The sequence below is a fragment of the Urocampus carinirostris genome, chromosome 2 (assembly GCF_059441175.1).
Source record: "Urocampus carinirostris isolate Australia breed hairy pipefish chromosome 2, RoL_Ucar_1.0, whole genome shotgun sequence".
Classification (NCBI taxonomy): domain Eukaryota; kingdom Metazoa; phylum Chordata; class Actinopteri; order Syngnathiformes; family Syngnathidae; genus Urocampus; species Urocampus carinirostris.
This window is the reverse complement of record NC_142350.1, coordinates 22,441,420-22,562,500: the sequence shown is the minus strand read 5'-3', so window position 1 is coordinate 22,562,500 and position 121,081 is coordinate 22,441,420. Positions and strand designations below refer to the sequence as shown.

The following is a 121,081-nucleotide window of genomic DNA, read 5'->3' as shown; positions in this document are numbered from 1 at the left end:
GCTTATGTGACCAATTTTTTTTTCATGTATTCTTTTATCTTTACCCACAAAAATGTTCCATCTCCACCAAAAACTTCACAGCAGAAGTTTCAGTCATGTAAGTTGATATTCACAGGTAGCTCAATCACTGTATACATTTGAATTAGCGCCCATTAAGCCGGTTACACACACAATATAATGATGGCTTAGGTAGATAATACAAACAAGAAGAAAAACTCAGTCCTTTATGAGAGTCATTTTACAGCTGTCATGAATAGTTTTGCGGTGTTTTTTAGCAATTTGCAGTAGATGCTGCAGATCAGTTTCATCTTTTGCGATATGACCACAGTTTTTCTGAATCAGCGCCATACCTAGTTCTGCAAGATCATTGACCACACTGATTGCTTGAAGTTTCCAAAGCTTGTTTGAAGTCATCCCGTGATTCCCATTCATGTGTTTCAATATCAAGATAGCCAACAGGAAGGTTCATGATTTTAAAGAATGTGCTAGTGTTACCGCGATGTACCTATCCCACCAAAGGTCCACATTCACGCTGGGCTGGATGATGAGGTTTTTATTAGAGTTGCTGCAAATGAATGAGTCACAACACGTGGTTAGCCTTCTCTGCTGGCTTTGATCTCTTTGGTCGTTGACAGCTCGCTGTTAGACTGCCCAAAACATATCAAAGAGCTTTCTTTTCAGTTTACATAAAATACATTTTAGAAGATCAACCATCACAATACATTTTTACATCCATTTTAACAAGATACTTTTAACAAGAGATCGTATAGTAGGTTTTTTTTAGCATTTACAATGAATTCAACATATTTTTCTTTAGTCTGAATTTTAACCAACATCATCCTTTTTATATACATGAGAAAATAGAAATAATAACAATAATGAGTATAAAAACGGGTAAAATTTAACTGCAAATGAATGAGTCACAACACGTGGTTAGCTTTCTCTGCTGGCTTTGATCTCTTTGATCTATAAGGGGTATTAGCATTTTGGCACAAGATGCAACATCAATCACATTACTGTGCATGTTGAGAGATTTGTCAGCTGTGGTTTTAATGTTTAGAATTAACTTTTTGCAGAGCACCAAAAGATCGTGTCTTACTGTTGGCAGCTCGTTGTAGACTGCCAAAAAACCCGCCTTCCAGTCACATGTCAAAAGCCAAACCAAACCCTACCCCATACCAGCAGGTGGCACTGTTGGACTCATCATTGCAGGACACTTACACAAATCTTATACAACATATTTCAGCAGGGATTTCAATAAAACAAAAGTTATTATTACATCAGTTATACTAAATCTAGACGGATAAAAGCTTTCTAGACATTTGCTAGTAACAGTGTCTTAATCTACAGATATCCTCTTTTGAAAATCCTGTTCAGCGGTTTCATCTATGTTGTCCTTATTTTTCATTGCAGCCAACATAAGTTGTTTCATTCAGGTAATTTCTGAATGGCAGCCTTAGATATTGCAGCATTCATGTTTGAATATTCCACCTAAGACTTTAAAAGCTGCAAATCAGTGCGAGGGGCACTTGCAGCAAGAGGTGCCATGATCCAGGCCTTCACGTAGATCCTTACTGTGAAGACACACGCGCCAAGGAGTGTTCTTCCCTTCTAGTCAAACGGAACTGGGATCGAAACATCCAAATTTTTAAAGAATAAATCTGATATGTCATGACTTGTTCCTGGTTTGTCATCTTCCATACTACTACTGCTTCATGATGATTGAACTGACTCATTCGCAATTCTTTGCTCAGCTTGAAATTCTAGGCGTAGTTTAAGTATTTTTCTTTCTCTGCTAATTTTTTGTCAACACCTGCCATTGACCCCTTTCTTCCATTTGCTGTTTGAGCCAACAAAAACTCTTTGTCTTCTGGAATTGTCATAATGTTGATCATTAGCATGAGCAATGTCAAACAAGTCATCAAGTAATTCTTCGAACTCACTTTACTTGGCTTTTTGTGTTGCTGTTTGTTGTCCTTTGTTCTTTTTTAGCAAACGCCATGCTTAAAAATGTTTTTGAAGTTTAGTCTGACAATTTTGTGGATCTCAAATTGGAATTGTTTGAATGTACTGAATATTTACCTGATCTTAATCTTTGAATGTCAATCGCTTCTTGGAGGACAAAGAAGGTGTGCTGGCCCTGTCTTCAAAAATAGGTCAAGGGAAATTATGCTAGCTGAATTAGACTGATCTTGCTGAGCAATGACTTGTTTGAGATATAAACTTACACATCTGTGGCTTATCCCAGCCTCTCTAAAACGCCAAACTTCTCAGCAATTGAGCTACCTCTAAAATGTATTTTATTTAGACCAAACTGCACGGCGATTGTTCTTTTGTGTAATGGAACACAATTAGGGGGTAAGACAGTGACTTTTTGAAACTTTGAAAATAAGCTCCACCCTAATATATATATATATATATATATATATATATATATATATATATATATATATATATATATATATATATATATATATATATATATATATATATATATATATATATATATATATATATATATATATATGTATGTACATATATATATGTATGTACATATATATATATATATATATATATATATAATGTATATATATATATATATAATGTATATATATATATATATATATATATATATATATATATATATATATATATATATATATATATATATATATATACAGTGGCTTGCAAAACTATTTGTCCCCCTTGACCTTTGTGACCTTTTGCCACATTTCAGACTTCTTCAAACATAAAGATAGATAACTAATTTATTGTGAAGAATCAACAATAAGTGAATAAGTGGGAAACAATCATGAACTAGAATGCACTTTATTGGATATTTTAAACTTTTTTAACAAATAAAAAACGAAAAGGTGGGTATGCAAAATTATTCAGCCCTTTCACTTTCAGGGCAGCAAACTCTCTCCAGAAGTTCAGTGAGGAACTCTGAATGATTCAATGTTGATCTAAATGACTAACGATGATAATGGAATTCACCTGTGCGTAATCAAGTCTCTGTATGAATGTGGAAAAAGTTTAAAATCTTCAACAATAATAATCTTCATGATTGTGTCCCACTTATTGTTGATGCTACACAAGAAATTACAATTTTACATCTTTATGTTGGAAGTCTGAAATGTGGCAAAAAGTCACAAAAGTTCAAGGGAGCTAAATAGTTTCGCAAGCCACTATAATATATATATATATATATATATATATATATATATATATATATATATATATATATATATATATATATATATATATATATATATATATATATATATATATATATATATATATATATATATATATATATATATATATATATATATATATGGGGTTTTGGGGTTCTTAAGGGTTATTGATCTATCTTCGTTATTCATTATCCATTATCCGTTAGCGGTCAGTTCATAATACGCTACAAAGCCTAGGAGCCGGGACACTTACTCTCAGCCAAAAGGCCAAGCTAAGGTCCTCGGAGAAGATGAGGTAAAATTTTGGACTATTTGATAAAGTTTCAGGAGCGAGTAGAGAGAGTGGGAAAGGTGAGATGGCACAACATTCATTTGGACAGGTAACTTAAAATTAGTTTTACCTGGTTATATCAGTATCAGAAATTATGTTCCCCCCATTTTATTAACACTCCAATTATTGAAACATAAATATTTTGTTTGTTTGTTGTACATGATTCAATTGTTTGTTTGTTTGTACATGATTCAGATTGAATCGTTTCTTGTACATGATTCAATTGTTTGTTTGTTTGTACATGATTCAAATTGAATCGTTTCTCCGGCGCCGTCACGAATGGCAGCCACTCCAGCAGCTCCCGTGTTATTTTCGATTGTTCTCAGTTATTTTCGATTGTTCTCAGCTTAGGGATGCTGCTGGAAAAGTGAATTTCCCTTCGGGGATGAATAAAGTATCTATCTATCTATCTATCTATCTATCTATCTATCTAGCCCTAAAGCCTTGCTGCGATCATTGCGAATGCACTGTTCCCGGAGGTACTGCAATGGAATACATGCATTACGTGATCTGAAATCCAAATACAAATGTATTTGTATTCTTTTACATTTACAGAAAAAATGAAATAAACAAATTACAGGTATATTTTGTAAAAGGGAAGATTACTTTGCAGGATTACAATTTTATAAAGGGGACAATAATGAAGTATTGTGTGTGTTAGTTTTAACTCGTTGTATTCTTTTCCTTGTTCACATCAGCTTTGTTTAGGTGTATCAAGTCACTTCCCTGAGTTCTCTGCTGTCTCATTCACATACGCACCCGTGGATCACTCTCAGGACCCCCACAGCTGCCCCAGGTGCCTGACTACAAAACATGACTATATGACCAAACAGTTTGCAAAACTGACAGAAAAGTGCTATGTAATTAAAGTGCAACTAACGAGACAACATCAACAAACGAGTACAATGAAATAATTAATGCAATTGAATGTCTGGGGTGTGAGCCCTCCTTGACAGCATCCTTTCAAGCATCTTTCTATTTCTTCTTAAGGTTACATTGTTCATTTAACTTGTACATTTTTTAATTGTACCTATCCATCTATCCATCCATTATCTGGACCGCTCATCCACACAAGGGTCGTGGGGTAATTGTACTTATATTAAGTTTAGTCTTTTATTGGCATATTTCCTATTGAAAGAATCCAAAACTAATAGAAAGTGATCAACTTGCATTACTTTAATGTTATGGTATTCGGATTGCGTTACTGATTACAATTTCAACAGGTAACATGTAAATTTTCAAAGTAGTCTTCCCAACCTTGACTCTAACTTAAGCCAGTCTCTTGCACTACTTTGTATATATGTCTTTGAGACCTCTCTGTGATAAAAAAAATAAACATGACTTGACTTCCCTCCGTGCCTTTTATCCTGATAGTCGTTTACCTTTTTTACTCTTTAAAGCCTTTATTACAAATTTAAACTGAAATGTCAAGTCTAAACTAGTTGCATAAAATGTTCCACAACGTTGATATCAGTAACAATAAAGACAATTTAATTAAAGAAATGGCTTCATTTTTGGATCCCTTAGAAAATACTATTAATGACTGCAGTACAAAATGTTTTATTTTTAGTAAAAATATTTTAGGTAGAAATAAGGACAATCTTTCGAACTAAATATATTACAGAAAAAAATATTATTGCGCCGACCCTCCTTCTCTTGACGCATGCGCATTGGTTTGTCTCGACGCAACGGTTTTGAGAGCGACCATTTTTTAGGACAAAACGGATTTTTTCCTGTTTTTCTCACGCAACACGGATATTCAAAGACAGTTTTTCCTCCAGGGGATTTACAGAAACAATATCTCGATAAGAAATTGTGATGAAAATCGCCGATTTAAAAAACAACAACCAGCGGGTCTTGTCATGTGATCAAAACTGGCCAATCAACGAGTCTTAAGCATCGACTACGGTTTGCCCTTTGTTTGGATTCATTTTGCGTTCCTGCTTAAAACTATTGAGGAATAACTCGGGTTTTTTTACGGGGTATGGAAAAGGACGATCCTTGCTCGCTAAATATTCACAATTGAAGGGTTGTTTGAACGTGATCCTGTTTTTAACCCAATGCTTCGCTCAAGGTTGGGACATGGTCACGTGTCTTCCCCTCCCCCACCCTGCCCCTCAGAATGGGAGAAGGGCGGACATGTTTGGGGAAATGTGTCGCTTTATAAAGTATCGGACGACCGACCAGAGGATGTTTAAAGACAACTTTTGTGATATCTTTTGGATTTACCGATCGATTTTTTTTTAAAACATGAATCTTTAGGATTTGGGGGGAAGGCGGAGGACACATTCCTCCTCCTCAGATCAATCAAAAACTTCATTTGATCACCCTATGTTATTTTCTGTGCCCTACAATGTTTGTGGACATTTTTTTGTATTATTTTGAATGTAGTTGTTGTTCGATTTGCATGTTTGAGTGACATTGTCGCGCTTGTGTAACCTTGAGGAGTGGGGGATGGGCGCATGTGATTTGGTAACCATTGAAACGTTCGACAAATTGTTTGGTGGTTTCTTTTATCTTGTGAGGTTTTATGCGTGCATTTAATTGAGGTTATTGTTTTGATCGAATGTTTAGTAAACGGTGGTTTGGGCCAACGGATCATTTTCTGTTTTAGTAGATCTAAACTAGTGATAAAATTGCTGCGTCATCCCGACGGCTGTCCTTGTGTGTAACGAATAAGTTTTTTTTAACAGTAACAGCCGCAAGGGAGGTTTATTAAACGTCATAGTGTCGTTATGCATGCTTAGTCGTTTTCTTTGTACGCCCTTTGTCTGCCACGCGGGCTGCGTTCGACGTCATCCACTCATTTATGTCATTCCACTCGAACTCAACGCGATTCCCGTGATATTTTCGTTTAGATTATGGCTCTCAAATGATACAAATAGTCTTCAATGTATAGTTTATTCGGGCACATGGGCGTATTTCGATTTGGTAAGGCATCATTTTAGTGTGTAAAGATGGCGACTGGTCCCCCTCTGCGGCTGATAACCTGTTTAAGTGTGGGGAGAGACCCGTAAGTGAAGGACAGCGACTTCAACCAATCGCATGACAGATTTTTGCACGGAAAGCCCGCGTCCTTTGTCCACTGGCCATCCGGCTTCTTTACTTTGCGTACGCTAACGTCATTTAAGACCTTCAAGTTGAGCGGCCCTTTCCTAATGCTTTCCCTGTCGCGCTTTTAACTACGGAACCAGCACGTATCATGTTGAAAGAAAGAAAAACCCTAAATATTGACCATTTTGTATTCTCTTTCATTAATCCAAAACGCGTCTGATGATCTCCGCTTCAAAGCCGTTTCTAGGTGTGTTAAAGTCGGCTTCTAACGATAGAAGCCAATAAGAATTCAAGAGGCGGGGACGTCCCCTATAGTCGCAGCCAATAGGGTGCGCCGTGGGTTTATAAAGTTACTGGCGTACCCGGGCAAGCGCCATTTCCACGAAGGAGGTGAAGGGCAACGTTACTGCTGTAAAGATCGGATAAGGAAAAAACACGGAAACCGGAACTGAACCGGATTCTGGCGAGATCATAGCAAAACGAAATCCGGATCCATCCTCATGGATATGGCCGTAAACCCGCTGATTGACAGGTATATACTTGTCATTTTGACTCTCAGCTTTCCATCGGAGGCGTTATTTCGTCACCAATATTTTTTTTATTTTGATTTGGTAGGACTAGGCTGTTTTTGTGTAGGTGCGCGCCAAAAAAATGTCCCCGGTCAAAGGAAGTCGGGGCCGATGTTGTGGATTGTTGTATCGTAGCGGGCACGGAGTTACCGACACGGGGATAAAATGTGCAGTATCGGCTGTGCTTGCGTGACACAGTTCCCCATCTCTTGTATTAGCAATGTTAGCATTAGCTCTCTGTAATCTTTTTGTGCCCGCTCGCCGATTCGCCACTCGTTTGTCGAATTACCAAACATGACGCTCTATGATGATAACTCGTTTCTGTTTTCGTTAACCAACCCAACGATTAGCATTTTTAGAGGGGAAACAAACGATGCCATTTGACCATCCCGTCCGTTTGTGATCCGTTGCCCAGGTTACACTCCGATGTCAGTCAAAGCTTACCAGATCGTAACATGTTTTTCTTAATTTTGTGAAAATAAACTACAAATGGACTACATACTCTCTCTAGTGTTACATTTTTGAGTTCTTTTATGTTGTACATTTTTAAAACTTACAATAAAGTACATAAACTGACAAATGTTTCCAAAGGCTCTCATTCAACAACTTACAAATACCTCGGGAATATGACACACCATTCACATGTAATTTCATCCACAATCACCCTTAAAAATAAATTCTGGCATTTCAAAATGCAAAGCAGTTTGAAGTCTAATCCTGTTAAAGGTACATTGTTTACTATCAGCCCCCACAGATGGCACTGTTGTGTAATGTGAATAAAAGCAGTGCCATGAGCGCAGTGATGCAGCAGGATGCCAGCCAACCACAGTGGCGATTACTAGGTTATGGACCTATAAACATCGGTATTGCCTTTTTTAGAGTCTATTTTTTAGTATATTAAGGTTTACGGTACCACTTTGTCACTTTTAATGGCGTAATAATAAGCACTGTTAACAGCTGACTGAGATTTAGTTGTTGAAAGCAGTCACTAGATGCAGTAATGAGGAAGCTACATTGCTCATCAGAAGAACTTCCTTTCACAAGTCTGCCATCTGCACAAAAAGCCAAAATTAAACTTCATGCCAGATAACATCTTGATTTTAGTGCATTTCTGTCGTGGATTTTCCCATTCATTACTAATGCAAAAGAAGGCCAAATGTAGAATGTCTAAAACGGTGTTTGTACATGTCCTTGAAATCCTTAATATACATTTTACAGGAGATTTTAAGGTTTGAAACATGCCAGGATTTTGGGTGAATTGCTTGAAATTGTTGCCATGGTTCCTGGTAGACAGAATATTGACCACACATTAAAATGAAAAATAGTCTGCTTAGAAATGACGCCTAGTGGCTTTGGTGGCTTCGCTTTGCCATTTTTCTTTTATGACTAACTGGCATTAGTTTGTATGACATCTTCACGTGAAGCCGAGAAATTGTATTTGAAAGTGTGTATCTACTTGAAAACCCTGACATAAAGTGTACCTGTTACGACCTTGGTGTGCTCTAGTTACCAAAGGGGGCGTTGTTTCGTCATAATTACTAAGCAGGAATTGGTTAACCTGAATTCCCCGCATGGTGCGGCCTCTCCCTCAAATTTGAATGACGTAAAGCACAGTTAATTTGAAGTTGACAATGATAAAATGCCACATTGTGCTCTCCACAGCTCCCATGGCGGGCTAGATGTTGGCCTCATGGGGCTCACGGCACTAGACCAGAATTCTGGCACGGCCGGAAAAAGGATCCGGAAGCCTTCACTGCTCTATGAAGGCTTTGAAAGCCCTGGGATGCCCCCACTGCACCAGACCGCTGCCACCGCTCCCCTGCAGCCCCTGGCAATAGTTCCTGGGCGGCGAGGGAAGATGACCAACCAGCTGCAGTTTCTGCAGAGAGTTCTACTCAAGTCACTGTGGCGCCACCACTTTGCATGGCCCTTTCATGAGCCCGTGGATGCAGTCAAGCTCAACTTGCCTGTGAGTAGTACACTTTGAGTAAAAGGTTTATGGTCTGCATTTATAACGCGCCTTTACCATTTATTGAGATAGCTCCAAAGTGCTTTACAATACACACTGATGGCAGTCAGCCATGCAAGGTGACTACATGCATACTCTGAGGCATTAGGGGTTCACTCAATATAATTATTTTCAGGGGTATATAACCTTTTTCTGAGGACCAAATTTTTTTTTTGACCATTTTAGAAACTATTTTACAAAGTACTTCCTAGTAATGACTTTTTAATTGGCTTTGGTTATTAGTTTCCTTTATAGGAGGGTTTAAACAAGAAAAATACGCAACTGGGGCATCCATTCTCTGAGGACGACACATTTTTGTTTTTTTAAGGACTTTTTGAGACACATGACCGACTAGAAAACAAGGTTTTCATGATTTTTCACATTACACAGCGCGTAAAGTGCAGGAAAAGAATGTATTGAAAAAAATATGTACATTGTATATTAAAAAATACTGCTTGGTAAGCCTCTTTGCATAAGACAACAATTAGGAATTTCTTCATATGAAAAATATTACTTCTGTATTGCAGACATTATGAAAATTGAACGGTAATGTTCAATCTAATTGTAAACATAGTGAAATTTGATACTTATGCATGATCCTTTTTCAGGACTATCACAAGATCATCAAGGTCCCGATGGACTTAGGCACCATCAAAAGAAGGCTAGAGAGTAACTACTATTACAGTGCCAGCGAGTGCATGCAAGATTTCAACACCATGTTTACCAACTGCTACATATACAACAAGGTAGGGCTCTAAATCTTGCCCGAAATGTAGCGTGCCACATCATTTCCAATGCTAAGACCATCGCGTTTGTGTGCCGTAGCCGTCAGACGATATCGTCCTGATGGCCCAGTCACTGGAAAAAGCATTTCTGCAGAAGGTGGCGCAGATGCCCCCCGAGGAAGTGGATCTGAGCCCTCCTCCTCAACGCAGTCGACCCGTCAAATCGGGAAAGAGGGGCAGGGGAAATGCCGGTGAGCTGCCTTTGATTGTTGGTTTTTACTGTTTGATGCAAACATGGACTTATCTCTTTTCTTTAGTCTCTGGGGGAGTCACCACCGCCCACCAGGTGCCTGCCGTTTCCCAGTCTGTGTACTCACCCACCACCCCAGATACTCCAGAAACCATCCTTTCCAACCCCACGCAGACCATGATGACCAATACTCTTGGCCTCACCCTTCCCAACCAACTGAGCATCCCCGCAATGAGCAGCCTGCCTCCCACACAGCCCACTACTAAAGTGAGATTGTCTGAAATTTTCATTTTTTTCCACAGGTTATCATGCATTTAAAACCAACAGCTTTGATAAATTAGAGGAAATAAAAAGGCTGATCTAGGTCCTATCCCCTTGACAATCAAAACACTTCACTATAATCATGTCATGTAATCAGAATTTTATAAGGCATTCCATGTAACAGAAAAAAACTTCTTATCATTTGAGAAATAACCGTATTCTCCGCACTATAATGCGCACCTAAAAGTCTTTTTTTTTTTTTCGAAAGCTGACCATGCGCCTTATAATACAGTGCGCCTTACATATGGAACAATATTAAGTCGCAAAGTCTTGCAACTAATGAAAGCAGCCGCCGACTATATTTTCCCCTGCACGCGAAGTAGTCCGCGGTGTATGCTGGGATTTATATACTGGCGTTTCATTGGCTAACCGATGTGTCAATCATCATTTGAATCGATCACTATTAGCTAAAGTTATTCGGAGGTAAAGGGGGTGGATCCTTTTTATCATTTACAGACTGGCATAGGCTAAAGAAGCAAAACAAACCCTGCAATTGGCCGAAAAAGATGTGTCAATCATCAATTGAATCGATCACTATTGGCTAAACTTATTCGAAGGTAAAGGGGGCGAATCCTTTTTATAGTTTACAGGCTGGCATAGGCTAAAGGGGCAAAACAAAGCCTGCATTGGCCGAAAAAGATGAATGTGAATAGCAAGTTGGGTTGACGGCATAGAGAAAACAGTATTTTACTATTCTGTACTGTATTTGTAAATATTTTACTCTCCTGGATTTACTACACTCATGGATATAAGAGGACCATGGTTGCACATTATTATTGAACACAACGACTTCGGTAGGCTACTCCGGCTATATAGTTTCCCAGTATCTTGTTCCAGAGTGTTTATTGTCATATGCACAGTAAAGTTGCAAGCGAAAAAGAAAATAGAAACTAAGGAATGGTTGGCATTTCTTGAATCCCAAGATTTTAACCTTCCGAATGATATTTGGAACGACGCATTTGAGTGACATCGTACGGACACCGCATCCGCACGTGTCTATGACACGTATTTACTTCTTTGCAAGCTTTCGGAATGTTAAGGGGGTTAAAAGTTTGACTGAACTATCTGACTGTAGCGCCTTATAATCCGGTGCGCCTTATGTATGTTAGTTATAGGACCAAAAACTATTTTTTGGGGGTGCGCCCTATAACCCGGTGCTATATAGATAAAAACACATCTGATAATCACATGTAGTATAATGTGTAGATTTCAGTAAATTCACACAATTTTTGCCCACTCTTTTTGTTAAAACTATATCTACAACAAGAACCAAAAGTCCATCTTGATCCGATGTGACCACTCCAGGTCTCAGTCAGTAGTTTCCATTTTGACATTGGAGACCTTGAAATCGTCATTGACTCGGTCTGAGGTTAGCTTTCAGCGTGTTCAAGGGGTTTTCGAGTGTTTTTGTTAGGCGAGGCTCTTGGCCAGGATGGAATCACAGCGTTGAAGAAAGACATCAGTTGTGACGGTCGGATTCTGAGCACTTTGTCAGACATTTTCCTCAGATGCGAAAATAGAAATTTTATATTTCTAATAGAGTTGCGTGTCATACAAGGGTGCCACCTCATACGAGCACCTCTAACCAAAATAATTTTGGTATATAAGTTTTTCTTTAACAAAAATCTTGCTCGCTATATATAGTAAAATCCAGTTCACGAGCAGTCGCAGAGGCTACCACTAGACACCGCTCACTGCCAGCATCAGCTGGTCCCTGTTTGCGCATGAAAAGTACTACAGTACAGGAAAAAATTGTACTGTATAAATGATTCTTGTGAGGGCTCTTTTTTTAAAGAAATTTAGTGTCCTGTAAGTGCTTACATATCAGCAGTCTCTCAATTTCATACTTGTCAACCCCTCCAAAAGCAAATCCTCCTTTCTACGCGATAATGAACTTTACGAACAAAACGCGGCACCTCTTTACTCTCGGGAAGATACCGTATGTAGAATACTGCTAAGAAATAGGCAATCTACACTGATGTGTCTGCTATTGATGACAGAGATGCGCCGAGATAATGGGCAAGACCTAGTTGGGCCTTTAAAAAGAATCCTTCATTAAATTTGTAACGTGCGTGCACATTGTACGTTGATCATAAAACCTTTACAATACTGGGAAAATGTATTGGTTGATATGTTTGCGATCTCTGACTCGTAACTGCAATCTCCGCAGCCCGCCCACACATTTATATGGCGATCATAATAAACTCAAATTTTATTTCATTAAAATAATCGTATTTTATCTTATTCCTGTATTTTTTTATGTTGAATTACTATTTCAATGTGTTTTTTATTGATCAGGAAGATATGTTTCATAGCAATTTAGGCAATTTGTCTTATATGTTTTGGAGGGTGTTGGAGCAGTTGGAGCTTTGAGCACGTTCCTGGAACTAATTAATCTTGTTTGTAGAGGTACCACTGTATTACTAAAGAGTTGTGGGTCGTATTTTAAAATGGTAAAAAGGATGTCGTTAGTGATTCTCCTTTCCTTCCAATAACAGAAAAAAGGCGTGAAGAGGAAAGCGGACACAACCACCCCAACCACAGTGGCCATGCCCATTATGAGCTCTATGAGCGTAGGTGGCATGGGATTAGGCATGGACACGGGGCACGAATCCCCTCTTACCCTCACAGCACTTGGCCTGGATCACGACGCTGGCCTGAGTCTCAGCCAAAGCCTCGGCATAAGCCAGGGTCATGGCCTCAACCAGGGTCTCTGTCTCAACCAGGGACTGGGCCTCAACCAAGGACTGGGCCTCAACCAAGCTATGGGGATTAACACGGATCATGGGCAAGTCATGCTGGGTGGGAAAGCGCCTGGTGGCTGCAGGAGGGGGGTGAGCGGACGACCCATCAAGCCTCCCAAGAAGGACCTGCCCGACTCCATCTTGCAGACGCCGGTGCGCCGCAGCAAGCTAACGCCCCAGCTGCGCTATTGCAGCGGCGTCCTGAAGGACCTTCTGTCGAAGAAGCACGCCGCCTACGCTTGGCCCTTCTACAAGCCCGTGGACGCTTCTTCGCTGGGTCTCCACGATTACCACGAGATTATCAAGCAGCCCATGGACCTCAGCACGATCAAGGTATGCCAGCACGTGGCCGGCTGCTTGTTCAATTTGAAACGATGCCTTACGTGAATCGGCTTTGTGGGCCGCAGAGGAAGATGGACAACAGAGAGTACACGGATGCGCTGCAGTTTTCGGCGGACATCAGACTGATGTTCTCCAATTGCTACAAATACAACCCCCCGGATCATGACGTGGTTGCCATGGCCCGAAAGCTCCAGGTAAGTCGGCGTTCAGTTGATCTATTTGGAGGATGCACTTGTATTGTGTGAAATTTCTAGAACAAAGGTGACACTTTGACTCTTCCCACAGGACGTTTTTGAGTTCTGCTTTGCCAAGATGCCGGACGAACAGCCGGCCCCACAAAGTTCTTCGTCTTCCTCCTCTTCCTCCTCGTCTTCTTCATCCGAGAGCGAGCTGAGCAGCGAGGAGACAGAGAGTGAGAGCAGCCCCAGTTCTGACTCCGAGGAGGAGCGAGCCAACCGCCTTGCTGAGCTTCAGGAGCAGGTAGTGTCATGTGTGTTGTCTTTTGATGCCCTTGCAACATCCATAATGGCCTGGCCATCTTGGATGGGTGATGATCTCACCTCTTCTCCTGATTTCTTCATTTTTCGCATGCTGATGTTTTTGAGTTTTTCCGTGACCTCAGTTTCAGATCATGCATGGGATGTTGTAAAATTGGTCTTAGCAGCCCTTTGATACTTTTATTAAGGGCTAAACAAGTAAACATGACTTGACTCGACCAGCAATGCAATTCATTGGCTATTTTTTGACTCACTTCTCTCCTCTGCAGCTCAAAGCTGTCCACGAGCAGCTCACGGCGCTCTCTCAGGGCCCTATAGTGAAACCCAAGAAGAAGAAAGAAAAGAAAGATAAGAAGAAAAAGAAAAGGAAGGGAGACAAGCACCAGAAGATTGAAGATGACCTGGTGCCCATCAGAGCCCCCAAGCTTCCCAAAGCTGGCAAAACTCAGAAAAATAAAAGCAACAAGGGGATGGCAGCTCCCATGATGCCGATCAAGAAATCCCAAAGCAAGAAAAACGGCAAGAGCAAGTGAGTACTAACACCTGCTGGGCTATGGTGGTACTGCTCGCATTATTGGGCGGGCAAACCCTTATTCTGCAGCTACAGCAGCTTTGATTATTGATCCTGCATCTTTTGTCAGGTCCAAGAAGAGCAGCATGATGTTCAGCATGCCGCCAGCAATCTCGGAGCCCGTTATGCACCATTTCGACTCTGACGAGGAGGAAGAGACGGCACCCATGACGTATGACGAGAAGCGGCAGCTCAGCCTGGACATCAACAAACTGCCTGGCGAGAAGTTAGGCCGCGTGGTCTACATCATCCAGTCACGGGAGCCGTCTCTGCGGGACACCAACCCTGAGGAGATTGAGATCGACTTTGAGACGCTTAAACCGTCCACGCTGCGGGAGCTGGAGCGCTACGTCATGACGTGCCTGAGGAAGAAACCACGCAAACCTTATGGTGGGGAGACGGAAAGCATGACATGACCGCCGGTTTCTTTTGAGAGAATCACTAAGATTTATATATGTGTGTTGCGTTCTAAGCCATCAAGAACAGTGCGGGGAAGTCGCGCGAGGAGCTGGCGTTAGAGAAGCAACTAGAGCTGGAGAGGAGGCTGATGGACGTCAGCGGACAGCTGAACTCGGGGAAGAAGCCCTCTAAATCCAAACGTATGTCTTGACCTTTTTTTCCTAGTGTGTTCAGACATCAGGGCTGCAACTAACAAACTATTGAAACAATCAGACGAATTGGGTGTTGGAAATGATAATACACACAAGAGAAAAGGGTCCAATGAAAAATACATATTTTAATAAACGAACTCGAGATTCACATTCAATTTGAATATCTAAACCCCAATTGGGCGCTGTGCTCGTTTAGTAGACTTATACAAATAAGAACGACTCGATAATGAATTAAAATCACGAAAACCTTTTTCTATCCCTGTAAAACCGCCTGGCTCTGTCAAGGGGTGGCACTGTTGTAGAACAAGATGAGGCACATTAACAGCAGTAGAACAGTAAATGAAACAAATATGATGTCCATTTTGTGAGGTACGTTCACTGGTCAACTGTAAATTCTGTAACAAAAGTACCTTAACCATTCTCAACAGATTAAAAACAAACGTTTGTCGTTTTTAAAGAAAACTGTTCAGCAAAACAGCTTTTTGTGAAAGGATGCATTTCAAGCTGAGCTTTAAATTAAGTGTCGTTTTTTTATATTTCTATTTGTGATCTCTTTTATCTAAACAATGCTTTCCATAAACCCAAGAGCACATTTAATGGTAAGACTTTTTAACTATTCAGCTCCTGATGTTTCAAGTGTCATTCAGGTTGTCATGGCAAACATGCACGTCTTTTCTCTCCCCAAACGGCAAAAACCTTTTTTTTTTTTTGTTCATGGGTTGACGACACAATCCAATGCGGTGGACACGAGGAACAAAACAGGACACTGTTGACAAGAACTGATCAAAGATACTCCTGCTATCTAGTGGTCGTTTATCATACTCGAATCATTTACTGACTATTGCTACGTGTTTAGCAGCGCCGAAGCCTTTAGAATAGTTTAAATCAAACATATTTTGACGGTTTGGCACTCTGGGACAATGCTTCTAAAAACATATTCATACATTATGGCACTAAATGAGTTAAAAATGTCCATCTAGGTTGAAATTCTCCCGAATTAAGTTATGGTACACGTACTCGATGTTGACACCGCCTTTTCTGTATCTTTTTACCGCTTGAGACCGACCCCGTTGTGCAGGCGCTGACTCTAAGCAGAGATTATGTTGATTTTGTGACGCGCCGCTCTGAAGGAAAAAACGCGTCTGGTAAAAATAGTTGACTTTTTTTGTCAATCATTGTTGACTTTCTGTTATCGAATTTGTCAACCAACCGTTGCAGCCCTACTCGACACGAGTGAAAATTCGCGCACTAATCTTCTTGCGTGTTCCCTCTCGTAGCGGAGAAAGCGGCTACGGAATCCAGCACTCAGCCGTCGCGTCTGAGCGGCAGCAGCTCCTCCTCTGACTCTTCCTCATCTTCATCCTCCTCGTCCTCCTCCGACACCAGCGAGTCTGATTCCGGCTGAGCAACCAATTCACGTCGAATTCTTTGTAATTATTTTCCAAAATGGCGGTCGCCCGACCAACCCACCTCTGCTGCACTGCTTCCCAGTGGACCGGACGGGAGCGGCTGCTCCAGGCCAAAGATGGCGCCCTTCCCAGGGGCCGCATGAGGGAGGAAGAGTTCCAATTTTTTCCATACTAGGGAAGTTTTATCGGGTTGAGATGTGTTTGCATGATTGAAGGGGGAGTTTGGGTGCTAGAGCCAGAGTTTGTTCTACTTCTGGAGATGTTTTCCCTTCTTACTGTGCTCGCTGTCTTGACGGTGTGTTTAGATGTTTTGTTCACTGACATAACTTTCTTTTATAAAGAAGCATTTTACTTCTTCCCATTTTGGGGAAACAAAAGCTGGTTTTCTTTTCAGATTTTCATAAGCGTTCGAGAAGACAAACGTTAGTGTGTGTTTGCGGCCTGCTGAAGTTCTCCATAGTTTTTTGACGCAGGCGTTGAAAAGTGGGCACGGCGCTCCACCTGTTTGGCGTGTCCAAGTTAAGTTTTTTTGGGGGGTGGGGGTGTTTCTGTACTCTGATTGCTCCTTGTGACCAATTTGCAAATAAAAAAACGATTGCAGCCTTTGCATTTGTGTGAAAAGCGGTTAACCACGTTGGAGCTGTTCAGTGTTTTGGAAAAGTTAAAGCAACTTGGCTGTACTTAGTGTATATGTACATGGTAATTATAAGCTGGCCGTATGATACTGATTTTCCAAAACGAGGATTAAAAATAATATGCAAATGATTTGAAAATGCATAAATCGGTATACCATAAAATACTTTTTAACGTATTTTTAAATGAAGGTAAATGCAATGAGATGGTTCAAATTTAGGGCTGTAAATGAATATGCTCATAAAATGTCATTTACGAACGGAACGGCTCTATGAGCCATTTCTGAAGTGAACGGTGAGAGCAGCCGGCTCTCCTCAAAACACTACATTTATTTCTCTTTCTATATCTTTGTTTCTTTCTTTTGCTCTTTATCTCTCCTTTCTAATTTTGTCGCTTTCTTTAACCTTTTCTATATCTTTTCCATCCCTCTTTCGTTTCCTCTTCCTTTCTAGCTCTGTCTATATCTCTTGCAATCTGTCCCCGTTAGCCCCCCTTTCTCTCTGCCTCTTTCCCTCCTATCTCTTCTCTTTCCCTCTCCTTTCACTCTCCTATTTCCCCTTATTTCTCTTTTTCACAATTTATCTTTCCAACTCTTTAGCTTTCTCTCCTTGTCGGTGTCCATCTCTATCTCACTGTTTTGCTTAGTCTTAGTAAACAATTTAAACGTTTAAATTGGATAAAGTTGACAGTGTATTAAAAGAACATAGGCTAAAATAAAGAAGCATCGCATCTTTTTAATGAATGAAATATGTGGATTATGTTTCGTTAGTGCTCATTTATCATATACTGTATTGGGAGCAAAACGGAAGAGCCCCTTAGGGGCCGAAAGAGCCGGAATTTCGCCACATTCAAACGAGGCGTCTTAACGCCACCGTGTGGCCAAAATAGGGAACTACAAAACAACATGGCGCCTGCTGGTCGACTAGTGTCAAGGTTGGCGTTGGTCACAGGTAAACTTTCCAATAAGACACAAAATATAGGAGTTAGCTCCGTTGTTCATTTTGTTGAGTTGATATTTTCGGGTTTGGGATGACTTCATTCGTCAGTGTGCCAAGTTTTCAATTTGGTCTCATAACCGTTAATGAATGAGCCACTACTGCACACTTTCGACTTTCCAAACTTTCAATTTTTGTGCTCAGAAGAATTAAAGCAAGACTGAAATAAAAATTGGCAATTGTATTGCTGATTCATATAACGTTCTGATGTAATAACCTCGCAGGCATTGGAGAGACATAGAGACGTTCATTTTAGCATTTTTGAGCGATTAAGAAGACCCATTGAAAAATCTAAGACCCAACCCTCGATGTTACTGAGCTTGGATGCACAAAAAGCTTTCGATGGGGTGAAATGGAGCTTCTTACATCAATCACTTATAGCTTTTGGCTTCCCTCAAATATTTGTTGAATGGGTGAAAATAATCTATAAAAACCCTAAATCTCGTTTTAGAGTAAATGGTCACTGTTCAGATTTCTTTGATATCAAAAGAGGAGTCCGACTCCTATGCAAATTCCTCCCCCCCTGATCGTATTCTATATAAAACGCTTATTAAAACAATAAAGCGAGTTAATTATAATAATTGTGAGATCCTAGTCTATATAACGCGTTTATTTAAACAATAAAGCGTGATCTTATTTTACAAATTGCGTTTTTTAACGCGGATGAAAATGTCACCAACGTACATTGACGACAAAAGCGATCGTATTCTATATAATACGCTTTAAAAAAAAATAAAGCGAGCTAATTATAATAATTGGGAGATCCTAGTCTCTATAACGCGTTTATTTAAACAATAAAGCGCGATCGTATTTTACAAAATGCGTTTGTTAATGCGGATGGAAAAGTCACCAACGTCACTGTACGCTATGATTTCCGCAATCACAACTAATTGTACACAAATAATATTTATTTGATTTACTATAATATCCGTATGTAATGTCTTTTTTATTGTGAATGAAACCCTGGTTGCATTGGATCCCGCGGTGTAAACAAATTGTTGTTTTTTTTTCATTTAAAATCGGAGGGGGGGAGGAATTTGCATAGGAGTCGGAAAAGGGCACAACACCGGCAAGGGGATTGTTTAAGCCCACTCTTGTTTGCAATAAGCATAGAACCACTCGCAGAATCAATTAGACAAAATGAGCAAATAAGGGGGATATTTGATGAAGGAGGAACAGAACATAAAATATCATTGTTTGCAGACGACCTGTTGGTAATGCTGAAGGAACCTTCGTTATCAATACCACCACTGTTGGAGAGCCTTTAAATATATGGAGAAGTAGCTGGGTATTCAAATAATGAGAGCAAATCAATAGCAATGATGATATCAGGAAAATGTCCAACAGAGGTGATTGAAAGATTTGATTTTAAATGGACAAATAAAGGGTTTAAATATTTGGGGGTGACCATTACACCACATTCCACACAGCTGTTTGATGCAAATTATGGAATGTTGATAAAAGAAATAAGGAAAGATGTGGAAAAATGGGAAATTTTGCCCTTAAGTCTTATCGGAAGGATAGAAACAATTAGAATGAACATATTACCAAGACTATTATTTCTGTTCTTCCAATTCTGATTCCGGCATCCACATTTAAAATGTTAAATAAATTGATAACAAAATTCCTTTGGCAAAACAAGAAACCTAGAATAAAATACAAAACCCTGTTAGCTCCTAAAGAAAAAGGGGGCCTAGACCTACCCAATATTAAATATTACTATTGGGCGGCTCAAATTAAAGCACTCATCTTGTGGATTACTACAGACAAAGATACGATATGGGTGGACATGGAGCAGCGATCTTGTCCAAATATGCCTGTGGAATCGTTACCATACATATCAGTCACGAGGTGGAAGAAACTAAAAATCCAGAATGAATGGATTAAAGGAACTATTAAAACTTGGTCAACAATACAAAAAAAATTAAAAATATCAAGATCTGTGAATAGGGCTACCAAAATAGCGAAAAACCCAGACTTTAAACCTGGGGCTATGGAGGTAGGGTTTCAAAAATGGGCCCAAAAAGGACTGATGTTGATTACCCAAGTATTGGAAGCACAGGCAATGAAATCATTCGAACAACTCCAACAAGAATTTGACCTACCCAGAAATGATTTTTACAAATATTTGCAACTAAGGCATTACCTCCAGAAACACGAGGAATGGGGGAAAATATGTAAGGAGCCAACAAAGGTAGAGGAATTATTAATATCATATACAAAAGGACAATCAATAAAGGGGGTTATATCAAAACTATATAAAGCCCTGAGAATGGATCTCAGTAATGAGGACATGGCAGTTAAGGAAAAATGGGAACAAGAAACTAATGTAGCGATAAAAGACAACGAATGGGAAAAAACATTGAAAGAGGGACACAAAATAACCAACAGCCCGACATGGAGGGAGTTTGAATGGAAAGTAAAAATGTGATTCTTCTATACACCCTCTATCACTTCAAAATATAAAAATACCTCAAATCTATGTTGGCGTAACTGTGGGGGGGTCGGAGACTTTACGCATATTTTCTGGAATTGCCCTGTAATATTACATTTTTGGAAAAGTATCCAGAGAGAAATAAAATTAATTACTGGCTGGGAGTTGCGTTTGGACCCAAAGGCTTACATAATAGGAATTTTGCCAGAAGAATTACTATCTGGTCAACAGAAATATATACTAAGGGTAATGCTTCTGGTAGCAAAGAAAATGATCACAGTGTCCTGGCTGAAACCACAACTTCCTGACATAAAACAATGGAGAGACAAATTAAAGCAAATGTACATTATGGAAAAAATCACTGCAAGACTTCAACTGAAACTTGACCAATTCGAGAAAAGATGGAAGCCTATCACACAAATTTGACTTGATGTCTAAACATCTCCCCCTATTTATTATGTTTTTTTTTTTTTTGTTTTTTTTTTTTGGGTGTATATTTTTATTTATTATTTTTTATATATTTCTTTTTGTATGGATGTATTGTATGAACATTTATTCTTCTTTTCTATTAATAGTATTTTTTCTTCTTTATTGTTCCTTCTGTTATTTGTGAGTGTGTCAAGTGTATATATTTTGTGTTGATGTAAGATGGTGGAATCAAACCTCTGTCAAAATTGGTGTGAGAAATAAAAAGTTAAAAAAAAAAAAAGAAGACCCATTGATAAAGCTTTGTGTTTTTTTTTTCTTCAAAAGGACAAACTGGCAACCTATTTATCTTGTCAATAAAGTCCTTCAAAAAACAACTAACAAATAAGCACAAGTTTAATATGTGTCTTAAAACCGAATACATTCAAAGGCGGGTTACTGTACACACCTCAGCCAATCGTTCCCCTTATTAACGATTGGAATTCGTCTTCCTAAAGGAATAATAATCTTTACAAACACCACACGGTACCTATTTACTCACATCAAGACGGACTGTGTAGAATAAAAATGTGGCCGTTAGAAAAATTGCATAAATTGGCCACATCGTTGCACAAGCTGCAGGGTCTGAACTGCATTTGTGCTGACCTTGCAGTATTTACAAAAAAAAATCAGGTATGTGGGCAAATTATTTTGTCATTTAAATCTTCTAAAGATGTTAAATTATTAATTTAAGCATGGTTTTGGACAAGTAAATTGCTTAAAACCCAGGAGCTTTGGGGGGGCATTCCCCCCCCCCACTGGGCTCTGCCCTGGGCCCCCAAACCCCCGACTAGGTTTCAGACTTTTTCTCCTCACCTCAATCACATCCCTGTATACGTGGAATATATTATTATTAGAGAAATGGTCAAAATCTATGAAATATAGTACCAGTAATAAAAAAAAAGTTTTGTGTGTGTGTGTGTGTGTGTGTGTGAAAACTTAATCCCCATTGTCCCTTTGTGTGTGCAACAAAAATAGGCTACCACAGTACAAAATTTCTACAAAACCAAATCTCAAATTTAGTGCTGAAAAACAGGGTCTAACATATTATTTTGTATTCATTCCGATTTTTTAATAAACCCTATTGAAATACTAGACAACTACTACTACAGTAACACTATGACACACAAAAAAAATCAACTACAGTAATGTTAAAAAAACATTTGAGAAATACTACAAAGATACTAGCATGGAAATACTTAAATAATTTTACAGAATTACTACAAAACTACCACTACAGTAACACTATAATACAAAAATATTGCTACATAAATATAACAACAGAAATACCGCAATAGCACGTCTACAGAAATATTAAGACAGAAATACCACAAAATACAACTATAGTAATACTACAAAAATACTACAACTATGATACCAAAAATATACTATGGAATACTACAAAAATACTATGTAGAAATATGACAAAAGTACAGTAATACCATAAAAATCATGAAAAAATACCAAAAACTACAACTCAAGTAATGCTAATAAAATACTCCAGATATACTAAAACATTTTACTAAGGAAATACTACAAAAAATACAATTGCAGAAATACTACAAAAATACTACATGAATACAACTACAGTAATACGACAGCAATACCGAAAAATTCTGACGACCAAAATTGTACTCTAGAAAAGGCAGCCGGAAAGAAAACATAAGCTATTGAATAGAATTGTCTTACAACTAAATTTAAAAACTGAGGTTGCAGATCTTTTTTCGGGGGTCAAAGCATTCCGCAGCACTGAAGCCCAGTCAGATAAAGCTCTCGAGTCTGTAGATTTCTTCTTGGCTCTTGAGATCACAAGTAGACCCGCATTTTCCAAACAGAGGCTCTGTTTAGTAACATATGGGAAAATTAAATTAGGAAGATATTAACAGGCACTTCCATGACAAATTTTGTTTAATACCAACAGAACCTGCCCACTGCCCGATGATTGGTGGGATGGGCACAGCACCCCGGGGACCCTACTGAGGATAAGCGGTGCATCTAATGAGATGAGAGATAAGACCAACAGAACCTTAAAGCCCAAGTGTGTAATATTTGACCACTAGATGACACTGTTGTCTAATGTAAACGTGAACTAATGCCACACCAATCAGAAAGACGCCAGACAAACATGACGAACAACTAGGGATGGATACCGATATCTAAAAGAAATACACATTTCTCGACATTTTTTGAAAACATAGGTATGATAATTTATGAATTTTTACCTAGTATTCGAAACAATGTTTTTTTTTTTTTTTTTTTTTTACTGAACGAAAGTTTATTGTACCACTTGGAGGTAAAGCGCTCGTCTTGGGATCAAAAGGTTGCAGGTTCGATTCCCGGCTCCTCCGTGTTATCTGTCGAAGAGTCCTTAGGCAAGACATTGAATCCCTAATGCCCCAGATAGCAGGTAGTTGCCTTGCATGGCTGACGCTGTTAGTGTGTAAAAGGGAAAAGTGTGAAGCGCTTTGGGAGGTCTTCATTGACTTGAAAAGCGTTATATAAATGCAAACCATTCAATCATTCAGACAGGGAGCGAGTGCAGATTGTATCCTCTTCAATAGTTAACGCATAAAACAATATGGCAACGAGCTTCCTAGGGTGCTGGTGTTCCTCAGGATGCTCAGGATGACAAAGACAAGTAATGCTGTCAGATTTCTACTTTGCCCTTGGAGTCACAAGTCAACCAGCATTTTCCGAGCGGAGGCACCGAGCAGGAAAATAAGGGGAAATCAAATCAGAGGGATAAACAAATGAGGCCTCTTTTCCTCCTGTAGGTGGCGGCAGCGGAATTGGTCGCGCCGTGTGCGAACGTTTGGCGCACGAGGGCGCTTCAGTCGCGGTGGCCGACATGAACGAGGCATCGGCACACGAGACGCTGCGGAATCTACCCGGCAACCTCAGGGGCCAGGGCCACATGGCTGCTACTGCTGACGTGTCCACTAAAAGGAGCGTCCAGGACCTACTCACCAGCATCCAAGTTTGTTCTTTTTTTGACCCGAAGAGATAGTTTGCGGCATTAAAGGGACAGTGTGTAATATTTAGTGCCTTCGATCATTAAAAAAAACCACATTGATTTGCATACTAGGCAAAAATACATGAAATATACCAATGTTTATTGTGGAATCCTTATCTAAGAGTTGCCGCCATGTTTGTCTACCATCCTGCTGCTACGCTGTGCTCTTGGCAATAGTTTTTTTTTCTCGCATTAGACAATACAGTGCCAACTAGTGATCAAATGTTAAACACTGTGGCTTTAAAGTGTGTGTTAGCCTCTAAGGTTGAAAAAATCTGCTGAAAAGCGCAAGGAAGAATACAAACTGTAGTGACTCAAAGTGACCAATCCCATCCATCCAGCCAGCCATCCAGCCATCCATCCATCTATTATCTGCACCGCTTATCCTCAGTAGGGTCGCGGGGGTGCTGGAGCCCATCCCAGCTATCCTTGCAGTGGGCAGGGGACACCCTGAACTGGTTGTCAGCCAGACGCAGGGCACACAAAGACAGACAACTCACTCGCTCAGTCACGCCTAGGGACAATTTGGACCGACCAATCCACCTGAAATGCATGTTTTTTTAATGTGGGAGGAAACCGGAGTGCCCGGAGGAAACCCATGCAAGCGCGGGGAGAACATGCAAACTCCACATGGGAAGGCTGCGGTAGCTAGACTCGAACCCTGAACCTTTGCAGCGTGGGGCTGCGCGCTAACCACCCAGCTGCAACTTCACAACATTTGGTTGTTTTTCAAAAACTGCACGTTTATACCATAGTTTGTGTATTTTTGCCTATTTTTTTAAATCAATATTGTATTTTTGAAGAATGAGTTTTTCAACCACCGGTAGGCCCTTTATAATAAACACTATCTCATTAAACTCTCATAATAAGGCGGGGGCCTCAAATTATCAACCCATAGGCTGCAATTGGCCACGGACCACGAGTTTGAGATCCCAGCCATAAAGTGAAACCCTATTTTATATTTTATTTCAATTGACTTTTAATGTGAACAAAATACTTGAAGCTCAGTAGGCTATCTATGTCTTCTTGACCGGTTGTCTCAGGTTGTGAGATTTTGATTATTAAACTCACTTTATATTGTTTACTGCCGGTTGTTATTTCATTGAATCGTTTAGTGTTTACTTTTGTAGTGCTTGAAGTGTAGGAGAAATCGGTTACTGGTGAAGTGCAATAAATAGAACACGACTACCTGTCAGTTCTTCTCTAATCACCTGACTTGAATACTGCTCAGAATTTTTTTTTTGTCATAAAACATATTTTTAAAGTAACGAAAATAGTACATCTCCTTGGTAAGTTGTTACTTACTCGGTTACTTTTTTAAAGTAATGTGCCCAACCCTGCCTATTTCTGGCGCTAAATATTTACCTTTAAACCTATCTTTGAATATATTTGAATAGGATTCTTTCCCCATTGTAGGCTCACTACTTCCAGCCTCCCTCAATTTGTGTGAACATGGCCGGCATCACGCTGGACAACTTCCTGCTCGACATGGCGGAAGATGACTTTGACCGGGTGCTGCAGGTCAACCTGAAGGTAGGGACCCCCCCCCCCCCCCGTCCAGTCTTTAATCGATTTGATCTTTTGGCACATTTTCACCTTTTTAGTTTCTTTTACTTGCACTGAAAAGAGAAGCTTTCCAATTTCAGCTTACTTGTATCATGACCATAAAGGCCATTTATTCATTCATTTTCCACGTATCCCTGCCCCGTCTCATCTTTGTGTCACTCCAGGGCTCCTTTTTGGTCGTACAGGCCGTCGCTCAGGCCCTGGTGGCCTGTGGGGCCCCTAAAGGGTCCATTATTACTGTGGGCAGTATTGTTGGCAAGGTAACCATCTATCACCTTCTTTTGTTGTTAAAAGTATTCCAAAACATTATAACTTATAGTGTTTCTCTCCACAATTGTACAAATATGTTGCAAAATGTTGTACGAGACCTGAGAAATTGAGTCTAGAAGTTGACCCATCTGGCTTGTTTGCTATAGAGCTGTGATGTCACTGATGGGCACGGTCAAAATAGTGAATCCCATTAACCCTAACATGTGAGGCCAGCTCTGAAACACAGAGATATTGTAGTGTAAAGGAAATGCATACCCCTCAATTATGCTTGGATGCAAATGATCGTGAATTTTTGTTTGTTTTGTTTTCTGTCGCCACGTGTGTCAGTATATTTTTGTACGGCTATCTCCCTGTTAGTTTTGGAGCTGCCGAGGGCCTCCCTGTTTTGTTTGTTCTCGGTTGCCGCTTGTTGGCTGCCAACTTTGTGATGTTTGACTGGCTAGCCTACTGCTAGCACCGGTTTTAAAGCATGGGGCTTTATCCCGGCCGGCTTTGCGTTTATTACCGTTGCCACCTTTCGTTGCTGGTTCCTGGTTAGCCTGGCTAATCACCGCATGTTTTTTGATCAACTAGCCTGGCAATAGCACCAGTTTGCCGTGTTCTTTGGTTAGTTTATTAGCCATAGCTGTTGCCACTTTTTGTTGTTGGTTCCCGATTAGCCTGGCTGCTTGCCGCGTGTTTTTGACGGGCCAGTATTGCGTTTTTCTGCTAAGGGTACAGATGCCTTTTGTTGATTGGTCCCTGTTAGCTCTTAGTGTGTTATTTTTTTCCCAGTTTTGGCTGCTCGCCCCCCGTTGTACCATTACTGCATCCACCGGCGACACAAAACATTGGTATTTTCCACAAAAACTACAAAAACTTTGCTTAAAACATACGTAAAACAAAATAGGTGCCGGTGTTCCCCCATTGACATCACAGTTTAGGATGTCAGAGACGTGCTTTCTTCAGAATGCATTATCTTGGAAAATATTTGGAATCTATTGATGAAATAAATGGCGATTTTCTGCAAAAAACAAAACAAAAAAAACAAGTCATATTTCCAAACATTTTGCTTGTTTAAGAATTTGGGATGACCTTTAAATCTCTCACTGTCACGCAAAAGACGCCTTAAAAATCTCGAGGGGATATTTTGCAGGTGGGAAACATAGGACAGGTCAATTATGCCGCTTCAAAAGCGGGAGTGGAAGGTTTAACCAGGACGGCCGCCAAAGAGCTCAGCAGGTGAGCAAAATCATAGACGCCCAGTGAGACGCCACAGCCCCCAATTCAGAAATTGCTCTTTTGTTTTTGCGCTTTCAGGTTTGGCATTCGCTGTAACTGTGTGCTTCCCGGGTTTATAACTACGCCCATGACGGACGCAGTGCCTGAGAAGGTGATCAGCAAGGTAACTGAAATGAAATGATCTGCATTTGTAAAGCGCTTTTCAAGTCAATGAAGACTTCCAACAGCACTTTACAATGTGCTTCACATTTACCCATTCACCCACACTCACACACCAATAGTGACCGTCCAGCCATGCAAGGCGCCAACTTGCTTATTGGGGGCTTTAGGGGTTCAGTGTCCTACCCAAGGACACTTCGACATGTAACACGGAGGAGGATGTGCACACCTTTACTCAACCTTTTGTAAAACTCTTTCTTAGGCCCCTGTGCAGGCCACCGGCGTCATTCCCGGGCATCTTACGTATCCAAATGATGCCAAACATTATAAGTTGGATTCGTATTTCCAGGCACGGCAAGCATTTATGTCCTACAATGGCGAATATACAAATAATTTATGAGAGCTCTGATAAAAGTAAGATAACAGTAAATAGGCAGAACGGAAAACAAAGCGTAAGGGCTCTTTGAACTTGTTGGGCATTGCTAAAGGTACAGAGATGTCTCTGTATGGTGCACAACCAAAAATAATTGCTAAAAAGAAAGAATACAAAATACAGTGTTCTTGCACTAAAATGTAATTTTGCAAGCAAAGTGCTCTTGTGTTTATGGAAGGGATACATTTTGGAGGATACAGACGCTGTCCGATTTACAAACAAGATTCCGGACGATCGTTCATAAGTTGAATTTGTTCGTAAGTTACTTCAGTTCTATATAAGGTTTATATAAGTACGTTTAAGGCTTGTATAAGTAACCTGTATTGTTTTGTACTAAAAAATAAGCATTTCATAAATTCATATGCTCTATAAAGATGAACAAAGTGAGGTTTTACTTACTTTTGTGACTTGCGCGTCCAGAGGTCCTCCTCCGTGGTTGAAAGTGGCCGAAAAAAAAGTGCTCCGAACCATTTTCTCAACCGCATCAAGCTTTCTTATTCCACTTTCGTTTCAAAAGAAACGTCTCGCCTCTTCTTTACATTTCACACCAACCACATCGAATGGATGCACGAGATATTAAACAATAAAAACTGTCTAAGTTCTTAGCACACTGAAGATATATTATAGAATGTTTAAACACTAAGTAGGAAGAGGAAGCCAGATTTCTTCTTCCGGCTGGATGCTGGCTGACCTCTAACAGCGCCACAGGCGGCGGAAAGAAGCACTACAGTACTGTCCTCTACACGGAAAACGGTGCACACAATATAAAATCTAACTTACAGCAATGTCCGGATATTTTCCACATCCTGAATTTTTTTTCCGTCTCTACAGTTTCACGTAAGTCGAATGGTCGTAAGTAGGGGAGCGTCTGTATCACAGATGAAGAAAAAAAACCCCACTGAAAAATCATCAGTCATAACGGCAAAAATTGGCCGTTGCCGTTTCTGCTATTAAATGAGTTTAATGTCATTATTTTGCATATTTGTTGCAGATGAAGGCTCTGGTGCCGCTTGGGAGGATGGGCGAGGCAGCAGGTAACTCTGTTCATTTTTAAAATGTCGTTCTACTTTCAACACTAACGTCGTCATTTGAGTCGTGGATTTAATTTATTGGATTTGTTAAAGGATTGTTCTGCCCCTTGTAATTTGTTTTGTAGTGGATGTAATTTGCGTTTGGAACGCTAGGTGGTAGCATGACCTTTGTTAGACTTTTACGTGTTACACCTGGACGGAAGTAGAATGTTTGCGTGTATGATGCGTCAACGTCTCCTTCACTCGTTTGAAGCCGTCAGAAAGCAATGGCAGTAAGTTTATTTTTGTAGATGATTTATTTGGATATTTGTATTGAAAATAGATTGGCGAGTTCACCCAAATAATATGTTACGTTTGTTAGACTGGAGAACAAATGTAATATCTGTTGCAGTTATCTGTTTAAGTGAGCCAAAATATACCGTCTGACCAAATTAAGAGAAGAAAAGACAGGTAGTCGTGTTATAGAAACTTGTTATATTTATAGCACTTCACCAGCAACATATTTATCCTACACTTAAAGGGGAAAAAAATAAACAGTAAAAAACTATGTTAAAATAACAATCAGAAATAAACAATATACAGTCAGTTTAATAAATGAAATTTCACTCTCTCAACCTGAGACAACTGGTCAAGTAGACATAGCCTAGTGTACTTCGTCTTTTGTTTACAATTAAAGCCAATTATAAAACGATATAAATTGAGAGTCCCTCTATAGAATAAGATACAATCTCTAGTCGGACAACAGCTCAAGTGGACATAAGCTGCTGTACTTCAAAGGTTTCCACACAATAAAAGTAAAAAGTTCAACAATATAAAGTATGTTTATAATTTCTTCCTAACTATGCAAACTTATCTCAAAAGACAGCCAAAAGAGGTCTCAATTATTTGAATAGCGCTCTTACTCATGATGTTAGGGTAGGACGTTCTCCGCTGTGTGACGTCATCACGCACGCATCAAATTGTTTTGTGTGATTGCCAATGGCTGCCGTGTCGGCTTGAATGAGAGCCGTGTTTACGTGGATAAAAATGCCGAAAGCTTGACCCAGGATGTCCTGCTTATCTAATTTACGTCTTCCTTTGAAGAATGCCATTGCCCTAACGTCAGACACCTTGCTGATTTGAACTAGACAAAGTAACATCCTGCTTTTGAGCGTCTGTAACATAACAGCTTTTTAACAGCAGAAACAAATAATGAGTGCGATGAGCCCGTTGCTGTAATGAAATAACGTTGTCAGGTAACGGTTATTGTTTGTAATGACAATCTTTGTAATCGCCAACATGTTTTTTTTAAAAGAAATTATATTTTTGAGACATCATTAAAGGAGCAAGTGCACTCGTTGCCTGGCTCATGAAGAGAGTTTATCTTTCTGTTGATCTGGATTCAGCACTCAAGAAAGTTAAACTCGTAGAGAAAAGGGTACAAGCACTATACAAAATTTACTGTCGTTTGTGTTTGGTATTCTTGTTTGTGATGTATTAATGAGCTATTGTGTCCTGCAGAGGTCGCTGACGTGTGCGCCTTCCTAGCTTCGGATGATTCCCGTTACGTCACCGGGGCCAGCCTGGAAGTGACAGGTGATAAAATGTCTCGCCTTACGGCAATGTTGACAGATGACGTATTGTGTTTTTCACCTTCAGGTGGACTTTTCATGGGATAATCACACAAGACTTTCGAACGAACAGTAATTGGAATCCTTGTATGGACGTCAAATTAACATACTTGTTGACTTTCAGCCAATTAATTGATCCGGCAGAGAGCGCTAAGCCATGCCCACCGTTATTACTGTATCCTTGTACCACATATGGAGCAAATAGGGCATCCAAAAGTACAGAGAGCGAGTCTTTAACCGCTATTTCTGATAGCATAGCCGCATCATTTCTTCCTTATTATGCTCACTCGAAAGTGAGTAGAAAAGGGTCTCATTCATTGTAAACAAAATTATATTCGTGGCATCAAGGTGTCCAGAGACGCTAACCTTGTAAGGGTGGATGCAAAATGTTAGCGAGCTATGAGGAAGACGTCGGCCAACTACACGAAGAAATAGAATCATATTTGTGAGAGATAATGGTATAAAGAGGATAGAATCATTTACTTCAATTACGAAACACCACCTTCGCTTGTATTTGTTTTGTCATATGCTAACAAGGGCGCAGGGACAATACTCCGAGAAAGTACATGTAAAGCGGCCACAGTAACTTACAAACTTCTCTTACTGACAACTAACCGACCCAACATCAGCCTCCTTGAAATAAAACACCGTAGCACAAATAACTTTGTTTCGTTTGGCATCGATCCTATGCTCGTTGAGTTGTTGAAGCGGCTAGCATGCCGTGCATTGCGTGTGATACAAAAGGGACCGGGCTGTCGTCTGCCTCGCGGTCTGATTGGCAGAAAATAAGCGCTGTCGGATCTATTAATTGCTTCTTTTATACCGTCGTGGCATACATTTTTTGGGGTGACACAATGCATGTCAGTGTACATTCTTTGGACATTGATTTAAAGTGTTTTTGAATTCCCAACGACCCAAAAACCTATATATTTACACATTTAGAGGTAAGATCTGGCCTAAAAAAATCCATCCCGACCTGGGGCCACGGGTATTTAAGCCCGACCCAGCCCAAGCTCGACCAATTAACTTGATTTGCAGGACCAAGCCTTAAGCAAACCCAAAAGTTCACATTTTATTTATGGGCTCGGGAGCAGGAGGGGTGTTTTGGTGGAATCCGAATTTCAGTTCAAGCTCGGGTTTAAGATGTTACCTCTAATACAAAGGTTTTTCATTTATGTATCCCACCTATCCCCCTTAGCAGAGTACAAGTCCTAACTGAACCGTATATATTCAACTCTAGGTTCCATTTCATATGGCCTAAATAGAGCTTTGAATGAGTCAAGAAGTGGTGAGACAGTATTAGCTCGCTTATCACAGTTAATGGGTACCAGAACCCCCCCACGAGAAGTGAAAACCTGCAAAGTAGCGTCATAAAAGCCTACAAGGTTCAAACTCACCTCGAGATGACGCCCTTACCGAATGAGAGTATATCACTGCAACAAAATAACTCTAGATCTAGAAAAAAAAAACTTAGTACACAGAATTGCAGGTGAATGAGTTGTTTTCATTGTCATTTTATCCTCGAATTGACCCAGGACTCCGTGATGTTTCAAATTTAAGCGTCCCACAAGTTGGAGCTTATCCGTTTCATGGATAATGGATTCGATGTTTACAAGATACAGGCTCGCAAAGGGTAGCTTAAGAGTTGTCACGCATTTTATTTGTAGGATGCCAGACCTGGGGCACGCCTCAGTTGCTTACCGGACCTGATAATAATCCTCCGAGTACCTGCTGGTGATCATTTCTTCACAGTCTGGTTTAATTGTTGAATTTCTTTTCAATGTAACAAGCTGCTAAAGATACTTGCTGTCGTTTTGGTGGCCATCGATTCACCCGTCCTCTCCAGCACTTTGACTGCAAGCCTATCACAGTTTTTTTTAAATAAAAATGTTTACCTGAGTACTTCCTAGTTAGATTTCCTATCTATTATACAAAGTCTTCTTTAAACTTCTGCAAAGACACCCACTCTATCCCCAACCATATTTCAGAACACTGAAATCTGTTTAAAACCTTAACTTACAACCCAAACCCTAGCGCGAACCCCGTTTCAAACCGTATCCGTAGCGCTCAACGAATTTTGGAACCCTACAATCAGTTTAGAACCCTAATATGGAGCTCAAACTCTAGTTTCTTACACCTAACTCGAGCTGTCACACTAGCACCAACCCTAACCCTAAATTCAATTAAATACCCTAATATGGAGCTTAAACTTTAGTTTCTAACTCTAGCCTCAATCCTTTTTTGGAACCAAAAAATGTTTCAAACCTTTTTATTTGAACAGCTTAACCTAAGAAACATGGCAACAATTTCAAGTTTCTCCAAGCATGTTCTCTCAAATTCAAGCAGTTTTCAAACCTTGAAAATGCATTAAAATCCAACCTTTTTTTAGAATTTCAAGCACCCGTACGAACCCTGTTCATGTGCCTTTGGAAGAAAAACACAAGTCCAATAGGTCCTTTATCAAAGATGATATATATTACAGGAGTTTGAGAACAGTACTTACACACATCAAAGAATAGCACCCCTTTTCAGCACCATAACTTCTTTTTCACCTTTCCGACTCGATCAAAACGCGAGCAATTAAGGTCATTCTCTCTCAAGGGCACGATTCTTTTTATTTGTTTTTCGAGTTTTTCGTCTGCCCATTTCCCTGATATATTTCAAAACATAATCGACAGCAAAATCCAAACAATAAGAAATAATAATAATAATATCCACAATATGCCTGGCAGAGAGGCCAGAAAGGGTGGGGGTAAGGTCCCCCGCCCCTTTGCAACAGCTCCTACCCTCCGTGGTCCCTCCCGTCGACTCGAACGCCTTGAAAAGTCCAAATTAGTGGCAACACCGGTTGAGAGAGTCACCTTTTAATGGTTATACTGGAATGGAAGCAACATTGAACAGCACAGGAGACAGTCCAGGGTGGCGCTGCATGGGGAAAAAAAACACAATCCGGTCTCGCCGCAGATTCTCTTAGTCCGGTCTTCTGAAAAGGTTGGTGGGAATACACTACCGTTCAAAACTTGGGCTTGAAATGTTCTTATTTTGGAAGGGAAATTTCCATAAAGATAACACGAAACACATCTGGCTAAAATGCTAAATGACTCTTAGCTGGAAATGTGTTTTTTTTCCATACAATATCTACATTGGTGTGTGTATAGTTCCATTTGCAGCAAGCAGCACTTCTTGTGGTCTAATAGTGCGTTTTTCTTGCTCATTTCTTTAAAATGCCAACGAATGAGAAGAAACCCCTTGTGCAATGATGCTAGCACAACTGATAACAGTTTAGCTGGTCAGAGATGCTATAAAACCAACCTTCCTTTGAACTAGTCCGTTATCTGGCGCGTCACATTTTCAGATGCGGTATAAAGATGGGGCGCAGCACATAAAAAAAAACTCGAGGCTGCAAACATGACTTTAAGCCAGGAGATGGCAGCAGAGTCACACAATTTGTGTGCAAGTACACTCTTTTTGGGGCTTTGTTTTGCCTGATAAGCGTAAGATAAAAGCAGATAGGCGCGATTGAAAATAAAGCGTAAGGGCTCTTTGAACTCAGTTGGGCATTGTTAACCCCCTCCAAAGAGAGAAAATGTTTAATTCTAAACGTTTTAAAGACACCGCAAACGACGCACTCCACCTTTTAACTTTCAGAATGGCCAGGAAAGGAGGATTTTCATGTGAAACTTGACAGTCTATTTATGTTCCAAAAAACAAGGGCTATTCCACGTTAGCAATTGCCAGGAAACTGAAGATCTCCTACGGCGGTGTGTACTACTCTCCTAAGAGAACAGCACAAACAGGCCCCGACCAGAGTAGAAAAAGTGGGAGAACAACCAAGCAAGAGGACAAGTATATTTAAGTCTTTAGTTTGAGAAATAGATTTTTTCACAGGTCCTCCACTAGTACCCCCAAAACACGAGTGTCTACTTCAAAGAGATGACGGAGATGCTGGCCTTCAAAGCGGAGCGGTAACAAAAAAGCCAAAGCGGAGACTGGCCCCCGAAAGGGCAAAAGTACACCGGAAAATCCGTTTGATTAAAAAAAGTGATTTCTTTCATGGAAAACACAAAATTGGATAACCTCAAACTTTTGAACGGTAGTGTAAATACAAAGAGAAATACACCACATGTAACAGCGGGGATATTTAACGCTCTGTTTCTTTTTTTTGATCTTAAATAAATACAATAGAATATCACTATGTCTGTACAAATGAAGTGTAATGCACATTTGCCCAGCTGGAGGCCCGATGACATCACCGGAGGAAGACAAGATCAGGCTTTTTTTTTTTGCACAATTAGCACTTTTTGCCACACGCCTCCTTTCAGGGAAAACAAATTTTTTATTCAGCTAAGATAGCATCACGCCGCATTGTCGTCGATACAAGGAAACCACGGCCCCGAATCCCGCCTCCTCCCCTAAAGCAGTGTTTCTCAACTGGTGGGTCGGGACCCCAAAGCGGGTCGATGACCACTTTTTAGTAGGTAGCGAGCCTTTGCCGATACAAAATGATGCTAACAAGATGGGAAAACGGACGGTCGATTACACAGTAGGGGGCGGTAATGTCATGCTTGATCTTTTCCTGTTCAGTCAATTGGCGCCATCTAAACTGTGTTGAAAGGGACCACGTCTCATTTGGTTGTGATTTGGCTGGTTTTATTTCATTTAAGCCCATAACCAGCTCAGTAGCCTAGATGGTAGTGTGCCCGCTTTGAGACTGGGAGGTCGCTGGTTCGCGCCTCGGCCGAGTCATACCTAATTGGTAAAATGGCGGCGCCCTCTGTTGGCTGCGGCTGCATCGGCTCGCTACAACGGGTCAGGTGTATCGACATTTCGTTCTGTGTACATTGTTACAAAGAATAACAATACAAAGGAAATTATAATTATTATTATTATTAATTATGAGTCCCAAAGAGATAAGGGGAAGGAAAAGTGGGAAAAGAGTGAGGAAATGATTGCCAATCCTTTTATTCAATAAATTAAAAAGAATGGGAATTTGTTCTCGATTTGTGTGGCGGCTTAGCGTTTGGGTCCTGAAGTCGGACGAGTTGAGAAGCACTGCCCTAAAGGATGCTAGCGCAAGGATGAGATCGCGCTAACAAGTAGCAACCGTTTCAGGGAAGATTCAACGGGCAAGGCGAGGGCGGAGAAAACAAAGAGTGCAGGGGGGAGGGGGGGTCTTTTTGGGGCCGGGCCCCCGCCCCTCTTTTTCGGTGCGGCTTCGCTGGGAAGAAAGCGCTCCCTCTCGGTGGTCCTTCCCTCCGAGGCCTCTTCAGAACTTTGGTATTTTCTCATTTTTGACGTCCGATAGTTGTGAGGAGGAGGATGCGTTGCCCGTCCCTTTAAGTGTGTTTGTGTTCCATAAGATTGAGCGTGAATGTTTTGTTTGTGGAAGTGCTTGCGTGTGTTTGTGAGTGTTGCATGCGTGTAGGTGATTTGCTGGAGATTAGCCTTGGAAGCACACAGGTCCCACTTCAAATCCAAACTGTTGGTTTTTCTCCCCAAAGTCCGAAATTTTCACGTCCAGCAGAGGGAGATGTTCCACCTGCGGCGTGTTGATCTCCAGCACTGTCCTGTCGAAGCCTTTGCGGTACTGTCGAGAAGGGGAAAAGGGAGATTAGACGTGCGGGTGCTTGGAATCCTGGAACTCCAATCTTGTGGTTTCAAGGATTGATATGCTCGAGTAAATGATTGGATAAGAGGTTTGACAGGTGCTTGAAATCTTCAAAAATGCTTGAATTTTAATCTTGCGTTTTCAAGGATTGAGAAGTTCTGGAATTTGGGGTGAAGTGCTAGTAAATGATTGGACAACGCAGGCATCAGGCCGATGTCAAGGTTCCTTGAAAATGCTTGAATGTTAGTAGTCTTTTCGAAGATTGAAAAGTTTTTGAATTTGGGGTAAGGAAGGTGCTCGTAAATAAGTAGACTAAAAACCTTAATAATGCTTGAATATTGATAATGTTGTGTTTTCAAAGATTGAAAGTCCTTGAATTTGTTGCAAGGAGGCGTCGCGGAGATAGCATACCTGCCAACGTGTACGCTTTTTTCATCATTTCCAATTGTATATCCCCTATAACGGTAAGGCGCCCGCTTTGAGACTGGGAGGTCGGTGGTTCGCGCCCCGGCCGAGTCATTCCTAAGACTTAAAAAGTGGTCGGCGGCGCCCTCTGTTGGCTGCGGCTGCATCGGCTCGCTACAACGGGTCAGGTGCAATTGACATTTCGTTCTGTGTACATTGTTACACAGAATGACAATACAAGGAAATTATTATTATATTATTATTATAACAATTTTCATACTGGAACTTGGTCTTGCCCATTTCGGCTCTAATCCGGATCGTCTCGGTCACTTGTACCAGACGACAACGCCATCGTTGATTGCTAATTTTTTTCACCAAATACAACATAGCCTGTCTTGTTGTGAATAAATAGGTGCCGCGTTTTATTATTATTTAAGAATTGATCGTTATTTTTTTTGGGATGACTAAAATGAAGTTTCTTTCTTGCCGCTAGCACATACTTTGTGCTTCAATCTATGAACTGCAATCTTTTTGTGTCAACATTTTCAAGTATTTTCAAGCACTTCACCCCAAATTCAAGCATTTTCCTGACCTTGAAAACAACATTAAAATTTCAAGCACCTTTTTGAATATTCTAGAGATGAACTTTGTTTGCCGCTTTCTAATGTCAAACAGCTGGACACGTATGCTAAAATGCAGACTCACAGAGCAGCCATCCACCAGCGCTTTGATGTATGGGTTGTTCTGGTAGCTCAGCTCTTCTTCGTTGGCGGCCTGGAAGTGGAGCGCCCTCTGGTGCTTGTTCTTGGCGGTCTTGTCGGCCCAGGCCACCGAGCGGTGGCAGTGGTAGGTTAGGTTTTGGCGGGCCACCACGCTCAGGAGACGCAGGAATCCCAGCTGGACTACGCCCACCGGCTCACCGTCAGAGTCCACGTAGGAGAACTGCAGGAGAAGTGGGATGCAGATGATGAGAATCTTGCGAGAGAGCTGAAAACTGATCTTTGGTGCTGGAGAGGGACTGACCTTTGCGCCCGTGGCAAAGTCACCATACCAGGATCCTGGAGTCTCTTTTTCCCACGAGTTCATCTTCACCTGTCATCGCAATTGTACATGTCAAGTCGTGTTCCTTTTAATAATAGTCATCCCACTGGATTGGTCTTCTAATGGTTGGATTTGAGGGTACAGTCAGTGCTGTCGCAGCAGAGCGTGCGCCAAATGACAGCACCTGGTATTCCCAGGCGGTCTCCTGAGTACAAACCAGGCCCGACCTCGCTTATCGTCCCAAGATCAGGCGTTCTCGGTGTGCTGTGGCTGTAATCGGGTGTAGCCCTTAATCACAAGAATTCTCCAAGGGCTGCACAGACTACAGCAGGGGTCGGGAACTCTGGCTTGCGAGCCTCTTTTCATGACTACATAAGGCCTGGGGACCAACATATTCTGTTCCATTTAAAGTGTGTGCGATGCCAATTGTAGTACATGCCAAGCTCAAATAACTAGGAATCGTCCAATATGGGTTCTTCAGGGCTGAGACAGATTACAGATTATTTTCCTACTTTTTAAAATATATGAAATATATTTAAGGATCTCCCTCTTGTATTGAATTAAATATGTCATAATTGACATTTTTCTTTTTACTTGTATTTATTTGCTTTTTCCCCTCTCATGCTGATTTGATTCAATATTTAATGAATTTAAAAAAAAAAAAAAAAAGCAGCACACTCTTCTCTCTCTCTCTCGCCCAGCAACGGGCCCACGGATATTCAGGCCCTAGCCCGACCAATTCACTTGATTTGAGGGCCCGAACATGAAGAAATCCCAAAATGCCATATTTAATTTGTGAGGAGCAGGCTTGGCTTCTCTCTCGCAGACTTCTTTTGTGCCTTGCCACACAAAGAAAACAAAACAAAGAACGACAGAGTGGATAATTCTAAACAAAAAAAAGAGCCAGCAAGAGAATCCCAGTCCGCACCCGAACATAACGATTGACATTTTAGGCCCGACCCTAAATTCAAAATGTCGGGCTTGGGCTTAAGATCTTACTCTTAGTTGGGAGGAACACGTTACAAAGAAGCAGGTTCCTGTAACACAATTACTTTTTTCGGAGTACTGTAACGAGTTATCCATAACATTTTGTTACCCAATCACTGTTACAACATGGTGCGTCACGCCGCTACTTCTTAATAGCGGATCGTGAAACAATGTAATCTCTCTGACTGTTCTTCCCTAGCTCATGAAGCATTATACTACCTTCCATCCAACAGCAACACAACTCAAAGTACAACTGAATACAGTTAAGAAGGTGCTATCTCAAGTACGAGGTTAAGTAAGTTCTCCCTATTGATATTCTAATATTCTCCCTGCTGAATATACTCACATCCAAGCCACATTTACAACTATAAGATACTGAAATCGGGGTCAGTTTATAAGCGCATATATGGTTGCGTGCCCTCCAAAGTGAATGGTATGCAGTGTGTAGGGAGGGGGCGTGGCTTATACCGGAACAACAAAATCAATGAGGCAAACGTGTGTGCAGAATTTTGGTCATTTTAGTTGTGAAATTAATTTTGCAAGACATCATGCCTGCAGAAAAAAGGAAAACGTCTTGGACGTTACCCAGAATAGAGAGGGAGCTCTTCTAGTGGTATGAGGACAAAATGGACGTGGAGTGTCTCTCAAGATTGAACAAGCCAAGAAATATAAGGTGTTCACCTCTTCCACAGGTTGGTGTACACGATTTCTTCTATTTCTTTTATAATGGGTCTATCATTAAGAAGTTTCAGGGGTCGGCTTTAAAATGAATATATACGGTAACGGAAACATTTACTATCAGAGTAACGCGCTACTTTTGGACTTTGGTAATCTGGGGCTTAAATGCAAAGACTTTTTAAATAAGAAGCAAATAACTCATTTGTTTTCAGTATTGTGGCCAAAAGTGATGGTGAGTCACACGTGCAACCCCTGGTTAGCGTGTTAGAAATGAATAAAAAGGGAATTCAACATTAAAATTGAATTGCAAACACATTGTAGTAAATATTTGGTCACCTAAATTAATTAGCAAACAACGATTTATTATTCCTTGCATAAATAAAGTTTGCAGAAAAAGATTTGATAGCAGGTTCCGTCAGGATGCTGTTTGTCCTGCTATTTTCAATAGCAATTGTCAGCAAGACATTGCCTGGAAAACCAAATCTCTCTTCTTGAAAAAAAAAAACCTTTGTTTTGACTCTACCCAATTCACAAAGGCCGAAAAACGCAAACTAGACGAATTTTCTGATTCATCATAAAGCTTCACATCAAGATCAAGGTTGCGGTAGGAATTGGTTTATCTCTTTGGATTTGGAATTCCCTAAACTGGAGAATATCCAAATGATGTTTTCTTTGCCGATTTGATAAACTCATTTGTCATTGATTTGAAGTGTCATTGACGTTTGAAGTGTATTACTGTGTGACTTTAAATTCATACATGAAACAGATTTCAGTTGATCATAAAATTCGATTGGTGCACATAAAAGTAAATGTTGCGACGAACAAGAGGTTCGACAGCCTTAATTAGAGTAGATGACCGATCATTAACTGAAATCCAAATAAAACTGTTATTAAATCAAGTTTAACAAAACTTGGACCTTCTCATTCAACACCTTAAACCTAGTTATAGTGTTAATTTACTAATAAAACAATTTATTTTCAATGTTGTCTATTGTCTTGACGATTTTTCTTTAAATTGACGGCTTTTGTTGAAATTAATTTTAGACTCTGGTGTTTACTCTATTAATCTTAGCACTCATCAAACCTAAAATGAGTCCAGTGGCTTTCCCTCCTCCAACAGCATAGGTCAGGCATGTCAAACATACGCCTCCGGACTGGATCCGACCTATTGGACAATATAATCCGACCCGCCATTAAAAAAAAAAAAGTGATTTCAATCAAAAGTTACATTTAAAAATAAGTGGTCTACCTGTCCACAAAAGGGCAGTGTTGAGTTTGGATAGCATGGTGAGTTGGTTCAAGTGTAAAACTGCATTCACTTAACTCTTAAAATGGACCGGTTAACACATTCAATGCCAAACATATAACATTTCCCATTGTTTATGAATAAATGTGTTCAGAGAGGATCCCCTCTGTTCCGTGTTTACCGGGAGACTGGTAGGTTACTAGAATAGTGTCAATAATAAAGCGTAATACTAAAAAACAAAGTTACAAATTTGGAGTTGGCATCCTTTGACCGATCCGGCCCGCCTCAGAACAGAAAGTTTGGATCCGGGCCCTGAGAAAAACTGAGTTTGACATCCCTGACATAGGTACTACACATGACTTGGAGATAAGAGATGGGTCTGACCGTGTTAATGCTCTTGTGGGGATACAGGCAGGTCTCGCCAGTGGTGAAGTTACAGAAGACCTTAAAGGAGTCCCTGGCGCATCCCTGGTTGGGGTCGATCCAGTATTCGCCTGTTTTTTTTCCAGAGGTACATGGCATGAGTCAGGTCTTCACTACATGATCATGATCCCTCAACCCTACCGTCTTGGAGCTCGGGCTGGCTGAGGCGAAGGTCCTGGCATGTTCTGGCCGGACTGTCCCGAGTTCCCATGGGGAAGCGCATAGTCTCGATCTCCTGCCGTAGCGAGTCGAGGGAGCCGAAGATCTCCTCCATACCGTCGCCGGCCATCATGAACTCGGCGCCGGTGGCGTCTGAGGCGGGCATGTCCGGGTCGGACTCGGGGAGAAGTCGGCTGGCGTCGATGGAGCGTTTGGATTTGGGGCTTCTCTGGATGGGGAGCGGCTGAATGACCTCGCCAGGGGGGCCCTGATGGAGAAGACCGATGAAAAGTCAGGTTGAACTCCAACCCTTGAAAGGAGACAAGTTACATACAGGAAGTCCTGGTGGTCCTGCAACACCCTTTTCTCCTTTGGAGCCGGATCCTCCCTGAAGATGAGCAGATGAGAGAAGATTCGGGTGGACTCGAGGCAACTTCAGCTTTTGCTCAACAACATGAAGGTAAAATACTTACAGATGCACCCTTGGCTCCTTTGACTCCTTGAGGACCCTGAACCAAACAGCAGTGTTAGAAAATAGCAGAAGATAAGGGCCTTAGCCAGTGATGGAAATAACGCAGTTGCGTAACAGCGTTATTTTTTTTCAGTAGCGGGGTTATCTATCACCGTTACCATTACTGACGCTCAAAAGCGCTGCTAAAAGTTTTATGTGTTAAAGCAGTGTTTTTCAACCGGGGCACACTATTGTGCCGTGAGACCTTGTCTAATGTGCCGCAGGAATTTTCCCAATTTTACTTTTCCAAAATATCAGGCCATTATTCAGTATTTTTGCAATCTTCACACGAGGAACTATAATAGTCATCCATATCAGTAGGTGGCAGTAGATTTTTATATCTTATCTTTTTATATAATAATTATGAGGTAGCACAGTACATCGAATAACTTAATTTGTTTAACAAAGGGGTTTAAAGATTGCACTGTAAAAAATAAATGTAAATAAAGCACATCATTCGTTTTTATTTTAAGTATTATTTTCTTCTTTTTATATACTAATTATCTGCTTATGAGGTAGTACAGTGAAATATATGACATAACTTCATTTTCAAACATTTTCGATGGACGGTGTGCCTCTGAACCTTTTTTTTATAAATATAAGTGTACCTTGGTTCAAAAAGGCTTGAAAAACACTGTGTTAAGGCACGTACTCGTGCGTTTTGAACGTACATTTTCGTGCTTCTTTAAGTATGTATGTGTGCATGCTTACGGACGTTTTCGTGCATTTTTTTACGCCTGTTTAGGTCGAGTCAAGTCATGTTTATTTGTGACGCCCTTAATCACAAAGTGTCTCAAAGGGCTGCACACACCACAGATTATTGCAAACCACAAACTATTATGACACCATCCCCTGATCTAAACCCTACATGAGGTCAAGGAAAAACTCAAAACCTCAGCATGAGGAAATTCAGAAACCTTGAGAAGGGGTCGTGTAAAGTAGGGAGTTTTCATCTACTTCTAAAGTTTCGTTTTAGTCATCGCCCGCCCTCCGAGTACAAAGTGAGGAAGTACTGAAAAAAATCCAGCGTAACTGTAAAAAAACAATTACGCACCAAAGCTTTTTCTTTGAATATTAGATATTTCCAACTAGTCTGGTTTTTGATTTCTCTGCCAGTCCAGCACAAAACACGACTGATATTTTTTTTCCTGGGAGAGGCAACCAAGCGTCTTTCTTCCGGGTGGGAATATTTTGAACCAATATTACTTTTGTTTTAGAATGCATGGGCATTGCCTCAAAGGTAAAACAATGATTCAATGCCGATATATTATTGAAAAATGTTTTAAAATCGCAGAAAGCAGGGAATACATGAACTATCATTTAAATGTGCGCTGATCGAGAAATATGTATTTATTTCATATAACATGAAGCTCATCTAGAGGGAGCTGACAAGATTGTCCTCCCTCTTGCTGCTAAGGGTACCCCAAACAAACAAATAGTGCACTACACAATACAGCGACTAATGGTCAAATACATCCTAATTGTTATCATATTGTTTACGATTTATTTTTGCTGCACTTCAAGTGTAGGATAAGTCTGTTACTGGTGCGGTACAAGTTTCTATAACACAACAACCTGTCTGTTCTTCTCCACTGACTCGAATACTGCTCAGAAATGTAAAATTCTGATTTTTGAAGTAACGGAAATAGTTACTTTACTGGTTAACTAGTTACTTTTACTATAGAGCAAGTCAGTCTCTAACTTATTTACTTTTTGGAAGAATTAGTGGGTAATTACTTTTTAAAGTAACGTGCCCAACACTGCTCCCTCTTGTGGCAGTCTTTAAGTGATCCCTTCAGTTATTCCAAATCTGCATTGCTCAATCAAAGAAGGTTCTCACAAGATTTAACCATCTAAGCGTTAAGGAACACTCACAGGAGGACCAGGAGGACCAGCAGGGCCAACGGGTCCGGTACTACCAGGCATTCCCTGAAATCAGGACCAGAATAATCAGAACCATCTTCAACGTGATCTGCAAATTGCCCTGGCCGGACTTACATTCTCTCCCTTGGGTCCACCAGATCCATGAGGTCCAGGCAGACCTCTGTCTCCTTTTTCTCCCTGCTCTCCTGGAGGTCCAATAAGGCCAATGAGACCAGGATGTCCCTTCTCTCCTTTGGCACCTGTGTCTCCTCGTAGACCCAGCAAACCAGGTGGTCCCTGGAGAAGAGACATTGTGGAAGATTTGAAATGAGCTTGTAAAATTGCAGAGTGATGATTTTTTTCAGAGAAAAAGAACGTTGGGGTCTCACAATAGGTCCAGGGGGTCCCTTTGCTCCAGCTGGGCCAGGAGATCCTTGCTCACCCTAAAAAGAGAAACACATTTTTCTATGGACCCAATTGCACACACCGAAAAAGCGCAAAAGCGTAAAATTCCATCTTTCACTGACCACTGATCCCGGGAGACCTCGCAGACCCTCAGTTCCTGGTTTTCCTGGTTGTCCTTGGGGACCGACAGGACCAGTTTTTCCTGGTGGGCCGAGGGCTCCTGTATCGCCCTGGAATAAGAGGACAAACGCCATCAATGTGTATTTTTTAAACGCGCAAAAGTGATGTTTTAGTAGCTACATGTTCACTGTGTTCTGCACATGGCCGCTCCAAATTTTGCACATTAATAAATAGTTGTATATTTTTACATATCATTCATTGTAAGATATCAACATGGCCTCATGTAATGTTCACAAAATGTTTACTCCTTAATAGCAAGTTGTACTAATGATTGGAGCTTTAGACTGATGGCTAAGCTAGGCTAGACTGCACTAGACTAGGTTAATTTTTGTTTTGCCTAATTTTAATGTTGAGTTCATTTTTAAAATGAAAACAAAACAAAATCTAAATGAGAGAACTGCAGACAGACCTTGGTGCCCTTCTCTCCTTGCCGTCCCTCAGGTCCTCTTGTTCCAGCAGGACCCTGGAAATAAAGCGAAAGATATTTATGTCAACTGTCAAAGTCTGTTATGCTTGCTGTAAGTGGTGATCTTACCCTCTTTCCTGTAGGGCCTGGAGGTCCGTTCTCTCCTGGGGGGCCAGGAGATCCCTGCATAAAGAGTAAATTATTGGCGTCAATAATATAGTTGGATTGGATTCACGTGACTAAATTAGTTAAGCTTACAGATTCTCCTTGTTCCCCATTTTCTCCTTGCTCTCCTTTGGCGCCATCCTGACCCTGAGAAGAGCAAAAACAGACATGTTGGGATTTAATTTACAAGGAAAATAATCCACACAAGACTTTCTGGATGTCAAACCAAAGGGATACTCACTCTGGGTCCAACCTCACCAGGGGGACCAGGATCACCAGGGAAGCCAACTGGCCCCTTAAAAAGGTCAAACGTCAGAGAGTGAAACAGAGCAAAAAACAGGATGCAGTTAGAGGACTGATTCATACAGGGTTTCCTTTAGGACCGTCATCCCCAGGTCGTCCTCGTCCTCCAGCAGAACCAGCGGTTCCAGGCTGTCCGGCCTCTCCTTTCTCTCCACGCTCACCTCGAGGACCCTGATAAGAGATGCATTACCATGAGTTAACTTTTTTACTTTCGCTTGTCTAATTTTAATAGCTCACCTTCTTTCCTGGTTCTCCTCCAATACCAGGTGGTCCAGACTCACCAGGCTCTCCCTGTGGGACACAAAATTAAATATGAGTTGACAGAAAACTTTGTGTTCATAGCACCCAAATGGAATAGAAACCTATGTGTACCTTCTCTCCAATAGGTCCAGGATTACCCAAACCTCCAGGAGGACCTTGAGGACCCTTGAAATCACACAGGTTTCAGTTTGGCATCAATAATGTCAATGGAAAACCTTATGGTCATTATCTGAAAACTCACATCTGCGCCGTTGGGTCCAGCAGGACCGCGGGGTCCTGGGGGGCCAGGAGGTCCCTGTGGACATGCACATGTTTGGTTGTTCAGGGTGATTACATAAATGTTGCTTTAACTGCAGTCTTCATACTAACCAGAGGTCCAACGTCTCCATTCTCTCCTTTCTCACCTGGTGGTCCTGGCAGTCCCTGAGGGTCAAAGTTGAAAAATGTTTTCAGCTGCTTGACTTCCAAAGATCACAACATAGCAGTATTGTTTTTGACTAACCTGCAATCCGATGGGTCCGGGTGCACCTGGGAATCCTCGGGATCCTTCGTCACCTTTGGCACCAAAAGGCCCCTGTTGGCCCCTTGGTCCGAGTTCTCCATCAGCACCCTGCATACCAGAGGAGAAAAACCCCATGATGCTTTCCTCTACTGCGGAGGAGGATACCAAGAAAAAATTAGGTACTCACGGCAGGACCAGGTTGGCCAACGGGACCCATTGGGCCCGGCGGACCAGGAGGTCCCTAGAAAAAAAACGTATGTAAGCATCAGTTTTCCTTTTCTACATTCTCTTACAGTAAAAATATGTATGTTGCTCTCACATGCTCTCCTTTTCCACCCTTGGCTCCCTTCTGTCCAGGTTCTCCCACTTCACCCTACAAAGACAAGAAGTCAGGAAAAGGAATAATATTAAGAGTACACTGAAAATAAATAGTTTTCAAACCACACTGACCTTGTCACCATCCTCCCCAGGTCCTCCTGGAGTTCCAGCTGGGCCCGGAAGACCCACTGGACCCTGAACACCATCTCGACCAGCAGGTCCGATTGGGCCTTTCTCCCCCTGAGTTTCAGCAACAACGGCAGCACATTAAATCCACACTTAAAGGATCATAAACTCGGCGGATTCAACAAACACGTACAGGAACTCCCTTCTCCCCAGCGTTACCAGGGGGCCCTTGTGGGCCTGGTCTTCCAGGGGGTCCAACAGGTCCGGCAGTGCCAGCAGGACCTCTCTCACCGGGAGATCCCTATAAATGTTGCATGATTTAACAGACCATAGGTTAACAATATTAAACTGATTCCAAGCAGCAAGTATGTATATTATAGGGTTCTGGTGCCAATTGTTTACATACAGCAGGTCCAGGAGGTCCAGCAGGTCCTTCGCTTCCCTTTAGTCCTCCACCACCCTGGACAAAAACACAAGAGTTTGAGAAGGGCAGGCAGGCAGGCAATAATCCGTAGTAGTGTGGCCCATTAGGTACTCACAGGGGTACCAGGTAGTCCTCTCTCTCCAGGGAAGCCTCTCAGTCCAGGGGGTCCATCTTTACCTGGACCTCCTGGGGGGCCTGGGTCTCCCTTTGTGCCTTCTTTGCCTGAGGGGCCAGAAAGTCCCTGTTCTCCAGGTGGGCCCGGTGGGCCGGGATGGCCACGCTCGCCCAAAGGACCAGTCTCTCCAGATGGACCCTTGTGAGGAATCGTGGTTGAGAAACAAAGACTAGATGCTACAAATTGACAATTCCTGCCCACTTATGATTCAATTCACCTGAGGTCCAACGACTCCCGGAGGTCCTGGCGGACCCACTTTTCCTTGGAAGCCCTGGAAAAAAAAGAGATCCAGTGACTTTTTCCCCCCCAAGGGCTTAAATTTTCCTTACACAAAACATCTAACTTACAACTTCTCCTCTCTGTCCAGGGTGTCCAGGCAGTCCATCCTTTCCTGGTGGTCCCTGTGAAAAAACAATGGAAAACAATGAAAGACAATCCCTGAATATAGTAAGCCTCACATCAGACTCCAACAATCACACTTACCGGAGGTCCTTTTGGGCCAGGGAAACCATTGGCTCCCTGAGGTCCGGGCAGTCCCTATGAACAGCAAAGCAGTATTACCAAGATGATCTAAAAGATGGACAAATGCCAATCTGTGCTGGACAAAATAACCTACCCTCTCTCCAAGTGGACCAGGGGGCCCGTCACTTCCTGACGTTCCCTGTTGAGCGATGACAAAATAATATATTGAGAAATAAATAATGGCTAGTGTTGATCTCTATAAGATAGGGACTCCTGACCAGCGCTCCCTCTAAGCTGCGCGCGTGCGCAATTGCGCACTGCTCGCACATTCTCAGCGCACAAGAAAATCTAGCCAGCGCACTTAAATGAGGGCTCAAAATTACTAATTAAGAAGCAAGTCAAAGTTACAGTGCATGAAGGTAAAAATACACGGGTTCCCCTGACGTTGTGTCCTAAATGCGGTATTTTGAAGTCAAGTCGAAGTAGAACGAAGTTTAGTAAAGTTAGTAGAGTTTGTCGAGAACCGGCTTCTTCGGTTCGGCTCACTAAGAGGAACCGGCTCTTTCGGATCCTAAACGGCTGTTCAGGTTGTTTTTGCTTCTTTAATCCCAACATGACCAAATATTATGTAAAATTATGCACAAAATGACTTAAAGGAAGTGGGGAATAGAACAAAAAAGAAAAAAATACCAAAATGAAAAGGTAGTGAAAAGCTGAGAAAAAAAGAAACAAAAGGAAGAGAAAAAAAGAAGGAAAAATTTAGAAAAAAGCCAGAAAAATGAAAAGAAAGAAATGTAGGAAAAAAGTAAATAGAGAACCAAAATTAAAAAGTAACAGCTCTGAAAAAATAAACACAAAGAGATTTTTTTTTTAAGGAATTTTTAAAAAAGTAGAAAAAAAACACGGAAAAAAGAAAAAAGTTTGTGTTGCATTCAAATAATTTACCATTATATCAAGTGAATCTTGTTGCCAACATTGTACTTCCACTAAAAAAATGTGATTAAGTACAGTTCTGTATCCTACAACCGACTAAATAAGCCCCCCAAAATTTTAATATTATGCGACAAAATATATCAGGAAATAAAAAGAAATGGATATCTTGTGAAAGAACTGTAAGAACAAACGACGTTTGTAGGCCGTACAACCTTTGCAATAGTACATGAGTCAATTCATTCAAAAGAGAAAAATAATTTTGCATTGCCGGAAACTCAGCAAAATGTAACTTGATGTCAAGTTTTGGACATGTTTGATAATTAATGATCTGGGATTATGGTTGCTCACTGTTGTTTCAAGCGTTGCTCACCGACTCTGTGTGAACGCTCAGACCCGTGGAAAATTAGAGGGAACATTGCTCCTGACTGTCCAGGAAATGTTTCTGTCTAATAACTAACCTTGGCGCCCGACTTTCCAGTGGCACCTCGTGGTCCTCGCTGCCCTCTGGGACCCTGATGGACAAAGACAACGAAATGAAGGAGAAAAAAAAGAAACATAGAAAACTGTGAGGAGGGATGACTTTACCGTTGGTCCTCTTTGTCCTCTTGGTCCAGCTTTGCCAGCCAGACCCTGAAAGACAGAACAACATACTCACAAAATGGTTAAAAAAAAGAAAAAAATGACATTCCTTCAGATGTCTGACACTCCTTACCCTTGTTCCCTTCTCCCCATTTGAGCCAGGGAATCCTGGGAATCCTAGAGATCCCTGCATGATAACAAAAAGGTTATAAAAAAGTAACTACCACCTTCAACTTGGTGTCCTTACCTTAGGTCCTTGTCTTCCAGGGTAGCCAGGCAGTCCAGGAACACCAAGCTTGCCCTGATACCAGAGTACTCATTTTAATGCCCGATTGGACAACTCAATCAAAGATTCACAAAGGTTACTATCACTTGTGCTTTGAGTAAATTCTACACAAAGATAAATTATCCCCTGATGAAACTCATACCTTCTCTCCAATGAGGCCGAGAGGACCAAGTTCACCAGGGGGACCAACTCGTCCCTTAGGACCCTCTGGGCCATCTTCTCCTCTGGGGCCTGACACGCCAATCTCACCCTGGCACAAGGAGAGTAGATGCATTACAACGAATAAGAAGAAATGAAGATACACACCTGATTGGGTGGGTAAAGATCACTAGTTTCAAGTTACCCTCTCTCCTTTGACGCCAAAGTCTCCTTTAATTCCAGGGAAGCCATCTTCTCCCTAAAGACATCAAAAAGGATATTCATTCAAACGTGTTGCTTGTATGTGACAAGCACAGTTCTCCTAAAGAGATGATCGCGTACCTTCTCCCCCTTGTGACCCTTCAGTCCTCGAATTCCTTGTTCCCCCTGCGAGCACAGCCCAGTAGAAAAATTAAGGAACCGTATACTTAAAACATGGAAGACCTAAAGCCTGGCGATTTCACTGACCTTGATGCCACGAGGACCAGGATAGCCAATAGCTCCCTGGGGACCGTTGGGTCCCTACAGACAAGTACAGGATATTAATTCAATCAGTTGGCTATGTAGATGTTTGTGTGATGGGTTTGCCAATTCAGTGCCACATACCTGGTTTCCTTTAGTGCCAGGAGGACCCTCTTTTCCTGGATGACCCTGAAAGGAAATCAAATTGTTTTTTATGCACTATTAAGGTCAAAATACATCAGCACAAACCAAAAATATGAACTCACAGGAGGGCCGTCAGCACCGGGCATTCCTGGCAGACCTGGTTTTCCAGTAGGGCCCTAAAGAAAATTACAATCATCATGATTATACCGTGTATGTTTTAAGATAAAAATAAAAACAGCTGGCCAGACACAATAAACGGTTGTAGGATTACTAGGATCTCAAATGGCAAATCAAGAACTATTGTTTAGAAAGTTCACTTGTCTAATAGTCAAATTCAAGTTTTACTTTCTCTCCTGGCGCTCCCATGGCTCCCTGGGGTCCTGGCATTCCCTGTGGCAAATACAAACATATTCACGATTCACATGTTTTTACTGGAAATAAAAAAGTAAGGTGGTTCAGTGGCTTACCTGAGTTCCTGATGTGCCTTGTTGACCTGGAGGTCCAGGCTCTCCTTGAGGACCCTAACCATAAAAATAGTAAAGCGCGTCAAATTAACTCATGATTGATTTTGAAAGAAATAAAATGAAGAGATGACCGGATACTAACCAGGTTGCCCTTGGGACCGACGGGCCCATCATTTCCTCGAACGCCCTAAGAGAAGAAGAAATGCATGATGAGCTAGGCGTTAAAACTGTTATTGTAATATAACAAATAACCCTACTGACTTACAGGAGGTCCAGGAATTCCTGGAGGACCTTTGGGACCAAGCAAGCCGCGAGGACCCTAAAAGGAAAGAGTGTACAAAACAACGCTGAAAGAATCTCCAAACACTTGCGTGTGCACTGAGAGCACCACAAATTACAGTCTCCAAAACAGATTTGCACTTAGTAGATGCTGATCTATTTTCATTTATTAAAATGGATGCCACTGAAAACCATGAGAATACTTACAGTTTCACCGGGGAGACCTCTGGGTCCAACCTCGCCATCGTCACCCTTAGGACACCCAGATAAAAAACGGAGAAAATGACATACGTTGTTTTAACTTGACCCAAATTTAAATTGCTGTGTCGCTCTACCCGCTCGCCATCTTCTCCTTGAGGTCCTGGGGGTCCCAATGATCCAGTGTCTCCCTATTGGTAAAATAAATTATTATTTCAAGAATATCAAAATGTGTAATCTGTGCGGTATGCAAATTTAACACTCACTCTGTGTCCTTTGTCGCCTGGCAAACCAGGAAGACCGTCAAAGCCGCGGTCACCCTGATAAGGAATCCAAGATGTTAGTGATCAGATGGATTTTTAAAAATTATGGTAATGTTCAAATTGTTACCTTTGTGCCAGGTTCTCCAGGCATTCCACGAGCTCCATCAGCTCCGGCGCGACCCTGTTGGAGATTGGATGTTAGGACTGGAGCTAAGTCAGATAACTTTCTTACATACTCACTCTCCGTCCTGCTTTGCCGGGTGGTCCCATCATACCTTGCGAACCTCTTGGCCCCTGATGAATTCACAAATTAGTTTCAGCCTGCCATTCTTGAAACATCAGATTTACAGCTTAATTAACTGTGCTTACCTGAGGACCAGGATCTCCACTTTCCCCCTTAAGACCTGTACTTCCGGGATTTCCCTAAATGAAAAAACAAAAACAAAACTTACAATAGACTATGTGGTGGCATCCATAAAATGAAGGTTAGGGCTCATACCAGCGGTCCTGGACGTCCAGTGAAACCCATTGGTCCAGGAGGTCCTTTCAGAGCCATCTAGAGTTGAAAGATTGTTATGAATGACAACAACTAATTATATGCTATTAAATCATATCCTTGACACTCAATAAGGAATGACTTCTCCATGCGGCAAGACCAACCCTAGCTTGAGACAAGATGGCGGCTGCTTGGGCCTCCTGAGCAGACACGACGGGACCCTTATCTCCACCACTTTGGCCGAATCGGAACTGTAATAGTCAAAGGGAAAATACAATTGGTAAATGAGCGGTTTACCCCATTGTTTGCTATTGGAAAAACATATTCGTAAAGCCTGTGCAGGTGACTCACAGGTAGCATCACAGAGGAACCGGGTGGTCCGGGAACTCCGTCAGCACCGGGCAGACCCGCCTTGCCGGAAGGTCCCTAAGACATGGAGCAAAGCGTATTAGCCGGGTGCACAGTGAAACATTCAGCTTTCATCAATGCCGATACTCACTCTCTCACCGGGATCACCAACAGATCCAGGAGGGCCAGAACTACCAGGTGGTCCAGTGGGACCCTAAGAAAAGTAGAGAAGCATGGTGACTTGGAGATAAGCCCTTTCTTAGGCGGAATATGTTAGTTAAGACAGTATAAGACTAGGCACTATTTTAGATTAGACCAACTTCTTCCGCGTAATGCTGAAAAATAATCCACAACTGTGTATTCAATCTTTCTGATATCTAGTAAATAGTTAAACAAGAGTACTGTATATAATCTCTTGGTTCCAATTTCTAGTATAGCAAGGATTTCAAATAAATCAACCAGGCTTATGTTCAGGCCAAACACGACAAATACAAAGTAAGATCATGAACTCACAGCGGGTCCTTCAGGTCCGGGAGGTCCTTCAATCAGCATGCCCTGTAAAGAAGGTTCTCATTGTAGATTAAAAAAAATCTAATTTGGATCTAAATGTTCTATTTTACTGGATGGTGGGTCCACTCACAGGTTCGAGCACGGCGGGCTCTCCTTTTTCACCCTTCTGTCCTCTGTAGGCCGACTGAGGACAAAAACACAGGCGTGGCCAAATGTACGCGGTCAATATACAAGTAGTAGGTCTTCACTAAACCAACTACAGCTTAACAGAAGACAGAAGTCAAGCAAGTGAACACTGGCTTCTTGAACAAAACCTGCGAGTTCTGGGAAAGGGACCTCTGTTCCTGCACCGACCGTACGCTTCAACTTAGCGACATAAAAAGCATAACCGTTCTTTGGAATGGCTTTTTATGCACCACAGACATATTTCAACCAGCATTGTGAAGATGAAGGATTGCCATCGTCATCTGCATTTGCATTTTTATCTTCGGATTGCACCTTCTGACCAGCTGCTGGGGCCTGCAAGGACTTCTTTGCTGGCCTAAAAAATATCTGAATCATATAATATTAATTATGGTGTGTTTTAATAATAATTTTCTGTCAGCTTCCTTTCATTGCTTTCCCCTCTGGTTGCGCTGCATCTAGATGTGAGCTTTTATATTTTATGTCTGAGCTCTGGAGGCCCTGACACATAGAATAAGTGACAATCAAGCTGTTGGTTTGGCCAGTTAGATTCCGAGTCGTGAAACGTCACCGGTTTCAAAAACTTTGATTGGCTAGGGGCGGTAACAAAAGTATCATAACAAAAACGTAAAGAAAATACAGTAATGTATACCTCAAAACGAATAAAAACGTATGCCAGAAATATGACAAAACATGCTCGACTTTCAGCATTCAATGGCAATAGTTATAAACGTCTTGATTGAAGTGAAACACACGGATGATCTTAACGACAAAGCAATTGAAAGGGAAAAAAGGGGGTATGGATTTGTGCACAAATAAAAGGGATTTTCTATGAGTAAAATGTGACTAGGGTCCATAAAATTACAATTTGATGAGGTTATTATCGATCCTTTTTCATACGTGGGGCGGCGGTAGCTGCAGTTAATGTTGTAGAGCCATAAAATAGTTATTGAGAATTGGATTGAGTCAACCTACTGAAGACCTAGGTGTAATATTGATAGCATGTCACTGCTTTTGGCATTTCGGTGAAACTGCTTCGTACACACAATGCATTTGGCGTGACAAATCCTGCCAATCAGATGGTTGAAATGATCCTTTCTTGAAGCAAAACCACTTACCTCTGCGTCGTCTATCCTGGCGGACAGGGCGGGGCCAAAGTCGCCTTCCGCCTCTCGGGTTTCGGGCATGGGCTCGCCATAATCCCGATAGGAATAGTCGTATTCCTTCGCACCCACGTCTCCGGTCACGTATTCCTCGGTGAAGCGATCCTCACCGGCTGCATCAGTCTGGGCGGGATAGACCTCCTCCCCCGCCAGGGCCGTATCCACCTGCGACTGCTTCCAGGGAGGTTCCCAGGGAAGAGGAACCGAGAGTGATGTGAAGGAGAAGTGAAGGAGGAGTTGTGTTTTCCAGGATGAAAGGTGAGTGACAGAATGGAGTGAAAAAGAAGCATTGGGAAAATAATAAGTCTTACCTTGTAGAATGAGACGCACAAACACAAAAGAGTCATTTTCGCTTAGTTGTCTTCGGAGCTTAGAATGTCTCCAACCAGAGGTGGGTAGAGTAGCCGAAAATTGGACTCAATTAAAAGTACTGATACTTTACAATAATATGACACAAGTAGGGCAGCACGGCGGCGCAATGGTTAGCCCGTGTGCGGCACAGTTCTGAGGTCATGAGATCCAGCCTTCCAGTGCGGAGTTTGCATGTTCTCCCCGTGCTCGCGTGGGATTCCTCCGGGCACTCCGGTTTCCTCCCACAGTCCAAAAACATGCATGTCAGGTTAACTGGCCACTCCGAATTGTCCCTAAGTGTGAATGAGCGAGTGAGTTGTCTGTCTGTGTGTGCCCTGTGACTGGAAACATCCAAATAATTTCGTAAAAGTAAAAAGGTACTTAGTGAAAAACTACTCAAATACTGAGTAACTGTAGCAGCGTCAAATCTAAATAAAATAAACACAGACTAAATAAATGCGCCTTAGCAGAGACGGACAGATGCGTAGTTACATGGAGGTTTTTTTTTTAAGTATCAGTTTTAAAGTAACGGAGTAAAAGTACAGTTTCTTTAAAGATCTACTCAAGTAAAAAGTATAGTGATTTAAAAACACTCCCAGAAGTACAAAATGTCCCATAACTTACTCAAGTAAATGTAAATGAGTAAATGTAACTCGTTGCTACCCACCTCTGTCTGACAGAGCATTCTTCCTCTTATCTAACAATGGAACGCTCCAAAACACAACTGAGGAAAACACTTACCCTCCAATAGGATTCAGGCAGAACCATTATCTCATTTGAACACAATCAAACATCCCTGTGAAACTTAAGCTCTGGTGTAAAAATTCGAAACCCAGTTGAGTATGTCGCATGAAAACCGATGGACTAAGTTAATGACCACAGCGAGCGAACTGCAAGAGACACACGCCAACGGCGTAGATGTTCTCCAGTTCGAGGAGAGCTTCAGCCAAACACCAAAAGCGCCACATTCGATTCCCGTTTTGTCGCAAGACATTTGCCCCATCCCGAAACGGGATAGCGGACAAATCAAGTCTTGGTGTTAAGAAAAAGGGGATATCGTGTTACGCTTGAATGTGGAGCTTGGTCCTTGGACGGGAGGTTCCTCCTTAAGTGGTTTTGTCTAGCAGTGGCAACACCGACAAAACTGCTGTGAGGTGTGAGTCGTGTAGTAGAAGGGATGAGGTTAAACTGCGAAATTGGGGTTACCTCTGCACCTCTGGTTGCTTGATGCACTCATAACATGTTGGAGTCAAAAACAAGAGTCTTATCGACGACCACACCAGCAAAAAAGTTGATTGGATCATGTATTTAGTGTCATCAGTGTTACCGTTTTTAATGTCCTGCCAAACAATCCCATTTTAATAGGAAAATCTGTCCATTACTCAGTTCTACCTACCAAGAGGGGCAGTCCTTTGATTGCTACACAATGGATTACAATGTTTATGTTGAATTATTCAACGCTCTTTTGCTCGTGAGACAATTTGTTATAGTTTATGATCATGCATTAAAACTTTTAAGTAATGCAGTCACAGTTTTACACCTAGAACTGCCCACAATTGGTATTTTTTCCCTATCTATGGGTCAAACATTAGCATTTACTTTCAAACTGCACTTTTACTGTCCTATGATGAACACCAGGGTTGGGTAGGGTTACTTTAACTTGATTACTTTCAATTACTTTTGGATTACTCCAATACCAAATATGCTAATAAAAGACAAAAGAAACTAAATATGAATAAAATGACTAAATTTTGTGCAGGCTTGGAGAGTAACGGAATACATGGAACGGCAAAAATTATGTTGGCAAGCTGTTTGGATTTATTTTCATTTTGTTTCTGTCGCATTTTATGTTAGTTTTGCCGGAGATCAAAGAGATCAAAGCCAGGAGAGAAAGCTTACCACGTGTTGTGAGTCATAATTTTATTCATATTTAGTTTCTTTTGTCTTTTAATAGCATATTTGGTATTGGAGTAATCCAAAAGTAATTGAAAGTAATCCAGTTAAAGTAACCCTACCCAACCCTGATGAACACACTTAACAGGTCACGATTATCTAACTTATAAATTCCGTTGTTGTCGATGTTTGAGATTTCCTACCCTTAAGTGATCTGTCGATCTTTAGTACTATGCACACTATATTCTGGAACCCTTCTTGTTGTGTAAATATGCCAAAAGGGTGAGTTTCGCTTCAAGTTTGCTGTAATCACAAGTAATGCTGTGTCAGTTTGTGTTATTTAGTATTTTATGCTAGTATGTTCAACTAGGTTAATTATATGTACGATTTGTTTATTTTAGGTTTGTAATCCTTTTAGGTTTGTTACAATGCAGGAGTTTTTCTTATACCCTTATTGTTGTGTGGAAATGCTAAAAAGGTGAGTTTCTTTTTATCTTGGCTGTCATCATAATTGATGTTAGTTTGTGTTGTTAGGCATGTTTCGCTAGTATGCCATTAAGGTTAATTTTATGTATGATTTGTTCATCTTGTGTCTGTTATAAGTGGGTTGCCCAAGACACACCACATGAAGTGGCGCCCCTGGTGGTTAAGCGATTCGTGAAGCGTGATTGTACATTACAAAATGCAGGACTTAAGACCCAAATAAAAATCTGCGGTAAAGTAATTTTACAAAAATGGAACGGCAAAGTAGCGAGAGCCCGCTATTTTTTAGGGGTAACCTAACGCGGCAAAGTCACATGGTTCGCGTGGTCGTTGGTGTGTGTTACCTGCGTGGGGTTCTCTTCTTGCCCGATCACCTCGCCCTCAGGCTCTGTCAGCGTCTCCTCATAGAAATAATCGCCCTCTGCAGGGGTGTTGTCAGCCTCGGAATATTCAGTGTCTACGTCCTGATTTGCCGAGTAGGCAGAAAAGGGGGAGCAGGGAGGAAGTAAGCAGATTTGACCGGAAGAGCGAAGGTTAGTCCAAAGTCTGCCTGCCAGTGATGATGAGTTTTAAGAAGAGAACACAACTGCATTGTGGTTGTCTCGCCGGCAACTCATATCACTATCATCTCGGAAAAGAAATGTCAGCAGCTCTGTCGACTATAAACGTGGGAGGTTTAGGGAGCCGAGCGAGTCGCCGGTGACATTTCTTTTTGCCGTATCGCAGGACAACGTCGACGGGGTTTGTTTGCGGGCGCTGGCCCTAGGAAAACCGACAGTCATCCCAGTAGAAGGAAACAACCACACGGATGCTTGAGATGCTCAGGACCAGAAAAAAACGCCCCGTGAAGAGGAAAGCAGCCTCACAGAAAACATCTCTCTTGATTCATTCCATAGAATGAATGGAGTCGAGATTGCCGGAACTTTATGTGAGGGTGCTTCGTTCTTTCACAAAGTAGGGAAAGAGCGTGTTGGGGAAAAAGGCAAAAGTAGAACATGATAGAAGGAACTGATGTGTTGCGGGGAGTCGTTCCAATTCTGGCTAGTGTGTATCACCAACTCAAGCCACATTCATATGACTGGCGTGCCAATGCTTTTCCGACACGAGGTAAGAAGGAAATCGCACAGTGAGCCATGCTTCACCATGCGCCGTTGGTTCATATCATATGGACAAGCTGGCCACAAAACGAAGAGCATATGATATATGAAGAGTAAGGCCAAGCATTTCTAAGGTCAGGCTGTCTATCACAGAAGCTGAAAGAAGCCGATATCTTGGCGGGACATTCCGACCCAAAACAGAGTCGTACCTGTTGGTAACCGGTGTCGAATTTCTTGGCCGGAACTCCGGTGCCACTCAACGCGGTCTTGTCAAAGGGTGGGAAGGGTTTGTGCAGGGACTTGATGTTGCTGTCCAGCACAGCCTTAGACTTTGTGGGCCTCGGGGGAGTGGGCCGGACGGGAGCTGAGGTGGTTTGGACTTTCTTCATGACGATGGACTTCTCCACCACGGCGTTCATGGCTTTGCCGACCGTAGGCTTGACGAGGGGTACTTTGGAGACTGACGTTTTCACTTTGCTTTCTGACTTGACTTGAGCAGTTGTAGACACCTTTGTGGGCTCGGCTTTCGCCGCTTTTGTGGCCTTTGGCGCTTTAGTGGCTTCTACTTTGGATGCGGATGTCGCGGCACTCATGGTAGTCTTCTCGGATTTGACAACAGTCTTCGTTCTTGTTGTTCTTGATTCCGTTTTTGCGCCTTTCTTTTCGACCACAGTGACTTTGCTGCTGCTAGTAGCTTTAACCTCACTACTGGCTTTGCTGTCGGTTTTTCCGTTCACTTTGACTTTGACTTCTTTCACTTCTATTGTTGTTTTCCCATTAGCCTTCGACGCGGCTTTACCGTTTCCGGCTTTCTTCTCGGCGGAGGACTTTCCGTTTCCGCCGACCTTCTTGTCAAGCACCACCTTTTCGCTACCTTTGACCTCGGTTGAGAACTTAGCAGTTTTCACCACAAGAGATTTTCCACTGGCCTTCTTTTCAGAAACTACTTTAGCGGTCTTAGGCCCGGCAGTAGATGTCTTCACCTTTGCAGCCGATGTAGTCTTGATCTTAGACAAGAAGACAGCGGTGGCAGTTGGCTTGGCAGTGGCCTTAGCAGTAGGTTTGGCGGTGAGTTTGGATTTAGCCGAGGAAGTCTTGATAGCTTTGCCAGGGAGAGGAGGCTTGACTATTTTGAAAGTGCCACCCTTCAATGGTTTGGCTGGCATTGGCTTTGCTTTGACAGGGGCAGCTTTAGTAGGGGAAACCTTACCCGTCGCTTTCTAAAATCCAGGTTTATGTTTCAGTTTATTGTGTGTGAGCGAGGTGGCAAAGACATACAGATGAGAAGCATATGAGTAGGGTTGGGAGGGGATCAGAAGGGGAGAGAAAGACAAGAGTGGCTGTGTTGAAAAACAATGACATAAAGATGGCAAAGGTCTTGGATGATTTACTGAGACTGCACAGGCATTACTGGATACAGAGTCTTTGGTTATTTTGAACCAATCCGGAACATATAGGATATTGAATTTTCTATCGACCCCAGTGACTGATCTCTCCAGTAATGCCATTCTCATGAAACAACGAAGCGGCGTCGTTTATAACCGAGCCGGTTGTTGTAAGGTGGGATGGTGGGCTTGGCTTTTAAGGGCCAAAAAATCACATGTAATAGGAAAAAAAACATATTATTGAGAGATCAATAATAATTAAAAAAAAGAGGCAAGTCAATGGAACTCCATAAGTATTTCTGTTTTGTCTGGTCAGTTAAAGCCAAGCCCACTTCCACCACAGCAACAACCCAGCCATGTGGACACATTAACACACATGACATGTAAATAACCCCCAAAAAAGGCAGCAATGTTAAATTGAGACGAGGTAGTGGTGAGATGCAATGCGCCTATTTCTATCCTCTTCATATTTGGGGTAATAGCGGTGGTCCTTTTCCTCATCAAAGGACTAGTAGGTCAGAAGGGTGATGAGGGATAAAAGAATGCGGGTAAGTAGAAAAATAAAGAACAGCAGAATTTTTCCAGTATTTTTCATAGCGGAGCCAATTTGAAAAGAGGTGAGCATTTAAAAAAAAACCTCACAGATTACTAAGGGAATAAACTGTCTCTTACATGGGTTGGGAACCTTTTTGACATTATTTTTTTGGGGTTGATAAGAGTTTTAAAACAAGGTGCAAGCAGAGTTCTTTTGTAAAAATGTTCCAAAAAACTGCAGAACAAAACGTTCCCTGCTGTATTTCCATTCAGCACAGTGAGAGAAACAGGAACGTCCCATGTGTGCGAAGATTCGCCCTCCCTTACTGTTCACCCAATCAAATTTATCCATTCCTACCACTTACCCGATCAAATTAGTCTGCGTGCGCTTTTGGGTGTTTGCAGTTTGTTATGTGGGTTTTTATCATAAATTGTCTTAACAGTGAAGATACGTTTTTTTATGAGCCTCTGTATAAAGGATTCCCTGGCGTTGAGCAGCCAAAGCGGGGTCTGTTGTTGTGACACCTTGACTGTAAACTATAGGTAAAACTGTGTCCTTTAAAAACTGGACAGAACCAATAGTAATAGCAGCGCTGCTTTGGCTATGCATGCGCAAAACTCGACATTGCTTAGAACACTACACAGGGCGTTAGCACATCATATTCTCTGTGATGTAATGTGCAAAAGGGGCATCTGGTTAGCTGCTACTCTTGCACTATTTGCACTATTGTATAATACTATACATAGCCATAATTATTTTGTATATTATTAGTACTTCAATACTCCAACTCAATACAACATTTTATTTATATCTGTACATTCAAGGAAACTGTGCGGGTCAGACGTATCGACATTTCGTTCTGTATACACGTGTACTAGAATGACAATAAAGTATATCTGAATCTGAATCTGAATGTAGCATTTTATCTCTGAGCCAGATGCACTCATGAAAAGAGCCATATCTGGCTTGCGAGCCATAGGTTTCCAACCCCTGGTCAATTCTTAATTTCCTCATGATCTGGAAGGAAATAAGGGAAATGAGGAGCAGGGGAATGCCCCACAACCAAGAAAGGATGCATTGGCCATTTTTATTAAAAATACGAACTATATCGTCCCCAAATAACAAAAGAACGCCCCCCTTTGAGTACAGTAGGTTCATGCTCGACCATCCCAAAGGTGCGAAAGGTGAAAAGGAACGAGACAAATAGGTGAGGAGTGTAAAATGTGTAGAAGGGGGTTTCAAAGAAGTTCACTTTGATGACTCATCAAAACCATCAGAACCTGTGTTTCTGAGGATTTGACTTGGACTCTCACGTTTGAGGTTTTGTTCCAAATATGCAAGAGGAGGACCTTTCGGTTTGTTCATATTCTCTGTGATGTAATGTGCAAAAGGTGAATAAGGGTAACGTCTTTTTTTTGTTTCTGGAGGGTTTGTCTCATAAGTCAGGGGTGTCAAACTTTTTTCATCGTGGGGGCCACATGGTAGGAAAACTCTCTCGGGGTTGGAACTAGTAAGTTACAGAGAGAACGAGAACAAGAAGAGAACAAGATTAAAAGAAAATAAAAGATAGAAAGAAAATAGTAAAGAGGGAAAGACACAATGAACAGGAGAAAAAGAGAGAACAGAGAAAGTGTGTGTGAGAGAGAGAAGAGAAAAAAGAGTGCAAAAGAGAGAAAAAGACAGAATGAAAAAGAGAGAAATAGAGAAAATCCAGAGTGAGAAAGAAAGGAAGAAAGAAAAAGATAAAAAGGGATAGCTTGAAAGATAAAAAGAGAAAGATAAATAGTGAAAGAGAGAATAAGAGAGAGAAAAGGGGAGAAAGTAATAGAGCTCCAGTTGCTTTGTGAGTGGTGCCTGGCCTTATCAACATCAAGTGGACATATTTCAAACGGCAGTTTTTTCTCTTGTGCCTCTCTGGGTGTTGTCTTGCGGGCCGTGTTTTGCATACGGTCCAGTGAAAAACAACCATCAATTAATTGTCTTTGCGGGCCAAATTTCAAGATTGTTTAAGGTAAAGCCTTAAAGCACAAGTGTCAAGCTCATGGTCTACGGGTCAAATGTGGCCCTCCACACTATTTTATGAGGCTCAAGAGAGCTTAACATGTCTGGTCGTATAAAATAAACTGGTCGAAAATGTGCTTTGACCGAACCTACATTTCCTAAATGATCCTAAACATTTCTAAACATTTTTAGTTCTTTTGTTATACAGTGATGCATCTACATACATCTTTAATTTATTCCTTGATGGTGCTCGTATCTAGAACTGCTCGTATCTTGAGCGAATTTTCCCGAAACCAATTAATTTGTTCTCTGCCTCTCAAAACTATACAAGTAACCCTTAATAGCAATAAAACACATTCAAATAGTAATTGGACAGTAAATAAGAAAATAAGCACTAATACAAAAAAGACAAAAAAAAAAGAAAGCTCTGATTTCTAGTGGTTACGTCTGGAAATTCTCATAACTTGGATTTTCTATGGAATGTTGGGCAAAATCTTTGCTCGAAAGACCTCTCATGTCTCAAACATTTCTTACAGCTCGAGTAGCTTGTATGTAGAGGTATCACTGTATACATGTGTGGTGACATTTTTTTCAATGCAACTTTCATGTTTGTGACTTGAATAATTAATCAGGGTTTGTACACCTTTTTTTATAGCTACATTCAAGCACTTTTTAAGGACTTTTAAATCCTATATTGCTTTTTTTCCCAGAAGAAATCCAACGCAGATCAAAAGAACGAGAGGCTTAACCCTATTTTCAAATCCAACCTTATTTTGGAACCCTAAAATCCATTTAAAACCCTAACATGGAACTCAAACCCTAAATCCTAGCCCAAACCCTGTTTCAAAGCGTAACCCTAGCTCTTAACCTATTCTGGAGCCCTACATTCAGTTTAGAACCCCAACGTGCAGATCAAACACTAGTTCCTAACCCTAAACATACGTACACCAAACTAGCTGTTAACCTTAGCCCCAACCCCATTTCAGAACCCGAAATTCAGTTTAATACCCTAAAAGGGGCCTAACCCTTAGTTTCTAACACTAGCTCCAATCCAAATTTGGAACCATAAAATAAGTTTAAAACCCTTATGTTAAGTGCAAACCCTAGCTCCCAACCCTAGCTCGAAACCTAACCTAACAAACATGACAAGAAATTCAAGCACACCCAAAATTCGAGTACTTTCCAAACCCCGGAAACACAACATTAAAATTCAAGCATTTTCAAGGGCTTCTAGCACCCATACGAACCCTGATTAATAAATTCAGATATACTGTACATAAAGGGGTAGTTACATTTATTTTACGGGCTATAGATTCTATTTAGCTACATTTATAAGTTACATCAGGCCCTTTGAGAGCAGCCCCTCGGTGAAAATGAGTTTGACACCCCTGCCTTAAAGTGTGAGGACTTCAAGGAGACAAACCAATATGTGAAAAATTAAGGAGAAAATGAGCCTGATGGATCAAATCGATTTCATTTTTGGTGGCCTGCAGCCAACTTCTGCCGATAAGAACTCGCTCCGGTTCTTGAAGCTAACGAAATTGATCTCGTTGTTCTTCAATCGGTTTCGTGCAAAACATCTGAGCCAGCATGGGAGACTTATTAGTTTTTGCTACTCACAAATGTGTTGGGGTCTTGGGCCTGCGTCTTTGGCAGGGGGGAGTCACAGTCGGGACTGTAGTGCTCACAGAAGTCGTAGGCTGCCTGAGCGTTGGAGGCGATCAGCAGCTGCTGAATGTCCCCCTGAGTAGAAATACAACCAGGACAAAAATCAGAAAGACAGCGTATTTTCTGCACTATTAGGCACACCAGGTTAAAAGGCGCACCCCCTGAAATAGTCCATTGTCGTATATATTTCACATATAAGGCACACTGGACTATAAGGCGCATGGAATCATAACCACAATATGAGCTACTGTATCGCGTTACACACAATTGACGCTGACCAAAATCTGAAAACATTGCATGCATCGAGAATTAAACTTGGTTTTTAGGAGTGAAACCTAACCAATAGACCAGGGGTTGGCAACCCGTGGCTCAGGAGCCGCATGCCGGTCTTTGGAGCTGGTGCTTTTCCCAAAATGTTTACGAATTGAAAAAGATGGGGGGAGAAATAAATTGTCATTTTGATTAACCATGACACAATCCCTTTCAAAGTTTTTCAATGTTGTAAAAATGTGTAGAATATGAATTACATTTCGACTACTTCGGTGCATTTGTCCTTGGCATGTTTTCTGCTCTCCTGTGTCGCGCCTCTGTTAGACCCGAACTATGCGGTCCCAGGCTCCACCCCTTTTAAAGGAGCAGTGTGACAATGTAATTCAACCTTTTGCTATACTCCTAATTTCAACACAGAATTCACATTAAAAGGGTATGAAAACAATCTTGTCAACTGCATTATTTTAGTGAGCCAGTAGCTGTTTTAAGTTATTTCTTATTTTTGTCAGTACGTATTGCATGGGTTAGTTGGTTTGGTATCAAAAGAGAGAAGAGGATGCTGCTGCATTTACCTATGTACTAACTAGTTTGACATGTGCACAGAAATCAAACAAACTGTATTATTTTTTTTGATCTGCTTTATTTTTTCAAAAGGCTGCTGTTTCATTAAAAAAATGCTATGTTTTACTGCTTTCATTTTGGTGCCCATTATGCACATTCCATTTTGTTTTTATATTGAATCCTAAAAATAAAAAATACATCCAAAAATTGGATTTCCTTATTGCATTTCCCAAATGTAATCAAATCAATGAAACATATTGTAATCCATTAATATTGTAACAAAGTTCAACTTAAAGCCTGCAACAAAATGGTGGAGCATCATTCTCCACGAGGTACTGCATCCAACTCAGTCATTTTGGTTGTAGACTAATATTGCCAGTGTATACTGGAAATACGGCGTAATAAATATGGCCGTTATTCATTAACAGGGTAATCAACTCATTCATTTTTCAGCAATAAAAATGCAGTTTTCGTTACTGATGGCCAAAAGCGAGGCGTTACTTTGTCTCTTCTTGTGCTTAAGGAAGATAAGCAGGACATCCTCGGTCAGCTGTTTGCCGTATTTATTTATCGAAATCACGCGCAGATGAACACAGCTCTCAGTCAATCTAACACTGCAGCCATCTACATTCATTTAAACAATGCGGTCCGTGCACCATGACGTCACACACTGGAGAATGTCCTACCCTAACATCACGAGTAAGAGCGCTATTTAATTCACAATACTTAACATCTCACTTGCAGGAAACTAGTGTATGATTCTTTCTCAGTGGTATGGGTGCATGTTTAATCACTAAATGTTTCAAAACTGCTGCTCTCTCCTCACTGAAAGAAATTTTGTCATCCATCATAAATAGAGAGAGGTGGAGGATAAAGACCAAGTGAGAGAGGTAGAGAAAGGGATTGGATAGTCACTTTATATTGTTTTTACTGTTGACTTTTGATGTGATCAAAATAATTGAAGTGCAGTTGACCATTTCTACTTGACCAATTGTCTCAGGTTGTGAGAGATAAATTCAATGGATTAAATACACTTTACATTGTTTACTGCTGATTGTTATTTTATGATACAGTGCATCCGGAAAGTATTCACAGTGCTTCACTTTTTCCACCTTTTGTTATGTTACAGCCTCATTCCAAATTGTATTAATTTAATCTCTTATCTCAAAATTCTACACAAAATACTCCATTATGACAATGTGAAAAAGTTTTTTTTTGAATTTATCAAAAATAGAAAACTAAGAAATCACATTTACATAAGTATTTACAGCCTTTGCTTAATACTTTGTTGATCCACCTTTGGCAGCAAATCCAGCCTCAAGACTTTTTGAATATGATCCCACAAGTTTAGCACACCTATCTTTAGGCAGTTTTGCCCATTCTTCTTTGCAATAAGTCTCAAGCTCAATCAGGTTGGATGGGAGACGTTTGTGCACAGCCATTTTCAGATCTCTCCGGAGATGTTCGATCGGATTCAAGTCTGGACTCTGGCTGGGCCACTCCAGGACATTCACGGAGTGGTTCTGAAGCCAATCTTTTGAGATCTTGGCTGTGTGCTTTGGGTCGTTGTCCTGCTGAAAAATGAACCTTCGCCTCAGCCTGAGGTCAAGAGCGCTCTGGAGCAGGTTTTCATCCAGGATATCTCTATATTTTGCTGTATTCATTTTTCCGTCTATCCTGAGTAGTCTGCCAGTTCCTGCTGCTGAAAAACATCCCCACAGCATGATGCTGCCACCACCATGCTTCACTGTAGGGATGGTATTGGCCCGGTGATGAGCGGTGCCTGGTTTCCTCCAAAAATGGCGCCTGACATTCACACCAAAGAGTTCAATCTTTGTCTCATCAGACCAGAGAATTTTTTTTCTCATGGTCTGAGAGTCATTCAGGTGCTTTTTGGCAAATTCCAGACGGACTTCCATGTTCCTTTTACTAAGGAGTGGCTTTCGTCTGGCCACTCTACCACACAGGCCTGATTGGTGGATTGCTGCAGAGATGGTTGTCCTTCTGGAAGGCTATCATCTCTCCACAGAGGAACGCTGGAGCTCTGACAGAGTGACCATCGGGTTCTTGGTCACCTCCCCGACTAAGGCCCTTCTTCCCCGATCGCTCAGTTTAGAAGGCTGGCCAGCTTTAGGAAGAGTCCTGGTGGTTCCAAATGTCTTCCATTTACGAATAATGGAGGCCACTGTGCTCATTGGGACTTTCAAAGCAGCAGAAACTTTTCTGTATCCTTCCCCAGATTTGTGCCTCAAGACAATCCTGTCTCGCAGGTCTACAGACAGTTCTTTCGACTTCATGCTTGGTGTTTGTGCTCTGACATGCACACTCAACTGTGGGACCTTATATAGACAGGTGTGTGCCTTTCCAAATCATGTCCAATCAACTGAATTTACTGCAGGTGGACTCCAATTAAGCTGTAGAAAGATCTCAAGGATGATCAGTGGAAAAAAGATGCACCTGAGCTCAATTTTGAGCTTCATGGCAAAGGCTGTGAATACTTATGTAAATGTGATTTCTTAGTTTTCTATTTTTGATAAATTCAAAAAAAGTAAAAAAAAAAAAAAACTTTTTCACATTGTCATATTGGAGTATTTTGTGTAGAATTTTGAAATAAGAGATTAAATTAATACAATTTGGAATGAGGCTGTAACATAACAAAATGTGGAAAAAGTGAAGCGTTGTGAATACTTTCCGGATGCACTGTATTGATTACTGTTTATTTTTCTGTTTATTTTTGTTGCACTTTAAAGGTAGGGTGAATCTGTTGCTGGTGAGGTGCTATAAATGTTACAAGCTTCTATAACACAACTACCTGTCTGTTCTTCTCTATTCAACCATCTCAAATACTGCTTGGAAAATTTCAAATTTTTTGACGGACAACAACTTATTTTTAAATTAACGGAAATAGTTACTTTTCCTGGTAACTACTGTAGTTACTTTCCCTATAGAGTAATTCAGTTACTAACTCAGTTACTTTTTGGAAGAATTAGTGAGTGACTACAACCAATTACAAGTAACGTACCCAACACTAACTAGAAACATGGCATATGTTGCATTCATTATGAGGCTTTTATTTTTTGCAGCCACAGACAATTTCTTTGTGTATTTTTGGATTAATAAGACTGTTTTAACGTTTTGAGTTGCCGACCCCTGCACCAAACCATCAGTAATACAGACGTTATTTGAAAACGCATTCGATTTTTTTCTCATTATTACACTATTTTTAGCAATATTTTTGATTGATTAATCAATACATAAATACGGTAATATACCGTAGAACCTTGTGTATTACACACATGAATCAATACTGTATGCATTTTCAATTCTATCCACCAGTATTTTGTGGGATATAGGGCACACTTTCAAATTTCTGGTCAATTTGGGGATTTTAGGTGCGCCAGTACAAAAAAAATCAGTTGCCTGGTTCTGAGGTCACGTACTAAACTCCTTACCTGGAACACTTCCTCGTCGAGCAGTCGGGCCCCGAAAATGGTGATGCCGTTGGTGTCCACCTCTGCGTTGTTGCTGCGGGGCAGAGGCTTGGTCATCTTCTTTTTGCAGTCCAACATCAGTGTCACGTTTTTCTTGGACACAGAGATTGCGATGCGGTGCCACCTGCAGGCCAGATGAGGAAGCCATAAATGTTTGATAGGGATGCCGTAAAATGTCCATGCAGTAGCTATTGAGCAGATACTAGAGATAAGCTCGAGCCTAAAAAAAAACAGCCCGAAATAAAAATAAACAAAGTAAAATGATGATTAGAGTAATGCACTACCATTGGGTATCAATAATCTCTGGGGTAACGCAATTTTTTTTTTAAAGGAAGTACCGTATTTTCCGGAGTATAAGTCGCACCAGCCAAAAAATTTGATCAAGAAGGAAGAAACATATATAAGTTCCACCCGGATTATCAATCGCATTTTGGGGGGAAATTCATTAGACAAAGCCCTACAACAAAAACATACATGTCATCCTGAAACTAAATTTCAAATAAAAATAAATAACAGAAAAGGCCAAATAAGTGTATGGTACACAACCGTTACATGATTGACATGCCTGGTAATGTCGGTAACGACGCAACATATTAAGATATATTCAGGTAACTCAAGCATAAAGGATATGCTAACCAGACTATAAGCTTTACTCGAAATCACTAAATCCAATAAAATCTTCATCCTTGGTGACACTTTTACCAGTAAACAACTCCCCAACTCGGGAGGTAGACAAAAAGCCGCTTCCTCTTTCCGCTTCTACGTTGCGTTCAAAGTTGCAATTATCTTCACAGGCCTAGAGCTCCCTCTTGCGGTTTAGTGTGAAAATAACTTGTGAACTGATATACCGGTAATAAAAAATAAAAACTTAACAATACAATAATGTGTTGATAATTCCACATACGCGTCGGCGTATAATTACTTTTTTCAGGTAACACGTCCAACACCGCTTACAGGGGATACCTTCATGGTCAATTTCACTAACATGCAAAAGAAATTTCCCCAAACCTTCATGCCCCCGTAAGAAAAAACATCTGCCGGCGCTGGTTACTGACTTGCCATCAGCCAGGTTGACACCTTTGAAGAGCGGGTAGTCCTCAGGGGCTGGTTTGCCATGCTGGTCCTCGTACAGGAATACGGGCGAGCGTCCGAGTTCGATTCCAAGCTGCTGAACGCCCTGCTCGTTGTAGACAGAGAGGAGGAAGGCTTGGAGACCTGCATGGGCCTTCACCAATGCCATGACGGAGAAGTTCTCCGGGAAGCGACCTGCAGGGGACACCGCATGACCCCCACATTTTTTTTCATCATAGTTTGTTGGGTATTTATTGATTATTATTACATTTTTAGAAAGGCAAACATTATACAATATTCATTACTAACAACAGATAGGGGTCCCAAACATTTGCAAAAAAGGAACAATTTTTTAGGTTACTATCTTACTTTTTGCACTACTTTTCATTGCACTATGTTAAAATGAACACATTTTCATGGCGCTGATTTTCATTGCACTATTGTTACAATGCACAAATTTTCATTGCAACATTATTACGATGCACTATCTTTATTTGTACTATTGTTACGATGCCCTAAATTTCATTGCACTATTGTTACAATGCACACATTTTCATGATACTATTTTTCATTGCACTATTATTATGGTGCACAAATTTTAATTGCACTATTACTACGATGCACTATTTTTATTTGTACTATTGTTCCGATGCACTATTTTCCATTGCACTATTGTTAGGATCCACTATTTTTCATTGCAGTAATATTCCGGTGCACAAATTTTAATAGCACTATTATTACGATGCACTATTTTTATTTGCACTATTGTTAGGATCCACTATTTTTCATTGCACTATTGTTAGGATCCACTATTTTTCATTGCAGTATTATTACGGTGCACACATTTTAATAGCACTATTATAACGATGTACTATTTTTATTTGTACCGTCGTTACGATGCACTATTTTTCATTGCACTATTGTTACAATGCACACATTTTCATTGCACTATTATTACGATGCACTATTTTTATTTGTACTATTGTTACGATGCCCTATTTTTCTTTGTACTATTGTTACGATGCCCTATTTTTCATTGCACTATTGTTACAATGCACACATTTTCATGATACTATTTTTCATTGCACTGTTATTACAGTGCACAATTATTACGATGCACTATTTTTCATTGCACTATTGTTAGGATCCACTATTTTTCATTGCAGTATTATTACGGTGCACACATTTTAATAGCACTATTATTACGATGCACTATTTTCATTTGTACGATTGTTACGATGCACTATTTTTCATTGCACTATTGTTAGGATCCACTATTTTTCATTGCAGTATTAATACGTTGCACACATTTTAATAGCACTATTATTACAATGCACTATTTTTATTTGTACTGTCGTTACGATGCATCATTTTTCATTGCACTATTATTACAATGCACACTTTTTCATGGCTCTATTTTTCATTGCACTGTTATTACGGTGCACAAATTTCAATTTCACAATTATTACGATGCACTATTTTTAATTTGCAATATTGTTACAATGCACTATTGTTAAAATGCACTAATTTTCAAAGCACCACTTTTACAACGTAAACCAGTTTCCAAGCACTACCTTGTAAATAGTAATGCCTATTTATCCTGACATTCATTATTATGTGTATACCCTGGGGTGCCATGTCTAATATCGTCGCAAACAATGTTCACTACGCTGTTATTAAATGATAATAAAGACTATTACTATTACTATATACTCTATACAACACGCTACAGTGGGTATTAGCACGTCACATTGGGTATTTGTATATTGTATTCCTTTTGCTTTATTATTGTATTGTTCTCGGCGAAGGGATGCTGTTGGAAATGTGAATTTCCCTGGGGGGATGAATAAAGTATCTATCCATCTATCTATCTATCTATCTATCTATCTATCTATCTATCTATCTATCTATCTATCTATCTATCTATCTATCTATCTATCTATCTATCTATCTATCTATCTATCTATCTATCTATCTATCTATCTATCTATCTATCTATCTATCTATCTATCTATCTATCTATCTATCTATCTATCTATCTATCTATCTATCTATCTATCTATCTATCTATCTATCTATCTATCTATCTATCTATCTATCTATCTATCTATTCACTTCAACACTAATGTGCCTTGTTAGGTGTCTCATGAGAAATTGTCCAAAATGAGAAAACTATTAAAATCAGTTAAATTAGCCAAATGATCTGTGATAGCAAACATTTTTCCTCACATCTGTTATTTTGTAAATGGTCTGGATTTATATAGCGCTTTTTAGGACACCTGAAACCCTCCCAAAGCGCTTTACAATGTGCCTTACACTTACCCATTCACACACAGACTCTGTTGCAATATAATGCAGCTAAATGACATGTTCATTACATACTACAGTTAAAAACCATTATGTTAACAGATTTCTTTGACGATGACAGTTGAGCTTATGCTGCAAGATTAATGAATGATTAAATAAATAAATGAATGACTCAATCAATCAATAGTTGACATTTGATGTATCTTTTTTAAATTTACTAGACCTTCGTAATTTCAACTTCCTTTGAAAACGCTGCACACTGAGGCTGCAAAGAAAATTAAATTGGCATTTTATCTCAATGACCATAAAGACAATTTTGAATCTTGAATGATTGTAAAAATATAATACAGTAGTTTATTTATTTATTCATTCATTTTATCTTATTTTTCAAACTGGCCTTTCATAACTTAAATGATAAAAATAAATGCAATAATTGTTTTCGCAAATTAATTGGTAAACTAAAAAGTAATCATTTTTAATTAATTTAATTAAATAAATTAAACAAATGTATTAACATATTTTAAACTGGCAGTGTGGCTAGGGATTTACTGTATTTTAAAATAAAAGAGCTTTGCTTCAAAAACCTTTGAGATCATTCAATCTAATGAAGAACTCACATAAAAAAGAAGAAGTAAGCACTTGTAAAACTTTCAGGTGACAGGATTGAACAGAAGCAAAGGCTCATGAGAGATGACTTTTGGGTAGACATGATTACGGTTGGTCTAGCTTCTAAAAAGCATAATAATCCTACTTGGATCCCTTGGTGTCTCCTCACTCAGACGCATAATTACAGTTTGGCTAAACATCATAAATAGATGATGGCCATGATGATTGCAAGTCTGCCGCACTCCGGAATTTTATTGTAAACGTTAAAGATTGCACACTGACATTTGCTGCGACATCTGCCCTGCATTTAGTGGGGGATAAACCCTCTTCTGATATAAAATATACTTGAAGGTAAGGAAAAACTAAAAAAACCTTGTATTGTATTGTCATCACACAGAATGTCCTAAAGTTCAAAGCTTCCCCATATAGTGCACATATACACATAAAATTCAAAAGTAACTGAATTTCAAAGTAGTATTGGTTATATGAGCATGAGGCAAATGAAGAAACCTTAAGAAAGGGCCACAAATGAGGTAATCCATCTTCTAGGATGACCAGGCTGCAATCAATGTTGCAAGGGCATTAACAGACAACACACAGACAACAGCGAAATGAAATATAGGTAATCAAAGATTGGTGTGTGAGTGTGTGTGTGAATGGGTAAGTGTGAAGCACATTGTAAAGCGCTTTGAGAGGTCTTCATTGACTTGAAAAGTGCTATATAAATGCAGACCATTTACCATTCAACACAATGTCCGGTTGATATCTTCCTGAGGTCAACATCATTCATAAACTACTGAATATAAGTGTGTTTTAAGCATATATTTAAACACTTCCACTGAGGTTACAGATCGGATCTCAGAGGACAGTACAAGCAGGATGTAAAAATCTGCAAAGTGTTTTGTAAAGAACTGCAAGCAGACCATGAGGGGTGGATTATAAAAAGCAAGCCACAGAGATCACACATCTGTCCAGTGGCTACTTGCAGACCACCTCCCACATAGTCTGCGGACCTCAAAATCTGTCCTCACATCTTGATCAAATTCATAAAAATCACGTTACACTACCAGTACCATATTTAGACTTAGTTTCAGGAGGCGTAACGTTTAGTCTACTTCCTGACACCAAATTGTCAGGTGTGCCATGAAGAATTTGTGTTGAAATGTAAGCGTTAAATGTATGTGTTCATTTCCTCCCTTCTTGATTACTGTAATGTACTACTCTCCTGTCTTCCAAGGTGTAGCATCAAGAACCTGCAGCTCGTACCAAATGCAGCATGCGCCAACCGGGACCTTTCGCAGTTCTTTTCAGGCCGAAAAGTCTGCCATGATCGCTGCAATCGCCTGGCTAGACCACAATAACGACTGGTCCTCAGCCTCCATCATCACGGATTGCAAGTCCCTCCTCCAAGCTCTCTCCAACCCTAATATAACAGACCTCTCCCTCCTGTCCCTTAACTCCTCAATTGCGGCCTTTTCCCCATCCAAGAGCATCCGGCTTATCTGGGTCCCGGGTCACTGCAACCTCCCGGGTAACGACCTTGCAGACGAGCAGGCTAAATTAGGCTCTGCCCTCCCTCAACCTACCGCCCCGCTAGACCCACAAACTCGGCTCGCCATTATTCGCAGGAGCTGCAAACCCCCCCATCTACCCACCCACGTCTCATTTCTCTTACCTCTTCCCACCACAACCCGGAGGAAGAATTCCAGCTCTCAAAGAAAGACCTTGTCAATCTTATACGATTCCGGTCCGGTCATCACCCCTCCCTCTGAAGATGGCAACATTTGACGAGGAAATGCGAAGACGATCGGTGCCGTCTCTGTGGTGAGGACGAAGAATCGGCCGAGTATCTCTTGCTACGGTGCCCTGCACTCCAGTCTGCCCGATACCACCGCCAGCTGGGATTCTCCTTCGGAGAACTACGGAGCCTCCCACAAGCGAGTCTAGCGCTACTAAGGATTATCCTTAGGCGCCTTGAGTGACTCAACAATAACAACAACAACAACAGCAGCGAGGCTTTTAACTAAGCCAATAGTGTTTGATAACCCCAATTTCAGCCGACCTGCACTGGATCCCTGTCAGTTTAGGATGGGATTTTAAGGTTCTGATTGTATCTAAAATTATGTATTGACTTTCAGATTTAATGGTCCCTGAATGTTCCTGCTCTGAGCTTTTGCTCTGAAAACGCTGGACTATTAGTGATCCAAAGAGCAAAGAAGAAATCCGCAGGTTCGAGAGCGTTCTCCATTCAGGCCCTTGTGCTGTGGAATCCTCTGTCCTTTGAGATTCAATATGCAACCTCAGTGTAAGCGTTTAAATCTAGGCTCAAAACACACTTATTTTCTATAGCTTAGGAATGATGTTGACTTCAGGGAGCTGTCAACCGGACATTTTGTTATGACCTATTTTTCATGTTGATGATGTCTGTGTGTTGTCTGTTGATGGTTTGGCAACATCTATTGCAGCCTGGTCATCCTGGAAGGGGGATTATCTCATGTGCGGCCCCTTTTCATGGTTTCTTCATTTCCTCATGCTGGGGTTTTTGAGTTTTTCCTTGCCCTTATGTAGGTTTTGGATCAAGAGATGGTGTAATAATAGTCTGTAGTCTTTACAGCCCCGTGAGATTTCTTGTGATGAAGGGCTATACAAAATAACACGACTTGACTTGACTCTGGGCCTACCTGAGAATAGCTGCTTGGTGGGGGCTGAGATCTGGGCCTTCTTGTTGATGCGGTAGGCGTGGTCAGGATTGCTGGAGCGGCGAGATGTGCAAAAGCCAGGGACTTTCTTTACACCTTCAGGGAGAGTAGTAACCTGCATGGCTTTCAGTACGTCCACGGGTTCTGCAGAAGAGAAACAAAAAAATTAAGTCAACTCATGGAGCAATGGGTGTGACAGATAGAAGCATTTAACACCAACATACTTACAAACAAATAACCAAAACCTGGGAAAAGTGTGCAATTTTTTAAAACACAACAATAAAATTCAAGCATTTTCAAGGATGACAAGCACCCGTATAAGCCCTACTCATAGCTTTTGTCACTTGATTTGTTTTCCCCACAGTTTTTCCTCCAACCACAACTCATCCTATTCCCGCTTTCAGTACGCTGTTCCCTTGGTTCCTTGCTAGTTTGTGTTCACCATTTCACAGCACTCTTGTTTATGCAGAGTATCGAACCACTGCCTGACCTGCTGGACGATAAGCACCGCCTGATGAACTATGGGACTGTTGACTTTGCTGCTTGGGATTGATGTGTCACCAAAACGTTTGCCTGTCTATTGGATTAAGTTTGTTTGCCCCTGGTGCTCTGGATACCTTTGCCGTTTTGCCTGCCATTGAGTGAACTGAACCCTGCCCTAATAAAGGACGACTGTTTTATTTTACTAATCAGTGTTCCTGCATTGTGCTTCAGTTCCATCCAGAGTAAGCTCATGACAAAATACTGTTTATATGAACCTTTCTAAAGGGAAATTGGGTGCATCGAGCCTGAGAAAAAGGTGGGAGTTGATCCCTTCCACTGGGAAAAACTGCATGAGATGAATATTCTCTGAGATCACATCAATTTCTTGCCTTGCTTCATGTGACACCGTTTGACCCAGCAATTCGTCGCTGCATCAACACCTGCAGGGCACAGGTGCACAATACTGGCTTTGAGTGGAGGGAGGTATGGGAATGGTGTTCAAATACTTCCCCTGGCACATGGCAGGTACAGTAAGACTCTGTGTGCACCACGGGTGAGGGAAAGGGACCCGATTGTGGTCTCACAGCCGCCTTTGAGGGTACCAAATGGGTTAGGGGTTCACAGCCCCTCCCACTTACCCTCAATAGACACACAAACACACATTTGATTTGAATAAACCTTATGATGCTGATTTATCAATTTTGAAACAAGCCATTGAATTCAAATTATCTAATTTTAATATTTTGGTGGATGGAGCTTAGTGTAAAAAGAGTCCCTGAGCAATTAGGAACACTTTACACAATTAGTGAAGTAACCAAACAGACAGCAGAGGAAAATTAAACGTCTGAACCAATTTCGGGATGACTATTGCTTTCAGACTAAAATGGACAAGCCCAAACACAGGCACCGCCCAAAAAATCTAAATTAAGCAAATTATACAGTAGCTAAAAGTGTGCCAGAAGGCTGTCAGTTGCACTGGAAGGATGGAAGGCAAAGCATTCCAGCATTTGTGAGTCACAATTTCTGGCTACTCAAGTTTTGCACCCGATTCACTTTCACACACTTTTATAACGGAAATCAAATGTCACGGTAAGAGAAAGAGGAAAAAGGACACAATGGGAAGTTCTTTGTTGGGTTATTGCAGTGCTTTACAATTATTTTCTGTCCCGAAGAAGAAATCCTCTCATTTCAAGAACGGAAAAAGAGTCACCACACATCAAGCAAATTTGCATCCTCAGCGAACCGTAAAAAAAAAAAAAAAAAAAGTACTGGAAGTAAGGGTTGAGATTTCTGATAGTGGAGTGGTCGTTTGGCATGTTATTAAAAAAGTTGAAAAGATAAATATTTCTGAAAGTATGTGTTCCACAGGGCAACTGCATTGAATCTGACAGCAGGTGAGTAGTAACAAGTTACATTTACACTGTTACATTTACTTGAGTAAGTTTTGGGACATTTTGTACTTCTAGGAGTCTTTTTAAATCACTATACTTTTTACTTTTACTCGAGTAGATTTCTGAAGAAGAAACTGTACTCTTACTCCGCTACATTAGGCTACATTGAACCAATTACCTAAATCCAGAGGTGGTTAGTAGCGAGTAACATTCTCTCCGTAACATTTACTTGAGTAGAAATGTGAAAAAGAAACTGTACTCTTAGTCTGCTAAATAAAGCTACATTGAACAAGTTACTTAAATCTCCTCACGCAAATTTCTCACGCATGAGTCACGTTTCTTTTATTTATATACCATATATTTTAATATTATATATATTATAGCAGTAGGAGGTAGAGTGCTCTTCTTAGGACCATGAGGTCGCAAATTCGTTCAAGTAAAAAGTCCACGTGTATTTGGGCAAGATACTGGTGTCTGGGAGTGTGTGTGAATGGGTAAACTTAAAGAACATTCAAAAGCGTTTGGGATGTCTTCAGTGACTTGAAAAACTGTATAAAAACGCAGACTGTTTAGTATTATATTTACCATAGAAGGTACTGTACAAGTAGTAAAATTAGGATCAGATTGCAAAACTTTCCCAAAAACGGCACAAGTACAATGCGGCACTCTGTTAGCAGCTCACGTGAGGCCGACTGCAGTGAGGCCGCCATCAACGCCCGCTAAAACAACATACCACCCTCCACCCGGCAAGGGCCTGGCCTGGCCCGGCCCTAGTCTGTCTCCAGATCAAAGTAGACAATTTTATTTTTCTACATTCAGTCTTCTTTACCGTCATAAGCGTTTACAGTTGGCTGCTGCATTTGGGTCAATTACGCACAGTCAATTGGGACAGGAAACAGGCATCGGGCGCACCCACCGCACATGGATTGTGTGTTCTACACATTCTAATACACACACTTACTCACTGTATTGCACAGAGGTGGGCAGACTACAGGCGGCGGGCGACACATCAGGCATTTAATCCGGCACGCCAAACCGAAATTGTCAAAATATAACTAGAATTTATATAATGATAAAGTACTACTAGTACAAACATATCTTTTAAATGCCAACTTTGTCCTTATTGTTTCTTTGTGTGTCTATACTTCAAATACAGAAATTCTACAAAATTGCCACGACAGTAATATACTAATACAAAATGATTTCTACTGAATTATAACAACAGAAATGCAGTACTACAAAAATACTACTACGGAAATATTATGACACAAATACTACAAAAATAAAACTACAGTAATACTACAATATACTAAAGATATCAGACAAAATTTCTACTATGAATAAAAAAATATATATCTATGGTGGAAATACTACAAAATATATCTGCTTCTGACTGTCCCTTTTCGAACATGTTTTGTTGTTGACTCATTGTTGTTGTCCTGTTTTTATTATAATGTTCGAAATATAAGTTTTTATTCATTCATTCATTCATTCAATTATTCATTCATTCATACTACTGCAAAAACACTACAAAATAGAATTACAGTAATAATACAAAAACACTAAAGAAATACAGCAAAAATTTGACAGCAGAAATACTACAAAAGTACTCATAAAATATAACAGTAATGCTAGAAAATAAAGTATCAAATTTTGTGCTTAAAACAGGGACCTAACATATTACTTTGCTATAATGTTGAACGTTTCAAAATTGATTTGAGAAGAACCTCAATCCGATTCACGTATTTTGCAGAGCCACAAATATATCTAGGATTTACATATGGGTTCTTAATCTTGCATGTGCATTTATCAAGACATACAATTAATATATCTTGAATAAATCACAAATATAAATGTTTTTGAGACAAATCTCTCCCCAAATACAGTAGGTGTTGACTAATAATGAAAAAAATAATGTGTCTTATACTTTCCGTAGCAGGTAGTTCTTCCCATTATAATTTATCACTGGGAAGCAATACTTTCCTTTTTTTGCATGGCCCACAATAAATGTCCCTAATTGATAACACATTTCATACAGCCCTGTCCTCTTGGGTGCGACCTGTAGGGGGTGATGACGCTTTATAGGACAATGCCATACGATCTAATACCAGCTGCAGTTAATCACGATGGAAGAAGAAATGCATTGGTGAAGGGAACCCCCCACGGCAACAATTTCAAACTTTTACAAGCACTTTACCCAAAATTCAAGCACTTTTCAGACCTGGAAAACACAACATTACAATTTAAGCATATTCAAGGATTTCAAGCATCCATACGAACCCTGTAAGAGGTTGTCAAACTCTTACATAAGCTTATTGTTATTGAACATTTTTGCTAAAAGATAGAAGCAGATAGGCGTGTTGGAATTATTTTTTATAAAGGCTCATGGAACTCAGTTGGGCCTTGTTAACACATACAGTACTTGAGAAAAATATTGTTATACCAACTTTTTAGGGACAACTCAAATGACACACTGAACCTTTAAACTTATTAAAATGTACTTCCCAATCCATTCACCTCATCAAAAATATAGAAGATATAATTCATAGTGATATTTATCTTTTTGATGAAATACATACTTTGTTCATGGAAAGGTATCAAATGTTGACTAAATATGTTATTCTCTGCTGCCATCTCGTGGCTTAAAGTCATGATAAATGCAATGTATATTCGAAAGGAAAACACAAAAAAAGATTTAGTTGCATATTTTTCCCGGCGGTGATGTCGTGTTACAGCTGTGTCAAATACCAGATATATACTCCAGCTGACACATTGAACTCTCACCTCTCACCTGCACACAACAGTCCCATTGTGAGGTAGACGCCGTGTACGCACACAAAGTCTGGGGCATGCAGGGGTTGCTTCACGATTGAAAAAAAAAACACTAGATGGCGGCAAAGGCTCGACTAATGCTAAAGTACAAAACGGAGAGGAAAGGGACAAAAATAAAAGAGAGGGCAAAGTTTAGCCTGGGTCAAAGGGCGGCATGGTGGGGGGTGGTTTGCGTGCCGGCCTACGGTGTAGAGGTCCTGGGTTCAATTACAGCTAGTGACCTCCCGTGCAAAGTTTACATGTTCTCCCCGTTCCTGCGTGGGTTCTGGGCACTGCGGTTTCCTCCCAACTTACTAATACATGCATGTCAGGTTAGGTGTCCCTAGGTGTGAATGAGCGAGTGAGATGTATGTCTGTTTGACAGGGTGTCCCCTGCCCACTGCCCACAGATTCCTGGGATGGGCTACAGTACCCTTGCGATTGTAGTGAGGATAAATGGTGCAGAAAATGGATAGATGGAATTTCTAGTGTGTCATTTTATGTAACCATTGCCATGAAACTGATGATCAGGGGTCTCAAACTCGATTTACTCTGGGTTCGCTGGAACCAGGGTCTGCGTTAGGTTGGGCCCCATCAGTATTTCAAAGGCAGAAACTCACCAAAAGATGCGTGTAAAATGCTTTCAACGTCATTTGAGCTTTAGTTCAAACAGCATTGACAATCTCCTTCCTCACTCCGGCAGCCTCTCATTCCGCATTTAAATTTGAATGAAATACTTTTCAATAAGTTTGTAAAAAATGGTTAATTGAACCAGATCATTTATTTAAACTTTGAGTCTGTAAAGTGAACGCACTGCATTGGATTAACCAGGAAGTAGCTAGCCAATCATATTCCAGGGCAGATGTACTGTACATCGATCTCAAACATTAGTGCAGTGTTTTCAGTAAGTTGTCGTACTGTGCTGTAGGAAATTATCCAATTTGTGTGCCTGTGCAGTCTAGCGGAAGCTATCTTTGCAACGAATTCACGAAATCGACTGGTGGTGTTCCGTGGGATTTGTTCAATGAAAGAAAAATACCTTGCCTCAGAAAGGTTGAAAAACACTGCATTATTCAGCACATTTTGTGTGCTGCCTAAATAGTTAGCACAAATGAAGCATCCATTTTAAACTCATTACCTTGAGGGCTGCAAATGACCTCTGCTCTAGATGCCTTAAACCAGGTATGTCCAAAGTTCAGCCCAAAAATTCACAATTTCACAAAATGATAGCAGTAACCATTTGGCCACTTTACACCATGGCTTTCTGTGAAAATTTTGTCCCACCTCATTTACAACATGGCGACTGTAAATATAAAAAAGAGAGTTGACTGTGAAGATAGCCACTTCCCAAACAAGAGGAAATTGGAGTACTCTTTCACCGAAAACCGAAACAACTGCCTCGTTTGCCAAGAGACTTGGGCTGTTTGAAAAAAATGTAATATCAAGTGGCACTGCCAGACAAAGCATTGTAACTACAAAAAGCTAACGACAGTGTTAAAAAGGTGAAGCAACTGGAAGCTGCTTGAACGGCACAGCAACATTTTTTCACGAAACCCTGTGAGTCAAATGAAGATGCTACAAAGGCGAGCTAGGAGGTCGCAACGCTGATCGCCAAGCACTGCAAACCTTTCACTGAGGGTGAATTTATTAAAGAGTGTTTAAAGAAATCCAGGCTGAAAAGTCAGCCCTCACACATTTTCAGCTTACCAAATCAGCTCCGCTTTTAGGTAATTTGGACACCCCTGTGCTATACCAATAAATTTGGATTCAATTTGTTAAACATTTCTCGTGACTAATTTCTGGAAACAGTTATCAGAATCTCGGTGGTTAAGGTTTTTTCCCCGGGTGACAAACTTTTGCCAGGCCAACAGAGTCTGGAAAAGTGTATCTTAAGCAATCTTCCAAGTCAACTGACATTTTGGTCCACGTTTGCTCCAGATTTACCAGTTGCTTCCGCCCATTTGCCGACCACACTCGCAAGACAGTTAAGTATGGGTTTGAATTTATGTACAGTCCAAAAAGTATTTTTTTCAAACCCAAAATGCATATGTTCCTTAAAAGGAGCAGTTCACCTAAATGCAGAGTCAGCCTGAATAATAAAAAACAAAGCTGCAAACAAGATGTTACTTTTTTGTTTCTATCTCAATTATTAAGTCCATAAGTCGCTTGATTGTAAAGTCCTGATCCAGAACCAAACATAAATTAGGACACTCAACATTAAAAACGATTACCGTATTTTCCGCCCTATGATGTGCAGCGTATTATGAAAACGCGCGACCCAAAACAAATTATTTTGGCATATATTTTGTTATTTCATATTCACAGCATTTGTACACCTTTTTCATATCCAAATTTAGCAAACCCTTTTTAACCCACCACCTTAGACAACCAGATCCACAAATATATCTGCAATCTGCATATGCCATTTTTAATCTTGCATGTGCATTCATCAAGGCATATGACTTTTTTGAGCAAATCGCAAGTATATCTGTGGATCTGAACAATACGTGTTTAAATATTTTTGAGACAAATCTCGCCAATATAGGTGTCGGGAAAAATGACAAAAATATGTAGCTTACATTTTCAGTTGCAGGAAGTTCATAAGATTACAATTTACCACTTGGAAAGGCTAACTCAATTTTTATCATGGCTCGTAGTAAATGACCATAATTGATACATAATCCTTGCACTAATACACATTTTGTAGTGCCCTGTTTAGGTGGAGTATGTAGCAAACCGTGGGCAAAAAAAAAAAAAAAATCAGAGTTAAGCTAGTCTCCGTAAATTATCCTTCAAATGACTGGAAACCGCTGCGTCTCCCATTGTGAAGAGATGTACGTCCTTTTTTTGCATTATTTGATCCTGTCCTAAAGCATCTGTAGGGCGATGACGTTTCACATGATGTCGTGCCAGTCCAGGGTGCACCTGATTTTTGCCCCTAAATCAGCTTGGATATATTTCAGTAGGTAGTGCTGGTCTAACTATTCTTATTCAGGCTTTCTCTATTGGTAAGCAAAATAATCACATTCAGGTTGTATTTAACTCATTCAGTTAAATTTTCTGAAGTATTGTACCTGAGTGCCAACATGGAAAAAAATGTATTTTTTTCTGTTTTTTGGAAGAAGAAAAAAAAAAAGAAAAAAAAACATGATTTAGGGTTTTGTGCAGCTCATCAGTGAGTATCAAGCCTCTGTGAATGATTTAGGTATGCGATTGAAGTGTGTAGGCGGCCCTGTGTTGCAAGTATAGATGTAGTGAAGTGTAGTGAGAAATGCGAAGATACGTATAAGTAGTTTCTAAAATATAGTCCCTTCGTCATCGTTGGGGCAAAGTTGGATAATGTTTCCTATTTAAAAGAAATGTGTGGCATTGAATGAGTTAACCTTCTTTTGATTGCAATACTTTTACATGTTAACCTGAAAAATGTTGGTTTTTCAAACTTATCTTTAAGTTCGAGGACAAGTAGGACGTCTGTGAAAAAGATATTGCCACGTTTCACTGCGCGACGTGTCTGATTTAAGGGCGTGTGCACGTTGTGCTGGTGTCTCGTGCGGTTTCGAAACGCAGAGGCAGCGTTCCCGTTTTAGAAGCAACCAAGTGGATGCGGAGACGCCGCAGTGGATGGAACAAGGAGGCCTGCAGCAGGACGCACTGACCAAATGTAAAGGTGCGGTCAGCCTTTTTGTCAAACAAATTCCACATTGCAATTACTTCCAGCAGTTTTTCTAGCTTGATGGTTTTCCGAGCAAAATAAATTGCTATGAGAAAGTATTTGCCCCCTTCCTGATTTCTGTATTTTTTGCATATTTATCACTCACAACGGTTTCAGATCATCAAACCAATCTTAATATCACACAGACACAACCAAAGCAAATACAAAATGCAGTTTTGAAATGTTGATTCTATTTATTGAGGTACAAAAAAATCAAAACCTACTGTATCTGTCCCTAAAAATGTATTGCCTTCTTAACCTAATAGCGATTTAGGCCACCTTAGCATGGTTGTTAATGAGTCTAAATTTAAATCCAATTGGGCCCAGATTCCTTCACAGCATTGTAAAAGACTCATTACCACTCATCGTATCTGTTGGTGCCCCAACTCGCAATTAGGATCAGGGAGCAATTACTTTTTCACATAGGGCCAGATAGATTTATTTTTTTATGTGCCTTAATAAATGGAATCAAAATATCAAAACGTCATTGTGTGTTTTCCTTGGTAATAAAATTGGTTTGATGATCTGAAGCATTTGTGAGTGATAAATATGCAAAATATTTTGGGCTCTCATCCTTTGAGTCAGACTTCCAAGAAACATGGCAACAATTCCAATCATTTACAAGCACATCAACCAAAATTCAAGAAATGTTCAAACCTTGATAACACAACCTTAAATTTAAGCATTTTCAAGAATTCCAGGCACCCGTACGAACCCTGTATCCATACATCCATACCTGCAAGCTCACAATTGTTTACTTTCGCCACAAAAAACACATTCAAAGTAGGGCACATAATGTCCAATTGTATAGCCCGCAGAAGCTAAGTTTGTTTCCAAACTGCACAGTGCGTGTCAATGTATGGAAAGGACATGACGTGCATGGACATTATGTGAAAATGACCGAACTGGCTTCCTGCACCGGTACCAAATAACAGTGAGCAGGAATAGCTTCGTCCACAGACTGCCACCTATCATTATGGCTTCGGCTATTCTGTCCCCCGTGGATCAGCGCCTAGACTGTCCGCGTTGAAAACCGCTGGCCAGCGTGGGCGGACGCTCCATGTGTTTCCTTGAACGTGCCATGAAGGTGTGGTTTTCAGACCAGTGCGGTAAGGGAGGGGTCAGGTCAGCTGGGACTGACGGAAGGGTAGCAAATACAGTGCTGTGAAAAACTATTTGCACCCTGCATATTTATCACTCACAATGTACTTTTTAAATGTTGATTCCGATGTGACAAAGTAACTGCCACCCCCCTACCCCTCTCGCTTGTTAAATCAGATTGAATTAACTGCGACTAACCAAAGTTTTGGGAAAGCTGAGATCACACCAAAAAATTGATTTCCACCACCCGGATTAAGAAATCACTTTAACTGAATCTGCAAGGCAAAGTAGGCTACAAAATCTCAAGTACACTATTAGCATGCTGTTATCCAAAGATATTCCAGAAGAAAGAAGTGAAAAAATGATTGAAATATATCAGTCTGGAAAATGTCACAAAGCCATTTTCAAAGCTGTGAGGCACCAGCAAACCACTTAAAGAGCAATTATCCACAAATGGAGACAACTGGGAACTATAGCAAACCTTTCCGGTAGTGGTCTACAAACTAGGATGACAACGGCTCATCCAGGAGGTTGCAAAAGAATCTTGAAAAACATCCAAGGAACTGCAGGCCTCGCTGGCCTCGTTTAAGGTCAGTCTCAAAGACTCCACTAAAAGAAAGATACTGAACAAAAATGGCATGCGTGGGATAGTTCCTGGGCAAAAATGAGTCAAAAGTTGAGGACTGGTTCAATGGCTGAAAATCCTGAGGCCATCAGCTGCCATCTCTATCAGTCTGGATAAGGCCTCCCTTAGGTCTTTTTCCTCACATGGTTAGTCTGTGCCTTGCCAATAGCATATTTTATGTCTATTGCTATCTCTTTTTTTTTGACCATTGTGTGCGTGTACGAGGTGTTTCGGGTTGTTGGGTGGGGATAAAGGAGAGGATTTTAATGTCTTTTTGTACGCTGAATGTTTTTAATACAGCACTTTGAGTGGCAAATTATCACTTGAAAAGTGCTTTACAAATATACTTGATTTAGATATGGCACACCATTATTGAGTATTATGTCACTGAAACAATTATGAAGACTCAGAAACGCGAGGATGGGATTGAAAAGCACAAAGTGACCATAAGCAACCATAAAAAAACTCAGTTTTGCATGAAACAGGTAGCGCTAAATCTGGGGGGAACTAAAAGTGTGGTCGAGAAATGTTTCAGGAGGCGGAGGACACAGATGCTCCATTCAGACGAGCTTGTGTTTATCCAGAAAGACAGGCACAGAGCGTCCTTTGAGGACTTCTATTTGCGACTTTGAAAAAGAGCTGCGCGCTGGATGGATATCAATGTGGACAAAATACTTTGCTTTGAACAAAACTTCTTTCATGCCTTGCATAGGGAAAAACATCTACTACTAATTTGCACATATATATATATATATATATATATATATATATATATATATATATATATATATATATATATATATATATATATATATATATATATATATATATATACATATATATATTTACATATACATATATAAATGAGAAATATAAATAATAATCAAAAGGTAAATTCTCTTTTCCTTTCGTCCTTTCTCTCTTTCTATCTTCCTTTCCTCCTGTCTTTTTTCTCTCTTCCTTAAGTCTTTAGTTCTCGTTGCTCTTTTTTTCTCTTTCTTCCTTCCATCCTGCAGCCCTTTGAGACACCTTGTGATTAAGGGCTATACAAATAAACATGACTTGACTTGAATAAATGATAAAATAATGTAAAAAACTATTATTAATAATGATTATAATACAATATGATATGTTAGAATATGTTATAATATGTTATAATAATAATAATAATAATAATAATAATATCCTTTGTATTGTCATTCTTTGTAACAATGTACACAGAACGAAATGTCGATACACCTGACCCGTTGTAGCGAGTCGATGCAGCCGCAGCCAACAGAGGGCGCCGCCATATAATGTTAAAATAGAATAGAAGAGAAAAGAGGAGAATAGAATTGAAGGCAACCAGTTCAGGGTGTCCCCTGCTCACTGCCCAAAGGGTGCTGGGATGGGCTTCAGCACCCCTGCGACCATACTGAGGATAAGCAGTGCAGAAAATGGATGGATGATATAATATAATATAATATAATATAATATAATATAATATAATATAATATAATATAATATAATATAATATAATATAATATAATATAATATAATATAATAATCAAACAATACAAATAATAAGACTAATAAAATAGTAACAAAATAAAATGAATAATAATAGAATAGAATAGAATATGCCTTTATTGTCATTGTTACAACATGGGATATGGTGTGACAACGAAATTGGACGACTCCAGTTCCACATTTACAGTGAGGATAAGGAAACAAAGAGATAAAGGAACAAAGAACTAACTGTTATCTAACTAACTGTTCTAATAATGAGAAGACAGTTAGTAGACAGGTAAAATATTGAAAAGGTAATAATAAAATGAATGTTTAAATCAAGCAAATAAGTGAAAGTTTAATAAATAACCTGGTCAAGGAACCCAGAATTTTGAACCAAAATATGTGGGGTACATTGTAATTTTCCCATGACTAATTACAAATTCAATGTGTTGCTACGTGAGCGTGAGATGTGCAAACGGACTCACCAATTATTCTAGTGGCAGGGGGGCAAATGCAAGAAAAATGTCGGGGCTGGATTGTAAGTTGAATTTGGGGCTCATGTACGTCACTCTTCCATTATCAAACAAACTTGTAGAAAGGTGCTTTTTGGCAGGCGTAAACACATGCACCAGAAACACTGGCTGCTTTCTCCCTCGCACTAACCCTCCCATAAGAAGCCATTCATGAGAGGCAAAATCCACAAACCAAAAAAAAATAACCAAAAAGGGAGAGGCGGAATGAGGGGGCACTTATGTCACAATTAAATACACTGTGCAAAATGACATTATTTTTCTTGTATCAAATAAATGATTAAAGGGACAGTGTGAAACATCCAGGGACCCCTAGTGGTACAAAAAACATTGATTTAAATACTAGACCAAAATACATGTACTACCATATCAATGCTATTTTTAATTAAAAAAGGAATTCTAGGTCAGGAAATATGCATTAATTTTACATAATGGAATCCCTACCTAAGATTGCCGCCATGTTTGTCTGCCATCTTGCTGCGCCAATGGTTTTAGTTCGCATTAGACAACAGTTCTATCTCTTGGTCAAATCCTACATATTTGGGTTTTAAAGGTGTGGTGCTTCACTGGAAGTGTTTTTCTAACGTTTAATTATTTTCTTGATTAAGAGTGTGTTAACAACTGTGTTCAAAGAGCCCATCTGCTTTCTTTTCTACTGAGTCTATCTGCCTTTATCTTACTTTTATCAGAGATGTTGAGGGCGGAACGCATTAGGAACGAGGAATGGGGGCTGGGGGGAAGTGCTGGAGAGTGACGTCACTCTCATCCCCGCAGGTTCATTTCATTTCTATTTGTCAGTTTAGCATGGAAATTGTAAAAATAAGAAAAGGCCTGCTACCAGTAGAGTCTGAACATCAACCCAGACATAAAAAAAGATGAAAGTAGAAAAGTTTGAGAAAAACATGTACGAGCACTCGCGTCATGAATGAGCGGATTGGGGCTGCGATCACAATTTTAGGCCAGGAAAAGGCGTCAGAGAGTAGAAGTTCCAAATTCTGTACAGCTCCTTTAAAGGTAGTACCGTAAGTTCAAAATATTCTACTTGCTGACGCCATCTTCTGGCTGAAATCATTTTATAATCTTGATATTTTTAGAGCACAGTATATATATATATATATTATATATATATATATATATATATATATATATTTATTTATATATATATATATATATATATATATATATATATATATATATATATATATATATATATATTTATTATACATTTGTGTGTGTGTATGGCTCTTTGGACTCAATTGGGCATTGTATTTTTTTTAAACTTTTCACTGACCCCCCAAACTGCACACCCCACCTTTAAAAAAATGCACGTAAAAGCACGCGCATCATGAATGAGCTGACTAGGGCTACGATCACGATGTTAAGCCAGGAGATGGCAGCAGAAAGTAACAATGTTCCAAATTCTGTACAGCAACTTTAAAGGGACAGTACGTCATATTTAGTTCCTACTACAGTAAAGGTAAAGAAAACAACAACGTTGTTTTGGTTATTCTGCAAAAATACATGAACTATCATACCAATGTTTGTTTTACAAAAAGGTCGAGAAATGTATATTTCTTTTAAAAAAATGGAATCCCGACTTAAGTCACTACCATGTTTGTCTGCCATGTTGTTGCTTGCTGTGGCACTGGTTTTTATTTGCATTAGACGACAGTGCCATCTAGTGGTCGAATATTACACACTAGGCCTCTAAGTAAACGTGCGTGACGATGCCGATTATCGATGCGGGCGTGCACCACGAGGCACCAATGGACGAGCTGGTGCTCAGGCTGGGATGGCCGTGCACGCATGCGTAGATATGATAGCAAAAATAGAAGCCTAAGTAGAATTTATTTTTGGGTGAGGGGCTGAGTGAGAACTTAACAAAAATGTAAAAAAGAATTTCGCCTGTTCATGATCATACACTTTTCAATCCCTTTTAATTCCACATAGAGGACTTTTTGAAATGTATCAGCGTTCCACATGCACTCTTGGACAAAATAATCCCAAAAAAGTGGATGACAGGTAAGGACATAAATAAAAGACTCAAATCCGGGACAAAAGTTGTCTTACCTGCCTGCGCCAGAGTGCTCTGGCACAAAGCGAGCACAAAGGCGGCCAGCACCACAGAGGTAAGCCCCGGGCTCCATGGTCTCCGTCTCTCCCGGTTTGGACAATTTACAATATCCATAGTGATGCGGCGGCGTCTGCTGCTGGATGCGAGGGTGTCCTCTCCCAGGGAGCCAGCCGACGAGAGGCGGCCGACTAAGATGATGAAAAGAAAAAAATTAGGGAGAGCCACCAAAGTGAAGGCAGGGGGGGGGGTCAAAACAAAGCCTTTGAGGGGCAGCCCCTAAAGCTCCATGGAGTCCGCCGAATGCGGGGCACAGACACCTGGAAGCTTGCGCGTTCTCGCACCCTTCCCTCACTTTCCCGCTTTACTTTCTCCCACTTGAGTGAGAGTGTGTGCGTGGAGGGAGGGAGGGTGCAAGAGAAAGGAGAAGCGTCAATGTGGGAGGGAAAAATAGTTAAGTCAGGGTGTGCAACTGTTCGATTTGGAGAGAGTTTCTTTAAGAAACTGCATACACAAGAGTATAAACCTGAATCAAAAGTGATTTATTGTTACCTATCTTTTTACAAAATGTATATATGGTTTTAAAATGATGAAGATAACTCGCCCCGTGGGACATGCGAGCGAGCGCAAACTATCCAATCGAAGCTCTGTCCGTGCTTAAAGCCACGCCCTCCCGAGCTTCTTGGGAGCTGATTGGTCCCTTCGACATGGCCCTGTTTTACCCCTTGCGTGATCAAAGTGACACGATTCATCATTATTTTTCCCCACCTCATCATTATCATCCTCTTACCTTAAGACAACTAACTGCATTTTAGTTGCTGTTAATGCTATTTTTCGCACATGTCAAGTGAATAGTGAAAGTATTGCAACAAACCAAGCAGAACCGTGATCAAGTTGTGGAAAAGTTCAAAGAAGGAAAGGGATACAGGACGAATTTGCAACATTTACACATCTTTCGAAGCATTCTGTAAGCAATAATACAAAAATGGAGAGAGCATAAAACCACTACAAACCTACCAGCACCTGGCTGTCCCTCTAAATTTCCGACAAACTCGGAGAAAACTAATCAGGGAAGCAACCAAGAGATCCATGATCACGTTGAATGACCTGCAGGCATACACAGTTGAGGTGGGACAATTTATGCATACGACGACTATTAGTTTTACTCTGCATAAATCTGCCCTTTACGGAAGAGTGGCAAGACGAATGCACTTTCTGAGAGAATACCATAAAAAGGTCCATTACTTTTTGGAAGAAGTAGTGATTATCTAGTAGAATCAAGTCACATTTATTTGTATAGCCCTTAATCACAAAATGCCTCAAAAGACTGTCCAGGTTACAATTACACCATCCCATGATCTTATTTATAACTAGTTACTCTTTTAAAGTAATATGCCCAAGACTGGTTACGATGCACTATTCTTTTTCGTTCAAATTGCACTATTATTATAACATGGGCCAGTCTCTAAGCACTACGTTGTAAAAAAAAAAAAGTTGTTTTCTGCCTTTTACCCTGCTAGTCTTTTGTCTATTTTTCTCTTTAACGTCTTAATTACATGTTTACCCTGTAGTGCCATGTCTAATCTTGTTGCATACAATGTTTCACAACGTTGATAATTTGAAATTACGGATGAAAAAAGAAGACGTATAGATGACAGAGTAACACAAAACTTCAAGCTTCTACAAAAAGTGTCTATAAAACCTTTTAAGAATTTTTTGTGTTAAGAGGTAAAAGCTGGAGAGTGGGGGAGACGGAGGGATAGAGAGAGAGGGAGAAGTTCTAAGGGGGCGTATCCGTACAAAAATTCAAAGTGGTTTCAAGCGGTTTGAGCTTTGATGGCGAAGGAGAGTGAGCAGCTGGCCACCCAAACTATCATCTGGGTTGCTGCATCCAGCAATTATCGCGAAGGAATGTATTTTAAAAAACTCGCTTGGTTTTCATACCTACAAATTACTAAGAAAAATATGAATTTTGATGTTGTCTAGAAAAAAAAAACTATTTTCCTGTTAGGACAAAAAAGGAAATGCCAGGGATGCAATGCAGAAACATTTCTTTATCATTTGGCTTCCAAAGTTTATTGTCCATGGTTCTAAAAAAGTATTTGGGTTTTGTGTTTGCTTGGGGCTCAAGATAAGTAGGCTTCAGGTCTTAAAAGTGCAAGGAGGCATTCCAAACACACAAAAAACAAACTTGGAACAAAAAAATCTAAGTGGGTAGAAAAGTCTATACACCCCTGTTCATATGCCAGTGTTTTGAAATGAAAAATACCCTAATTTTTCATTCGAAATGTTACACTACAATTGTAAAGACCAAAAAAACAGCAAGGAAATACAATTTTTTTTAACAATGAAGTCAATCCCTTTTATGCTTACTCATGAAAATCTGATTTAGCTCAAATTTGCCAACTTTTGTGTCTATAACCTACAAAAACTTTAGATCAGAAACTTTTTCAAGCTAAGAGCAACCTTTTTGTTACTACAAAGCAGAAATGGGATACGAGGATTTCGCAACATTTTACTCATCTACCGGAGCACTGTGCGAGCAATTGTATCAATATGGAGAGAACATAAAACCTTGACAAACCTGTCAAGACCTGGCCATCCCTCTAAATTTTAGATCCAAACAAGAAGAAAATTCATCAGTGAAGCAACCAAGAGGCCCAATGATCACATTGGATGACCTGCAAGCATACACTGCTCAGGTGGGACAATGTGTGCATAAGTCAACTACTAGTTTTACTCACATAAATCTGCTATTTCATGGGAGAGTGACAAGAAGAAAGCCCTTTCTGAAAGAACACAGTAAAAAGCACCATTTGGCGTTCGTAAGGAGCAACATGGGAGACACAAATAACACGTGGAACAAGTTGCTTTGGTCAGTTAAGAATCCAAAGTTTTGGGCGGAATGCAAAGGGTTATGTTTAATCTAAGAGTAACACTGCACATCATCCTGAAAACACCAACCCCACAGTCAAGCATGTTGATGGCAGCATATGCTCTGGGGTTGCCTTTCTTCAGCAAGGACCGGGTAGATGGTTAGAATAAATGGGAAGATGGATGGCAGAGAATCTGTTGGAGTCTGCAAGAGACCTGAGAATCGGGTTCAACCACCAACAGGAAAAAAAACATAAACCCGAAGCAAAATTTACAATAGAATGGTTTAAAACTACAATCTAAAAGTGCTAGAATGGCCAAGCCAAAGTCCAGATCTCAATCCTATGGAGCGTTTTTGGAAAGACCTCAATCACCTTCAAATCTTAAGAAACTTGAGCTGTTTTATAAAGAAGAATGAGCCAATATTTTGTTTGAAGAGGTGCAAAACTTCGAAACATACCCACCTCGAATTATTTCACTTGTCAGCACAATATAAAATGTTGAATAAATTTGGTTTCTCTTTATGATTGTAACTTAAAGGTTGATTCTTGGAAGATATTTTTTTATCTTTAAGTTTGATGCCTGAAATATGGCAATAGGTCAAAAAAAAGTCTTCCATGAACTAAAAGAGACAGGCATGAAAGAAGATTAAAAAAAAAATCTCAGCTCTAGGGCGTCTCTCTCTCTCTCTCTCTCTCTCTCTCTCTCTCCCGCTCTCTCTCTCTCTCTTTCACTCACTCTCTCTTTGTTCCAAAAGTAGTACTGAAGCTTGTAATTAAACTAAAGCAGCCATGTTATATTGCTGACTTCCTTGAAAAGTCTGTACTTTACTGGGCAGGGCACATACACACATGCCGCAGTTGACCAAAATAGATCATGGTAGAAGGGAGTAAGCGTTGGGGTTTCGAGCAGGAGGGGCAGGAGCCCCAGGGGTGGTCTTTTCACGCCTGCCAGGGTCACGCCGAGATTCAACCGACCCAGGCCGAGGGGTTCCAGGTGGAGCGAGAATCTAGACCAAGAATGGGTCAATGATTCTGGACTGAGGCTGCATGATACCCCCAGTGAGCCGCTTATATCAATTTGGCTTGAGGGAGGGGGCTGGAGACAGGTGAGCATCGGCCATGAAAAACGGGGGCAGCCAAAAAATGCCCACAAGTGGGATTTTTTTTTTAATTCTGTGTGAAATGTAGCAGTAAGCACTTTGAAATATATTCTATATTGAGTGGATGTGTGTATTTGGACATTGTAGCATGGACTAGAAATACACTTAAATGGTAACATCCTTTTAAATGACACACAGTACAGTATATTTTGCGTTTGTCTGGGATTTATGGGAGGAGTATTTGGGTTTTAAACTAAATGGTATTTTTTTTAATAGGTTTGTTTTTTTCTGAAGGAGTGACGGAGTGGTGTGGTGCTAACTGGTGGCTAGATCTGGCTAAGAACCTTCAAATTCAGTGTCAAAAGAACCACAGCAGTTCAGTAATTTATTGTAAACGTAAACTATGAACACAATACCCAAATAAAATTAACAATGTATTTTTAATTAATTTTAATTAATGTGCTCAAAAGTCTGATTCATCATCAGATACACAAAAGAGTAGGTTCCCTTATTGTATTTTTTTGCGATTATTATATTTCAGGATGACTTTTTTATTCATTCTTTAATATTTGTCACTGCTACCACAACTAAAAATAGTGTAACAATGAGATAAAACCACTTGGAGGGCTAGTAGAGAGAAATTGGTACTCTTACCGCTGTGACCCAGGTTCGTTTCCTGTCTTTGATATTTTTTATTTTTCCATATTTTTTGAATGAACAACCAAAGCACAGATCATATTGGCACTTTGAGTGTTTTTTTAAGGTAGAAAAATAATTGATAAATGTGGTATATATTAAACAAAGGTGACCTAATATTTAATATTACACCTTACATGTAATGTAAAGTATAATTCACACTATAATTAAATATACATGTAAGTGAAATGTTATTTACGTTTGATGTGACATGACTCAAGCAGGTACAATGGAGTTAAAGGTGGTTGCACAGGGGGGAGGAGACTGCAGATGGAAAGGAAAACGGATTCTGTTGTGAGAATTGTCATGCCCTCGAAAGACTATGTTGCTTTAATGCCCTTAGGATTTTTAATAATTGTCCCAATTATCGATTGGTTACAGCCATATCCTTTAGCGAGGGAAATGCTTTTTCATAGTTTTAAAAAATAGTATGATGAGATAAAATCGAATGTCTTTTGTTATAGTGAATTTATTATTCTTAATATTTATATTGTTACCATTGGGTGGGTGGTTCCCCTAACCACTAGAGCCGTAGGGGCACCATTTCAAATACAGTCTGGTGGTGACCATCCCTCTCTCCTGGCCAAGATATGTTTCCACCCGGTTTCGAATGTTATTATGGGGCCGGGCCTTCAAAGATATTGTTGTACATTAAATCAGTCTATGATACAGAAAAGGTTGGGGACCAGTGATGTACACTAGACATAAAATTTTGTCCGAGGTTTTTTTTTTTGGTAGGGCGGAGTTACCTTACCTGGAGGCATGATAAGAGTAAACGCAGGGTCAGGTCAAGAGGTTCATAAAGTGCCTTTTTTTCCTTTTTTTTTAATTATTGCGGCCAAGACCGCAGACAGTCATAAACCAAAAAAATGTTGAAATATAATCAGTTTACATATTTCTGTAATGTTCAATAGACATAAAATTGAGGTCAGCTAAATATTCAGTGCAATGATTATGTGCTGTGCGAATGTTTAAGAAATGTATTCACCGCACCTTAGACTTTTTCTCCCCACTACAAAAGGAAGACACCAAAATTGATGATGTGGAAAAAATACTATATATATATATATATATATATATATATATATATATATATATATATATATATATATATATATATATATATATATATATATATATATATATATATATATACATATATATACATGGGAGGTCGGTGGTTCGCGCCCCGGCCGAGTCATTCCTAAGACTTAAAAAGTGGTCGGCGGCGCCCTCTGTTGGCTGCGGCTGCATCGGCTCGCTACAACGGGTCAGGTGCAATCGACATTTCGTTCTGTGTACATTGTTACACAGAATGACAATACAAGGAAATTATTATTATTATTATTATATATATATATATATATATATATATATATATATATGTATATATATATATATATATATATATATATATATATATATATATATATATATATATATATATATATATATATATATATATATATATATATATATATATATATATATACCGTATTTTACCGTATTTTCCGCACTATAAGGCGCACCTAAAAGTCTTAATTTTTTTCAAAAGCTGACCATGCGCCTTATAATACAGTGCGCCTTATATATGGCTCAATATTAAATCGCAAGGTCTCGCAACTTACGCAACAGCCGCCGACTCGATTTTCCCTCGAACGTGGAGTAGTCCGCGGTGTATGCTGGGATTTATATACCGGCGTTTCATTGGCTAACCAATGTGTCAATCATCATTTGAATCGATCGCTAATGGCTAAAGTTTTTCGGAGCCTCTGATAGGCTAGAGGGCCGAAACAAACCCTGCAATTGGCCGAAAAAGACGTGTCAATCATCAGTTAAATCGATCGCTATTGGCTGAAGTTATTCGGAGCCTCGGATAGGCTAAAGGGCCAAAACAAACCATGCATATTTTCCCGGTATCTTGTTTTAGAACGATCTTGATGTTGCTGTGATGAGTTGAGTGAATTAAACTCAATTCCAAGTGTTTATTGTCATATGCACAGTAAAGTTGCGAGCGAAAAAGAAAATAGAAACTAAAGAATGGTTGGCATTTCTTGAATCCCAAGACTTTAACCTTCCGAATGATATTTGAAATGATGCATTTGAGTGACATCGTACGGACACCGCATCCGCACGTGTCTACGACACGTATTTGCTTCTTTGCAAGCTTTGGGAATGTTAAGGCGGTAATCAGTTTGACTGAATCATCTGACTGTTTTGTCGACGTCCCCATTGTAGCGCCTTATAATCCGGTGCGCCTTATCTATGGAAGATATAGGACCAAAAAGTATTTTTTGGGGGTGCGCCCTATAACCCGGTGCGCCCTATTGTGTGGAAAATACTGTATATATATATATATATATATATATAAATATATATATATATATATATATATATATATATATATATATATATATATATGATGTAATGCGGTGATGTAACTGTAACTACTAACTATGTAACTGTAACTCTGTGATGACATATATATATATATATATATATATATATATATATATATATATATATATATATATGTATGTATATATATATATATATATATATATATATATATATGTATATATATATGTATATATGTCATCATATATGGCTTTTCCCGACGCCGCATTACATCACCGGCTGGAACGAGACGAAGACTCCGGTAAAAACAGGGGTTGGAGACTGCGCGCTACAATAACAGCCGAACCATTGACACACACTGCTCTCTCGATATGGAGTTTCTAGCAGTATCGTGCAGACCCTTCTATGTACCGGGAGAGTCAACTGTGGTCTTTGTGTTTGCTGTTTACTTTCCACCGCTAACCGTTTCACCGGATGCTAACGTTAGCATAGCGCTAAATCTCCTGCCCACTGCTATCAATAAACAGCAGCTTGCACACCCCAACGGAGCTTTATCGTCGACGGCGACTTTATTCGGGCATGTTTATGGACTGTACTCCCAAATCCATTTAATTGTGGACTGAGCAATTCGGGAAAACACTGGACTATGTGTAATGTGTAATGAAAGATCAAACCTCAAACATTCCGGTTGTATCCAGCAACTCTGTTTGACTCTCACTCCCCTCAGATCCAAAACCTTTGACGGTGAATAATATGCAAAACCACAGAAATCAAAAAGGGGCTAAATACTTTTGCACAGCAATGTATGGGCAATCACAGCATTGTAGCACAAGAAATGTAGGTAAAGTTAGCCTATCCTCACTGGCCTTTAACTAGCGAGATTGTCTTTTAGGAAAAGTGCAGCCCGACAAGCATCCGTGGAAAGGTGCGGGTATGAGAGAGGAGGTGGGTGAGGGGTGGGTTGTGTGGGGGGCACAGAGGCATGCAAAGGGTTAGAGGGAATGAATGAGGGCCATTGATAAAGGTAGAGGGAGAGCAGGGAGGTAAAGGGGAGGGAGAGAGAAAGGATCAAACGCTATTTAGGTGTGCAGATGGACAGAAGCGCAACTAACTGACCTAATGACTGCTCGCTTGACGAGATTCGGTGGTGGTTGCAGACTTGACAGCAACCCAGAGAAATGTCATCAGGGGCGGCAGGCAACCATTCTTTACCACAGGAATGGGGACTTTTAACCTAAAACATGGATAGGTTTGGATTCTAATTAGTTAATTGCAAATGCGAAATAAATCAAAAGAGTTGAAATGCCTTTCTATTATTGTACCTAAAAACAATATCTGTACATGGTGTCCATAAAGTCTCATTTCATTGAACAGTGTTCAGCCAGTATTCTTCCATTCAAATTTAAAACTTTTTAATACATTTTCAAGACCTAATCCAATTAAATTCAAGACCAATCTCACACATATTCCGGGAAGCAGACGCAAGAGGCAAAGTCGTGACAGACGCCGGTGCCCGGACCGTGCTGGCAATGAGGGGGTGACTGGAATAAAGGTGGCACTAAGGCAGCCATGGGCAACACTGCGTGGGGTCAGGGAAGGAACAACCACTCGCAATCCACCGCCATCGAGAAGACGGGACAGAATAAGGGCCCCCCCCCCTACGCAGGATGCATTGGCCATGCCGTAAATCTGAACCCCGCCAGCAATGACCCAGCCACACTGGCGCAACTGCTCATCCTGACCACTAAAGCCCACGCATGCTCCTGGTCCTCTTGGGCTGCGGGCGACATGCGCGGAGATAATGGACTGTGTCCCGGCGAACCAGAACCGTCCGGAGCAGCAAATCGCAGCGGGCTCGGGATGTCTGCTCCCGACTGCCACTGTTACCCCCGCCGAGCCTGCTGCGACAGGTTCTAAACGTCAGCTAGGCAACCCCGTGCCAGAGGTGCACAACTACTGGTGTACCCTGCTGCGCTGAACGACGGCGACACTGTCGCCACAAAGGGTTCATGCATCAGCTGGGCGACCCCTTCCACTCATTCACTGTTACAGCCTGAACCTAGTGATACATCACATCACTCAACCACACCGGGGTTAACCTACACTTTCCCATCTCAAAGTCACTCTGATATCGACAGCGGGTTAGAGATAGATTGTATGTAAAGCACCAACGTAATGCTGCATTTTTTGAAAACGACACATTGCATTTATCAGTCACTTATTGATAAAGACGGACAAACTGAAAATCAATTACAACACAACGTTCCATACTTTTGCTAGTTTACTCATTATACAGTTATCAGCTCTATTACGCAGATTAGACAGGGTCGAATTTAAGACATTTTCAATGACCTAATTTGCAGTTGTTAACTCGAGGACTTTTTCAAGTTTTTAAGACCTTGGGGGGACCGTGCAAAAAGTCAGTCGCTGTAATCGTAAATGAAGTCCTCGTTGAGTATTGCTATCATCTACGGATTTCCAACAGATTGGAGAAAGTGCCATTTTGAAGCAAGAAAAAATGAAGGGTCAAAAAAAACCTACATCATGGAAAGTCAGAACCGAGACGGTAAATTGTAGTTTTTGGTGATACAAGAAAAAATCTCCCAAATCAAACTAAACGCGGCTAATCAAGAGGGTTGAAGACATCGACAAACTCGTAACCAACTGAACACACATCCAAATTCGGGTTGTGCCTAAAATGTCAATCATTACAGGAGTTAGGATCAGGCTTCTTTTTTACTGACCTTTTTTTAATGTATCCCACTTGTCATTTTTCTTTGCTGCTTTTTCTTTGTGTCAGTCCCTCACTCTCGCTGGGTACGCTGCTGAGCCCGCCGAGCCCGGCAATGAGAGCTGCACTGTGGAAGATAAGACTGAATCCATTGCGCAGATCCACCACTGCGCAACACAAAGAAAAAGAAACAAAGAACAATGATGGGTGGAAACTTTTTTTTTAATATCAGTGACTTCTCTTCCCTGCCTGAACCCGAACGTAATGATTGATAATTAAGGCCAAAAAAATGGTTCGAGCTCGGGCTTAAGATCTTACCTCTACTTCCGAAGTCTGGAAATGTTTGAGGAACCCACGAACATGCAGCCCCCAATGTGGCCATCTAGCTGAAAAATGATGGTTGCTTGAAGGTTGTTCAGTTATGGTTCCACATATTTAGTTAAATAATCAAGATAAACATTTGCAGTAATTGATGTCTGAGTGAAGAAAAATGGACCAATTATTCAGTTGTACATGATCCCACTGCAAACATTCACCTTTGGGCTATTACGCTCAATTTGTCTAGTCACATGGGGGTTTTCTGATCCCCGGATTACCACATTGTGTTTGTAGTTTCCCTAAAACACGCAAATGAAGTGTGGAAAAAAACATTAATAAAAGTTGAATAGAACAAATCTGAATATCTAATTAGTTTGGTTTTGTATGATTTTTTTTAAATGGTAGAGACTTTATGCACACCTTGTATGTGTAGGATTACGTTCCTCAAATCAGCTTGTTCAGATTCTTGGTTATAAAGAAGCAGGAGACATTTAAAAACAACAACTGTGCTCAGGTCCAGTCGGCTGGACATTGGAGGTGAGGGGAAAGGTTAGGGAGGGGTAATTTCAACATAGATGTGGCTGCCCCGGGAGCACTGAGGTCCATTTCACAACTGGCTCAACTAAACCACCAAATTGGACCTTATGACCCTGAAGTTCTTTGTGATTATTGTGAAGAGCCACCTTCTGAATTTGGTAGATGGCACTGGCCTATTGCATGATTGAGTCCCAGGATTGGGGCTTTCAACTCAGGTCAGTCGATCAATTAGTTGAAAATCCAAATGCCCATTTGAATGAATTCAGTACGATCCCTCTTAGAATACTTCCTGTTCAAATACAACTGCAGGTACTTGAGACTTTGGTGTGGGTGATGTCTTAGTAGAAAATGTCAAAAGAATCCCTTTCATTTATTGTAAATGGCAATGAGGGGTTAATCCTTAGATTTACTAGTGCATTTTTTTATGTAAATTGCCCCAAAATGGCAAGACTTCAATTTTAGACATATGTGCTGTATCCTGTGATGATAGACAAGTCCACCAAGTTCAAAGTCAAGGTGTCTAAGCCGCTCAGTTTTTCCAAAATTTCCATAAATATTCTCCTTTCTTCATTTCAATATTGGAAATGGCCTTGGGTTTCTATGCATCCTGTTGAGATGGACAGAAAACAACGAATTCTCTGCCAATCTGTGAGGCTAGTCTCGGGAGTTAGTAGTTTCCTAGATGACAAGGCCTCTTTGGAGCATTCATCATTTGCAGCTAAAAGATGACTGATTCAATCTACCACAGGGGTCTCAAACACGTGGCCCTGCGAGATGATAGTTTTTACTTTGTGGTTTTGGTCGTTTCGGTCATTTTTATTTTTATGTTTCAGTGTTTTTTTGGTCATTTTTTGTCGTTTTCTGGTCAGGTTTTTTGGGGGTCATAACTTTTTAGTAATTTTGCGCTATGTATAAAGTTTTTTTACAACTTTTCAGTCATTTAAACATACTTTTCAGCACTTTTTCAAGCATTTCAGTAATTCTTCATTCTGTTTAGTCCTATTTCAGTAATTTTGTAAACTATTCACCTGCTTTTGCACTTTTTTCCATACTTTTCGAGTTATTTTGGTACTTTTCATTACATTTTTCAAAATTTTATATTTGGGTAATTTTTGTATTATGTCCATTATTTGAGTCATTTATGTCGTTTTTCTGATGTTCTTTGGGTTGTTTTTTTTGGTCGTTTTTTGTTTTAAGGTTCACTTTTTGGTCATTTTTGGTTGTTTTTCCTATTACCGTAATATTTTTATCTTGTGTTTTATTATTTGGATTAAAAAAGAAATACATTTCAGAATATTGGTAAGTTTTTATCAGAGCTTTTCTTGTAAGAAACGGGATGCGGCCCAGCATCACCTGGTCTGTTTTCAGGGTCCCCAGGTAAATTAAGTTTAAGATCCCTGATCTACACTGAAGGAGGTTGCTTTTGCAGCCAGAAATGCTTCTGAAATGGCTTACTTTGTGGACGTAAGGCACCAAGACGACAACTTGACAAGGGGAAACGGTGGCAAGTGATAGCGCGAGATGAGTCCTGTGCCGGCCGCGGCCCGGCAGGAATGCAACAGTGGACCGGGAGGGAATGTGCCACAGGGGTGTTGAGGAAGGGGGCAGGGGGTGCCAGCGGAGGAAACGCAAGGCGGTGAAACAGAGGCGCCTTTTATGAGGCAGGAAGCCGGGCCCTTGGTCAGACTCAGAGTAAGTGAAACTGCTGGTACAAGCGACAGCAGATGAGTGGAGACACCTGCGAACATTCGGGATGGATTTTTGCTCTTTGGCTTTTCAGGGCACCACTTCCTCTGGTCTGTCTTGGGCAATTAGAGCCTGGCAGTGCCCATCCCTCTCTAGGCCGGTTTATTGGGTCGGGGTTTGCTCTCCTACAAACGACTGGTTTCGTAGTTAGCAGTATCAGGAGACACCTCCTGAACTGAGTCAGATATTACACTTTCAACTGAGCAAATTGGAATTTCAGAATTTCTTGGTGGTAGCTTTTTAAAAGAGACTAAAGGGTTAAAGACTGGAGTTGATCAAAAGAGGTCAAGTGCTTTTAAAAAAGCTGTGATCTTCAAAGTAAACAGCGGAAGCTTTCTTGATTATCGCCATGAGTTAGGGTTGGGGGAGCATCGTGACAAGTCATCAAATAATAACAAGCCTAGCAGGAAAAGGAAACAGACTTTAAATAAACTGTAACTTTGAGGAAGTTTCCATCAATGAGAGTTTTGTCTTTATAAAACGAACACTTACGATCACGAAATAGAGTTTCATGTCTACTGGCATCTCAGTCAGACAAACTTCCTGTTTCCCTTTGTGACAGCACACAGCTCCATTTGGCTCTTTTAGGGTCAGATAAATGTTCTAATAATTTTTTTTTATCATGTTTTGTTTAAATTTACAAGAGGGATCTTACCTTGGGAGTCTCACCAATCCAAACTAGAAAGTGGAATTCAACTGTTGTTAGTTCCCTGTCCATTTAAGATGTGATCTTAAAGTTCTGTTGGTATTATACAACATTATGCATGGACTTGCCCCCTAATATTTTCGGATTAATCTCCCCCCCTGTGTTCCTGTTCAAAGCCTCCTCTCAAAAAATGCTGGTCCACGAGCCAAGAAGAAATCCACAGGTTTGAAAGCTTTCTCCATTTGGGCCTCGGTGCTGTGGAATGCTCTGTCCTCTGAGATTCTATTTGCAACCTCAGTGAAAGTGTTTAAATTTAGACTTAAAACACACTTAAATTCAACAGCTTATGAATGATGTTGACCTCAGGAAGCTGTCAACCGGACATTCTGTTATTACCTTTATTTTATGTTCATGTCTGTACAGACCTTCCAGACTTCATGTGCTTGAGGGCAACAAAAATAAACATAACTTGGAATTTATACATGTGAATCACAAGCAGATGTTCTAGTAGTTTACTGAGCCTATTTTAAACCTATTTCCAATAATCACAAATCGTAAATGGTCTGCATTTATATAGCGTTTTTCAAGTCAGTGAAGACTTCCCAAAGCGCTTTACAATGTGCTTACTTACCAATTCACACACTCTCACATACACATTCACACCCCAATAGCGGCCGTGCAGCCATGCAAGGCGCCAACCTGCTTATTGGGGGCATTAGGGATTCAGTGTCTTGCCCAAAGACACCCCGACATATAACATGGAGGACATTTCCACTGATCAGTAAAAAAAGCTCAATTTAATTAAATCCTTACTTATTGTCAGTATCTGCCATTGGCGTGGATATTTCTAAACCTGTATTTTTCTACATGGAGTTCTGCGTTTTAGTCGCAGGCCTGTAATTGAGTTATTTGGGTGCTTCATGTTAAATTTTGGACATCGGCCCAATGACAGAAGCTTCATCAGGCATACCGTGTTGCCGTCCTTCATGTTTTCTTGATTAGAAAGCAGCAAAAAACCAGTCTCTTACGTGTGCAATTACAGCGTTTCAATTCCGTCTCATCCCAGCTTCGCTTCGGATGCAGCCAAGCGTACATGCGTGTCATAAGATTATATTTGAAGAAGGCCAAGGGACAGCGACTGACTGTCGAATGCTGACAGGAGAAAAGGAAACCTGCCTAACATAGAGACAATGAGCTGAAAAATGTAGCTTTAGAATGTGTGTCAGATCTGTGCTAGGCTAAAATTTTTGGGGAAAATTAATTGTTGTAACTGAAGTGTCATCTGCAGATACTTGTTTACAGTACATTTTAAAATTGGTTCATCTATTCGAGACAAAACAGAAAGATAGCGCAGAGAATCCACTAATAGACTAAATATACTAGTTTTATGGGTTTGGTTTAAAAAAAAAGCCATCAAAACAAAAAACACTCTCAGCAAGGATATAAGACATTAATCTGGTAAACTACCACCACTAAACAATAATTAGCTACTTATGTCAAATCCTTTCCACTCCTTAAAACAGCAAATTAATAACTGTTGACACAGTATATAATTCTTACAAATTAATTAAACTGGCTTTAGCTTCCTAGATGACTTGCAGATGTATAAGACAAAAATCAAAGTGTAAGACTGTCAATAAAAAGCAGATGATTTCATTCTATGAAAAGATTGCTCTTTAAGACATTTTTAAATCGTTTTTACTGTTTGTCCACAAGAAATTGAATTTACGTCATCTAAAATTCTGTGTTTTGTATAACTAGTTCCATGAATTAAAAATTCGAGATATTACATACAAAGTAAATCAACAATAATCGGCCCCTCGACCCTACTGAGGATAAGCGGTGCAGATAAAGGATGGATAAAAAAGTAATCGAATGTTAAAAAAAAAATGTTCTCAGGTCTTTCCGAGGAAGAAAAAAAAGACTATGATCAATTGGTGGGGGGAGAGGGGAGAGAGCAGGAGGAACCTGAGCCGAACTTAGTGGAGATAGGCAAGAGAACTAAGATGCTGAAAATGAAATTAAAAAGGAAGAGGTCGATGGAAACCAAAAGTATAGAGAAGGACTAAGAGCCAAGGTGACAAAAACGGAAGAGGAGGGAACGATGGTTGGAGATTGAGATTGGAGTGAGTGGATGATGCAAAACAAAAACAGTTGACGGACACTCAAGAGCCGAGCAAATTGAGACATCAGTTAAAGAGCAATTTATGCTAAACCAAGAGAATAATTCAGATTTATTATTGCTTTTAAGATGTGCAACGGTTTTGATGAAATAGCAAAGGCTCAACCTTTATCAAATTCCCAAACACGATTTAGGTAAATATATATCGATGAGTTATGCCATGTCTTTAGTCTGCACGCATGACCAATGAACACGCACTGCAGGGGATTAAAAACAACCAATCTAGAATAGATAAAATACCTGTCACTCTCTCTTAAAATGTGATACGAGTCCCATAGATAGGCCTGTTATTGATTTTTACGGCATCATCTTTAAACAGAATATCAAAATTCTGATTGACAATTAAACAAATACAAAGCCACTGAAATCGCAGGACTAAAATCATTGCAGCTACCATTTTATGTTGGGAATACATTCATACAATTAAAGATGTAAATTCAGATCAGTGCTTCTGAGCAGAGAACTTGACCGTCCTTGCTCTTGGGACTTTTAATTACCTGGGCTTGCTGAAACGCAGACATGCCCCGAGGCACTCAACAGACCCGTCATTGTGCAGAAGCAAAACATCATCCTCACCGCCACACTCAGCACCCCTAACAGTATGAGATCAAACTTTAGGCCCCCAAAATATATGCATTTTTAAAAATTACGTTTCACACCATCTTAAAACTGTTTCCGGCTTTAATTATAAGGATTGCATCGGTGAAGACGACACTGCTTCTTATAATGCAAGCTGACATTTGTGGGAAAGCTCACGAGTATGCCGCCTCCTCATTGGCCGTTGAAGAGGTGCTAAAATGAGATGACAAATCTTAAAAGGAGGCTGAAACTAAAATGGTGGGTGCACCCTCTGGAGGACGACGGCAGCAGTGTTGCAACGCAGTGGTCAGTGGCCCTGGGGATCCTGCTGGACTGACTAGTGAAAAGTAATGCAATGAAAAGCAGTTGATGTACAGTATTAAAAGCTTTACTCAGACATGATACAACAAACAAAAACAAGATTCAGAATTAATGACTGGGGGAGCAGAAAACCAACTATTTCATTTTTCTTTCAATTCTCCAAAGAACACAAGTCACATTATACAATGGAGTAAGATACTAACAGGGCAAAGAACCAATGCAAAACAAAAGGGGGCAGGTTTTATTCAGCTTGGACACAATGCATTTGTTTAATACTTGGTAATAAACAAAAAGCTGGAAGCACATAAAGGGGAGGCAGTTAAAAAACGTTTTGAGTTTCGTTTTAGCAAAGAGTAAACCATAGAGTATTTCTCCTGAGGAAAATTCGTTTCATCAGTTTCCTACTTTTAATTAACCCTCAAAACGCTCTCCATTACAACCTAGACCTTACGAGATAGTCTAACCCCTACTATATAAGGACTAAGCGGGCTTCCCAACGCTTTTTCTAACAAACGGCATCTCTATTGACCAGGGTGGCCCAAGCCAATGAAAAAAAAAGTACAGTGGAGGGGAGGGAAAGAAGCACCACTGCTATTTAAACACCTTAGTGGGACCCAAGACGCCAACGCTATAGTGGCTATAAAAAGGTATACATGGCTCACTTCATATTATTTATTCAAGAAAAATCTGATATTGTTAGATTAGATTATAAGGGATTGGCTGAATTCAAACATAGTCACATGTCCACTTAAAATAGAGTTTGCATACTTGGGCAACAAAAGCGCCCAATTAAGCCGTTTTACTTCCACTAATTAAAAACAAAACAAAAAAGGAACATCCATTTGCAACAATAGAAAAAGTTGACAAGGGCGGGTTTCATGGTACTTCTTATATCCACTCAATCTGACGAGCCCCTCACACATCATTTTATAAGACCCCTTCATAGGGTCATCTTGGCTCATTACCCGGGCCAGGGGCTATCATCTGCATTTTTAACACACTTACAATCTAACAGCACCTCCAAATGTAACAAAACATGCACTCATTGGTGACTGACAACGCTGAGGTTCTCAAACAGTGTTTTGTGTTAAGGGGCTCAATCTGCTACCGAAATTCTCGTTCAATATGAAAAAAAGTGGGTAGCATTTGTTTTTTGTAATTGTTATCAGATATTGCTCATATATTATTTGCATCTTAACTCTGAGGAATGATGATTCATTAATACAATGCAGGGTTCATACACATTTACGATGGGCAAATTCAAGCACTTTTTAAGGGTTTACAACGCCAAATTTCCATTTTTTACAGTACCGCTAAAAGAAATCCAGTGCCGATCAAAAGGAGAGCCTAAGCCTTAGTTTCAAACCCCAACCTTATTTTGGAACCCTAAAATTGGTTTGAATTTCTAACTTTCAGACCAAACTCTAGCGCTATGGCTAACCCTAGCGGTAACCCTAGCCTTAACCCTGTTTCAAATTGTATCCCCTAACTCCAAACCTATTTTGGAACCCTATGTTCGGTTTAGAACCCTAACATGGAGCTCAAACCTTAGTTCCTAAACATACATTAAACTCCAGTTGTAAACCATAGCCCCAGCCCCATTTCAGAACCCTAAATTCAGTTTAATACCCTAATAAGGAGCCTAAACCGTAGTTTCTAACCCTAGCTCCAATCATATTTTGGAACCATAAAAGGTTTAAAATCGTTATTTGAACCACAAACCCTAATCCTTGCCCAACACCTAACCTAAGAATTGTAAACATTTACAAGCACTGCACCTAGGCACATTTCAAACCTTGAAAACACATAAAAATTAATACATTTTCAAGGATTTCAAGAACTCATACGAACCCCGAAAATAAATAAAATTATTTCCTCAAGGCAAAATTAAATTTCCTGCTAGGTGCATAGGTGACATTACCCTTAAAGACAAACTACTCAAGCAAAATCAGTTCCAAGAACACCCTCACACATAAAAACCTTTTAGAACCCCAGCAATTGTGGCCATCCCACAACAGAAAGCGCATACAAGAGGCTGGAAATGCCAAAGGCTTCACACCTTACGATGACAAAAAAAAAACTACTTAATTGGAAGATTCTTTAATTTATATCAAAAATAGCAGAAGCCAAAGGGATGAGGGCATAAAGACAGATTGTACTAATGAATAGGGCAGCACGATTTGGGGAAAAACCAATCCATTTTTTCAAATCCAGTATTGAAAATTCGATGCTATTTTCAATTTTATGAAAAATATTTTGAAGAATAACAACCCATGGGGTCATTTTTGATCCCACTTATGCATCCAAGGGTTAATATAAGTGACAGGCTGTCTGACTGTTGAGAGGCAAATACGTTTCTGTATGATTTCACCAGTCATTATTTTTGGGGGGAGTCTCCAAATGGCCACTTTTGGAAATGCCTGAATAAAGAAAAAATGCGTAAAATACTAATGTTTAGTTTCTCAGATTGTAATCAATTTTGACCTGAGACAGGTAAGGCTTCATGCTATTGCTCCAGCTGTTTTCCATCTAATATGCCCAAGCTACCCTCATCTTGCATGTTATAGCTAAATAAATTCAGGCAAGAATAAAAACCTACTATTTCTGTTAGTAGCACTTGCCGTGATTATTTCAGTTGGACACATTTCAAAAGTGTTACCTTTCAAAAGAGACCAAAACCATCCAGATTCTCCAAATGGCTCAACAAAAGCATCCCGTCTACTATAAATGAGTCTTGGATTATAATTTTAGGTGGATTTTGCGGGGTTAAGAGATTAAACCTAAGTAAACAGAGCCCTCTTCTGGGGAACTTTGGTTGCTGTCTATGAATCCTTGAAAAAAAAATGCAGTGTCATGCAATTACACAAAAGCACAACGTCACATTGCAATGTCAATTAGATTTTGGTCAATCGTGCAGCCCTACTAATATAGCAATCAAGATAGCCTGCATCACACTTCCGTATTCAGCTAGACATGCTGGGCCTCGTATCACAGTCAGGGCTGTGCATTAAACTTTGTCGCAATCTGGAAGAACGGAATGCAGCCCAACAGAGTGAGACTTACTTATGTGCAAGGTGTACAGGGTTGGGCCACATTTATCTAATAAACCCCTGCTCCAATTCCACTTTTGAGCCACAGAGAACTAGAGTAATCCAACTCACTTTTTCTCTTTTTTTCATGGAATTTAGATGAAACTGACCTGATCAAACCCACAAAACGGAAAACAACAAATCTATCCTTTTACGCAAACACTGAAATGTAGCGGTGGTAGCTCAGGAGGTAGAGCGGTTGTCTTGAGACCAAAGAGGTCACATGCTCGATTCCTGGCTCCTCAGAGTTAAAAGTTGAAGTGTCCTTGGGCAAGACACTGAACTTCCTAATTCAGGTAGGTGGCTTGCATGGCTGACTCTATTGCTGTGTGAGTGTGTGAATGGGTAAAGTGTGAAGTGCCTTGTAAAGCGCTTTGATGGTCCTTAGTGACTGGTTAAAGCGCTACATAAACGCAGTTCATTGAGCATGAGGAAAACTGTAACTGTAAAATGTATACTTCAGAACTGCGAAAATTGAGTCAACACACTATTTCTGAGTGGATCATTTCATGTTCTGCAATTTTTGGCAAAAGTCCTAATTGCATATTTTTGGCGAGTCAGCGTTAAAGGCCGACACGCAGTCCAATTGGCTGATAGCACCTGGCTTCGGCTTTCTGCCGAAGAAGCTTTCAGAGGACAAACACAATGAGCTGTAAATCATACCAAAAGTGAAACAGACTGTACAAACGACTATCTTGCACGGTAGGAAAAAAAATGGAGGGATTTCTTTAAAAAAATACCATTTACAAAACGTTGTCCTCCAAACCAGGGGTGGGCAACCTTTTTTGCACAAGGGTCATATTAAAACATAAAAATATGAGTAAATTAAACAAAATGTATAAATTAATATATTTGAATCAGAAAGTTAGAAAATGTGAACTTCTTTATCCTTGCATTTATTTACAAAATCTGAAAAGACCAATGATTTTATTTGATTATTGTAAATATGTTTTAAAGCAATTATACAGGACAGGTCAAGAAATTTCAGAAATGTTTAATTTGACAAAATAATTAAAACTAAATAGATTGTATTTGTGATTTATGAACTAATTACATCAATGGTTCTTATACAGTGGAGCGAGGGGGGGTGTTAAAGGTTCGTTCAAGGGGGGAGAAGGCGAGATTGAATTTCTTTTTTTAAACTTCCCTAGAATAAAGTGCAACTGCACATTCACAACACTAGGGGGCAGTAGCATTATAAGTGATAGAGTGTTTTGTTTACATTTAGCCTCCAGTATAAGCATTGATTATGAAGTGTACACACAAAGTGTAGCAAGCCCTCATGTGGCCCCATGAAAAATATAGTTAGAGTAGACAGGCGAAAAGAGACAGGGTAAATAGAAACAAACACTTCACTGTGTCCTTGGAGGTAGACGAGCAAAGATTGGTGTTATTTGGATATTTTTTCTGTATTCATTAGTATTTATATTGTTAATTTTTTGCCAACTGGAGAGCAACCATAATCTTGTTGTATTTCTATAACACAATGACAATAAAGGTGATTCTGATTTCGTGTGCTTTGTTGAAAACGTTCGCATTGGACAGAATGAAGCCAAATAAATTAGGTTGTCACTTAATGACCTACAACCCAAACATGCTGATAAGACGCTTGAGTGTTTCTACAGAAAAGCGTGCCGAAAGGCGTAGATTTGGCATGGACGGAGGTGACGTGTTACCATCATTATCAAGCAACCGTTGTTTTGTCCCTACCAATGTTATGTGATCACTTGGAGAGAAAATATTCGAGAAGCACTGAAATACATGGATGTAAAAATACAATTGTTGTAAATCAAGTTAAAATATTGAATGAAAACTTCTAATCAAAATACTTTCTATTATACTTATAAATAAAAGTTGTATTAAAACTGCAAAAAGGACTCTTGATGAGGAAAATTACAACGAAAAACAAAGCGGGCCTTTGATTGCCCACCCCTGCACTCTCAAAAATCCATTGCCTTTATTTCCGCAGCTCGCACGCCACAAAAGAAAAAATGAGCACCTGTCTCACAGGTCATCTCACGGTGGGGCGACATATCACACAAGCGCTTGAGTCCTCTTTAAGAGGACGTATTTGGATTCCCTAATACTCTTATCTTATTTCACTGACCATTTCTCTCTCGTCTAATGCGCCTTTGCATACTGTGCATTGATGTAAATGTGCAAGAATGTCTTAACTGTTTAGCACCAATTCCATGTATATTGAGCCGCTATCAAAAGAAAAATCAAACAACTTCTAACAAGCAAAACACACACAATTATCAATCCACAGCAGTGATTTATCAACACTGCTTGTTGTGTTTGTAGCTGCGCTTGGTAACAAATCACAGTAAAAGTCAAGTGCCAATCAAAAGGTGAGGGTGCAAAGGCTGCAGTTTCATTGATTAGATTGGGGAGCGTTGGGGATGACAAACATTTTTTTCAATGCAGTTCACCTAGATCAGACCTGGGCACTCCGGTCCTGGAGGGCCATACATCCTGCCAGATTTTGAAGTTTGCTCTTCTTTAACTCAGGTGATACAAATTATAACTTCGTTAGCAAGCTAGCAAGTGCTCGTTAACGATACTGGTGATTGGAATCACCTGTATTGGATCAGAGAAACCTCAAAAATCATGCAGAACATGCCCAGGTCTGACCTAGATGATCACTTGTGATAGTCAAGCCCTAATATTTACACATTAAATGTAGAAAAGTTTTCAAAGTGTCAGGTAGTCAGTAACACAGAACTCGTTCAAATTCTGGCAGAGCATCACTCGATAATTTGTAGCATACGTCTATGCGTGACCAACGATGGGTGGCATAGAATGGCGTAATACTGAAACGTCCAATTAACTCTACTGCATTCTTTTCATGGTATCATTCTATGGAAACTATTGGGTGTGCCAAGCTCATTTCACAGCAACCTAAAACCTTGTTATTGATCACATTGAGCTTAGTACGCCTAACAACCAGGGATCGGGCTACATTTGCCTGTTGAAAACCAACTGATCTGACTGGATAGGGCGACGGGATGGGAGAGTAAGCCAAAACCAAGTACCTTATCTGAGGGGCAGCGGCTATTGAGAGAAAGAGTTTACACAGGTACGACTCCCAAAAGTGCAAAAATGACTGCTGGCGAAGGACAATGTCCGGGAGATTATAAGAGAAACACACCCGCCTAGAGTGAAGCTTTTAACTCACTTGAGCTCGTCAAACTGCCGAGCGACTTCCAGGATAGACAAGAAACAAAGGATAAAAAAATTATAAATTCAAGTCATTCTTTTTGTCTTACAAAGCCCACTGTGCACACACCAGGGATGGAAGGACATTAGTCATTCAAAGTGCTCCCAAACCCTTTCTGGATTTCAATGACTTGGGGAAAAAAAGCTCTCATTTCATGAGTACAGTACTTCAAGATCAAAACCTAAAACGAGTTTCAGCGTGGTAATGGAAATACAAAGCATATTTATAATACATTTCAGGGATTAAGTCCATAAGGAGACACGCTGGTGTGACAATGGGAGTTGATTGAAATGCTACGCACCTGATTGGAAGCTAAAAACCGTCAATGAAGCCAGCTGTTCCAAGATACAGAGGCGCTCTGAGATGAAGACTTTTTGATGATTAAGACATTCATCACTCATCATGTGCATATGCACAAATATGCATGGTCGACTGTATATGTCTATGAGGAGAAGTGAAACACGGGGTACAAGAAAGACGGTGATGAGTGTACTGTTCAAACCAAGTCGCCTCTGCAAGTTAGATATTTGAGTAATACGGTGGGTAAACTGTGTGTGTGGGTAAAAGTGTGAGGGTTGTGGTGAAGCCCGACGGGCCCGAAGGCGGGCGGCTGTTCCTGGTTTGCAATGTGACCTTCTGGCCGGCAGCCAGCTCATCTAAGTGAGCTGGTGCGGAGCCTCCAGCATCTCCATCAGAAAGGTGTCGATGGGCGTGTCACCAATCAGCTTGAAAAAGAAGAGGTGCTCCAGGCACTTTAGGCCAATGGAGCGAAGCGCCGGCAGCCGCAGGAGGAGTTTGGCAAACCTAAGATAGAAAACATGGCAGAGTGTATACTGAATCACTTTTATAGTCCAGTCAAACCCCTACTCAAAAAAATGGCTTGGAGAGGGATAGGCGCAGCCAGAATGTGCTTGCCCAAAACACACCACAGGGGGTGGCGCTCAGACGAACCAGGCAGGCAAGGGATCTGTGAACAATAATGCTTTCTGCACAGGTTTTAAATTAAATAATGCCGTAGTGTGATTTTTTTATCAAAAGGTGGTGGGTTAACATTAGAAATGATGCCAGATTAAACCCTACAAGACAAAATGTCTCACGAGGCGTAGAAGATATTTTTCTTTCAGTTTCCCAACATAATAATTTATTGAGAACACTGTATGATACATTACAATAAACCCCTAAGGTGCAAACGTTTTAAAAATAATAATAATAATAATAATAACAACATTATAGTCCAGCATCCATGAAACTACCAATCCTGGCCAACTGCTGCTTCCGCAACAATAAAATCAGCAGTCAGCAGGAGTGATTCTCGCATAGGAGCTTAACAACTAAGACTGCACAATAAACCGAAATCTAATTGATTTTGCGATGAGGCGTAGTGCAAATGAGTTATGGCATTACGCTGTGTTTTTTTTCAAGGATTTATAGTTAGTGTAGTAGTGTGCGGCACAGTTCTGAGGTCATGAGATCGAACCTCCTGTGTGGAGTTTGCACGTTCGGCCTGTACTTGCTTGGGTTTCCTCTGGGCACTCCGGTTTCCTCCCACATTACAAAAACATGCATGTCAGGTTAATTGGCCGGTCAAAATTGTCCCTAGGTGTGAATGAGCGAGCGAATTGTCTGTCCCTGTGTGCCCTGCGACTGGCTGGCAACCAGTTCAGGGTGTCCCCTGCCCACTGCCCGAAGATAGCTGGGACAGGCTCCAGCAGCCCCGCGACCCTACTGAGGATAAGCGGTGCAGATAATGGATGGATGGATGGATGGATAGTTTGTTATTTGAGTTATGAAGTGTTTGGCCAGCAAGAAGTGTCGCAGTTTGGGTTTAAGTGGTGCAGGCCAATCAGAAGCAATTTTTTTTCAATGGCACTAGCCGATAGAGACAGTTAGTTAGTTAGTTCTTTGTTCCTTTATCTCTTTGTTTCCTTATCCTCACTGTAAATGTGGAACTGGAGTCGTCCAATTTTGTTGTCACAGCATATCCCATGTTGTAACAATGACAAAGGCATATTCTATTCTATTCTATTCAATAAAGGCGAGCAAAGTTTGCAAACAGTGCGTGCGCAACTGTGATAGGCCGGTGTATCCTATCAGCAAACAGTCGGGTTGGGACTGGCCACCAAAACAAAAGTGAAACTCGTAGCTTTATCAACTCGATACATTGAAAAGTAATTCATCATTTAAATTGGAGGAAAGTGAGAAGAACGCAAAAAAAATCACCAGCGGATTAAGTCCATAAGGAGACAGCGTTGATTGTTATCGCATCTGGGAATTGACTGAGGCGGTGTCCGAAGAGAAGCTAACAGATAGACTAACAACTCTTAAGCCAGCACTGCCGAACGTGGCTACACACCAAAGCCAGATACATTACCCACGTAACAGATGACCTGGAGGATTCAGGCTGGAGCAGAAACTTTTGAAAAATGTCTACATTTATGACTCTTATATTTTAATAATTGTGCACGCAGTTACCCAATGCTAGCGTGCAGCATGCCAGCTGCTCTAAATCACTTTTTTAGATTGAAAGGAGAAGCCTTCCAAATTAGTTTTACTTTTGTATGATGACATTTAAGAACATTTATTCAACTGCAATTATGCTTTAATTGTAGAGCTATTGTTGTTATTTTGTTACAGTCGTATACTCTCAGTTGGTAATAATGTTTGCAAGTCACTATGTTTGAGTTCTCCCAAAAAACAAAATTAACACAGAAAAGCAGTTCTTTTAACATCAGAAATTACATCGAATTTGCAAAACAGGTCAGAAAAATCGCAATTAGATTTTTTTCTAAAAATCGAGCAACCCTAATAGCACCTGTGTCCACGACCTTAGCATTAGTAGCTAATAGCCACATCAGAAAGGCTCCAGTCACTATTATACTTTACTTGTACATACCTGCCCTGCTGGTCGGGGTACTTCTGCTTGCAGTACGTCTCCAGAGAGGCATACACCCTTTCCCTCAGCAACTCCACCTCGCTGGGATTAGACAAGCCCTTGGCATCTTCATGTGAGAGAGTTGCTTTTAAAAAAAAAGACAACATTGACACTGCTTTTGAGTTTCCTCTTCTCACCTGGATTGAAGAGGATGATGGCACGCAGGCAGCCAAGCTCAGTCTTATCCATCTGCATGTCTCTCATTTTGCTAACCAGCTCCGTCAAAACCCTGCAGGGGAAGACAAAATTGTGGAGCACGACAGTAAGAAACACAGATTTCCTTGTCACGATAAAGCTAGAAGCTGTATTGTATGGATGTTGCACATAGGAAGCTTGTGTAGCCTAAAACAGTTTATACAGCAGATTCAGATTAGCATTATATGACAAACTCACATTTGATTGGTCAGGAAACATATCAAGTCATGCACACAATCACAGAAGTACACAAGAGTACTGCTTCTAACATGTTTCTTTCAAGTATTGATGCATTTCTCTGTAATAGGACATTTGAGAACACTCAAAGCCAACCACACACTAAAATAGAAAAACAAAATCAAATTTAAAAAATATGTAAAAAGTGGGGTACTTTTACTTTGCATGGGGCAAGGAGATCAACAGTGCACAATTGAACCAAAAATGAAGTCCGATACATTTTCCACACAGAAATTCGCTAAGAACGGCTGTGAAAACAAACTTTCTTCCAGGTCCATGACAGATCTACTCAGGTTCCGAGAGTCACTTACTAGAATATGTATTCGACCAGTGAATTCTACAATTTTGAACTTTGCTGTGTTTGAATTTACTCATCTGTGTGCTTTCGTTAAAAAATGTATGGTCCTTTTCCACACTTGAAGTGGATGCACCTGTTTCCGAATCTTCTGCCACCTAGTGGAAGACCACAGAATTGTTGGGGCTGTCGCAAATATATTTGGCACACAGAAATCAAAACATGTTTTGAAGTAAATACATTTTGGAAATTTGAAATTTTACTGGCACATTTGATGACATCACTCGACACGAGATCTTTAATGATTAGTGAGAACGTCGAAGTGGCACTGCCAAGTATGTGGTGGGACACAAATGCTGGCATTTGAACATAGGGTATGATGTTCAATGACTTTTCAAGGTGTTAACTTATATTGACCTGAAGTCCAAACAAGAGCTTTTCAGCACACAAAAAAGCACAGCAAACATTTTTGTTTGAAATCTATCTTGCTAGTAATATTTTCTCATTTGGGACTGCAGAGGAGGGGTTCAAGGAAAAGTGTTCGTGTCATGGCATAATTACCTGTCAAATAGGGCCCCAACCTCAGCATTGTGCGCCCTGTGTATGCAATCACAATGTGTTATTACAGAGCTTTCTTACACAACGAAATCAGGAGATGTGCTTGGCCCCTATGCAGGTGCTCTTATAACATGTTAAAAAGTTTAATGGATGAACCATGCATTTTTGATTTTTCACGATTCCACTATAGATAAAAGTCTAAAAGTTGACTGGGTGAACACCAAGGTCAACGAGGCAGAGTGTGTTTAAATTTATATAACTCAACTAAAAACAGAATAAAGTGTATAATTATACTTGTAAGACAATGACAAAAGTAATGTCTTAGTTTTAGAACCATTAATATCTTTTTCGGAAAAAACTGAGATATTTCCCTTATTCGTTCTCATGCTGGCATGAATGTATTTCTTTAACTGTATCACTGTAAAATGATTCTTTGTATCCTTCTTGGTCTTCCTGGACCCGGAGAGTTTTTAAAAAACCTGCTCATGGATTAAGGCAACCACAGAATATGTGCATACTGTGAATTGATAGGATTGTAAATAACAGAACTGTGGGTTTTTTTGTGCTACTCCTTACTCTGAAAATCAGCCAGTGACAAAATGCTTGTGTAATTTACAAAGAGGTGAGACGCAGTGATTGATAAGAAATATCAGCACAGTGGATTTTCAAAAAATTAAGAAAGGAAAACAGCCTTCGTGGCTAAGAAAAAGTCTTGGATGATGTTAGTAATTATAAGGCAGCCATTTCTTTGCTAATGTGCCTCTCTATATTATATATCTATTAGTCAACAAGCTCCAGGCATGTGCTCACACCAACCACAGAACAAATAGAAGCAGGGAAAGCAGAAAGTCCAGCAGGTGCAGCCTGTCACCATCCACAACTAGTAATGTGATCCAAAAATATGTCCGCCAGATATGCAGAATCAAGCTGTCAATGATTAAAAAGGTGTTGTAGGGAATCTTTGTCACTAGATCAAATTCAGTGGATTAAAACTTGTTCTATTTGAGTCTTTAAAAATGGTGGCTGTGGGGAAAGAGAGAGCTTCAAAGCTCTGTCACCTACCTTAACATGAATATGAGTGATGAGTTGTATGTGTGTGCATGTGCATGTCAGGGTTTGTAAACCTTTTTATGGGTACTTTTTAAACCCTTTCAACACCAATTTTCCCAGTACCATTAAAAGAAGAAATCCAGTGCCCATCAAAAGAACGGGACCCTAAACATTAGCTTCAAACTCTTAACTTTATCCCCAACCAAATTTCATAACCCTAAAATCGGTTTAAAACGCTAAAAGGAGCTCAAACTCTAGTCCCTTACCCTTATACATAACCCTAGCTGTAACCCTAGCACTTGACAAATTTTGGAACCCTACATTCAGTTTAGAACCCTAATATGGAGTTAAAACTCTAGTTCCTATCTCTAAACGTAAACTTAACTCTAGCTGTAACACTAGCCCCAAGCCTATTTCAGACACTAAATTCAATTTAAGACCCTAATAAGTAGGGGTGTAACAAAAAATGGATTCATGTATAAATCATGATTTTATTTTTGGTTAAAATTGACATTCCTCCCTGGAATCAATTTTTATAACGTCATATCCGGAACGTAAAGATGTGCGAAAGCATTAGGGCTGCCGCGAATATAACATAATCAACTAATCGCGAATATTTTTCACATTCGCAATTTCTGGCTTTTTCTTTCCATCCTCCCTCTTAGTGACCACCCATGACTGACATGTCAAGGAATTGACGTGAACGCATACAGATGCACATAAATATGTAAAAAACATAATTCATCTGTTATGGTGCCGCAACTTTTAGTTTCAAAACTATGTAGCACTTCAGTAATTTGGACACATTGTGGGTTTTCACCAAGCGACAGCCCCTATACACCAAAGAAGCTTATCAAAGCTCTTATTTATTAAAGTGTTCAATATTAAGCCGATATTATCGTAATAGCCTAAGAATGCAGAGGGGATTTCCTTTTTGACTGACAAGACTGATGTGCATTGCTTGAACATAATTCATGATTTGTTGTCCCAGAAGTGTATGGTTTAATTGCTTGTTTTTAAAGGAAATAAAATAAAATCGCAATCATCAATTATATTTAATCGCAATACTTGTAGAATAGCAATTATTGAGAATCGTGATATAAATTGAATCGGCACCTTAGTATATAGATACAACTGAATCCTGACCAAAGCATATTATCCCACTCTTACTAATAAGGAGCCAAACCTTTGTTTCTAACTCCAGCCTCCATCCGTTTTGGAAACCCTAAAATAAGTTTAAAACCCCTATTTGAACACCTTACCTAAAGATTTACAAGCTCTTTGCCCCAAATCCAAGCTCTTTTCAAACTTTGAAAACAACATTGAAGTTCAAGCATTTTCAACTATTTCCAGCACCTGTACAAACCCTGGCATGTGTTTAGGGTTCAGCAAAAACACGGCGGCTACCTGTCAAATATAGCTCCAACACCGGCGCTGTGAGCACTGTTCCGGTGCACGTGAAGGCCGGTGGCCAGTAAGATTCCATCCTTCACCGCGATGGAACGGTGGGAGAAAGAGGCGATCAGTAGCTCATTCCAGCCTGTCGACGATGTAAACAACTTAGATAAATTTCAGGTTTAAGGTTCCCCACCACAATTTCATGAATTTCATTGTGGTTTCGAAGCCTAACCTTAGGTAGAGATCTTGGTGATGAAACCCACCTGCACGTAGCAAAATAACCTGATCGTCAAGAGGCAGCTCAGAAAAGTGAGGGATCCTCTTAGCCCATTCCACGAGGGTGAAAAGCTGCTTGTCTGCCGCCTGGCAGATGTTGGTGACGGGGTCATTGGGCTGAAGGCGACCAAGTAAAGCACATTTGAAGACACCGCCTAATGGGAAGGAGACCTATTTTACCGATAGTTGTACTCACAGAACTTCCTCCGGAGCTCCCATCGGAGTGAAGCTCTGTCTTCTGCTCGACAGCCATCTCCGCCTCCAGAATCTTATCTACTGGCATTTCTTCATTGACCACACTGGTGGACTCCACTTCACTCTCACGCTCCTTATTCCTCTGGCGCTCCTCCTGCACGGCTGTGGAACGGGAGACTGGGCATGAACAGAGAACAACTGCAGGGAAATAGAAAAAATGTAAATGGAGATGCCGGAGAGATAAGAGGCAGGAAGAATCATAGTCATGATTCAGAAGGGAGGGAGGAATACCCCAAAAAAGACAGCAATAGTACTCCTCTATGAGTATGCATGCCACACCCGAAATATTTATAAATCCTTTGTTATTCTCCTTGTGGTGCGCAGGCCTTTGGAACTAAGTGGCAATAATTTTATGGCTAATAATAGAATGATATCACATTGACAAAACCTTCAAAACTAATTGAACTCAGTACAATAAAATGATTTGAGGATTTTAGAATAGGATAATGGATGTAAGACCATTGATATTTATATCTATGTTTACCTTGCTCTGCAATTAGCAATGAAATATAAGCAAGTTTAGAACTTAACCAATGACTGCTAGCTCCACCCTAACTTGTTTTCTATTTTTTTTTTTAATTTCTTAATAAAGTGGAATTAAATCTGCACAACAGTAGGCGAGAGTGGCGTTCTCAGTTTTTCTTTACATTTAGCCTCCATGCAGTGCATTAAGCAGAGAGTATAAGCTTTAAGTACCAAGTGTAGACATATAGTGTAGCAGGCCATCAAGTGACCCCATGAAAAAAATATCTAACACAGGTGCAGGGACAGGCGAAGAGAGATGGGGTAAAGGGACAAACAAAAGTTTGCTCCCGTAGCACTTCACTGTGACCTTGTAGGGAGACGGGTAAAGACAGGTTCACTTGCTATGTTAAAAATGTTGGCAGCAGACAGCGCAAAGCCAAAAAAATAGAGTTATCTCCTAAAGACATTACAACCCAATCACGCTAAGACATTTGAGATTTTCTTTAGCAATATCTGCCGAAAGGCATAGTTTTGGTATGGATGGAGGTGAACTGTTACCCTCAATATCAAGCAATCGTCCCCACCAACAGTACGTGATCACTTTAAAAAAGAGATTGATCTTGGTGGCGCGCGAGAGTATTTTTTCTTCTAGGTGGCGTGACAGAAGAAAGCTGAAAAGCACTGCTTTAAGTCGAGTTTGAGAATGAAAGGTGACATGGAGATTCTTTCATGCCTCTGCCACGAGGTTGGGACTGGGAATCTCATCCAGTAAAGATTTTTGATTCAGATTTGAATGACAGTGGTTTCTCGGTGCACCAATTGAATTCATTCTGAAAGAATAAACCACAAGGACCAATTTTTTTTTTCGTCCCCCACATTACCTTCTCTTTTCATGCCCATGGCCAGGCACTTCTGGTAGCGGCAGTATTGACAGCGGTTTCTCTGCCTCTTGTCTACCATGCAGTCCTTGTTGTCCCGACAGGTGTAGGTGAGGTCTTTGCGCACTGTCCGCTTAAAGAAGCCTTTGCAGCCCTCGCAGCTGTACACACCATAGTGCTTTCCTGTACGCAGGAAAAATAAATTTGTGGTATACTCTTTTTCTACAGTAAAATAATAGAAACAAACTCTTCACAATGACATGTATTATCAAAACACTGAAATACTTTTATCAGACAAATGCATTTCCTTTTATTGGAGATTATATTATTGACAGTGTCACAGTTTATGGCATTAAATGTATTGTTATGCAATAAAACAAATTAAAAATAGTCACCAGAAGATCGGTCGCCGCAGATGGAACAAAGGCGTTTCTGGGATAGCATCGGGCCTGGGCTGTGCGCTGATAGCTTCAGGCCTATTGGAGGTTTAACGTCATCCGAGCTGCTAACTGTGTGCAGTCCTGACATGGAAACTGTGGAGTTTATCTAAAAGTGAAGCAGAAAATGAAACAATTAAAAAAAGTAAAAAAAAAAGAATAAAACATTATGTATCCAATGCAAATAAAACTTATTAAAAAACATTGTAACAAGTAAACATGGCATTCGTGGTAATGACCACACTGTCATCTCAAAACCATATCTAATTTAGGATATTTAACTATGTACTGTATTTTCCAGACTATGAGGTGCACCTAAAAAATACAAATTGGCCAAAATTTTAATAGTGCACCTTATATACCGCAAAATACGGTGTGCGCGTCAAAACACGACGTTTTACAGTATACCATAGAATTTGTGCAATGATTGATCAACCAAATAAGACGGCGGATTAAAATTGCAAAACATTGCAACGGGGCGGTGAAAGCTCTGAAACTTAATCACCAAACCACTAGTGATACATATGACAAATGTCAAGTCAAGTCATTTATTTGTGACGCCCTTAATCACAAGGAGTCTCCAAGGGCTGCAAAGACCACAGATTATTGCAAACTACAGACTATTATAACACCAAAAGAAAAGGCATTAGATTTTATCTCATTGTCACACTACTTTTACGGTACCAGAAACAAATTGAAAAAACAGAGTTGTCTTAAAGACAGATAAAAAAGTTGTTTTCCTTGTCGTACCTTTTTAATTGTATTTGTATCTTTCAGGGCAACACTCTCTCCCTTCTCTAACATTCGTTGCTGGAACTACGAGTAGAACATTTTAAGGCTGTAACTAACGATTAATTACACAATCGAAAAAAACTACAAAGTTGAAACTTTCATGCCAGTTTTGTTTGTAATGATTCAATAAAATGTCGCTCTCTGTCGGATATAAGTAGTACCACAGCTCTTAGCGTAACAAGAGAATTGCGTGGACTCTGATTTAGATTATAATTAGTGACTCATAAATCACGTGATAAAAAAATTAATGATCTTATTTGTTGCTAACGCCTTTAACAATCAATTCTAATCAATTTCAATGATTACTTGTTGCAGCCTTAAGAAATGTAAATCCTTTTGATGTCAACTGTAGGCTTTAGTGCTTTTTCCGCCGCGACCTGGGTTTGATTCTCACTTCATAAAATGTTTTGCGATTTTGGTCATCGACTGATAAATCATTGCACTGATATGTACCATAAGTATATAAAATGCACAAGTGCTAAACACTATAACCAGTAGCTATTACTGTAGTTTGAAGTCCATGCGCCTCATAGTCAAGTGCGCCTTATGTATGAAAAATATACAACAGAAATCCTATTTTTTTGGGGATGCACATTGTAAACAGTCTGTGTGCATGCGTATGTAGTTGTATATAGCGCCATGCTACCTGCGGACTGCTGATAGGACCATAGCCGACCGACGGCGTTCCTGGCAGGCAAGGGGATCCAAGTGAGGAGCTAATGACCGAA

General features: G+C 40.3%; 4 protein-coding genes and 1 long non-coding RNA gene across 13 annotated transcripts in view; 3 read left to right on the top strand and 2 right to left on the bottom strand.

Annotated features, from left to right (window-relative positions):
• The first annotated feature begins 5,189 nt into the window (after nt 1-5,189).
• On the top strand, nt 5,190-17,229 carry brd2a (bromodomain containing 2a). Of its 2 annotated transcripts, XM_088329385.1 has the most exons (12): nt 5,190-7,114; nt 8,814-9,120; nt 9,768-9,905; nt 9,985-10,135; nt 10,202-10,401; nt 12,954-13,532; nt 13,607-13,735; nt 13,827-14,021; nt 14,308-14,567; nt 14,680-14,999; nt 15,083-15,208; nt 16,498-17,229. In XM_088329385.1, exons 1-12 carry the CDS (start codon nt 7,083-7,085, stop codon nt 16,623-16,625), a joined length of 2,565 nt encoding a protein of 854 aa, XP_088185511.1. In that variant the 5' UTR covers nt 5,190-7,082; the 3' UTR covers nt 16,626-17,229. The 2 variants fall into 2 exon arrangements, with proteins under 2 accessions (XP_088185511.1, XP_088185510.1); XM_088329384.1 differs by having other exon boundaries at nt 9,985-10,401.
• A 355-nt stretch (nt 17,230-17,584) lies between these two features.
• On the top strand, nt 17,585-32,368 carry hsd17b8 (hydroxysteroid (17-beta) dehydrogenase 8). Of its 2 annotated transcripts, XM_088329406.1 has the most exons (9): nt 17,589-18,212; nt 23,931-24,133; nt 25,586-25,702; nt 25,900-25,995; nt 27,141-27,226; nt 27,305-27,389; nt 28,810-28,852; nt 30,350-30,424; nt 30,488-32,368. In XM_088329406.1, the coding sequence occupies exons 1-9, from the start codon at nt 18,167-18,169 to the stop codon at nt 30,505-30,507; spliced, it is 771 nt and encodes a 256-aa protein (XP_088185532.1). In that variant the 5' UTR covers nt 17,589-18,166; the 3' UTR covers nt 30,508-32,368. The 2 variants fall into 2 exon arrangements, with proteins under 2 accessions (XP_088185533.1, XP_088185532.1); XM_088329407.1 differs by lacking the exon at nt 25,900-25,995 and having other exon boundaries at nt 17,585-18,212.
• A 2,407-nt stretch (nt 32,369-34,775) lies between these two features.
• Nucleotides 34,776-88,361, bottom strand: LOC148371372 (uncharacterized). Of its 2 annotated transcripts, none has more exons than XM_088329382.1 (65): nt 88,186-88,361; nt 73,954-74,115; nt 68,344-68,554; nt 67,250-67,412; nt 62,919-63,041; nt 57,587-58,597; nt 56,625-56,744; nt 53,509-53,727; nt 52,338-52,391; nt 52,211-52,252; nt 51,849-51,911; nt 51,701-51,775; nt 51,514-51,600; nt 51,353-51,409; nt 51,223-51,276; nt 51,094-51,147; nt 50,981-51,034; nt 50,857-50,910; nt 50,728-50,781; nt 50,600-50,644; nt 50,379-50,432; nt 50,256-50,300; nt 50,117-50,170; nt 49,995-50,039; nt 49,772-49,825; nt 49,650-49,694; nt 49,512-49,565; nt 49,386-49,430; nt 49,249-49,302; nt 49,048-49,155; nt 48,867-48,920; nt 48,753-48,806; nt 48,626-48,670; nt 48,499-48,552; nt 47,262-47,306; nt 47,129-47,182; nt 46,993-47,046; nt 46,863-46,916; nt 46,586-46,783; nt 46,453-46,506; nt 46,240-46,347; nt 46,053-46,160; nt 45,922-45,975; nt 45,790-45,843; nt 45,603-45,710; nt 45,470-45,523; nt 45,342-45,395; nt 45,212-45,265; nt 45,077-45,130; nt 44,903-45,010; nt 44,778-44,831; nt 44,630-44,683; nt 44,501-44,554; nt 44,375-44,428; nt 43,908-44,015; nt 43,770-43,823; nt 43,516-43,677; nt 43,393-43,446; nt 41,480-41,515; nt 41,341-41,394; nt 40,989-41,274; nt 40,809-40,918; nt 37,496-37,564; nt 37,178-37,414; nt 34,776-36,046 (listed from the first exon to the last, which is right to left on the bottom strand). In XM_088329382.1, exons 1-65 carry the CDS (start codon nt 88,301-88,303, stop codon nt 35,900-35,902), a joined length of 6,333 nt encoding a protein of 2,110 aa, XP_088185508.1. In that variant the 5' UTR covers nt 88,304-88,361; the 3' UTR covers nt 34,776-35,899. The 2 variants fall into 2 exon arrangements, with proteins under 2 accessions (XP_088185508.1, XP_088185509.1); XM_088329383.1 differs by having other exon boundaries at nt 53,509-53,724.
• LOC148371373 (uncharacterized) lies at nt 40,815-50,859 on the top strand. Of its 2 annotated transcripts, XR_015849804.1 has the most exons (5): nt 40,815-41,466; nt 47,013-47,092; nt 48,887-48,980; nt 49,063-49,219; nt 49,287-50,859. It is a non-coding gene; the product is annotated as an uncharacterized LOC148371373 (long non-coding RNA). The 2 variants fall into 2 exon arrangements; XR_015849803.1 differs by lacking the exon at nt 40,815-41,466 and having other exon boundaries at nt 45,981-47,092.
• Nucleotides 88,362-104,327: 15,966 nt separating the features above from the next.
• The window catches only part of rxrba (retinoid x receptor, beta a), a 20,378-nt gene continuing 3,624 nt past the window's right edge, over nt 104,328-121,081 (bottom strand). For 4 of the 5 annotated variants that reach the window (XM_088329390.1, XM_088329391.1, XM_088329387.1 and 1 more), the window contains exons 3-12: nt 121,000-121,081; nt 119,520-119,670; nt 119,128-119,307; nt 117,723-117,883; nt 117,514-117,643; nt 117,260-117,392; nt 114,806-114,841; nt 113,655-113,746; nt 113,479-113,584; nt 104,328-111,389 (exon numbers count right to left, since the gene is read on the bottom strand). The exon at nt 121,000-121,081 is cut by the window's right edge and continues 154 nt beyond it. In XM_088329390.1, coding sequence (XP_088185516.1) covers nt 111,242-111,389; nt 113,479-113,584; nt 113,655-113,746; nt 114,806-114,841; nt 117,260-117,392; nt 117,514-117,643; nt 117,723-117,883; nt 119,128-119,307; nt 119,520-119,670; nt 121,000-121,081 — 1,219 coding nt within the window. In that variant the 3' untranslated portion in view covers nt 104,328-111,241. The remainder of the gene's footprint in view (nt 111,390-113,478; nt 113,585-113,654; nt 113,747-114,805; nt 114,842-117,259; nt 117,393-117,513; nt 117,644-117,722; nt 117,884-119,127; nt 119,308-119,519; nt 119,671-120,999) is intronic. The other variant, XM_088329392.1, reaches the window with a different exon arrangement.

Bases quoted from the DNA above. Each gene is read 5' to 3' on its own strand.
- hsd17b8 (XM_088329406.1), top strand. From the start codon at position 18,167: ATGGCGCCTGCTGGTCGACTAGTGTCAAGGTTGGCGTTGGTCACAG. The intron at 24,134-25,585 runs GTTTGTTCTTTT...TCCCCATTGTAG, and splicing joins ACCTACTCACCAGCATCCAA to GCTCACTACTTCCAGCCTCC. The intron at 30,425-30,487 runs GTGATAAAATGT...TTTCACCTTCAG, and splicing joins GGCCAGCCTGGAAGTGACAG to GTGGACTTTTCATGGGATAA.
- brd2a (XM_088329384.1), top strand. From the start codon at position 7,083: ATGGATATGGCCGTAAACCCGCTGATTGACAG. The intron at 10,402-12,953 runs GTGAGATTGTCT...TTCCAATAACAG, and splicing joins CCACACAGCCCACTACTAAA to AAAAAAGGCGTGAAGAGGAA. The intron at 15,209-16,497 runs GTATGTCTTGAC...TCCCTCTCGTAG, and splicing joins GAAGCCCTCTAAATCCAAAC to CGGAGAAAGCGGCTACGGAA.
- LOC148371372 (XM_088329382.1), bottom strand. From the start codon at position 88,303: ATGGATATTGTAAATTGTCCAAACCGGGAGAGACGGAGACCATGGAGC. The intron at 49,303-49,385 runs GTACGCGATCAT...TGATGTCTTTAG, and splicing joins AGGGTCACAAGGGGGAGAAG to GGAGAAGATGGCTTCCCTGG. The intron at 48,553-48,625 runs GTAAAGTCATCC...TTTGTCCATCAG, and splicing joins GAGGACAAAGAGGACCAACG to GGTCCCAGAGGGCAGCGAGG.